General features: G+C 46.6%; 8 protein-coding genes across 39 annotated transcripts in view; 4 read left to right on the top strand and 4 right to left on the bottom strand.

Moving 5' to 3' along the window:
* Nucleotides 1–7,441: 7,441 nt before the first annotated feature.
* Nucleotides 7,442–9,565, bottom strand: kctd12.1 (potassium channel tetramerisation domain containing 12.1). Its single transcript, XM_030344250.1, has one exon. It carries the CDS (start codon nt 9,528–9,530, stop codon nt 8,568–8,570), a length of 963 nt encoding a protein of 320 aa, XP_030200110.1. The 5' UTR covers nt 9,531–9,565; the 3' UTR covers nt 7,442–8,567.
* A 7,874-nt stretch (nt 9,566–17,439) lies between these two features.
* Nucleotides 17,440–19,815, top strand: LOC115533531 (uncharacterized). Its single transcript, XM_030344074.1, has 4 exons — nt 17,440–17,970; nt 18,062–18,781; nt 19,012–19,243; nt 19,347–19,815. Exons 1-4 carry the CDS (start codon nt 17,724–17,726, stop codon nt 19,813–19,815), a joined length of 1,668 nt encoding a protein of 555 aa, XP_030199934.1. The 5' UTR covers nt 17,440–17,723.
* A 941-nt stretch (nt 19,816–20,756) lies between these two features.
* Nucleotides 20,757–24,093, top strand: acod1 (aconitate decarboxylase 1). Its single transcript, XM_030342921.1, has 5 exons — nt 20,757–20,875; nt 21,059–21,220; nt 21,769–21,858; nt 22,586–22,785; nt 22,920–24,093. Exons 1-5 carry the CDS (start codon nt 20,864–20,866, stop codon nt 23,854–23,856), a joined length of 1,401 nt encoding a protein of 466 aa, XP_030198781.1. The 5' UTR covers nt 20,757–20,863; the 3' UTR covers nt 23,857–24,093.
* On the bottom strand, nt 24,079–26,195 carry zgc:162944 (type 1 glutamine amidotransferase). Its single transcript, XM_030342928.1, has 4 exons — nt 25,974–26,195; nt 25,539–25,710; nt 24,983–25,181; nt 24,079–24,547 (listed from the first exon to the last, which is right to left on the bottom strand). The coding sequence occupies exons 1-4, from the start codon at nt 26,079–26,081 to the stop codon at nt 24,352–24,354; spliced, it is 675 nt and encodes a 224-aa protein (XP_030198788.1). The 5' UTR covers nt 26,082–26,195; the 3' UTR covers nt 24,079–24,351.
* A 369-nt stretch (nt 26,196–26,564) lies between these two features.
* Nucleotides 26,565–28,634, top strand: cln5 (CLN5 lysosomal BMP synthase). The gene is made up of 4 exons (XM_030342927.1): nt 26,565–26,773; nt 27,001–27,175; nt 27,271–27,496; nt 27,768–28,634. The coding sequence occupies exons 1-4, from the start codon at nt 26,658–26,660 to the stop codon at nt 28,253–28,255; spliced, it is 1,005 nt and encodes a 334-aa protein (XP_030198787.1). The 5' UTR covers nt 26,565–26,657; the 3' UTR covers nt 28,256–28,634.
* Nucleotides 28,635–32,295: 3,661 nt separating this feature from the next.
* fbxl3a (F-box and leucine-rich repeat protein 3a) lies at nt 32,296–36,818 on the bottom strand. 5 transcript variants are annotated; one of them, XM_030342926.1, is made up of 6 exons: nt 36,722–36,818; nt 36,503–36,605; nt 35,676–36,057; nt 34,673–34,795; nt 34,099–34,270; nt 32,296–33,678 (listed from the first exon to the last, which is right to left on the bottom strand). In XM_030342926.1, exons 3-6 carry the CDS (start codon nt 36,054–36,056, stop codon nt 33,038–33,040), a joined length of 1,317 nt encoding a protein of 438 aa, XP_030198786.1. In that variant the 5' UTR covers nt 36,057; nt 36,503–36,605; nt 36,722–36,818; the 3' UTR covers nt 32,296–33,037. The 5 variants fall into 5 exon arrangements, with proteins under 5 accessions (XP_030198786.1, XP_030198785.1, XP_030198784.1 ...); XM_030342925.1 differs by having other exon boundaries at nt 35,676–36,060; nt 36,722–36,817; XM_030342924.1 differs by having other exon boundaries at nt 35,676–36,060; nt 36,503–36,630; nt 36,722–36,787.
* Nucleotides 36,819–39,292: 2,474 nt separating this feature from the next.
* On the bottom strand, nt 39,293–113,331 carry mycbp2 (MYC binding protein 2). 19 transcript variants are annotated; one of them, XM_030342718.1, is made up of 85 exons: nt 112,612–113,331; nt 111,119–111,194; nt 106,595–106,810; nt 104,928–105,081; nt 102,309–102,505; nt 100,321–100,563; nt 99,280–99,351; nt 98,752–98,848; nt 98,569–98,642; nt 95,603–95,741; nt 95,189–95,265; nt 91,693–91,897; nt 91,206–91,370; nt 90,808–90,966; nt 90,440–90,644; nt 89,865–90,010; nt 89,125–89,235; nt 88,381–88,485; nt 86,173–86,292; nt 85,900–85,981; nt 85,654–85,771; nt 84,732–85,090; nt 84,010–84,182; nt 83,415–83,540; nt 82,781–82,908; nt 82,441–82,532; nt 82,169–82,303; nt 81,805–81,888; nt 81,445–81,541; nt 80,671–80,863; nt 78,092–78,366; nt 77,360–77,581; nt 76,660–76,851; nt 75,421–75,627; nt 75,044–75,181; nt 74,416–74,594; nt 73,991–74,133; nt 73,445–73,545; nt 72,303–72,521; nt 71,875–72,097; nt 71,332–71,450; nt 71,100–71,187; nt 70,916–70,965; nt 70,613–70,785; nt 70,014–70,158; nt 69,442–69,714; nt 68,267–68,322; nt 68,058–68,173; nt 67,403–67,500; nt 66,057–66,173; nt 65,311–65,451; nt 63,513–63,590; nt 62,294–62,521; nt 61,158–61,290; nt 60,774–60,899; nt 59,389–59,592; nt 58,394–58,498; nt 56,007–57,656; nt 55,678–55,847; nt 55,006–55,250; nt 54,723–54,890; nt 54,280–54,437; nt 53,564–53,763; nt 53,107–53,256; nt 52,729–52,889; nt 51,564–51,720; nt 50,989–51,213; nt 50,810–50,875; nt 49,934–50,173; nt 49,071–49,160; nt 48,876–48,956; nt 48,258–48,524; nt 47,619–47,902; nt 46,384–46,480; nt 46,092–46,211; nt 45,611–45,712; nt 45,046–45,174; nt 44,682–44,814; nt 44,367–44,470; nt 43,745–43,933; nt 42,253–42,360; nt 41,694–41,903; nt 41,348–41,455; nt 41,040–41,205; nt 39,293–40,688 (listed from the first exon to the last, which is right to left on the bottom strand). In XM_030342718.1, the coding sequence occupies exons 1-85, from the start codon at nt 112,884–112,886 to the stop codon at nt 40,573–40,575; spliced, it is 14,466 nt and encodes a 4,821-aa protein (XP_030198578.1). In that variant the 5' UTR covers nt 112,887–113,331; the 3' UTR covers nt 39,293–40,572. The 19 variants fall into 19 exon arrangements, with proteins under 19 accessions (XP_030198578.1, XP_030198580.1, XP_030198585.1 ...); XM_030342720.1 differs by having other exon boundaries at nt 55,738–55,847; XM_030342725.1 differs by having other exon boundaries at nt 62,402–62,521.
* Nucleotides 113,332–116,358: 3,027 nt separating this feature from the next.
* Nucleotides 116,359–125,807, top strand: part of scel (sciellin) — a 10,274-nt gene continuing 825 nt past the window's right edge. Inside the window, exons 1-30 of one of the 10 annotated variants that reach the window (XM_030344198.1) lie at nt 116,359–116,460; nt 117,763–117,823; nt 117,973–118,057; nt 118,606–118,665; nt 118,858–118,920; nt 119,012–119,074; nt 119,241–119,276; nt 119,404–119,439; nt 119,673–119,690; nt 119,812–119,859; nt 119,968–120,036; nt 120,135–120,188; nt 120,465–120,533; nt 120,786–120,824; nt 120,929–120,961; nt 121,075–121,113; nt 121,217–121,282; nt 121,415–121,462; nt 121,558–121,599; nt 122,036–122,101; nt 122,325–122,375; nt 122,731–122,784; nt 123,247–123,300; nt 123,513–123,566; nt 123,912–123,962; nt 124,314–124,364; nt 124,720–124,773; nt 125,013–125,081; nt 125,246–125,320; nt 125,450–125,558. In XM_030344198.1, coding sequence (XP_030200058.1) covers nt 117,787–117,823; nt 117,973–118,057; nt 118,606–118,665; nt 118,858–118,920; nt 119,012–119,074; nt 119,241–119,276; nt 119,404–119,439; nt 119,673–119,690; nt 119,812–119,859; nt 119,968–120,036; nt 120,135–120,188; nt 120,465–120,533; nt 120,786–120,824; nt 120,929–120,961; nt 121,075–121,113; nt 121,217–121,282; nt 121,415–121,462; nt 121,558–121,599; nt 122,036–122,101; nt 122,325–122,375; nt 122,731–122,784; nt 123,247–123,300; nt 123,513–123,566; nt 123,912–123,962; nt 124,314–124,364; nt 124,720–124,773; nt 125,013–125,081; nt 125,246–125,320; nt 125,450–125,558 — 1,593 coding nt within the window. In that variant the 5' untranslated portion in view covers nt 116,359–116,460; nt 117,763–117,786. Of the gene's footprint in view, nt 116,461–117,762; nt 117,824–117,972; nt 118,058–118,605; nt 118,666–118,857; nt 118,921–119,011; nt 119,075–119,240; nt 119,277–119,400; nt 119,440–119,672; nt 119,691–119,811; nt 119,860–119,967; nt 120,037–120,134; nt 120,189–120,464; nt 120,534–120,785; nt 120,825–120,928; nt 120,962–121,074; nt 121,114–121,216; nt 121,283–121,414; nt 121,463–121,557; nt 121,600–122,035; nt 122,102–122,324; nt 122,376–122,730; nt 122,785–123,246; nt 123,301–123,512; nt 123,567–123,911; nt 123,963–124,313; nt 124,365–124,719; nt 124,774–125,012; nt 125,082–125,245; nt 125,321–125,449; nt 125,559–125,807 lie in introns of all 10 variants that reach the window. The other 9 variants (XM_030344197.1, XM_030344196.1, XM_030344203.1 and 6 more) reach the window with 9 other exon arrangements.

Raw genomic sequence — 125,807 nt, 5'->3', positions numbered from 1 at the left:
ACACACACACATGTACACAGACACAAAAACACACACACACACACATTCATAACTAGACACGCACGCACAGGCAGACACACACACGCACACACACAAACACACACAGTCTCACAAACCACGACAGCTCCCAGGCACACACATGCCCCCACACCACACACAGTTACATTACAGGCAGAGAAGCAGCTCATTGTAGTATCAGATTCCAACGATTTCCAAAACAGCTTTGGGAAACCATACAAGAGCTAGTCGGCTGATTGGTATCTCTGATGAATGCTTGCACATGGCTTGCATGATTTAAAATACCCTCATAAACAGCAGAGATACGCTCACTCGGAAGCCCGCGTGACTTCAATGAAATGAATGAATCTGAGACTCTGGGGCTGCCAGAAGAACAGAGAGCACAGATTTGTTTTGTCTGATTTCTCCTTCCTTCTTTCAGCAGATCATGTCCTGCGGTGATCAAGCTGGGAAAGAGCGCCGTGTCCTTCTCTTTAAAAGGACTTCAGCTCATCACGCTGCGTGTGCATTATATTATAGTGTATATATTCGCCGGGTCATTCCCTCCGACGGCTTGTCAGTGCTGCCCTCCCTGGAAGTGACTGAAGCTACGTTATCTCGAGTCTGTGACTGAGGCGACGTGTGATCAAAGGGAAACACAATTAGATTCTAAAAGGCCATGCGGGGCGAGAGGAAGGAGGGGGGAGGGGGGGGGGTGGTTGCCGTAGGGACAGGAACTGATGGAATTGATGGCGGTTAGAAGGTGACGGCGAGGGGCCGGCGTGTCAGCGGCCATCGATCGGAGGGTTCTAGAATAGAAGAGCTACGGCACACAGCAGGCCGGGCTTATTGAGCGGACGGCGTCGACCACAATGGCCCTGGCTCCGGAGGGGGGATTGATTATGGATGGGCGTCGCGGGGAAAAGCGGTGCAGGGGAAAACGGAACAATCACGGTGATGAGGCAAATAATTGGGATTGAGTGCTGAACGCGGTGTGAAAGGGAAAAGGGGTGGATGGCGTAGCAGCGAGGAGCTAATGGACGGAAAGCAAGGAAAGTTTGAATCCAAATTGTGCTTTTGGCTCTCTCTTCAAATCAGTCTGGCTTGAGCAATCTATGCTGGGATAACAGTTCATATCCGAAAAAGACTGAATAACGACGTCAACTGATGAGCGGAATTATGCAGGTTTTGTTGCTTCAGTTTTCTTTGAAGCACACAAGGTCACTACCATATTTATATATTTGGAAACCAATTTCTGCCCAATCTCAGGCCAGATTGATATTAATTGCGAAATTTGAACTTGAGTATCAGGATGGTCCCACAAGGATAACATTCACCTCTTCCACAAGAATATGAACTGCGACTAAATAGGAAACCTGCGTTCCTGCATCACTGGCTGACATTTACAGAAGGGGCGGGGCGAGAGGGGTGTTTGGGGCGGAGCCAGAGGGGTGTTTGGGGCGGAGCCAGAGTGGTGTCCGGGGCGGAGCCAGAGGGGTGTTTTGGGTGGAGCCAGAGGGCAGTTTGATGCTGATTGATATCTCATTCTTACCAGAACAGCCAAATTATACTTTTTTAAATCTACCTCGGATCATTTGGCCCTTCGGTGCCATGTTTAAAACCTGTAAATTCCAAAATGGTAAATCCAAAGGGATTTGTTTGAAATTTCTCTGGATGAGGACAATTCTAAGAAAAGTTAATATAATAATCAGCATGTGGGTAAGGAAGAAAGTGAGCTTCAGTTCTGAAGCAGAGAAACTGTTCATAGTATGTCAAAGAATTCTAGACAATTAAAATTAGTGGTTAGTTCACTTCTCTAATCAGCAATCATATGATTCAATCATGCTCCTTAGATGCCAGGGTTCGGGTAATACACACATTTTATGTCATGGTCAATGGACCCCTGAAGTAGTCTTGCCACCCCCTAGCCAACCAACTGATTATAACATTCAACACAAAAGCTTCTTATAGAGGTGATAATTGCGCTTGATTTTTCTTCCAACCCTTATCGGAGCCGTTAGAATTTTCCTGAACATAATTGTTGAGACCACCTGTAGTCTCCAGACACACAGTGCATATGAGGTTGTGCGGGGCTATTTATAGCCACACCCTGGTTTAAAGGTTGTCTGACAATCTGTCCATAGTACTGATATGAACCTGGGTAAGAATTATCGAACGCCTCTCTACAATGAAGGAATGGATTTTTTTATTAAATCACCGTCTCGAACGTGATCGTTTTACAGTTGGGGATAGATAGAAAGCTATAAATGTCGCCACGATAACAATTTCTCCCACTGTAGTCTCCCAAGACCAATATCGTTCCAAACAGAACAGAGCCACTTGTTGAAACCAGCACTATCCCTGCTTAATGAGTGCGCAGGCAATAAAAATACATCATTCACTCACCACGACCCTGATTCATTGTGACTTACTGAAACAAACACACACAAACAAACACACACACACATGCACGCACAAACAAATCTTTATAGCTAGGGGCTGGGGGGGATGGCAGCCAAATGCATCCTTATCTGTTACCAAACAGTGTCCATGCAAACCATATAATATAATATATAATATATCCCCCTGTCCATAATATCGAAGCAGTCTTCCCTGAAGATGTCCTGCTAGCTCTGTCGCGTCTGCCTAAGTAACCCCCTCAAAGGTTCCACACTATCTGACACAATATAAAAACAGCAGCATTGGCAAGGTCATGTGGCTCATAGTAATAATGTGCTGCAAAGATTGCAAAGTAGATCAGCTATTTCATCATATGCGTTTTTTGTTTCAATATCAACTCTGTATTGCACAGCATAGCCTGCATGCTCTGTGTGTATACTGTGGTGTACACAGTTTACCTACTGCCCAAAAGGGAAAAAATAGGCCTCAGCATTCCCCCTTGTATGTGTATGAAATGTTGAGGCAGTACAAGCTGACTGAAAAGCTCACTATTGAATGTAGTCTTTTATTGACCCAGTTATCCAATGAAGCTGTAACATGTAAACAGAAACTACAGAGCAGGCGCACATCTGTCAGTAGGGGGGTTGGAATCCTTGCAGGCAGATGTCAGGCATTACTATGAACATGGACCTCACTATAAACCCAATTGTGGCATAGTCCTTAAAGGTGCTGTAAGACCGTTCTATTTTTTTGGTGATATTTCATAAAGGACTTCTCCTTCTGTCAGTGATTAGTGAGAAAATGTGGCATGAGGATAAATTTGTGTCCGTCTTTATTAGCCCATTTCCATTTTAGACCGCTCCCAGCTCATTTCTAACCTATCAGGGCATGTCTTCTCTGATTGGTTCGGGGAATCCATTTTACCTGACAATCACAAGTCTGTGAATGCAATGCTTCTTAATGGCGGAGGAACATAGTGAGGGAGGCGTCGTTCTTTTGCTTACGTTTTTGGAATCTTGACTTTTCTACTGTAATCTGTTATCTTTCATCAAAAGTGACTTCAATTTGCAAATTAAATTACGAAAAACTCAGAAACATGCCATTTAAGAGCAGGGAGGGATTAGGCATATTTGTTGAAGGACGCCTACAGTATGCTGTGCTAATTGGGTTTCAGACCCAGGAATCCACCATAGACTGCACATCCGCCTTATTGAAAATGCATACATATGGTTATATAAGTACCAGCACACCCCAGTCACATCATTCTGAGCCTTATATTGGAATAGTGGAGAAAGAACATCCTGTTTCCCGTGGGGGAAGGTATATTTGAATATTGACTGAGAATAATTTGCATAATCACTGCCAATGGCTTTCATATTTAGCGCGAAAGCCCTGAAGACCTTCAAAACATGGTACAATAAATAAAAGACGTCAAGCTCCAAGTGAGCACGGAGCGCTCACCTGAGAAATGCCAGCTACATCACATGTACACGGATTGCCCGCTATCTGAATCGCAGCAGCTTGTCTTGTAGATAGAGTGAACACAGCAGAAGACAACAGAACTAATTTCCACCAGTGCGTCCCACACTGTTCTGTCATCCATCATAATGTTTGTTATCAAGGAAAAAATGTGTTTTTTAAACAAGGCAGAGGGTTGAATGTAGCAGGTCCAGGGTGACATATGTTGTATTTAATGTTAGATTCAAGTGTTTACGGCCGGGGTAGCTTATCACCAGAGAACAGGGGTTCACCACTGGGGAAAAGGAGAATGCAGCGCATTTAAAAACCCTGGGAAATAATCGTTTTTGGGGAATAATTGTATGTTTTAAAGGAATCATTTCTAGTGTGTATGCTTTGCTCACAATATATAACCATTTCTCATTTGCACTGAACGAAAGCAGTGTAAGGGCATTTATCGGTTTTCAGTTCAAGCGTTTTCATATATTTAAAATAAAATCAATGTCCACAATGTCTCCGAGTGCCAAGAACATTTCATTAAGTTACAATTCTTTGCTTCATCTGTCAATTTTCTGCTTGCTTCAGGGTAGCATGGACCATACCAAAGCAAATTGCCAGGAAAGTGGAATGAATAAAATTACCCTGTCACTTCTCTACGTAGTGGGATAAGGTCTGTGCATCACTCTCATCGGGTAAGAGCTTTCTTATCCCTCCATCATTTGGGTGCACAGTAGCAACAAAAATATGCAATTAAAGAGTTGTTTTAATAAGACTCGCCAAATATTGGTAGTCAAATATTGGCGGTCCAATATTGGCGGTCCAATATTGGCAAGCTGAAATGATTCCCAAAACAAACAGAGGCATAGCTTGCAGTGACCTTTCCTTTTGTCTTCGCTCCTCTCGAAACAGGGCTACACACCAGAAATTGTGGTTTTAAAAGGACCGGTAAATATGCTGTTACCTGCTGGAACAGATGTTTGGGATGTGTCTGCTAGCGCTGCTAGAAGACAAACACAGTCAGCAAATGGCAGTTCTGCTGTGCTGTTTATTTCATTTAATTTCCTTGCCCAATCTACTGAAAAGCAAGCCTGAGTACCTGTGTGCTTTAAAGGCCGCAATCTGACGACCCTCTGCCACACACTCGCACAAGGAAACTACTGACAACGGCTGCTGTTAAAAAAATAATATTAAACAAAATTCACTGTAGACAACACAGAGTGGAGAGATCCAAACTCATGGATCTCAAATGGCAGTATGTCCAATATCGGCTTTGGCTCTGCCTTGTACCAGAAACATATTCCTATCACACCACAGCAACTTTCCCAAGTAGTCATAGTCGGAGTGATCCAGGACTCCGGGCCTCCAGTAGAATCAATCATGCCATGTTACCCAGCGGGCTGGTACTCCCCTGTGAGACATACAAAGTGTAAAATAAGCTTTTTCTTTTTGGTGAAAAACCAGCCCGGATTTCAAAATAGCAAAGCCAGTGACTTTGGGGTGATGCAGATAATCCTAGGAACGTATACCCAACGGGTTGCAAATGGTCCTGGGCTGAACGTGGTCCGTGTGGGATTAGTCACTTGGACAGTAGGCCTTATGTGTCACACTAGATGGAGCGAGACGAGGGCGGTTATTTGGCATCGAGCGCGACGGCAGCACATTCGACGAGCCTTGGGAAGTATATATATGGGCTTGTTAGTCAAAATGTGAGCTTGCATCGTTCTCCTCCCATTAATGAGGGTGACGGCTGATATGATGCCTGTAGGAACCCAGTCATGAACAAATGGCTAAGCATCAAGAACACGGCTTCCCCGCATCAAAGAGAAGACATGCTGGAGGTCTGCCACTCATCACCGTAGACGAGGGCTGAAGAGAGGGGAGGAGGAGTGTCTGTGTGTGTAGGTGTGTGTAGATGTGTGTGTGTGTGTGTGTGTGTGTGTTTAGGTGTGTGGGGGGGGGCATCACCTGGGGAATGTGGAGACCAGGCTCAAATGAAAAGCCTGACGAGAAGATGAGAGCCATAGCCACACACATGCAGGCAGGACACCCTTAGCAGACGACCGGCACCACCAGATGTATACGCAGTTATATGCAGCCGCAGCATAGGTAGCGTAGCAGTGACAGAATGCGCGCGGCCTCACATGTGCGACGTGATGACTGCAATTTTCAAAAGAGCTTACTCTGAGTCGGTGTGTTACCGTAATAGCTCCCACTAGTAAGAGGTGATGTGGGGGGGGGGGGAAGGACAGCGATTTGTTCGTGACACATCAGAGCACGTTGGGAACATTTAAGTCTGGAGGTGTTTGATTGGGATTGACAGCCAGCCGACCAGGAAAGTCGAAAGTAAGAACTAGCCTCGTCGTCAACACTCATGACCGTCAATCTTGGAAATTGCGTTGCTATGCAAGGTGCCATCACGCGCATATGTGGGAGGTACTTAGTGGATGTTAGGGTAATGGAACCGCTGCCAGCCGCAGCTTGGTTGACGGTATTAAGACTCAAGACTAAACGGCCCCCCTTTTTCCAAAGCTCTTCTTCTGCCTGTAGCCTGTCCTATGAGGTTTTGCGGTCACTCATACTTACTATCCTTTGTATTGGGATGATGTATAGGCAAACTCATACATGGAGATGCTATAGGCGCTCCAACCCTTTTACTGGTCGTTTTTCACCTGGATTCTGAGCTTTTGCTATTGCTATATGTAATGATTTCCCATCACAGAAGAATTCAACTTGTCCTTGTTTTGTGGCTTTGACACATCCTGTGAGTGTGATTAAAATAGTAGAGCCTTTGGGTCTGGGCTCTGGGGTCATTAGGAATCAAGAGGTAGAAGACGTGGATGTAAAATAACAAGGAGCATAACAACAGTTCTGCAACCAATGCTTGAAATCAAAACAGCGCTGCATAGCTGCGGGCACCATCGAGAAAGGAAGGTCAGCCAAAGAGAATCCAATATTTCTGACAGAGGTCCCCACACAAGAAAAATGGCTGACAGCATGTCATTAACTCGACTGCACTTTCACACATCTGTCTATCAGATATCTATCTTCACCTGTCTTCCTTGTCATTGAAAACGGCTGAGATTATATATAATAATGAATATAATAATTAATACATAACAAAAAAAATGTATTAACCCCAAGGACATTGCATTACAGCAACTGCATCGCTCTTCATATTTGTTTTAAATTAACACAAAAATGTAATTGTTTTCATTGTACTCATTGTATCGCAATTAGTAGAACCATTGATTTATGTAATACATTCTAAATGAGTTGAGATTTAATAAGAGAACGCCATGGAAGTCAATTGGGAAACAATCTTTAACAAGAGAACTGATTAACCCTTAAGACGTCTTTGAATTTAATAATTGTAACTTTTAAACAAAATGTTAGATCTGAGGTCCATGCAACAGTGTGATGCTTCATCAGTGGTGGTTCATCCACGGTTTGCGACAGTCTCTTACCACTATCGTATTAGTCAGCCAGCACACAAACAGTTTATTTAGCACTCGTTTATTCTTTCAACCACTTTTTAAACCAAAGAACGTCATTGCACATGTGTAATCCCCAAGAAATGACCACAATATATTTGGGTCAGTGTTTATCTAGAAATATTTTGAAAACATTTACAACCAGCTGTAATGTGTCACATCTGACATGCTTCCGGAGCAGAAAGCACAATGTCTTGCCCCAGTAATTGCTTTCCCTTGCCTGCATTTACACTCACATGCACATGTATGTGAAGCCACACTCATTCACAGGGTCATTACACATAGATAACGATCCTTGTGTAATTATCCACATTGTCCATGCCCACAATGCAGAACAATCATCAATACTTTATGATGATAGATTCTTGATTCATATTGTATAATTTACACATTTACTACTTTGACATATGGAGTTTAATAGTAGTACATCTACTGTTTCTTTATTCAAGCACATGTTTCAAGTCATAGTCATCTACGCAGTCATCCATGTTTTTTTGTTAAATCACTAATGAATAAGAAATGTTTGTTTTTATTTTTGTAATGGAAATGTTTGTTTTTATCTGTTTTTATTTTTACTTGGTTCTTTCAACCGCAGCATTAGTTGAAGGGTCTACTGGTAAAATATAGTAGATGTTAGGCATGAGTATAAAAAGTAAACAAGATGTTGAGAACATGATAGGTAGAAGATTTTATTTCACGATAACAAGCACACAGTGCACACTATTGTAATTATGTCGGTTAGTCATTGCTAAGTTGCATAATATACAAAACGTAGACAAAACAGACTGCTAAGCAAGCATGTTTGTTACAATAATACTGTCAAAATGTCTGGATCCTGGAACACTGTTGGCTTCACACGGTCAGAGAGGACTAAAATATAGCTAAATAGTGTGAACTAAAACAGAAACTGTGCGCAATGGGTTTGATGATATTAATGCTTTGGTGTTGACTTTTAGTTGAAAGGTTATTACATTTGATTACAGCTTCCTTTGTTGAATACTGATTCTTCGTTTTTTTCACAACCATTCGTTGTGTTTGGATTAATGTCCAATTGCTGGCAGGCAGATGGTTGGGGTTGGTGGTACTACCATCCTGACAGTGGCCATCATCTGTCGAAGATGCCCATTAAATACAGACCTTCTTACGCTATATTTCTATCTACAAATAGACACTATTCCTATCTCTTGGCGTTGAATAGACCTTACTGGGAGGAAGCAACGCTTATTCCCGACAAAAAACATATTCAGTGTAGCTTGTCCAGATTTTGTCCTCGTTTGGATCATTGCTCGTGTAGGCGCACGTACCAGTGGAGCTGCAGGCCACCATGTGGAAGCCCACTTCTGTCAGTTTGTCAAACGCCTGCTCTAAAAAATTATATTTCAGGTAATACCTGGACGTATACCTCTCCGGCGGACGGTCGGGGTCCCTGCTCTCATTCAAAGTGTCTCCAAACACTTCCTTCGCCAGGGAGGTCTTCCCGCACACGGTGATGCGCGCCACTCTCCTGAACTTTGCGTCGGTCTGGATGTCTCTTCCGATCGTGTATGAGCCCCTGTATCCTATCGTGATGTACCCGGACTTCCTGGAGTCGAGGGAAGGCGAGCGAGGGCTGCTGCCCACCGCGGTGATCGTGCGTAAAGTGTCCATGCGTAAAGTGTCCATGGCGCCGCACTGGGGCGCGCCTTCGTCGGGGTCACTCTGGCAGATCTCTTCGCTGATGGAGTCGTCTTTAGTCATCTTGGGGTGCAGCAGACGCTTGGAAAGCTCCCGCAGCTGGAAAAAGTCTGCCTCCCTCTGGAGGCGGCTTCTCTCTGGGAAATAGTCGGGGAGCACCAAGTTAAGATCGCGCAGATAGTCGAGGATATAGCGGAATAAGAATCCGTCCCTGTCAAGGAAGAAGCGTCCTTTGTTGTCCCTCGCCAACTCTTTGGGGGTCTTCTTGCTGAACATGGTCCAGAGGAGGGAGTCCGCGACAGCGACTAAAGTTGTGTGTCTGGTGACGTACACTTGTCCGCCGACATTCAAATCGATTATTTCGGGAAACGGGGAGAATTCGTTGCAATTTGACATCCCGCTCTCGGTGTCTGCAAGGGCCATTTTGGAGCAGTGGGGTCTCCGCCGTGCAGAATCACTTACTGAGGGGAGTGGATGTGGCTGGTTGTTTATGTAGCCTATGCCTGGCATTTAGGAGTAGGAGGGGATCTCGACCACCAATTTGGTATTTAACCATTTAGGGGCGGCCATTGCGCAGCCCTATGGGGGATAATGGCCGTCCAATGGGCGCGCTCATACTGGGGGGCTGCTGTGGCTCCCTCTCCCTCCCCTTTTCCTTTTCGACAGGTTTTATTGGCACGGAAATAAACAATAACACGGACAAATAAGATGTATAATTAAGCAAAGGACTGCCAATAAAAATACGACTGTGTATAAAGCCAAAAAAAATAAAAAACGACATATAAAGCAGGCTGAACATAAAAAGTTGTATTTTTATATTCTTCCAGAAAGCACACAATATTATTCTTAACACCATGTAACAAAGGGGAATATGCTATGTTCATATCATAATACTCAAGTAGCTATGTAGCTATATGATGCTCCCCAATAATACAAATCAAACACTTTTGCCGAGATGAATTAATGAGGAGAAATTGGCAATGAGGCATTTCCAATCAGAAGTCCTTAAGTGTGGGGTAATCATGCGCACAACGCGTCGCAAGACTGACACCTACTGGACCACACGTTCCTCTACTCTGTCATGCTTTCACAATGAGTCATATTTATTCCCTCATTTTTTTTTACATTGACCAAAAGCTTCTTTTTTTTTTCATTATTACTAATCCAGGCAATATACACATTTAAAATTATCCAGCAAATCAGATCATAACTAGGTCGCATGTACGATTTAATTTGTAATTCCAAATTATACACTCTTGTGTAAAGTAGCCTAATGTCATATAATTACATCCATAATTACTACGGATATACTGTATGTAGCCTACAGTAGGGGAGAGCCGGGTCGATTGAAACACGGGACGATTGAAACAGCGATTTACTCGAAAACCACGCAAGACTTTCCAGGGCTGTACGCTTACTTTTTAAAATGGTATAGCACTGGTGCTAGCAAGCCAAAAAATTCAGTAGCACAAAAATAATTTTGGTAGCATACTATAGTCAAAAAAATAAACACACACCTCTTTTAAAACTGCGGTCAAGTGAGCCGCTATTCGTTCATCCGCGGTTAAGCCAGCCGTCACACAAAATCTTCGTGCGCCTTGACTCTAAACAGCCTTTGGGTGGTATCTCGCAACGTTTTCAAAATAAAAGCCTTCACCTACGGGTGTAGACTGGAGATATAGAATACTAGATGTCTTACGGCGGCGTCTAGAACGTCCGCACTTGCTGCCATCTTGCCAGTCAGCTGCTCACCCATAACATTGTGTTGGTATTGGTACATCTACTTTTTAAATAACCATAACTTGCTACATTTTCAACCGGTTTACAAACGGTTTGGTTTCTTACAAACGTTATTAACGTGGTTATAATATTGTAGGCTACCTATTTTAGAACATTATTCAATTTTTTTAGAAACTAACATAATTATTCATCAGTATCAAATATGCAGTGCCTTAACTACATCTCTGACGTTTAGAACAAAACAAACCGTTTGAAAATGTAGCAAGGTGGTTATGGTTTAAAAAGTACATGTACCACTACCAACACAGTGTTATGGGTGAGCAGCTGACGGTGGCAAGTTGGCCGCCAGTGCGGACGTTCGACTCCATTGGCCAGCAGAATATGCATGTGTACGTTTTTCAAATGACATTTTCTCTAAATCTATACAGTAAAATCACATGGTTCCTTGTGTACAAGTAGTCAGTACGACAGTTAGCATGGTCATATCAGTCAGTGCCTGAACTTATGTGAAATTCGGTCTATAGCCCACTTCAAAGTGCTGACATAATGCAAGATTGCAAAGGCGAGAATATGCATGTGTACGTTTTTCAAATGAAAATTCCTCAAAATCTATACAGTAAAATCACATGGTTCCTTGTGTACACGAAGTCAGCACACCGGTTAATATGGTCACATCAACCAGTGCCTGAACTTATGTGAAATTCGGTCTATAGCTCACTTCAAAGTGCTGACATAATGCTATTTGCAAAGGCGAGAATATGCATGTGTACGTTTTTCAAATGAAAATTTCTCAAAATCTATACAGTAAAATCACATGGTTCCTTGTGTACACGTAGTCAGCACACCGGTTAATATGGTCATATCAACCAGTGCCTGAACTTATGTGAAATTCTATCTATAGCTCACTTCAAAGTGCTGACATAATGCAACTTGCAAAGGCGAGAATTTGCAATGTGTACGTTTTTCAAATGAACATTTCTCAAAATCTATACAGTAAAATCACATGGTTCCTTGTGTACACGAACTCAGCACACCGGTTAATATGGTCACATCAACCAGTGCCTGAACTTATGTGAAATTCTGTCTATACCTCACTTCAAAGTGCTGACATAATGCAATTTGCAAAGGCAAGAATATGCATGTGTACGTTTTTCAAATGAAAAATTCTCAAAATCTGTACAGTAAAATCACATAGTTCCTTGTGTACAAGTAGTCAGCACACCGGTTAATATGGTCATATCGACCAGTGCCTGAACTTATGTGAAATTCTGTCTATAGCTCACTTCAAAGTGCTGACATAATACAATTTGCAAAGGCGAGAATATGCAATGTGTACGTTTTTCAAATGAACATTTCTCAAAATCTATACAGTAAAATCACATAGTTCCTTGTGTACACGAAGTCAGCACACCGGTTAATATGGTCACATCAACCAGTGCCTGAACTTATGTGAAATTCTGTCTATAGCTCCTTTCAAAGTGCTGACATAATGCAATTTGCATAGGCGAGAATATGCAATGTGTACGTTTTTCAAATGAACATTTCTCAAAATCTATACAGTAAAATCACATAGTTCCTTGTGTACAAGTAGTCAGCACACCGGTTAATATGGTCATATCAGTCAGTGCCTGAACTTATGTGAAATTCTGTCTATAGCTCATTTCAAAGTGCTGACAATGCAACTTGCAAAGGCGAGAATGTGCAATGTGTACGTTTTTCAAATGAACATTTCTCAAAATCTATACAGTAAAATCACATGGTTCCTTGTGTACACGAAGTCAGCACACCGGTTAATATGGTCACATCAACCAGTGCCTGAACTTATGTGCAATTCTGTCTATAGCCCACTTCAAAGTGCTGACATAATGCAATATTGCAAAGGCGAGAATATGCATGTGTACGTTTTTCAAATGACATTTTCTCTAAATGTATACAGTAAAATAACATGGTTCCTTGTGTACAAGTAGTCAGCACACCGGTTAATATGGTCATATCAACAAGTGCCTGAACTTATGTGAAATTCTGTCTATAGCTCACTTCAAAGTGCTGACATAATGCTATTTGCAAAGGCGAGAATATGCATGTGTACGTTTTTCAAATGAAAATTTCTCAAAATCTATACAGTAAAATCACATGGTTCCTTGTGTACACGTAGTCAGCACACCGGTTAATATGGTCATATCAACCAGTGCCTGAACTTATGTGAAATTCTATCTATAGCTCACTTCAAAGTGCTGACATAATGCAACTTGCAAAGGCGAGAATGTGCAATGTGTACGTTTTTCAAATGAACATTTCTCAAAATCTATACAGTAAAATCACATAGTTCCTTGTGTACAAGTAGTCAGCACACCGGTTAATATGGTCATATCGACCAGTGCCTGAACTTATGTGAAATTCTGTCTATAGCTCACTTCAAAGTGCTGACATAATGCAATTTGCAAAGGCGAGAATATGCAATGTGTACGTTTTTCAAATGAATATTTCTCAAAATCTATACAGTAAAATCACATAGTTCCTTGTGTACAAGTAGTCAGCACACCGGTTAATATGGTCATATCAGTCAGTGCCTGAACTTATGTGAAATTCTGTCTATAGCTCATTTCAAAGTGCTGACATAATGCAACTTGCAAAGGCGAGAATGTGCAATGTGTACGTTTTTCAAATGAACATTTCTCAAAATCTATACCGTAAAATCACATGGTTCCTTGTGTACACGAAGTCAGCACACCAGTTAATATGGTCACATCAACCAGTGCCTGAAATTATGTGAAATTCTGTCTATACCTCACTTCAAAGTGCTGACATAATGCAATTTGCAAAGGCAAGAATATGCATGTGTACGTTTTTCAAATGAAAAATTCTCAAAATCTATACGGTAAAATCACATGGTTCCTTGTGTACAAGTAGTCGGTAGAATAGTTAGTATGGTCATATCAGTCAGTGCCTGAACTTATGTGAAATTCTGTCTATAGCTCACTTCAAAGTGCTGACATAATGCAATTTTGCAAAGGCGAGAATATGCATGTGTACGTTTTTCAAATGACATTTTCTCTAAATCTATACAGTAAAATCACATGGTTCCTTGTGTACAAGTAGTTAGGGTTAGGGTTCCCTAACCCCGACTGATATGAACACATTAACCGGTGTGCTTACTACGTGTACAAAAGGAACCATGTGATTTTACTGTATAGATTTTAAGAAATCTTCATTTGAAAAACGTACACATGCATATTATCGCCTTTGCAAATAGCATTATGTCAGCACTTTGAAGTGAACTATAGACAGAATTTCACATAAGTTCAGGCACTGACTGATATTTCCATACTAAATGGTGTACCGACTACTTGTACACACGGAACCATTTGATTTTACTGTATAGATTTAGAGAAAATGTCATTTGAAAAACGTACACATGCATATTCTCACCTTTGCAAATTGCATCATGTCAGCACTTTGAAGTGAGCTAAAGACAGAATTTCACATAAGTTCAGGCACTGACTGATATGACCATATCAACCGGTGTGCTGACTACGTGTACACAAGGAACTATGTGATTTTACTGTATAGATTTAGAGAAAATGTCATTTGAAAAACGTACACATGCATATTCTCACCTTTGCAAATTGCATTATGTCAGCACTTTGAAGTGAGATAAAGACCGAATTTCACATAAGTTCAGGCACTGACTGATATTACCATACTAACTGGTGTACCGACTACTTGTCCACACGGAACCATTTGATTTTACTGTATAGATTTAGAGAAAATGTCATTTGAAAAACGTACACATGCATATTCTCACCTTTGCAAATTGCATCATGTCAGCAATTTGAAGTGAGCTAAAGACAGAATTTCACATAAGTTCAGGAACTGACTGATATGACCATATTAAACGGTGTGCTGACTACTTGTACACAAGGAACTATGTGATTTTACTGTATAGATTTTGAGAAATTTTCATTTGAAAAATGTACACATGCATATTCTCGCCTTTGCAAAATTGCATTATGTCAGCACTTTGAAGTGAGCTATAGACAGAATTTCACGTAAGTTCAGGCACTGACTGATATGACCATATTAACCGCTGTGCTGACTACTTGTACACAGGGAACTATGTGATTTTACTGTATAGATTTAGAGAAAATGTCATTTGAAAAACGTACACATGCATATTCTCACCTTTGCAAATTGCATTATGTCAGCACTTTGAAGTGAGCTAAAGACCGAATTTCACATAAGTTCAGGCACTGACTGATATGACCATACTAACTGGTGTACCGACTACTTGTACACAAGGAACCATTTGATTTTACTGTATAGATTTAGAGAAAATGTCATTTGAAAAACGTACACATGCATATTCTCACCTTATTGCATCATGTCAGCACTTTGAAGTGAGCTAAAGACCGAATTTCACATAAGTTCAGGCACTGACTGATATGACCATATTAACCGGTGTGCTGACTATTTGTACACAAGGAACCATTTGATTTTACTGTATAGATTTAGAGAAAATGTCATTTGAAAAACGTACGCATGCATATTCTGCTGGTCAATGGATTCGAAGGTCCGCACTGGCGGCCAACTTGCCACCGTCAGCTGCTCACCCGTAACACTGTTGACTTGGTAGTGGTACATGCACTTTTTAAATAACCATAACCACCTTGCTACATTTTCAAACAGTTTGTTTTGTTATAAATATCAGAGATGTAGTTACGGCACTGTATACTTGATACTGATAAATAATTATTTTAGATTTTTTAAAAAGTTTAAATGTTCTAAAATAGGTACAATATTATAACCACGTTAATAATGTTTGTAAGAAACCAAACCGTTGGTAAACCGTTTGAAAATGTAGCAAGTTATGGTTATTTAAAAAGTACATGTACCACTACCAACACAATGTTATGGGTGAACCGTGAGCAGCTGACTGGCAAGATGTCCCCAAGTGCGGACATTCTAGACGCCGCCGTAAGACAGCTAGTGTTCTATATATCTACGCACGTAGGTGAAGGCTTTTATTTTGAAAACGTTGCGAGATACCAACCAAAGGATGTTTAGAGTAAAGGCGCACGAAGATTTTGTGTGACGGCTGGCTTAACCGCGGATGAACGAATGGCGGCTCACTTGACCGCAGTCTTTTAAAGCCTCTTTCAGCAGCCAGAAGTGGTGAACACATTCAACAAAATTAAGTAATTTACAAATTTAATGTACAAATTTAACAAACACTTATTTAATTAACCTCTGATGTCCTTTCCCCTACCTCGACCAGTGGCGCCTCCAGAAGATTATTCCAGGGGTGGCCAATGGAGGCCACTGCAAGTTACGCAGTTACGTCCCAGGCAGCGATTGTCTTAGGGGTGGCAAAGGATGATTTTGGGGTGGCATTAGCCACCCCTCGCCACTGACCTCGACGTAATAGTTACAAAACATAGACTTCTTGGATTGGTCGTAGACCAGCCAATTGAACGTTTTTAACCACTGGGGGTTAAACCTGTACGTTTTCCCGTTGGCCGAGACGGAGTCATGGGTGGAGTCGTCTTCGTCCGAAGGTACCGGTTCCGTGCTTGTGGTCGCCGAGTCAATCTCTTCCATACGTGGATTTTTTTCAAAGTTTCTATCTTTATTTGATGAAGAAGAACTTCCGAATACAGAGAAATAGGCCTACCTTTTCATTTTTCTGTTTTGCTTAAAAAGTGAATTTCCCGCGACCGTTACAAAGCCCCTCCTCAACGTGCGAATGTTTGGGAAATGTCGTTTTTTAGTAGTTGAGGGGAACTGGCGAGCCTATAATTCAAAATACATTTCCCGGCATGCATCGCTCCCATCATGCTCCCACACACTCGCGTTTAGCAGTGCCATTGAAAGCCGTACAGAAAGACGTATTTCTTTTCGCCACGGGTCCTTCTCACCCTTTCGCACCGGTGCGAGTGGACTTGTATTTATCTTCGCACGTTATATATTTTAATAGCAAATGCGATCAAAACGGTCGCACTGTACAGCCCTGCTTTCACGTCAAAATTCGTCACTACGTTCAGCAAGCAAGACTGACCAATCCCGGGAAATTTCGTGTAATGACGTCACGCCGTTCAGATGTTATCCCGCAAACCTGTTTTCGAGAGTTGTAAGTAAAATCCTTCCTGCGGTAGTTTTTTTGTAATAAATAGTTGTATTTTTTGTTTCATGCCATAATAATATCACTATACAACAGATGAATTAGTATTTAAACCTGTGATAAAGTGTGCAATGTCACAGTTTTGAAGTTTAGAGGTAAAAAAGGTTTAAGTGTCAGTAGTCGCTGTCTGGACGATTGAAACACCTGTTTCAAACGTCCCGCACATCACCATGCGTAATTACGCGAACATTGCACGATCATTACCTGTATAAATCACAGAATTAATAAATGTTTTGCAATGAATAACTACTGCTTTGAATTAATAACATATTTTGAATGAACAAAACGTGTTTATCACATGCATCAACAGATTATTACTGAGTGAAAAATGCCGCGCGTAGGAAGGAGAACCACCTCCCGTGGGCTGGTTCCTGCATGGGTGTATGCCAGGGCCTGCAGCGAGGTCAATTCTGGGAGCTCAGTGAGGCAGGCAGCGTTGGCCAACAACATAAATCATGTGACGTTGTCACGCTACCTCAAGCGGAGGGCAGAATAGGGCAGTGAAGCGGCTAGGTCCCCTGGCTATAACCCGCACAATAGGGTTTTTAACGCAGCGCAGGAGGGAAAGGTCAGGGACTACCTGAAGAGGGCAGCAGCCATTTATTTTGGGCTCACCCCTAATGAGGTCAGTGTTGTGAAAAGGGCTACATAAGTTTTAGGACAGGCACACATGTATGCTATGCACATGCTTTAATTAATAAATATGAATAAATAACATAAACATAAACACACAAATGTACATCAACTTTTTATGACCCCTTCAGGTCAGAAAATTTGCCTTTGAGATGGCAGTGCACTTCAGCTGCCCATTCCCTGCATCCTGGTCGAGGAAGAGCATGGCGGGGAAGGACTGGTTCACCTCCTTCATGGAGCGCAGTGGCAGCCTCTCCCTTCGGCGTCCAGAGGCCACTAGCCAACAACGGTTGTCAAATTTCAACCAAAGAAATGTGAACTTGTTCCACCAAAATTTAAAGACGGTGCTGGACCGGCACCAGTTCCAGGCCAAGGACATTTGGAACATTGATGAAACCGGTATTTAATATGAACTTTATTAACATAAAACACAACTATATGCACACACAACTATATATATATACAACTATACTCACACAACTATTTACAGGGGTCACCACTGTCCAGGTGCCAGACCGTGTCGTCGCCCAGATGGGGCAGAAGCAGGTCGGGTCAGTGACCTCAGCGGAGAGGGGGACCCTGGTCACAGTTGCCCTGGCAGGAAATGCGCAAGGTGACCTTGTTCCGCCATTCTTCATCTTCCCCCGTAAGCGGTTCAAAGACCACTTCCTGAGGGGTGGACCCGTTGGCTATGCTGGCACCGCCAACCCAACTGGATGGATGAAGGAGCCAGACTTCCTCCTGTACCTGGCCCACTTCACCAGTCACACCCGTGTGTCCAAGGAGTCGAAGCTGCTCCTCCTGCTGGACAATCACCCGTCCCACCTGTCAATTGCAGCAATTGATTACTGCAGAGCCAATGGCATAGTGCTGCTATCATTCCCTCCCCACTGCACCCACAGGTTGCAGCCAATGGACATTAGTGTCTTCGGCCCCCTAAAGGGGTACGTAAACAGTGCGGCGGACAGGTGGATGAGGAGCCACCCAGGGATAAACATCTCAATTTATGATGTGCCCTCCATCGTTGCTGAAGCCTTACCAAAGGCTGCAACAGTGAACAACATTACCTCCGGGTTCTCAAGTCCAGGGGTCTGGCCTTTTAACCCCTCTGCATTTGAGGAAAAGGACTTCGCCGGAGCCTATTCAACAGACCGTCCTCCTCCCCAGGCTTCGGGTGACGAGGTCAGCGCTTCTCCAGGTGCCACTTCAGGTAGGAACAGTTCATCAGAAGCAACAGAGGATTAAACAGTTCATAATAGATAAGTAAATAGTCCCATAAGTCCAAGTTCATAAAAAAAGTCCATAGGGTAGTGGACGGCAGAGAAGCTGCTAGACCACCAGGCCACAACTCTCACATCAGGGTATTTAACAAAGATCAGGAGGGTGAGTTTATAAACATTTATTTAAAAGTGTGTATTTTTTAAATGTGTCCTTTGGCAGGCATGGATGTACCTGATCGAGCTGCCGGGCCTGAAGAAGCTGCCGGGCCTGATCGAGCTGCCGGGCCTAACGAAGCTGCCGGGCCTGACGAAGCTGCCGGGCCTGACGAAGCTGTCCGGCCTGAGGGAGAGGCCGCTGAATTCAGCCCGGACATCGTCCGGCCTTACCCTAAGGCCGGACCTAGAAAGATCACAAAGAGAAGAGGGAGAAAGAGGCAAGTGGAGTTACTCTTGCATCTCATAACTTGTCTGGACTTCCTTTGTCTACAGTCATGTAGACCTACCACATTTAAAGTAAATCAATTATCATTAAAACGTCCAATTTAATGTTTTCAGGACAACTGCTATACTTACGGACACCCCGGTGAGGTCTGATTTAGAGGCGGAAAAGCAGGGAACTGTGAAGCAGCGTTGTCCCGCCAAGCAGCCTCCCTCCTCTCGGGCTCCCAAGAAGAGGCTGTTCTCGCCCGCTCCTGATGCCGCCCCCCTTGCTGGAGTCACACCTGTTGCCACCTCAGCTGCTCCTCCCACCATCACCTGGCCCGCTGATGGAGTCAGCCCCACCTTAGGCCTAGTGTGTCCTGTTCCGGAGGCAGCAGAGTTCACCACTATTGCTGCCTCTACTTCTCCAATTTATTTAGGCCTATCCAGCGAGGACGTCAGCTGCCTCGTGTGCTGCGAGCTCTTCAGCGCCTCGATGCCTGGGGAAGAGTGGGTCCAGTGTGTCTTTTGTTACAAGTGGTCGCATGAGGCTTGCACCGACGGGAGTGCACACAACCTGTGTCACCTGTGTGACAAAGAATAAAAATATTCAGCCTACTATACTGTCCATGTGTCTTCACTACTTTGCAGTGGAAATACTGTAAATGTAGGCCTACAGCACAATTCACTTAACATTATAGACTGATTAACTAACTAACTATGAGGCCTGGGTTAGGCTATGAGTGGGAGCTTGGCTATTAAATATTTTGCAGGGTAGGCCTACTTTTCGTCCATCATTGTAACGCATCCAAAATAACAATGGCTACATTAAATTATGACAATAATAATTTAATTTAGTGGACATGCACACTTAAGAACGGCTGGGTATAGGCTAGCCTTCTACACCCTTGCTCTTGGTCACGACGCATGGCCATTACCATCCATCATCTAGATTCTAGAGTGTCAAAGTTCTGCTTATTATGATTTCAACATAATGTTCATGTAAATGTGCAGGATGCTTCTGTGCGCCGGGCTGAGCGTGGGACTTGCTTGAGACTTGAAGGTTATGACTTGAGACTTGCTTGTGACTTGCACATGAATGACTTACCCCCACCTCTGTCTTTTGGTGAGGCAATCTAGTTCCCTAAAGCTTGCTGTCTAGTTCCCCAACACAGTAGAACTGAAAGCACAAGGTTTTTGGTTTTTACCTATTGGCAATAGATAAAAAAATAATGACATTAATACCAACTAGTTTTTTACTTTAATGGTTCATAATATGAAATTTGAATAGATTTGACACATCAAAATGAGATCTGAATGTAGCCTACCTTAATGGAATTTTTAGTTTATTCATATCAACACATTACTTTTTACATATTTGTTACATGTTATTTTTTACTTATCTTTATTTACGTTATCTTGTGGCTGTTGAGGAACCAAGCCTAAGAATTGTATTCTTGTGTTCTTATGCAGGTTTACTACAGGTTTGAATGGTTAAACTTCCTCCTCAGAAAGAAATCCTCAGTGTGGTCATTCGGGAAAATCTCCGTGGCCCGTCATCATTCGAGTGGGTAGGCCGTATTGTATTTAAGTGACCCGCACTCAACTTGAGTTACATTATTTTTAATCATTACCACTGGAGGAACCAAAACATGCTGCGCAAGGTATCACAGATCGAATACATTTATTATTTTAATGCTTTGCCAATTAAAATAAAATAAAAATCGAATTACAACTTGATTAACCATTTTGAATGCCTTTCCAATACGTATTTTGAGCATTTTCCCTCAAGGTGATCTACTAGGCTGGATGGGAATCCTCAACATAACTTTGTTGTTTTTTCCCAGAATGTTACCAGAAGCTTTGGGGCCGCGATCAGTGGTCTGGGCAGGGGCCACCTGACAGAGCGAGTGATCTCCCGGAGCAAGAGGATGATGCTGGACACCCTGGGGGTGGGGCTGATCGGCACCCAGACGGAGGTCTACAACAAAGCCCTCCGGTACAGCCAGGTACTGTGACCTCCATCCTGGGAACTGAATATTTCATCGGCTGTATACGAAATGAAATGCATCTAAAGGAAACTCGCATGAACAAGATCTAGAAGGGCGAGAATGTTGTAGTGGTTTACGTGTTCAACTCCCAGCAGAAAGGCTCTGTTTGATCCCCGATGTTCACAGCTTACCTGTACCTAGTTATATCCTTGAGTAATATGCCTCACCACTATTTCTTAATCAACTGTATCTGAATTCTCAGAGACAAAAGCATCTGCACAATGGCTGAATAACTAATAATAACTTATGCCACACACACAAAATATAATATAAATATATAGATACAAACATGTTTTGATGGAAATTATTGATAATTGAGCACATGTGCTGTATATCCCCAAATCCACACTGTTCTCTTCAGATCTTTTCTACAAAAGCTGTACACTACTGTGCCATGGAAATCCCCTGTGGATGCATTTAGCATTTATCTCCTCCTGACGGTACAAACTTGTGTGGCGACACCAATCTTGTTTTATCCTTTAGTCATACAGAGTGTTTTATTGCAGAGCTTTACATCGAGGGATCAGAGCCAGGTCTGGGGGAGGGCAGAGACGGCCCTGCCCCCGCAGTACGCTGCCTTCGTCAACGGTGTCGCGGTAGGTCTCATCATCATAACAGAGTGTGTGTGTGTGTGTGTGTGTGTGTGTGTGTGTGTGTGTGTGTGTGTGTGTGTGTGTGTGTGTGTGTGTGTGTGTGTGTGTGTGTGTGTGTGTGTGTGTGTGTGTGTGTGTGTGTGTGTGTGGTGGGGGGGGGGGTTTGGAAACACAGAATTTCCTCTAGACGAGAGGACAATGCAAATAATCATTTATATTTCATTGATATGAGAGCAAGTTTTCTTCATCCTAGATCAACATTTTGTCAACTCAAACACAATCATTGTGCAGACAAAACAAACGATTGTTTTAGAAACTAGATTTCAACTATTATGCAGTATTCTCATACCATAGAAGGGTTGAATGATTCAGAATATTCAATATTGCATTCAAGGTTGTGCATTCTTCTTCAATAACCGGATATCTGCCACTTATTTTCTTTTTGGTTTTGGATGAATGTGCTAAAAATCCAAGATTTAAGATCCAAAACAACTATCGACCAGATGTTTCCTTGACAACGCCAAACCAATACGCTCAAAGCACTGTCTGCAGAGGAATACATTTCAGCTGATCAATGTTGTACATTACATTCCAATAACAGGACATTCATTCATAGTTCATCTTTGGCCTGCTAGACTGCGATAGGACATATGCACAGGCATAATGTGTATGTGAAGGTGTTCTTCCCCTTGACAAACCCGATTTGATCTCTGATCTCCCCACACTGCAGGTTCATTCTATGGACTTTGATGACACGTGGCACCCGGCCACTCATCCATCTGGGGCCATTCTCCCTGCGGTCCTGGCCTTGGCCGAGGTCCTTCCCAGGAAGCTCACTGGACTAGACCTGATCCTGGCCTTCAACATTGGCATCGAGGTACAAGGCCGACTGCTGAGCTTCTCCAGGGAAGCCCTCAACATCCCTCAAAGGTAGGGCCCGGTTTGTTATTAAACCAAACCTATCTTGAAGCTATTTCCTGCTTTGCTTACACCAGGGAGACTGATGATTTGACTATGCAGCAACACATGGTGCTAAAAGTTGTTTTTTTTCTCACAACTTTTAGATTCCATCCACCCACTGTAGTTGGTGTGATGGGAAGTGCAGCAGCCTCAGCCAATCTCCTGGGTCTGTCCCCAGCCCAGTGCACTCACGCTCTGGCCATCGCATCATCGTTCGCTGGTTCCCCCTTGGCCAACGCTGCCACCCCGACCAAGCCTCTCCACATGGGGAACGCCGCGGGCAGAGGGCTGGAGGCCGCTTGGCTGGCCTGGATGGGGCTGGAGGGGAACCCGGACGTCCTGGACTTGGAGTCCGGTTTCGGGGTTTTCTTCAACGAGTACAACCCCTCTGCGTTGGCTGACGTCGGGGGCTTCGAATGGGCCCTGGAGAGTCAGAGCGTGGCCGTCAAGAGCTTCCCTGCTCACTTGGGGATGCACTGGGTGGCAGAGGCGGCGTTAGCGGCCAAGGCTGAGCTCCGGAGCGGAGGAGAGTCGTCCAACAACACCAACCACCTCGACCAGGTCAGGAGCGTGACGCTGAGAGTGCCGGCCTCCAAGTACATCAACCGCACCTGCCCGTCCTCGGAGCACCAGGCCAGGCACTCCTTCCAGTTCAACGCCTGCTCGGCCCTGCTGGACGACCGGGTGACGGTGGAGTCCTTCAGCGACGCTCAGAGGAACCGGCCTGCCCTCAGGGAACTTCTGTCCAAGGTCAGGGTGGAAAGCCCCGAGGACAACCACCCCAGCTTCGACAAGATGTACTGTGAAGTCGTCATAGAAACACACCTGGGGAACAGGTACGCGGGAAGGTGCGACACGTTCTACGGCCACTGGAGACGGCCGCTGAGCCAAGAAGACCTGGAGAGGAAGTTTAGAGACAACGCGTCCACCGTGCTGTCGTCTGAGGGGGTGGAGGGCATCTTGGAGGTCGTGGGAAACATGGAGCGAATCACAGACTCTTCTGCTCTTGGTTTATACCTCCAGATGACAAGTAATCAATAGGCTTAAAGTCTTAAAAGTATTTAGATATGGATATACATTAGTCATATATTTTGTTTGTTAGAGCTTTATATATTTATTTCAATCACAGAAAACATATGCATTGAAAATTACGATTTTGTAATGTCTTTGAATTTGTGTGACAATACCTTACTGTCTTGCAGTAAGATGTATTGTGCAATATCTTATTAGATGTGAATGGAAAATAAATAATGCTGACAATGCTTCTCATAAACCAAACTACTCCTGTTTCCCTATGAGAAAGGGAAATTACTTTATTTGACTTTCATTTCCTCCTACAAATCCGCCTGGAGGACGCAAACATAACTCTTGTTGGCTTGCATCAAGAGAACAGTTAGAATGGTCACATGATTCTGCTACTGGTCGTCAGTAATATTATGATCAGGTTTATACTGGTTTTGGCCAGTGGGCTCTTACAGCAGAGTGCATGCAACTAAGTGCGTTAATTATCCAGCATTCATCCCAGTCAAAGGGAAATCAGGCTAGCTTCAGCACAGCCTGCACCATGGTGCCTATGCCATCGAAGATCTCGTGGAGGGGCGCGTCACACATAAAAGCACAGGTGGTGACCACTTTGTTCTTCTCGTCCACGTGGCTCTCGGCCACGCTCTTGCTCACGTGCGTGCAGCCCAACTGGACAATGGCCGCCGCTGTATCCGTGGTGTTGGGGTATCTGTACAAAGAATGAAGCCAACACGCCTTAGGACTGGGTAACAGCGTGTAAAAGCTAATATACGGACGCCATGTGTGAACTATGTGCACCAAAGATGAAATACTTTTCCAGCATCAGTAACAGACTGCCCCATTCAGTTACACACTGTTACTTTCTAGTTTGTAATTGTTTATAAGATAGTCAGTTTTAGATAGCGAGACGAAACATACAGCAGACATGTAAAGGTGCTTCCCCACTGCCCCAACAAACACAACATTGTGTGTTTGTGCACAGGACACTGGTGGTTGTCGGGTCGCATTTCTTGTTGAATCGGTGTTAGCCAACTTTGGCCATCGTTCTTAAACTGGCTGTTGGTATTTGTTGGGGCACTTTGTGCAAGCAGCGGAACAATGCAGGATAAGGAAGACACATCCAGGTGTACCTAAGCAAACCTACTTGTCGTCGTTCTCGCGGCCGACTGTGACCTCGCAGCCGGGGAAGACCTTGGCTGCCAGGACGGGGGAGATGCAGCAGAGGCCAATGGCCTTGCCCTCACCGTGGAAGGCCTGGAGAACCCCCTTCACCTCCGCGTTGACACTGCAGTCCTTCCCCTCTGTAGCCCAGGTGCACAGGTTCTTAGCCGCGCCGAAGCCGCCTGCAAAACCGACCATGGGAAGACCAAAAACTTTTGTTAATTTTTCAACCAAAAAAAAAATCGATTGATAAGTCGTCGCTCTATATTTTTCACATTGTTATGAAAGTTATACTACTTAAAGTTATACTAGCCTTGGGCTGTGGGAAATAAGAAAAATAATGGTATCATAAAGTATTAACTCAATATAATTTTAAGTTAATCTAAATTTGGCAGGGCTGTTTCACTCCCTGAATTCATGATTTGTTTCATCCCTTATTGGGAGCATGTGAAGCAAAGAGGACACAACGAAGGCCAGGGGCATCCGTTCAGCAGGCTATCAACATCATTTGGATCACAGTTGCCTGGGCAACCCTGCACCTGGGAAAATGATGGCATCATAGTCTTTGACGAGGAGTTTAGACAGATCCTGAATGTCTCCTCGTGCCAGCCTGGCACTCTCCACCAACACGTTTCTCCTCTCCTCCGTGGGACCGCCTTTCATGTGGTCCACCACATGCATCTGATCCACGTTGGGGGCAAACATTTTCACCTGCACGGAGTTGCCATTTATTGATCACCGATAATAAAAATGTAAACAAAGAAAAACAATGTAAGCAAAAACATTGTCGTTTATTGGAATTTTGGATTGCAAAATTAAACATTTAGGATAGCCAAAATATGTTACATCAATAAGTAATAAACTACTATTGAGTATTGTAGTAATAGTAGGTGGGCCAATATTATGGAGGGTAATCGGGTCAAACATGGGCTAGCTAGTGTATGACTGCAAAACACTAGCAACATTGTACGTACACTTGCATCCCCTCTGCTGAGATGGACCAAAATAGCGGAGGCTTCATGGATTTCAGTGCCATCGAATACTCCGCAGCCTGCGAGCACTACAGCGACGCGCTTCCCCATGCTGAGATGATAGTGCGTTGTTATTATCGACGACCCAATGCCTCAAGTACAAAACCGGCTCGAGAAGAATTGTTGTCAAGCGTGTGAGATTGTAATGTAACGTGTTATGACCATAGCGCCCTCTACTTTAGCGGATGATTAAAACAAGCCCAAATTGCATACATGTGTGGCTGTATTATTCATTAAACGTCTATGATAATCCCCATGCTCACTACATTAATAAATAATTAAATGTGCTTTAAATATATACTTAAAAATACAACTGATTTGCACATATGATTTAGTTTAATAAAAGTACTTCATATCAGATTCGATCCATTTTAGGCATGTATACAAGTATAGGCTACATTATATATTTATAATTTCTATTTTAAGACGAATATCCGTACTGGTTACCTGGTTAGTCTACGTCTATGTAATTAGTTAAGAACTTTTTAACCTCAACCGCATGACTGCCCATGATAAACAAGACCATGTGACCTGTACGTCACCGACTGTATACAGGGAAGTGGCGCTATGAGGACTTTCCGTCCAACTTTCTGAACATATTCGGTTCCTGTGTGCGTGAGTTCTGACATGAGATTTCTACTGACGCTTCTGTGTTTTACTCTGGATATGTTGTCGTGCCTCTATGTGAGGGCACATACCAGACCTCTCTCTCAACAGTCGTCGAGGTGGCCCGTCCCATACAGGTACAACGAACCTCTCTGACTCGGGATGGGGTCCCAGCTCAACCACAATCATGTGACTTTCCACTTTCATATAAACGTTGCTACACTTCAGATAGGCCTACATATTCTTGAAACTTGTTGGTGGTATTCCGATAGCATTTCCTGCATACGAGAGACAAAACTCAAATATTTACGAAAGCTTTTATATGGTTTTTTTAATGCTTGTATTACATGCAATTTTGTCAAAGGCGGGTTGATGAAAGGCCAGATGTGGATTCGTACTGCGAAGCCCTGTACCCATTTTGCCCTAATGGTGATCGAGATGGACGAATACCCTACATGAGGGACACTGATAGCATTTCAGTATATCGACTGCAAGCACCAGTATGGGAGTTCAAGTATGGAGATTTAATGGGCAAATTTGTAAGTAGAAAAAGTAAGTGGGATATATATGCTTAGCATCACAGAGTCATCATCATACATTGTATATTCATTGGTCTGTCTTTGTTATTATACAGCATATTATGCATGATGCCATCGGATTCAGCAGCGCTGAGACTGAGAGTAACTACACGATGGAGTGGTACGAGCTGTTCCAGCTGGGCAACTGCACTTTCCCTCACCTGAGAGCCAACGCCAGTGCTCCGTTTTGGTGCAACCAGGGTGCTGCGTGCTTCTTCGAGGGCGTAGATGATGTGCACTGGTCTCAAAATGGCACCCTGGAAAAAATTGGAGTCATCACTGGTAAGAAAAAAGTTTCAAAAATATCTTCGGCACACTATAAAGAATAGCTATTTATAGAAATGAAGGCTTCCATGGCAGTGTGCGATATGGTTATGCTGCTCTTGGCAAGGTTTCTCTTGAAAATCGGTTATAAATCTCATAGAGAGTCATTGAGAAATAAAGGTTAAATACATTTCAAAATACAAATAACCGAGTGGAAGCAAGCAGAAGCCACAGACCAGGAATAAGCGTGTCATTGTGGTGATCCCCCTGTGATCATGTCCTCCTCCAGGTGACATGTTTAATGACATGGCCCAGTGGGTGCAGGAGGATAACCAGACGGGAATCTACTACGAAACGTGGACGGTGCGCTCCGACCCGGGCCCGAACGCCACGGTGTGGTTCGAGTCCTTCGACTGCTCCCAGTTTGTCCACCGCACCTACAGGAAGCTGGCCGACCTCGGGGCCAAACTGTCCAGCAGCTCCCCGACCAAATACACCAAGGTCTACCTGTACAGTGGAGAGCCCACCTACCTTGGGAACGACAGCACCATATTCGGACAGCCCTCCATGAAAGACCTGGCAGCAGACATCCAGAAGTTCTACTACACCTTCAGGCCCCACCAGTCCTACGTAGACTTTGCCATTAGTTTAGTGGACATTTATGAGAAGGTGGTGGTGCACAAGAACTTCTACCTTTATTACAACTCTGAGTATTGGCATCTGCCGATGAAACCGCCCTATATGCAAATTGTTTACGAGGAGGTGCCCTTACCCTAATGTATGCTTATATTCTGTTTGCTCTCTATTTGCCTTAAGAATTTAATGCGAAGCCTGGTTAACTGGTTAAGATCAAACAACTGTAATTATTGGAGTGGTCTGATGTTTTCAGACTGTATTTTTCTGTAGGATTTAGTCAGATGACTGTATCGAAATTGTATATTGAAACATACATTTTTCCTCTCGATATTTTAACCTAATGGATGTATTACCTGCTGCCTCAACCACTGTGTTTTTAAGTCAATCTGTGTTACAAAGTGTTTTCCATAGTTGCTATTGTTGGTGCGGCCCAGATCCCCTTTAATGTATAAGATGACCTGTTATTTTCTAAAAATATCATTTTTCCACATGTGTAATAAAAAGGACATGTTCAGCAGTGTCTTGGTAGTAATTGAAGTCACTTGCTATTCGTGGCAAATTTATTCTAATGAAATTCTTGATCCCTAGCCAAGAACCAAGGCTGAAGAAGACCATGAATGATCTGCACTCAATTCCTCTAGAGATATAACCCCACCGTTTTGCAATGATTGGTTCTTTGGACTTAAAATGTATTTGATTAAATTAAGATTGACCAGTCAGTCTGAATGACTAATCCCAAAGTATACAATCCTTTTTACCAACTAATAGGTTTGGAAGCCCTGGTATTAATGTTAATTTGGTATTTCCGTATCAACAAGTAAAAGTTGTAAAGTTAACATATACATTCACAATTCTTTATTCCATGATCACCTGTCCATAACAATTGATTTAATCAATAAAGCAACCGGTAAAGCAAACTTGAAAAAACATTTGCCATACAGCACAAAAGTTAAAATAGCTGCTTGGTCAATACCAGTTAACTTTGATTTAATTTACTTCAGTTTAATTGGACTCAGGAGTGGCTAAATGATGAGAGGGGGCATCTCTGTTGCTATGCTAACCCAATTAAAGCCTTATTCTTTAGAAAAATTACATGCTTGATTAAGCAAAATACATTTGTTTAAACTATCGCTGCCTACATATCCAAAAGTGAAGAATGGATCCTCACGTTTGAGTTGGGTCCATTTTAACACTTATTCAACATGATCCAAGAATATTTAGGTCTAATTGTTCTAAATGGGGGGAACACGGAACACATCTGTTATGGATTACAATCAAAGTTTTAAAAATACAAACCATTAAACATTATCAAAAAATAAAATAGATAATCTACAGATTTAAACCTACTGAAAGAGGCGAAGCATTAAAAAGCTCTTCATATTGATTGTTTGCTGTACACATAACTGAAAGACCACCAGTTAAAATTACGAAAGCAGTATCCATTCATCAATAAATGACCTGCCTAATTAGCTCTAATGACAAGAACAACGGGAAGATTAAAATCCATCTAGCAAAAGGATACTTCTATAGAAATTACAAAAGCCAGTTGGTGATGGAAATTGGAAATCCTGACATAAAGAAACACATTTTCTATTGAATCAAACACATAGTATTTTATATACACTTCTCACTTCCTTAAGAGGAAAAAATACAATCGTTCGACTCATCTCATTTGCCAAACCTCTTTCCTTCTTCCTGAAACCAATGGATGCCTTTGACAGGAACCACAGCATGATGTCGCTCAGCACTTCAACCTCCTGTCCATGATGTTGATGTGCTGAGTGACTCAGAAAAGGCTGTCTCTTCCATCCCAAACCTATGCAGAGATGCCTACACCTTGGCAGGTATGAGGGCAGTTATCCAGAGAGAGAGCAGAGAGGGCTAAGTTCACAAATATGCAAATAGCATATACAGTATATACAGGTGCTGGTCATATTATTAGAATATCATGAAAAAGTTGATTTATTTCATTAATTCCATTTAGAGAGTCAAACCTGTAGAATGTATACATTCATTCCAAACAGACTGATACATTATAAGTGTTTTTTGCCAAAAAGAAGATGATTATAGCTGACAACCAATGAAAACCCTAAATTCAACATCTCAGAAAATTAGAATATGGTGAAAAGGTCAGATATTGAAGACACCTGGTGCCACACTCTAATAAGCTAACTAACTCAAAACACCTGGAAAAGCCTTTAAATGGTCTCTCGTTTTGATTCTGTACGACACACAATCATGGGGAAGACTGCTGACTTGACAACTGTCCAAAAGATGACCATTGATACTTTAAAGATGGAGGGCAAGACACAAAAGGTCATTGCCAAAGAGGTTGGATGTTCCCAGAGCTCTGTGTCCAAGCACATTAATAGAGAGGCGAAGGGAAGAAAAAGATGTGGTAGAAAAGAGTGTACAAGCAAGAGGGATAAACGCGCCCTGGAGAGGATTGTCAAACAAAACCGATTCAAAAATGTGGGGGAGATCCACAAAGAGTGGACTGTAGCTGGAGTCAGTGCTTCCAGAAGCACCACACACCGACGTATGCAAGATATGGGCTTCAGCTGTCGCATTCCTCGTGTAAAGCCACTCTTGAATAAGAGACAACGTCAAAAGCGTCTCGCCTGGGCTCAAGACAAAAAGGACTGGACTGCTGCTGAGTGGTCCAAAGTTATGTTTTCAGATGAAAGTAAATTTTGTATGTCCTTTGGAAATCAAGGTCCCAGAGTCTGGAGGAAGACAGGAGAGGCACAGAATCCACGTTGCCTGAAGTCCAGTGTAAAATTTCCACAGTCAGTAATGGTCTGGGGTGCCATGTCATCTGCTGCTGTTGGTCCACTGTGTTTCCTGAAGACCAGGGTCAATGCAGCAGTCTACCAGGAAGTTTTAGAACACTTTATGCTGCCTGCCGCGGACCAACTTTATGGAGGTGACGATTTCATTTTCCAACATGACTTGGCACCTGCACACAGTGCCAAATCTACCAGTACCTGGTTTAAGGACCATGGTATCCCTCTTCTTGATTGGCCTGCAAACTCACCTGACCTTAACCCCATAGAAAACCTATGGGGTATTGTGAAGCGGAAGATGCGAGATGCCAGACCCAACAATGCTGAAGAGCTGAAGGCCACTATTAAAGCAACCTGGGCTCTCATAACACCTGAGGAGTGCAACAGACTGGTCGACTCCATGCCACGCCGTATTGCTGCAGCAATTCAGGCAAAAGGAGCTGCAACTAAGTATTGATTGCCATACATGCTGAAACTTTCCATGTTCATACTTTTCAGTTGGCCCACATTTCTAAAAAATCATTTTTTGTACTAGTCGTAACTAATATTCTAATTTTCTGAGATACTGAATTTGGGATTTTCAGTAATTGTCAGTACTAATCATCCAAATTAAAAGAAATAAACATTTCAAATATATCACTCTGTGTGTAATGAATTGATATAATATGTAAGTTTCACGTTCTGAATATAATTACTGAAATAAATCAACTTTTTCATGATATTCTAATAATTTGACCAGCACCTGTATATATAAATATGTCCATATATGCCTCCACAGACCTGAGAGTCGGATAGATTATCAGTGCACTCCCAGTGTACACTATTGATGTGGAGGCTATTTTTAAGCTGCCTCCAAACTCTCAATTTATATTTTATAAATTCTGTTAATTCTGTAAATATTGCCCTTCCTCAAACCCATGTTTTGCTTTAAAGCTATCGTTTTACAATATTTGGTTTTAGTGTAAGGTGCTTAGTAGAACTAGAAATGTAGAGGAGAACATCCATTGCAACAGGAGAGCCTTCTACACTGTGTACACCTTCATTTTACACAGAGGCCTGGATACAGCCTCTCCTATCATCTCACAGCCCTTCCCCAAAGACACTTCGGGATACTGCAAACACATGAAATATTTGTAGGATACCTGGAGGACATCAATGGTCATAACATATACTTTGATTCAGTAAGCATGCTTTAGCTTCCCCCGTATATATACTGTTCCGCCATACTTAATTGAATTACATTTGAGCCAACTTTGAAGTGCAATTTTGCTGATCATAAGCTTATATTCCTGAATGTAATACTTTGTTAGATATTGATAAAGTCATCTTAAAAGTGCTTATCATATTTATATAACTGAAAATGTAATTGTTGGACACCCCAGGGGAGCCACGAAATGTGTAATGATATGTTGATAATAATAATTCATATTATTGACAATCTGGGAAGTGTTTTGATGGTTATCAGTAAACACTGACCAGTTTATCTTTTTAAATACCATGTTGCAATGCTAAAATGTATATTGTTTTTTGTTCTATTAGTGGTAAATAAGATAATGTAAGCATTCTATTTTTGAAAATCGAATGGCTTGAAGAACAATTGACCTGTAAGAATCCATATGACTTCCATTACCTTTGACCGGCCAGATAAGCCTATGGTGGTGTTGGAATAGTAGTGAAAAACAATCAAAATAATCTCTTAAATATATACAGCCACTGACGTCCAAATGGCCGTGTCAATACGGATTATAAGTAGCACGCTACAAATTCATTGTAGCTCAAATGTGCACAGTCATAAAAAACATCTGTTTAGGTACAATTATCTGCCTGTTGAAGTGTGAGATGAATGTCCAAAGTAAAGCATCCTGGGCCTGAATTCCTCCCATGAAGGAGGACCCCCTTCTGGACCTTCTGGTGTGCAGCTCGAGCTCTAGACAGTATTCCTCTGGTTGGCGTATAATGTGTCTGTCTCTTTTCAGTTCACATCCTAGCCCACAGCCTTCCCTCTACAAGGGAAAAGATGGTCAGGGGAGTCCGCTACAGAACCTCGGACGGGCTCTGTGCTACACGGGACCCATCAAGCCAACGCCCCTCCAAGTCCCTCTGATCACACCCCGTTCCAAAGTCTGTGGCCTGGCCTTTACCAGGTGGGCATCATGTCCGGGAACCAGACCCTGCCCAGGTGCTTGGACACCTCCCAGTGGATGTCGTCCAGGGTGTACTTCTGATCGGGTATCAGCACCTCCTCCATGATGGACAGCTGGGACAGGCGGCCGCCGCACATCTTGACAAACTCCACGAAGGCGCTGCACGTCACCTCGCACTCGCCCAGGCCGAGGGCCGACAGCTGCGTGCAGTGCCGGGCGATGCGGATCAGCTCCTCGTCCAGGGGCCGCAGGCCGTTGGCGCACACCACCAGCTCCACCAGGCGGGGGCAGTGCAGGCCCACGCGGCCCAGCACGTCCTTGCTGACCGAGCGGCCGAAGTACAGGTGCGTGACGGGCGTCTCCTCGCAGAAGAAGGGGCCGAACTCGTCCTCGTACAGGAAGAAGTACATGACCAGGTTGAACTTGGGCGAGTGGCGCACCATGGCCTCCCAGCTGCTCTTCTTGATGGCGTGGAAGTGCTGGCCGGGGGTGTCGCTGACCACGTCGATGCGCAGGTGCTCCAGGTGCACGTGCTTCTCCGAGGAGAGGGCCAGCAGCAGCTCGTCGCTCAGGAGGTGGTAGTTCAGCGCCAGCTCCCGCAGCCCGTGGCACTGGTCTGCCACGCACAGGATGCCTGCAGTGCACCGAGGTACAGGCCATGGTGAGTCAATACAATTGTTCTGCAGCTGTGGAGGTTATCAGACATTGAGCTAAATGTGTAAAGGTTGATAGCTTCTCGTTTCCTGTGCAGAAGCAGTCCCCCTGGGTCTGACACGCAAGCGGACCATGACTGAGTTAACGGGCATCCCTCCAGCCAGTTATTTAAACGGTTCCAAGAAGTTGTATGCGTTTGCAAGTATGCCAGATGAAAACAAATCTTTCTCTTTCTTAATCCCTGGAGAAAATCACAGCCTTGAAATGGATCAATACATGGAATAAGCTGTTCTTTTTACAGAATTACAGGCTCAATGTAAATGGTGACTCAAGAATCAGACTCACTAATCAAAGTCTCTCCTGAGGCCGACTGAGGTAACGCTGTGGCCCCTTCGCATACCTGCTGGCGAGACGTGGGGGCAGCTGCTCATCTTCAACAGCTTCAGGGTGTCGCTGTTGTTGGCCACCAGCACCTTCAGAGACGGGTCGTCCACCGGTGTGTCGTCGATCTTCAGAGAGGACAGCGACTTGGAGTTGACAAACACCACGGTCAGCGCTGAGATGAAGTGGGACTGTGTGAGGGGGATAGAATACACTGCTCTGTTAGAATGAGCCTCATACCACTAGCATGTGCAATACTCACCCTAGAAAGTACTCAAGAAAACCTTACCGATTGAAAGTTGGACAATAGATAAGAAACGTTGATGTCAGAGCAGCAACAGTACAGTAAAATAATAACGAATGGATACAAATTCGTAATATTATGCAAATAACTAAAACAAAAATAGAGCTTTAAAAGTGAGTATTTTTTTAATATATATGTACAGAATGTACATGTAAACATGGGTGCTGTGCTTAAGGGTTAGGGTCAACATTGTTTGCATTCACATAACATTGCATTCACACAACATTCATACAATCTCCCTCTTGTCCATTGGCTGTAGTCATATTGCAGGTAGCATCATAACGTATACCTTGGGCAGTTCCATGAAACTAGGCCTTGCTGTGGATATCAGCCCCAGGGTTTTCAGAGAACAATTCACCAGCTGAGAAAGAATGGCACACGCTGCCTCGGCTGACTCTGTGCTACTGTCAACCTGGAGAAAAGAGAGGGCAAACGAGAGGAGTGAAATTGGTCTCATCTCATCATCTCATTTTCTTCCGCATATCCGGGGTCGGGTCGCGGGGGGAGCAGCTCAAGCAGGGGGCCCCAGACTTCCCTTTCCCGGGCCACATTGACCAACTCTGACGGGGGGATCCCGAGGCGTTCCCAGGCCAGTGTTGAGATATAATCTCTCCACCTAGTCCTGGGTCTTCCCCGAGGTCTCCTCCCCACTGGACGTGCCTGAAACACCTCCCAAGGAAGGCGCCCAGTGGGCATCCTTACCAAATGCCCGAACCACCTCAGCTGACTCCTTTCTAAGTAAAGGAGCAGCGGCTCTAATCCAAGTTCCTCACGGATGGCTGAGCTTCTCACCCTATCCCTAAGGGAGACGCCAGCCACCCTTCTGAGAAAACTCATCTCGGCCGCTTGTACCCGCGATCTCGTCCTTTCGGTCATCACCAAGCCCTCATGACCATAGGTGAGGATAGGAACGAAGATCGACCGGTAGATCGAGAGCTTTGCCTTGCGGCTCAGCTCTCTTTTCGTTACAACGGTGCGGTAAAGCGAACGCAATACCGCCCCCGCTGCTCCGATTCTCCGGCCAATCTCACGTTCCATAGTACCCTCACTCGCGAACAAGACCCCGAGATACTTGAACTCCTTCACTTGGGCTAAGGACTCATTTCCTACCCGGAGTAAGCAATCCATCGGTTTCCTGCTAAGAGTCATGGCCTCAGATTTAGCGGTGCTGATCCTCATCCCAGCCGCTTCACACTCGGCCGCCAGCCGATCCAGTGAAATTGGTAATGATTCAAAATACATTATCCCTTATTTTGAATCAATGCTGGGACTAATGTCTAAAAGCACATTACCTTGAAGCTGACATACTGTAAATGGTTGGAATGCCGTGTGATGATCTGCTTGATGAGGTCCGGATGAGTGGCCTTCAGATAGGAGCTCGTAGGCTGGTTGAGCTCAAACTCAAAGTATCTCCACAGCTCCGGCATGTGGAAGGCCTCGTTCCATCCGCGGCACACCTGTGAGGCGAGGGCTCTGTCCAGCAGCGGGAGGTACTGGAAGATGTGGAGCACGATTTCTTGAGGTAGCCGTGTCCAGTCACAACCGAGGTCACACTGCACGTCCTCCTCATCTGGTTCCTCACTCAGCTGCTTCCGGACCTTTTTGCAAACCTCCGGTGGGCTTTCATGAGATGTGCTGTTGCTTTCCTCCTTGTCTCCTTTCACCCTCTTCATCCTGCTACACAGATTTTTACATGCGCCGTCCATCAGTAAAGACAGGACACATAGCCCTCAATTGCCTGATAAAAGAATTAAGAAAACAACTGACTTTTATCAACAAAAAAAAAATAGCATAAGAGGAGAGTAAAGGATATCCTATATTCATTCATATGGCTACTTTCAACATGATTAGGATTGCGTAGCTGGAGACTTATTGAAAATTGTTAATTGTTTTGTATACGTAGCGATGTATGCACTTGTATTTAATCGAGGTGGACGGCTGTGTGTCCCCTGCTCTGGCTGCTAACGCAACACAACATGAACACAACATAACATGATCACAACGTCAGACAGACATGGTGTATAGCAGTTTAGCTCGACAACCCGTTTGTTCAACTGATATTGCCTTAATGCAGCCTTTTTCAATCAAGGTAAAATATGTCACCTGTTTTGAGTCCTACCTTGTTGTGTTGACACTGAACTAGCCGACTTGCTAGCTGTTTGCAGTAGAAAGAAAATCGGATCCCGTACTTGTATGTTCAACCCGGCCCCGCGCTTGAAAAACTCATTCACACCAAACAAAGATATCCTATCAGTCAAAAATAACAACCAAGTCAGACACTGAAGAGTCTTATGAAAATATGACCCGCTGAATGTATTGACAGGCGCTGACCTAATACCTTTGTCTCCCCCGTCCCTGAAATGGCGATGTGTTGTTGTGACAGGAGGAGTGCATTATGGGAGGAATAGGGGGAAATGGCTGTGGCCAGAGCGCGTTACAGCATGCACACCATGCATAAACAATACACGCCCACCAGGTTAGTCAAACCCTACATACAGAGACCACAAACAGCCAAGGCATCACTTCATCGATGGCATTTCAGAAACAAATACACCGAAAAACCATGCATTACAAAAACCTATACATCCATGACAGAAACCATGCATACTATTACACCTATGGTCCAGTGTGTACAATTTAGTAGCATGTATTAGAGGGAGCATGGCTCCTTTTGCATGAATTACTGCATCAATGTGGAGTGGCATGGAGTCGATCAGCCTTTGGTCATGCTGAGGGGCTATGGAAGCCCAGGTTGCATCGATAGCGGCCTTCAGCTCGCCTGCATCGCAAAATTCCAACATGGCTCTCATCGTCTTCTTGACAATACCCCATACATTTTCTATGGGGTTCAGATCAGGCGAGTTTGCTGGCCAATCAAGCACAGTAATCCTATTGTCATTAAACAAGGTATTACTACTTTTGGCAGTGCGGGTAGGTGCAACGTCCTGCTCAAAAAGAAATCAGCATCTCCATAATGCTTGTCAGCAGAAGGCAGCAAGTGCTCAAAAACGTCCTGGTAGACGGCTGCATTGAGTTGCAGCCGTCTTCTGGTGTTGGTCCATTGAGTGGACCAACACCAGAAGATGATGGCTCCCCAAATCTTCACAGACTGTTGAAACTTCACAGTGGACTTCAAGCAACTTGGATTCTGTGCATCTCAATTATATTCTTCCAGACACTGGGACCTTGATTTCCAAATAAAAATGAGTAACAGACCACTGAGCAACAGACCAGTTCTCTTGCCCTAGGTATGGCGATAGTTGTATTAGCCCATGTCCTGGATACGTCGGTGCCTGGTGGCTCTTGATGCACTTCCTCCTGCCTCAGTCCACTCTTTATGAAGCTCCCACACATTGTTGAATGGCCTTTACTTGACAATCCTCTCAGGGCAACGGTTATCCCGATTGCTTGTGCACCGTTTTCTACCACACTTGATTCAATATAATTAAAATCAGGGCTGGAGAAACGTTTAGGGTTGCTTTACATTTATACAGAGAACAAACAACTCCATACTATCAGCAGGCCAGTGAACAATTGACAAGTACAAGGTTTATTTGATTACCCTTGGTGTTGCAATTATTGGGAAATCTAAGTGGAATGTTAATTAAAAAGGACATCTTTCATTCAAAGTTTGATGTCAATGTACTTGGAAAGAGAAAGAATCTTTAAAGTAGCAGTAAAATGCATTTTCAAGATATGCATTTTCCTTATTTGGTAGACTAGTGAAATCCTTTTGGCAAAGTTTGACAACATGGTGGCCAGCAAGGATAAGATAAGTCATTGCCCACGACAGAAGTCATGGACTTCCTCTAGAGGGCGCTGTAAGCATCTGTGCGATGCAGGGCCACTAGTACACGCCCAGTGCAGCGCACACTAGTAGCGCCTTGGTTTATTTACGTTCAATAATACTATAATATCACCCGCTTCGAGCGTTATCCCTCAATTGAATGGACATTATCAGTGGGCATCAGCCTCATAGCTGTGGGCCAGTAGGTGCCTATTTAGCGGCAGTAATTAACCTTCTCGCCCTCTACATAATTACTGGCAAACACATCCTTGACACATAATTAATAGGTGAGTAGTTTCTGAGTACGTAACTGATTTATTCGGAAACTAAAAATCAACCTTGGCGCAATTCAAATGTATGTCCTTTTGCAAAACGGAAATGCGCTGTCATGCAGTCCCATTCAGTTCCGTGATTAGTTATTATTTTATTGACACAGACAGGTTTACATTTATAGAACTAAATGCAATTCTTAAATCGATCAAAGAACCGTGATACTTTTCTACTCGATGCTGTCATAGCCGATTACATCCTTTTAGAAGGTACTGGCACCTTACACAATACAGACACAATGCTGAAAAGAGAGGGGTCAGGTTATTCAGTTGGTTGCAATTTGCAACCTCCAAGCTAGTTGCCGTCTATGGTTGCCGCCTTTACTGTGCGTTCACACCAAACGCGACATTTTTCGCCCGTTCGCGTTGTCGCCGAAGTTTTGTCGCGCCACAAATCATAAACTGTCGCTGTGCAAGTTTTGGGCGAATTTGTCGCGCCACAACTTTTGCACCACCATTGCATGTCTTTACCTTTTGTGGAAGAGAGAGAGACGTCGGAGAACCCGACGCAGTCTATTCATAATATTGTAATGACCACGGAAGAGGCAGTGACAAATAAAAAAAAAACGCCCGATACGCGTCTCTACGTTCACTTTGCATGGGATCTTGTCGCCCCGTCGCGTTTGGTGTGAACGCACAGTTAGAGTTATTATCTATGCCCACTTTCTAATTAGGAAGAGTGGTTTTGCACACTGCAAATAGCACATTTTTAATTAGTCCCTTTGTGTTTAAAGTGTATTTAAATGGTCAACACTTCTGTTAGTCATTAAGAAATCACACAATGTTGTCTGCGAAACAGATAACCTGGTTTATTACCATTCAACTCCATCCACCACAGATATTACAGAGCAGATTCACAAGTATTATGCTTTTTTAATATATATTTATATATATATATAACAGCAGCTGTTTTTGTCACTCTTCCTCTGACCCACACACCATATCTCCTTCTCGGGAATAACATTAGAGATTAATTGTAATAGTTGGTGCAATTAACTGGCCTCAAACTGTGCAGTGATCACTCCTTGAAAATTGACTCCTGGTCAAGTTTGGATACAACTGTGCTATAGATGAAAATGGCTTCCATGTCCCAGATCTATAACTTTATTTCTCTTTTCTTTTTTGCATTTCCAGAAAAAAACATAAGTGACAGTTTAAAGGGGATGAAACACAACTGTGTCTACTGTATAAAAATGTACAGTGGCCTTTATTGACATACATTCCATAGGTATAACAGCTGCAGAAGAGGAGGCACACCCAGTATTGCACTTCATTAAAAGTTCTGGCTCAAAACATAACCCAGAATATCAAACAAAACTGAAGTGGAGAGTAGCAATTTCGGAATACAGCTATTTTGGATACTATCATTATATACAAGATTAGATAAATCGTACACTATTTTCCTCCCAGACTTGACATTCTTACAGTCTTATTCACCCACACGTCTTTTTTTTGTCCGTCAACCCATGATGCACTTGACAGGGGACAATACTGTACAGGATTACGAAAAAAGTCAGTTTACATACAACAAAATCTTTTAATTCATATTTAGGAAGCTGTAAATACGGCCCATGTTTTTTTTTCTTCTAACCACGTCCCTCCACGGTTGCCTTATGCAAATGTATTTTATATCCCATGTTTAATCGTCACTATATTGTTACACTTCATTGATCGGGTGGTGTGCGACGCCTATGGAAGCCGAGGGGAGAACAACGGCCGCATGCAAAACACGTCACAAGTATTCTTTTAATTCATATACATATTTTTTTAAACATAACTGTTTTCATTTTTTCCATTAAGTTTACCGCGATTCCCGAGAGCTGACCCTTGAGTATGTCTTTGTAGCAGAACTCTGGCACTCTCGTTTATAGTCCAGCGAACAGAAAGCTTGACCAGCAGGTGTGGGGGGGGGGTGGGGGGGGGATGTGTGTGGGGGAAATGGGGGGGGCCTCCAGTGTGGCTCGCACACAGCATGAGGAGCCATCGTCCAGGGCTGAGCGTCCACAGCAGCGACAGCCAGGAATCACAGTAGATCAACAAGCCTTTTTCAGTACGGGTCTCTCTCACGGTGGCCTAGAAGGTATGGGCGTTCCGACACACGCCGCAGCCCAGGGCAAACTCCTCTCCCGTGGGCGGGTGCACCACGTGCAGAGGGCATTCAGTCCCCTCCAGCTGCTTCCCCTTAGGACCTGCGAGGGCAAGGGGCCACAACACACCGACTCTTAGTGCCTTACCAATAAGCATTCGCATCAGGAGATCGCTAGCCAAAGGCAACTGTGCCGTTGTTACCTTCAGTATTTGACCATTTACCATAATACAGTAGTGTACTTATGAGGCTATCGCTGTGAGGAGAATGCACCTTATTGTAGCCATAGCTACGGTATGTTCACATGATAAGGCAACTGTTCCGTTGTTAACTTCAGTATTGTATATTGTATAGTATACGGTAGTGTTCTTATGAGGCTATCGCTGTGAGGAGAATGCACCTTATTGTAGCCATAGCTGCAGTATGTGCACATGATAAGGACGGACAGTGGTACCTGCAGGACAGTGGGGCAGCTCCTCCTTCGGGACGCTGGTCATCCTCTGGAAGTCGTCGTGGCAGGCGTTACAGAAGTGCGTCGTGCCGAAGCAGAAGAAGACCGCCACCGAGCAGCAGTACCGGCACTTATACTCCAGGAAGTCTGTGCCGTGCTTGGAACACATCTGGGGAGGAAATGTAGAACACGTTTGTTAAAAAGGGAGGAAGACACAGAGGTCCGAGCTAGAAATACAAAACAGTCAGGGAACCGACTGGGATTTGAACCCTGGCGCCCCCCACAGGCTGTCAAACCCTCTCCGTGCCCACCTGAGCTCTGGAGACATCAGAACATGCCCCGCAGATCAGCTCGCTGGGATCGTAGTCATCCCCCTGGCCGGCCTCCGCGTCGCATCGTGCCTCTCCCCCAAAGTAGGCCTGCGGTAAGGGGACAAGTAGGGGTTAAAACCATCCAACACTGGAGCCGGGTATGCATGAGAAAGGGACCCTATTTTATTTGAGTTTATTGGTCCCTATAGTGACATCACAGGGGGGCGTTTCCAACCAGAGGTATGATGCACAGATCAGCTATACCAGTTGCCATGTCTTGTATATGACTCATCACCATGACACCCGGTGTTAAAACAGGAGGCCTTTAGGCGAGTAGCCCGTGTACCTTTTTGCACTTGAAGCAGACGTAGTAGGCGTATCGGTTCATGGCGAAGCCGGCGGGGTCGTTGTGGAAGCGGGCCCCCGGCGTGGTGATGGCCTCGCTCTTGTGGAGGCCCTCGTACTCCAGCCTCATCAGGGCTTTCCTCCTCACGTCCTCGTACAGCTCCCTGATGGGGTCCAGCAGGTCCTTGATCACCGAGTGGTTGATTTTGTTCTGAACAAAGAAAACAAACAGAAAAACTAAGTTCCTTGACAACATATATTTTTGCGTGATTAAAATTCTAATGCTAGACTAAAGCAATAACAACACTAAATTGAGACGTCCAAAAAATAAAAGACCCACTACATTGCTGTGTCTGATACAGTTAACAAAAGAAAAAAAGCTCAGTTGCCCTCTGCCATCACTGCCGCCGACAAACCAACTTCCAGTCCCATGAGCTGTTGTGTGTATTCATTTCATAGGCGTTCTGTATTCTGTGCTTCACTGTGGTTCTATGGGATGCACGGTGTTGGCGATTCATTTCCTCTCTGGAGGACAATAAGTATCAGAGGGTGTTCAGTACCTTGCAGATGGGACACGACATGAAGCCAAACGTGATGCGGGGTCCCAGCCAGCGGTTCTCAAGCACCCGTCTGGTGCACTGCAGGTGGAACACATGACTGCAGTCCAGCTGGGGAGGCAGAACAGAGGGACCCATTAGCCACTCTGAAGGACACACAGTGAACCATTAAGAGGCGGGGGGGCTGGTACCTTGGGATTTTGTTTACTAACAGGTGGAGAACATTTTTCAGGGCGAAATCCGTTCAAAGATTGATTTTCATGCAGGGTGGTCATGCCATAATCTTCCAACATAAATCAGCAGAAGTGCAATAGAGACAGAATCAATATCCATCAAGTGATTGTGTTGGATCTTACCCATGTGTATCTTAGAACCTCTTATCTAATAGGAATTCGTATTTATTTTAATTTTTTAAGTCTTAGTAGTCGTTTGTTGTTGTAAGAAATGTCATAGTAATCTTAATAAAATCGAAAAAGAATGGTCAAATCTTATTTTTTCTTTTAAATTATTTAAAGGGGACATATTATGAAAACCACACTTCCTGGGTTTTGGGGTGTTGTTTTGGGTCTCTGGTGCTCCTACACGCATGCAAACTTTGAAAAAAGTCTGTACATGATTTTTTCGGGGAGATATACTTTTCTGAAAGTACCTCGCCTACAGTTACCAAACGAGCGAGTCAGTTTCGGCGCCCCCTCCTATGTAGGAAGGGGGCACGTTGAATACTACCTCTCCCTCTTCTCCCCTCCAATCAGAGCATAGCTACGACCAGCGGACGAGCAGCTCCGGCGGGGGGTACTCGGCGGCAGCTCAGCTCCGGGAGTACAATCCCTTTCTCCTCCATGTCTCCTCCTCCGGACTGCCGCTGAAGCTTCGGCGGCAGTCCGGCAGAGAAAGGGATTGTCCTCCCGGAGCCGAGCTGCCGGACTGCCGCAGAGCTACCCCCCCACCGGACTACTCCGTGAGTTCAGCTCATGATTCATAATATCATCCCAGGCGCCCAGCTTTTGGCCATGCAATTAGATATATTATATAAATACCCATACATAAAATTATTATATTATATAGATATAGAGCTCCAAGAGTCCGCAAACGGCAACAATCCCTTCTCCTCCATGCTGTGGTTCAGTCTGACAGCTCATTGATCATCGGTAGGTGAGATAAAAATGCTATTTCCAGTTTTCTGGAACTCAAATACTAATATTGACTTGTTCGGAAAACACCATAGAATGTCTCCTTCAAAAATAACATCTGCAGAGTGAATGCCCTGTGCCTCTATTGTTCATACACAAATATGTAATCTAACACAATATTTAATCCCACCCCCCAATAATGAAGTGGTCAAAATCAGAATACATATCGGCCCTCAAAAATACGAAGAATCACAAAACATATTGGCTCTCAAAAGCGGTTTTGAATATAAATCGTATCTGGACCCCCAATCTGCTGATTCCCGCCCCTGACGTCTAGTTCCCGGGAGGGGGGGGCGTGGGCCTACCTGCACGGCGGGGGCTGCAGACAGTGCCTCGGTGAAGCAGATCATGCACATGTCGTCTGCGTCCTGCTTCAGGCAGCCCGTGCTCTTGTCACAGCCGTGCAGACACGGCAGACACTTGTCCTCGTTCTTCACGCCGCCACAGGGGTGGCCGCACCCGTGGGTCTTGCAGCAAGCCAGCTTGGCGTACTCCTGCAAGGAGAGGCAGGGGGAGCATGGGTTAAAGACCACAGGAGAAAGATCATGGGGTCAAATATATAGTCGCACAATAAGGCCATGCAACGTTAACGCCTTGTGTAACGGATTCACTGCTACACTTTCATCGTGCAATCAACAAATGATAATATTCCAAAATATATATTTGCCTCCTTTTCATCCAGGGCCGAACATGTGACGAGTTTAACAGCGGCAGCTGTGAGCCAAGTAGCATTCGTCTACATGCGTAAAACATGTATGGCCAAAAGTACATAGAATAAAACACAGTCATCACCTACTCCTGCTAGTTGGTTTTAAATGCAACGGGGACAAATAACCAAGTCCTTCCCTTTAATGTGTATAAAATATACGTGGCCGCGCTGGCCATTTGTTATTCATTATAAATGTTTGAAATGAGAACAGTGGGTACCTGGCAGTCTGGGTCCGCACAGACGCTGCCTACTGCAGACAGCTCCGTCCCGCTCCTCGTACCGCAGAACCTACAGGCGTCTGAGCTGCTGGATGCTGGTTTACCTGCAAACACACGCACAAACACACACACACGCACAAACACACAAGCACAAACACGCACACAAACAAGCAGAGTGATGAAAGCTTGTCAGACAACATAACATTAACAAAGTTGAATCCCATGTTCTCCAAAAGACTTTCCAAAATGTGTTACAATTGCAGTTCAGCTTTTGTCCTAATAAAGGTTAATCCGTATGGACAAGCGATTGCTCACCTGTGTGCTCTCTGAACTCCACCATGGCCTTCATGGTCTTGGAGTCGGCCAGAGCCATCAGCCAGAAGAGCTTGGTCCTCCCACAGCCCTCGTGGAGGTCCACCTTGATCGCCTCCTCTTCCTCTTTAAACACCTGCAAACCAGCCGGGAGGAATTGGGCTTATGAAGGCATACGAGTCATACGTGGTCAAACTGGCAGCATTGACTTGGACACAGGTTACACTAATGGAGCAGTCCAGAAAGGAGGGACAGGGTTGGCAGAGACTGTTGAGTAGGGCTGCTAGATTATGGAAAAAATCATAATCACGATTATTTGCCGATTTTTCAAACGATTGTTTTTGAGTGTGTGTCACGCGGGGCTCACCTGTCTCTGGTGAGAGCGCGTGCGTCGGTGCAGGTGGAGGAAGCGGTCACAGTCGGTGCACAGGTTCCCGCAAACGTTGCAAAGAATGATGGCCGCGGTCTCGCCGTCGTCATGGTTGTCACACATGGGCTGCGATGTGGGAAGAAAATGGGAAGTGTCCTCATGTTTGGCCCACAAAATAATCAACAGGTGCCTAGTTAGAATGGATCTGCTGCATTCCGATGAGCTAACTTGTTCCCCCCTTCACGACATAGTGAACACTAGGGGTTACACAACAGCAGATAGTCTAAGAATGAAGTCGACACGACTTGAACAAGAAAAGGGCTGTCCCAAAAAAAGTATTTTGCCAAGATCTCTGTGCTGGTAGAAAACCAGCTCATTACATTAATCCCTTCGAGTAGTGCAGATTCAGGCCTGTCCACAAAACAGGGACAAGCCTCATGCATTAAATTATGGAAATTAAAAAAAAATCTATTTCAATTCTATTTATAAGCACGTCGACTCGTCACCTCTGTGCAAGGATCAATGAATCAACATGCACTTGTGTGTCGTTGATTCTTCTCACCATTTGTTTCTGCTGTCCGTCTTTGCCCATCCAGCGGCCGGACGACAGGCGGTCCACATGGTCCTGGTCCAGAACGCACAGGGAGGCCAGCGCCAGCCACAGCTGAGGACGGCCAACAGGGGAGGACCATGTTAACACACTGGTGGAGGCCGTGTGTGTGTGTGAGAGGGAGAGAGAGAACCAGAGAGGGAGAGAGAGAAAACCAGAGAGGGAGAGAGAGAACCAGAGGGAGAGAGAGAGAACAAGAGAGGGAGAGAGAGAGAACCAGAGAGGGAGAGAGAGAACAAGAGAGGGAGAGAGAGAGAACCAGAGAGGGAGAGAGAGAACAAGAGAGGGAGACAGAGAGGACCAGAGAGGGCGAGAGAGAACAAGAGAGGGAGAGAGAGAACCAGAGAGGGAGAGAGAGAACCAGAGAGGGAGAGAGAGAGAACAGGAGAGGAAGAGAGAGAGAACAGGAGAGCGAGCGAGAGTGAGAGAGTACCCTGGTGGTGGCGACGCAGCGGACGGGCGAGCGGTGCTCCTCCTCCATCTTGGTCAGGGCGATGATGGTCTCCGCGATGGCGTTCTTGGTGACCCTGGACCAGGCCTCCGAGAGGTGGCCCTGAAAAAAAGGAAGGAAGCGAGAGCCATGAGAGCGCTGTGGCAGTTTGTCCTGATGCATATACATATAATACAATTCGTAAACATCATAGTTCCAAACTGTATCGTCTGTTGGGTGTTATTTGCACGGACAACGTTGGAACGGATGCACAGAGGAGACGGCGGTGACTCACGGCGGCCATGTCTTTGACCAGCTTGATGATGATCTCAGCGATCTGGGGCAGCGTGGAGCCCTTCATCCACCAGTGGCTCTCCCCCCGGCGGATATAGCTGGAGACCATGACACCACACAGGGTCAACACACACACCCTCATCTCCTTATTGTTTTATATTAGATATTAAACCTGCACTATGTTGTAATTCTAATGCAGCCACAAATCATAGTTCTACCGACAACCTGAGCCACAAGAGGCTGCAAATGGGGCAACTCACACAGTGCAGATGATATTATGCAATCAAATATATAATATAATTGATCAAAATGCATTCTTATATAATCATATCCATATCATATATTTTAATGTGATAAAATATATTTTATACAACGGGGGGGCCTAAATCCAGCAATCTGATTGGTTCCTAACTGTTGTATAATGAGCGTATACATAACTGCTATGACGCCCAATCATTTTGTGAAAGTTTGCATATAACTCCGCGCCTGCCTAGAAACGGTTACAATACAAAGTATAAAAGTAGTGTATTGTATAAAAGCAATAGCACAGTTCACTGAAGCCTAAAAATATGTTGAATGATGGAGAGGGTGTAAATGTTGTTACTCCGGGAGAGAGCAAGGCGATGGAGAGACTAACCAAAGCTTAGGCACACGGTGAGTGAACTGCTCCATAGGATAAATTGCCAGCGAACCGCTCTAGCCGAGCCTTCTCTCGGAGGGACGCTAAAGTGTGTTGCATAGCGACCGTCGTGCATTTTGAAGGCAGCCAGGAGGGACTACTTTTTTGTATTCTTTAATAAAACGGCTACTTTGACTTTGTTTTTTGTTTTTTAAATGTAGTGTGTCTATGACTTTCGTTTTGCCATAATAGTAACCGTTGTATAAAAGCAATGATCACTTCAGTCAGTGGCATGTGCCCATTATACCACTATGAAGGGGGTCGCCGGCCCTCCGCTGCGCGTCGGGGCCGGACAACGCCCCTTAAGAGTGGTATAAACGAGCACATACCACGGCCTGGCGTGATCTATTGCTTAAGTATAATGTAAAATATTATAAAAGCATATTCTTAATACATATTTGAATTGGATCAAATAATAAAATATGTAATATAATAAAAAACATTATCTAATCGTATTCATGTAATATATTTCCGAGCTGATCAGAGTGGCCACAGTTTCTCTGTCCCCCCCCCTCCCCCAACCCCCCGGTGGGGCGGAGCGGTGGCCCGGGGCGTACCTGGAGTTGAAGATCATGGGCAGCGTCACCGTGGTGACGCCCTTCCCGGCGGCCATGCCGGCCGTCCCCGCGATGCTGCTGCCCTTGGCCTTGAGCTGCACGGTGAGCGCCTTGGCGATGCAGCCCAGGAACATGTCCAGGATGCCCAGCTTGTTCCAGTCCCCCTTCTCCGTGGAGTGGATGATGTCGCTGATGTCGGCCGGCGGCAGGGCCTTCACGCCGATGATGCTGGCCAGGCGCACGGGCGTCACCTCGGGCAGCACCCGCCGCAGCAGGGACGTCACCTAGGGTTACGGGGGGGGGGGGGAGGAGGATCAGGAAGTGATGACGCATGTCAGGGATGAAAGCAGTTCAAACCGTGTGTGAGCATCGGAAAAGATGATCATCCGACTGCGGTGTTGCCCATTATGATATTTTAAAAATTTATAAAGGGATATTTTCGTATTGTAAGATAATGAACCACATTAGTGTACGTTAATAACGTTGATAACTTTCAAGTCGAGTAACCAGTTGTGGGATTTCAAAATGTCCTGGGGATACGACGGCGTCGATACCGGGTGGGACCTGTATACGGTGTCACCATTGTGGGAGTGTGCATGTGTGCATGTGTGCACGTGTGCGTGCGCGCTCGCCCCTCACCTGTCTCTGCACGCGGGGCGAGGCGGTGTGCAGCAGGGAGAACAGGTCCTGCATGAGGGTGTGCTGCTGGGCCAGGTACTGCCGGCCCACGTTGGAGCCGCTCAGCGCCAGCACCATGGACAGCAGCTCGAAGCAGTAGGCGTCCGACGAGGCGTCGTCGTCGCTGGGCTGCGAGTTGGCGTTCTCCTTGCTGGAGATGGCGTGCTCCCACTCCTCGCGCACGCGGGTGGCCTCCATGCGGATGGCCTGCACGATGTGCGCACACACCTGGGGGGGGGAGAGGTCGGTGAGACGGGGCTAAGAGATTTACAAGCGGTTGTGAATCCTTCTTTATGAAATCATTCAGGGTTCAACAGTAAGGTGTCCCTGGATCCCGGGCCAGTCAAAGGCCACATCGGGACAGTAAAACCGTCGCCTGCCTGTCCTTATCTGGCCAGTACTGTATTTGTTTAAATTAACGATGTCTACTCACTCAAGTCTTTGGTTTTGTGTTCCCTCTGTGATTATCACACCGCATAGAGAGCGGGCCAATAAAAGGATCGTTGGGGCCGGTGTGTTTCAGACCAAGGTTCAACAAGCTCCTCAAGACAGCCTCTCCCCAGGCCTCCGGTGCCTCACCTGTTTCTGCAGGTTGGTCAGCTTGCTCCGGCTAAAGATGATGCCCACCATGTGCTCCTTCAGGTCCGCGTCAGACGGCGCCTGGAGACGAAGACACAAGCAGCAAGGTCTCGATTCAGAGCCGTGATGATGTGATGTAAGGCAGTACAAGGTGAAGCTGTGTCAGGTGAAGTGATGCAGAGAGGGAGAGCCCACCTTGTCTTCTCCTTCAGGCGAGGAGAGCAGGTTCTTCTCCTCCTGCTCGGGAGTGGGTTCAGCGTCTCCGCAGATCAGCTTCCCAAACACCTGCACAGACCGATGGAGAACTTCAGTTATAATACAACTTATATAACATTGAACGATTCATAACATAGACCGGTTCCCATTCATGATTTACTATTATAGCGATAATAACAAATATACTATTGCAGGGTATCTGCAGATTTCAGCAAGTCAAATTTAAGACTTTTTAAGACCTTTTTAAAACCACCTTGAATGAAATTTAAGACCTAAAACAAGCAATGGTGGGGGGGATCCTGCTGTATTATAACCCAAGCATAGCATGTGTGTCACTCAATGAGACTCATTCACCTACCCATTGTCGCAGACTAGCTAGCAAGCACGCAGATAATCGTTTATATATGCAGCTAGCAAGAAAGAAGCACCTCTACATGTCCTTCCTGAAAAGTCCAACTAGAAAAATAATGCCCCGACAAATTAAAGACCTTGAGTTACAGTATTTAAGACCAGCATATGACATTTGTAACGAATTTAAGACTTTTCAAGGCCTTAAATTTAGAAACATGGATTTAAGACTTTTTAAGGATGCGCGGACACCCTGTATTGATATTGCTGGGAGATGGTTAGTGGGTTATGACACTTCTCTCTGCATCAGCGGTTTCTAACCTGTTTAGTGGAAGCTTAACACTACCATTAAAGTTATGAATGAATATTAAAACTGACAGTTTTAATTGGGTTTTAAAAAATCACTGACATTAGAAAAGAACTGAAGATACATAAAAATACAATTAGGCTGTTTTTCTTTGTGAATCACGACGGTCAACGTGAAGAGGAGAGACCTGGGAGGTGATGAGGCGGAAGACGCGCAGGGTCTCCGCCTCGCAGTTCTTCTGCTGGGCCACGCTGGCAGAGATCTGCCCGGCGATCTTGATGCTCTCGCCGTCCTTCCAGCCCATCAGCTTCACCTGCCGCACCCGCAGCGTGTTCTCGGGCCCCTTCAGCTCCACCTTCACCACGTGGTGGTCCCCCCCGGGCAGCTCACTGGTCACCCAGCCCATGTGCCGCGAGTCCAGGTCCACCTGGGTGGGGAGAGGGGACGGGTTTTGTGTTATTAAACATCCCAGGGTATTTCTGGGCCGACTCTCTTAAAGTTGCAGCAGATGGCTTCTCTTAAAGAGACAGTAAACCCAAAACCACAATATATTTATTGTCAACATGGTAATCTATGCCAATTTATCATTGTTACTGAAATAAGAGCGTTCTTTTCTTGACTTTTCTCAAAGTCGCGCAGCTTTGGACGTCTGGAGCTTTTTGATACTCGACTCACTGCTTTTTTTTTATCAGAGTGTTAGATATCGTAGAGTGTAAGAGTGTAAATAGAGTGTAAGAGCATCACGTGCTCTTTAAGTGTGCCACTACATTCTTATTTATCAGACAAGTTTAGTATTTATTTTAAAAAGGAGTAAGGGCAGAAATAAGACATGAGACACAGGGTGGATTGATTGGTTGTATAAAGCTACGCTGGGAAGCTAGGGCCAGCTCTGACGTCTCCTTCTGTACTGAGAGATGCACTTTGATGTCAATGGATTTGCCACAGAAGTCAAGTCTGCTACAGTGCATTATCCAACAAGGGCTTGCATTAGCTGTTCCCTAATCTCCTCCACGTCCATGGACCAGCTTCTCTTTGAAGTGAGGGAAACAGTGAGTGGCCCAACCTGTTTGATTCTGCAGAGGTCCTCCATCGCCTTCCCGCACAAGAATGTGATCGACGTGACCTTGTTCTGTGAGGGGAAGTAAACAAAAGAAACCAATTAAAAGACAATAAAACATAATCCATAACTTTCTATCTGTGTGATCCTTGGCCTGGATGGGCCGGTTAGGGGCCAGGACTCACCCCGATGTCCCGGGAGTTGTCCACGTGGACGGACACGGTGGAGGCGTTGATGCCCTTGACGCAGCTGATGGTGATGCTCTTGGTCTTGTTCTTGTCCTCGTCGCCGGACTCCCAGAAGGTCTCGGTGGAGCCGTCCGTGAGGCTGCCGATCATGGCCGGACGGCTGGACGTCTTGATATCCACCACGCTGGTCAGGTCCTTCAGGCAGGTCACCACGCACAGGTCCTGCCGCACAAACACGCGCACACCTCATCAGTACACAGTTCATACCGGGCAAACAGGCTATACACTCTATACACTCCTGTAGCGATACATGAGTGTCTTGTGTCCTGTGCTAACCGAGAGCGCGACAACATATCAGATTGCAGTGATACAAATAACAATGTTTCAAAACCATAAATTGTGATATTCTTGATAGCACAATATAGATAGCTATGATACTCAATAGCTGAAAACTGTAAATCAGAAGACAACCAAATATTTTGAATTTTGTGTAAATTACAAGTAATCAAAAGTGTACATCATCTGACCACAGCACTACAAAAGGCCACGTAAAAGCGGGTCCAGGGTCTCACTTGGCTGATGGCCTCGTAGCCCGACTGCACGCTGATGTTGAAGCTCTCCTCGCTGTCACCGTCATCCGACTTGGACAGGATGTTGTTGATGTGGTGGAACACGTTGCTCTGGTGCAGGAACTGGTGGTCCGACTGCTTGAACTTCAGGCTCCAGCACCTGGTGACGGAGGGGAAGGGGGAGCGGTTATGTTTCCCCCTCGTGCATTACAAAACCGCTACGATGCACCCTGCTGTGTGGACCGACACAGCACCCTAAAGGCTTTGCTGTGGTTTTACGTTGACGCAATGACCCCCGCAGTCGCTTCGACGCAGTTGGGTTTACGTTAGTGGACCATCCCTTGCTGCTGCGTCGCCTCGACGCGAGGTTACCGATTTTTGGAAGGCGCATGTCAGGCCCTTGCGGCGGACGCAAGGACGTGATGGGTCCGTAAACCCCCCTTGCGTCGCGTCAAGGTGGAACCATAACTAAGCTCTAATGGAGGTGAATGGAGAGCATGCATTATGAAACCACCGTGGGAGACCGGCTGTATAAACCGACGCAGCGGTGGAGTGTGATGGAGAGGGGATAGAGATTAGAGCACTTCCTTAGGGACACGCTGCATTTCTAGGAAAACAAGCAACAGCCTCCCAATTATCTGAAAGAACCGTATGACAGCTATTATTAAGTATCGCGGGAGGAGGGTCGACTCTATGAGCCGATGCTGTGTTCATGCTCATCCCCATTAGCTGCTTTTATTAAGCTCCCAGAGCAACAGCGTGAGGAATCCATACTATTGATTGTGAGTGGATGGATCGCTCGGAAAATACTGCACACACTTATTTTTTGGGAATCTCTAATGAGGGTAAAAAAAATCGTCCAGATTAAAATAGAAATCCACTTCAGAGTTGAAATTTGCAATTAATCTTCGGTTGTTTGGTCCGTCGTTATATATGTTACTAATTAGAGATCTCCATGCAAAAAAGCTAGAAGAACACTGGTTAAGGGACTCCAGGGGCACGCCAGTGATGGCTGCCTATGGGATCCATACAGCACGTCAGTACCAGTCACGCCACGAGTTCTGGAGCTCGCTCAGAGAGCCGTGCGTGTCCACGGATGTCCGCGCATCTCCAAATTGCCTCAGGCGTACACAGACGCCGCCGTCTCCCAGAGCGAAAAGCACTTTACCTGAGAGCCATCTGCTGCAACGAGCTGCCGCTGGGAAGTGACATCATCAGGTCGGAGATGGTCTGCAGCAGGCGGTGGAAGGTGTGGGGGAGGGGGTGGGCCGCCTCCCCGGCGATGACGATGTCCGACAGGGGGTGCTCACACACCCCGAGGTCTCGCTCCTGCGATGCGGAAAACAATATAACTCAAAGAGGCAACAGTCGTGTCATGAAATTGGTGCGCGTCTCTGTGGGCAAGTGTATTTGTTAGTACATTGTGTGCACGTGTGTATGTCTATTTGTGTGCACGTGTGTACGTGTGTGTCTCAGTGTGCGTGTGCATGCGTACGTGCGTGCGTTAATGTGTTTGTGTGTGTGTGTGTGTGTGTGGCCTCCTTGCCTGTTCCAGGTTCTCCTTGTTGGCCTTGTTCTCCTCGTCCTCCTCTTCCTCGGGCTCCATCGGGGACGGCGTGAGGGACGCCACGAAGTGCCACAGGATGTCGTGCAGCGAGGTGGTCTGGATCACGTTGCACAGCAGCCAGTTGAAGGCCTGAGGAGACACCACCAAATAAACCATCACACAGGAGAAACAGGACTTGTGTGATACCTTATGTGATAAATAATTGGGGGAATCTTCTCTCTTTTTTTCAGTTTTCCCACACGTGCATACACTTTCACTCTTTTCAAAACAAACCCCTTTGTTTCTAATCCCTCACATGTTCTGTATAAGGCCTCCCATCTGCTCCCTATCCACCTGCACAGTGGAATAGATCAGCTCAATAACACCAGATGGTGAGCCCCAACCCTCAGCGGGTTAGGGTCGAAGCCAACGTCCCACGGGCGCGGCGGCGGCGTACCTCCATGGCGAACACCCGGCAGGCGGACTTCCGGAGCGCGTGCCTCATGGCCACCTCCAGGCCCTCCAGGTCGTGGTGCTGGATGACGAAGGCCAGCACGGGCCACTGGAAGTTCCTCTCCCCCTTGCTGAGGGAGCCGTGCGCCGAGATGAGCCGGGACAGCTCCGGGGACGGGTGGCGCAGCAGGGACGAGCCCACCTCTGGAGAGGGTCCACAGGGCAGACAGAGTTGGACATTGGCCGCGTTAACCACTGGCTCGGGGGAAGTGGATGAAAAGCAGTCTGAAGGATGCCTAGCCTCGAGATGCCTGTCTCAGTCCACCAGGCTCACAGCCGGTTCTTCATGGAGCTCTTAGTCTAGAACCAGGCCCAACACCGGCAGCTAGGCTCCAAACGACATACAGCCGGCCAATCAGTGGACCCCGCAGAGATTTTGATGATAATGAATCCGGGCAGCCAACCAATGCCCTTATTAATATGATAATTTGAATGCAGCCCGTTAACTGGTTATACCTTTTTACTTCAATGAAAAGTGTTGCAGTCACTAAAGGAGTAAAGGCTTGAGATTCGACTGGACTAAGTACACCCATCGGCTGCAAGGTAAGACTGACTGGCGACGCCCCTCGACAAACACTTTCCAGACCTCAGCCAACGCAGCGCAGCGAACATTGCCCGGCTGTGCGGGGCTAACCTGAGAGAGTGGGGTGGTGGGCCTACCTGCGTCCCCGCTGTGGACCCTCCGTCTGGGCACGGCCTTGATGCGGGCCGGCGAGGCGGAGTGCTGCTTGTCGTACTCTGACGCCACCACAGAGTAGGAGCGCTGGAACACCGTCCGCTTGGCCGTGTCGCTGTCCGTGATCGGACTCGTTTCCAGACTGGAGCAAAACGGGCGTCAATTGGGAAGAAAATTTTATTTTTACAATTTTAATTATTCATTTTAATTATTAAAACAACCTGGAAGAAATAACAAGAACTTGAAAAACAACTTATTAATTAAAAGTAAAAAAAAAAAAATTTAAACGCATCTTTAAGCTAGCAAATACAATTTCCGTACATTTTGAAAATAAATGTCTATTTCCTCCTTTTTCTTTTCCAAATCCAAACAATAAAAACTATAAACTGGATAAAAGCAACCCATGGCCGGGTAGGGCGGTGGTCACCTGGGGGGCATGGACTTCATGTTGTTCTGCGGCTCCTCAAACACGTTGGGGCAGGCGTCAGGGGTGACGGAGATGTACGGGGCGGGCACCGACGTGGAGCGCAGGTACCTCATCTCGTCTTGGAAAAGGTTATCGTCCTGGTAGGCGCCAAAGTTCTCCGTGTGTTGCCTGAGGGCGGGCGTGGTGGAGAGAGGGGGGGGGGGGGGGGGGAGGAGTCATCGGTGAGTCACTACCCACAAACGGCTACGAATGAACCTCCAGAACCAAGTGGATGCGCCGGTACCTCGCCAGGGTCTGCAGGTAGAGGCAGCCCATCTTGTTGGGGGTCTCGTCCGAGACGCCCTCCTTGAGGCTGGGCAGCTGGGAGTGCAGGGGCCGGGGGGGGTGGTGGCACAGGATGCTGGGCTCCGCCGCGCTGCTCAGCGACAGCAGGAACAGGGCGTTGGCCCGGATCACCTGGTGGGCCTCCATGGTGGGCAGCGCGCGAGGCGTCTTCACCTGCAGGGGCTTCTTCCTGGACTGCTTCACCTGGGGGAGGGAGGGGGGGACGGACAGACAGACAGGCCGACAGACAGAGTGCTTCAGGTTCGAGTGCTGATGCAAATATGTAAAAGATATGTTTGATTTTATTCCTGCTGACCACACAAGACTAACACAGCACAAGATCTTGGGTCTTAAACCTAAAACAGGTCTTCTGTGAGGCAAAAAAAAGGAACAAAAAAGTCCGTCAACATTCATGGATGTCACATGTTCACCAGAGACACGATCGACCTTAGTTCACCAAATGAAGTCATCGATACCTCGTCATTATTATTTTTTTGTATTTGAGAGGGTCTCAACTACAGGCACTCAAGTCTGCACATTAAAAACGTTATTTCCCATTTAATTTTGGTGCCCCCCCTTGGCAAGACTCAGATTTCTATGGACGTCATTGAGCGCTAACATCCAACGCTACCTTCTCCCTGGCTGCGCTCTGTTTTTCCCTCAGGTATTTCTCTCTGCAGCGGTCACACACCAGGTACCAGGTGCTGCCCCCGATGCCTCCATCGCCACAGTTCCCCGCCCAGCCGCCACAGAAGTGGCCGATGCTGTTGTAGCCCTGGCCTCCGGCGTAGCGACCGCAGCCTGCCAACGGAGACAAACAAGTATAACCCAATCAACAGGAGATCGTCGACTCAAAGAAACACAAAGGGGGCAACATGCCGGGCAAAAGTCACCGATATCCAATACCTTCAATGCATTGACTTAATAACAAAATGAGGTCAAAATAACCAGTAGGCCTACCTGGGTGGGCCTGCCTCATGTGGTAGGTGACCGGGTAGGGGTGCGACTCCCCACACAGCTCACAGATGGTGTCCTTCTCGGGTCCGCCCATGGCCAGCTGAGCCATCTCCCCAAACAGGTTCCCCCGGGGTCGCACCTCCGCCTTCTCCCGCTTCTTCTTCTCCTTCTTGGCCTTCTTGCCGTCCTTCTCGTTCTCCTTCTTCTTCAGGATGGCGCTGGAGCCCGGGCTGGGGAAGATCATGTTCTGGGTGGCCGCCTTCATTGTTGCCATGGAGATGTCCTCCCAGAAGGCCACCAGGTGCTGCAGGGTGAGCGGGAGGATGGACTTGGCCCTCATCACTGGGTGGGAGTTCGACTCGTGGGCCGCCGACTCCTTGGCCTCCTCGCACTTCTCGGGCAGCGGCGGCTCCTTGAGCATGGACAGCACCTTGTTCTTGTTGATGCTGCCCATCTTGGAGATGTCGGGCCCGTGCGGCGCGATGTTGAACATGTTCAGCGCCGACGAGATCTCCAGGGAGTGCCGGTTCTTCAGCTTGCTCTCCTTCTCCTCGGCGCCCTGGCCCCCCATGGAGTTGCGGATGGGCGCGTGCTCCTTGCTCAGGTCCGGGTTGAACTTCAGGAAGGAGGAGCAGGCCATGGCGTCGTGCACGATGCCCTCGTGCCACAGGAAGGCGGCGAACACCGCCCGGGCGCACTCCGCCACCGAGGGCGACATGGCCTGCTTGGCGGGCTCCGCCAGCTTGGACGCGCTCTCGGCTTTGAACAGGGGGCCCGACTTGTCCTTCTTGGGCCGCACGTGGCGGCTGGAGGCCTTGCGGCTGGCCTTGGGCGAGGAGCGGCTCTCCTGCTCCTCCTTGACGGGCGCCTTGCCGATGCTGAAGTGCACCTTGGAGGAGCCCTCCTCGGCGCGGCGCAGCTCGCCGCCCTCGTCATTGGCCTCGTTGGCCTCGTCGTTGGAGAGCGGGGCGCCCGAGGTGCACACCTCCACCACCTCGCTGTGGAGGTTCTCCTGGGTGACGTGGGGGGAGGGCGCGCGGTTCTCCGCGTTGCCGACGCCGCCCTTGCTCGGGTCTTTGGGGGAGAGCTTGGCCTTGGGCGAGGTGGACCTTCCCCGGAGGGGCTCCGTCAGGGGGATCTTCTTCTTCCGCAGCGTGTCCGGGTCCAGGGTGTACGAGTCCGACTTGGACCTCTCTCGGGGAGGGTCCAGTCGGGCCTTGGGGGACGGGCTGACCTTGGGCGGGAGGTTCTTGTCGTTGTTGGAGGCGGCGGTGGCGGTGGTGGCGGCGTGCTGCGACGGGGCGCCCGAGGGACTGGACCGGCCAGAGGAGGGGGAGGACACGCCCTTCTGCTTGGGCGAGGAGGAGCGGGAGCCCGGGTTGGGGGACTCGCCGCGGGCCCCTGGTTGGCCCGTCCTGCCGTCGGCCTTCAGGGCCTGCAGGGTGTTGTGGTTGGGCGAGTGGGAGCGGCTGTGCGAGTCCGAGCGCAGCTTGGCCGTGTCCGAGCGGAGGATCAGGGCCTCGCCGGCCGAGAGGCCCCCCTCGCCCGTCCTGGCCCGGCCCTGCTCCGAGGAGCGCCCGCTGCGGTTCTCCTGCCGCTGCTTGGAGGACGGCGACATGGGCCGCGCGCCGGACAGCAGGTTCCCTCGGTCACCTGGACATTCATAGGGCACAGAGGGGGGTTTCACCGCGGGAGGGGGTTGGAGCGAGAGGCGAAATAGCCTCCTCCTAACACGGGGGGGGGGGGGGAAACAATACAACTGATCTGAGGAGGAAACCAAAGGGTATTAATGGAAAGAAAGCACAGACAATGACATGGAGAAATGAGAAGAAAAATGAGGAACCAGGGGAGGAAATGTAAATGAGCTGATGCTATTGCATGCCTTAATATGTTAATATAATGACTTACTTATGAATGACTTGATATCTGTTTCCAACCCACCACTCTAGTCTACTAGCCAGTGGTCTTACGCATGGACCAGGGTAGGTATCGGGACATGTAGGAGCCGGTGATAATGGATTCCAGCCCAGCACATAATTAGCGATTAATCTAATCTACGTTGTAACTTTTAGCACCAGGAATAACCCCTGGCTAGGGTCCTCCTCCAACGTTGTAAGGAGCCCTCCTTACAAATAAAATATATTCCAGGACATAATATACTTTTGTAAATGATGTATCCTTGTAAAGTTTCTTAGTCGTACACCATTAGCAGTGTGCTCTTGTCCTTGTACTCTTAACCCTGCATTCAAAAAACTAAAAAACTGTTTTTTTTTGTGGTTCACAATTCTTTGCTCAGTGAAGAATGGGATTGTTCTCGAGCTCAAATCCCTCCCCGCCCCCTCCCACAGATTGCAAGTCTGAATTGGGCATGCGTTCAGTGCTTTACCCACCCTTTTGCTTGTGAGCGAGAGAGGAACGAGCGGTACCATGCCCCGCCATGGAAGTGCTGCTTTTGTGCGCACGCTCACGAGAAGCAAGGCTGACTGAGGGACCATCTACAGCAGAAGACAGCGGCAGGTAAACAAGCCACAGAATGCAAGGAGACCATCACAGGAGAAACAGGAGTAAAGGATAGAAGAGGTCAGATAGGAACGGCAAGAAATGAAGAAAAAGATAAACGGTCTTAAAGCTCAACATAGAGAGGTCATAAGAGATTTAAAAGAACAGGACGGCTGGGCGCACAGCAAGGACTGATAGAGATTAACATGCAGAAATAGATATGATAAAAGATATTGTACAGGAAATATTATAGAGATATTTTGGACCCTGTTCTGGGAATAACTACTCAAATTGATCATTGATTTAGTGAACGTTAGCACGTTGGTCTATAAACATTTCATGGGTCTGATTATGAAATGATTATGGGCCCTCTGGTATGAGATAGTCTCTGTTGCGTGCTCCAGCCTAGGTGGTAGTGAATTATGTAGACCACTGTTTAGTGGTGTTTAGTGGAGCGCTGGGCTGGTGGAGGCAGAGAGCCAAACAAGCGGCTGAGCCAAGATGGAGGCTGTGAAGAGGTGGATGTTAGCGGGCCGGGGGGGGGGGAGATAATGAAAGAAAGAGAAGCTCAATGAGCGAAAAGAGACCAAGCAGAGAGAAGAGAAAAAAAATAATTGAAGCAAGCGACGGAGCCCAAGTCGAATTAATCAAGAAATACAAAATAAAACCACAACAACAATGTTATGCTTCACGCTTCAGCCGTGACCCACCCGACGCCTACCAACCCCAGCTCTAAATAAGTAAAGCATAGAAAACACAAACAGAAATCCAAACCAATAAGTCAAGGGGGAAGGAAGGGGGGGGGGGGGGGGGGGGGGGGGAACAAGTGGGACTCGGCACCTGGGCAAGCAAGCGCCGACTCTGTCAGACAAACGGACAGACTTACTCAGAAGCTGTGGCTGTGGCTGAGACAGGTGGGAGAGGGACTGTCCAAACACAAATGGACAGTGGACAAGGGAGGAGGAAGAGGAAGAGGAGGAGGAGGTAGTGGGAGGTTGGGCGGCTTGCTCAAATACGGAGGAGGAGGAGGGAGCTGCTGGGAGGAAGGGCCCAGACTGAATGGGATTCAGTATGGCGCTCAACCGGACACCTGCGTATATGGGAGACAGAGGAAGGGGGGAAGAGAACTACAGCTTTACACTAAGGCGTTTGCTCTGCTTTTATCAACTACTTTTAGATTGGGTTTATTTTTTAGAAAAAGTAAGGAAAGTTAAAATTAAAGAAGGAGGCTAAAATAAGGGAGGGGCGGATGCAACTCATTCATTTAAAAATAAAATCACTGGATTACTTCAAACGACCGCCAGAAAGTCAAGACGCCACAAGGTGATCAGGGAAACGTTATGTTGGTGGGTGGGTGGGGGCTGGGCAGAGAGGTGGTGGTTTAACTACAACGAAGGTGGAAGTAATGGTGACGCCACAGAGGAGTGGAGGTGGCCAGGGGTCGCTGCCAGGTCAGGGGGGGCTGGTGGAAGGGTCAGGGGTCGGGGGGGGGGGGGTGGGGGGGGTTGATTTCACTTGAGTTGGTTTGGTGCAGCTCAATAGACACCAGTGTCAATACTGAGAGAAGCACATTAACTGGCCCATGCACACAGGCAGACAACAACAGAAGCACACACACACACACACACACACACAAGAGTAGAGCCTAACATTGCCGTAATGTTGAGACGTGGTAGAAAAAAAACGAGAGGCACGAAGTCGAACATGCACAAAATGAGGAAATGGGGTGTCCAAGGTCAACTGGATGGGCATGGTGGATCGTAGAGGGACTGGTTCATACATTCAGCAATCAAATACAATGCCGTCCATCGTCTTTGGTGTCCAATTGTTCGGACGTGATGGAGGTGGAGGCACTGTGAGTGTGTGAGTGAGTGAACATGTGCAAGGCGTGTATTCTTCTACGCTAGACACAAACGATGAGCTCGGAATCAAGGGAGCGTGTCGACTAATCCGAATAAGCGGCGGCTTCAACAGAGGACTGATTAATCGTTGGAAGCTTACTGCACGCCCAACGGGTTTGGATTTTTGCTCTTTTCATTTCTGTAGCAGTGCGTTACCAAGGGAACGACGACGACAACCTCCACCGATGACGAAAAAAATAATATATAGGAATTCATAAAGTGATTAGGCGTAAAAGAGAAAAGCGGAGGCATGCCAAGTTAAGCGATGAGGAAAAGATTAATTTCTGAAAAAGTGTCTTCTAAAAAAACAACAACAACAATCCGGGGTATGTGCCGGGCGGTGGCCCGAGACACACCGAGATGGCCCCACCTTTGTTGTTGGAGAGGCCGTAGTCGAAGCCCTGCGCGCCGTTGGAGGCGGCGGCCCTGTTGAAGGCCTGCACAGAGAAGGGGCTGGGGGGCGGGGTCTGACCGTTGTGCTCCACCCCAGCTTGTTCTGCAGGACGGTATAGGGGCGAGCCACACGTTAGGACAGGAGCTCCCCAATCATGGGGCTGAATACGAGGTCACAGGAGATTCCTGATTGTTCCGGATGTGGGATGCAAAAAGGCTGCATTCACTGGCCATCGCTACATCATACAGGGTCGATCGGTGTGATGAGCAGCTGTTTGGGTGTAAACTATTTGCCGATGCGGTGTATTTTCGGACCCTGATAACGGGGTCAGTGACCGGGAGGCGGGGCTTTGCTGCTTACCGTCGTCGTGTCGGAGGTACTGGTTCCCGCCGCGGTCCCGGGCCAGGGACCACGCCTCGCCCTCGTCACTCTCGCAGAACTCCACCACGCTGTTCTTGTCCAGCTGAACCCAGGTGCCCTCCGAGTTCACCACCTGACGCACAAACCACGCTCTTTATCCACACTCAACACACGGCTTTGCATGGAGCTGGCCACGCATGCAACACACAGGCCGATTCGGCCCTGAACCGGGAGCGTGGAGCGCCATGTTCCACACTCATCGGACAAGTGTGTTATCATTACATTAGAAATGTGATCCACACCCTTCAGTCACAGATACAGGCATCAATTTGCATGACATAACAATCAAAAGGCAGAACGTAATACTTTCATTAGAAACCATTTGATTACAGACACTTAGCTGAAGACTTTCAGGAAAATGTGATCATTTTGGACAAACAAGACACAGGTGGAGGCGTTAATGTGTGCAGGCTTCGCATCGCAGATCCAGACAGAGTTTTTTCCAGAAAACAGGCGCAAGAGGAGGAGGAGGAATCTCTAGAACAGCATGACACACCACGGCAGCCAATGAGAGGTCAGATCCCACTGGGTGGGCGGAGCCAATCAGAACCCGTCCCGAGACCATTTAGGAAGCTCAGAGAAAGTAATAGGGTTAGGGTTGAGAAAGACTGTTAGAGGAATGCAAGAGAGACACCGCCTAGCTGAAAGGATGCATTTCGAGGTGCACAAAGAAAAAACATGAAACCACCCTGCATTTTAAGACAAATGCATGTGAACATGAGGGAAACGCTGGGTTGCGTGCCGGTCAGCAAAGTCGTAGTAAGAAAGGAAAATTAGGAGATTTTGAAAGATTGTGGGGGAGAAAACACCTGTGTGTGCACCACAATGATTCCCGTCCACAAGACAAAATCACAATTCTCATGTTCACAAACAGGTGATGCAGCTCACACAAGAAAAGAAAGGGGAGTGATTTCAGCCTGCTAGCACAGAGAGGGAATCACTCCAACAACCACAAGAACAATCAGTAACAAGACGTATTTATTAAAGGTGCGGTCAACAATCAAAACAAGAAAGCAACCATTTTATTATAGAGTTGGTTTAGGAGGGTGGGGGAGGGGTGGGGGTTGAGTGCGTACCTCGCCTACGGCCTTGACCTTGTTCCCCAGTACTAACATTCCAATGGGGATACCCCTAAGGTTTGGGCAGCTTCTGATGTTGTGACCAGAGGGGCCGGTCTTCACTACCTTATAAAGCCCAGGGCCACCGCCGCCCAGCCCTTCCCTGCTCTGCTCCCGCACAGGGGCCTCGGGGGAGGGGTGGCCGCCCACCTCCTTCACCCTCTCTTCCGAGGGGGCCCTGGACTCCTGCAAGAGGGAGGAACGCACGGTTAGAGGAGGGGCCCGCCATGGCGGCGCCAGGACACACAAGCAACAACAAAGACAAACAAACAAAGTCTCCGAGAGCTCCGGATAAGCTTCTTAAAAAGGACAATCCCGGTCTGGGTGATCAGAAATTGGGAGCAGTCTCTCCTGGCCTCACATAAGCATAAGTCAGCAACATCCAGAGCTGTATCATTTAAATAAACTGATTCTGACAAATTATTCCAGGAACAGGTGTTTAAGTGAAGCCAGGGGAGAGGCGGTTAGATGGTTTGATCACCCAGAACGCGGTCGTCCGCCGAGTCCTCTTGTCAACACGGTGAAGCGTTGGAATCAAAGCGACAAAGGCAACATGTGCCGTATTTATACAAGGAAGCATGACAGTATATCATTGATCGAACAGGGCGACAGCGAAATGAGTGTGTTGGGGAAACATGGAATGGGCCACTTGTTCTGTGTCGTTATCTCAAGGGGGGGGGGGGGGGGGGGGACATGCCATGACACAAACGTGGTGTTTGTATCTGCATACATTAAAAACATGGGAGGGAGCCTTTCAAACCAGACCGCTCATGCAACTGGAAGGACTGTGGCCTTCCTCTCCCCCACCCCCCAGCCTCCCCCTCCCCCTCCCCAGTCCCCATGCAAGCATACACACACAGTCCGCCTCTGTTGAGTTTGATGGTCAGACCAAAGGTCTTTGGATTCATTATGTCATGTCGGTACATTTAGGGACATCAAAGAAAGGTGAAAACCACACAACAGAAACAACCATGCAACTGTGGTTCGAGCCCTATGCCTCTTTCTACGGACCAGGAGAGCGAGAGAGAGCGAGAGGCGACGTCGGGAAGGGGGGGGGGGGGGCGGGGGGGAGGGGGCGGCCCTTAGAAATTCAAATTGACAGGCTGATGAAGAGCTAGAGGGCAGACGGGCTACAGAGGTTGAACACAAATCGCCGCTCCGAAACAGAACCACTCACCTGTGGTGGGAAAACACTTAAGGGGGTCCACGACAAAAAGCCGGTGTCACTGACTCCTTGGCTAGCGCTAAAGACACTCTGAGCAACAGATTGTGAGACAGTCAAGACACGGACAGTAAAACACACACACACACGCACACACACACACACACACACACACACACACACACACACACACACACACACACACACACACACACAAAGATAGAGAGGGAGAGAGAGAGCAATAGAAAGAACGAAAGAGGAGATAGAGAGGTAGAGGAAGGAGTTGGGGAAGGGATGATTCATTTTTTTGGAAGGAAGTTTTTGTTGTCATTGTGTCCTAAAATGTTGACATCATGGGCCTTTATGTCAACTGTCGGCCATCTTGGTTCCAAACGCTAGCCCGAGACAGCCAACGTATGGAGCAAAGATGGCCGCTAGGTGAATAAGGCCAATAGGAAGCACGGTTTTAGGAAGGCGAGAGCAAGAGGGAGATAGGATGTTAGTGAAGCAGATCAGCAGAAGTAGTGAAGCGGCAACAGGCATTGAGACCCTACGATGGCTGTCCAATCTGGAAGCCCTCTGGGCTTCCGGGTATTGGAATCAAATGCTCACCCAAAAGATACTGCAGAAATTGTACACGCCTGTTTAATTCCGTTTCGAGTAAAATTTTAGGGTTCATATTTTGGCAATGCGATTGAAATCACAAACAAAGAACTTCTCAATGGAGTACACAACATAAAGCATCATTTTTTTGGGAACAAGGAGAAACTTCCAAAAAAATCCCCCACTTGGATGATGTAGTGTGTCATGCTGTTCAAACAGAAACCTCACACCGACATAAGCCGTCTCAACACCAGAGAAACAGCCCAGGAAGGCAAAAGGTCGAATCCTGGAGCAGCAGAATAGAACAGCCCCCCCCCCCCCCCCCCACCCTCTTTTGCCATAGTCTAAACCAGTGATTGCTTCATGACAGAAATCCACCCGGCCTCAAATGGCAACCCAAATGTCCATGTTTTGGCCCCGCCTTGGAGCACAGCGTCCCTCAACTGTTCTTGTTGTCTGGGAGGATTTGTTGTGCCATGGAGCAAAAAGAAAGAAATAAACAGAAAAGGAGTTTGACACATGCTCCGGTGTCTTAATGAATCATGACTCTTGAGGCGATGAGGACAACACAAGACTCGACCGTGCGATCAGAAACCTGGAGTCAAGTCTCTGCAGTAGGCCTGGTTTGGTTGTGCACTGGGCTCAACGTGAACTCAACTAGACAAATGAGAGGCCAGAAACGCCGCTTTCCTCCAAACAACTTGCCCCACCGTGCTTGCGTTGCGGCACACATTTCCTCCTTGCGTGGCATGTGACATGCACGGCCAGAGGGTCGTTTCGGAAATGGTGGGTTAGTGGTGAAAACTTGAAGTCCTGTGCGGGCACGAAACCCATCCCGAGTGTTAAGTAGTGGTAGTATTGGCACAACAGTACACGTCATGCAAGTCAACTCTACTGCGTGTGGCATCTCCCAACACACCATGCTTTAAAAACAGGGGAACTGTTATGGGAAGAGGATTACAACTGAGGGTGGGGGTGAGGAAAAGTCAGTGGGTGTTTCATCCACTCATCTCCCCCCCGGTGCCCCTGCATACACACATTCAGGACCCTTATGCAAGTACACAGGGGGCAGCACTTAACCGCCATGACACACAAGCCTGACCCGTCCAACCAGAATGGAAGGTGGGGGAGATGGGGGGAGGAGGGGGGGGGGGGGGCGGGCATGGGAGGGGAAGGGGAAGGAGGGAGGGATGGCCCTCCCGCTACTTACGTCGGCCGGGAGCAGCAGACTTCGGCCCAGGTGCTGGTTGAAGGAGAGGCACCAGGCTTCCGAGTAGCCGTTCGTGCTGGGCACGTACTTCTTCACCGTGTCGTCGCTGAGCCGCAGCCACACGCCGTCGTCGTTGTGGATCTACGGGGAGATGGGGGGGGGGGGACAAGCGACTGAGCTACCGGAGGCAGAGGAAGTGGACGTGTGAACAAGTAATAGAATAGTATGCACCCCTGGGAGACAGCGAGAGAGACCCGGGAGAAGCGACTGCAGGGAGGAAATCGGGGCGCTACGGCTAGGGATTTGGCGGGTTTCTGAATCTATTTGTATACGGGTTAAACGGGCGGTGGGCCTGCACACACTCAGAACAGTCCACCTTCCAGGGGAGTATACTTCTCAAGAGTCTCTCCGTGTCCGCCTCGGTGTGTCTCGCCATGAAGCAAAAGCAAGAACTAAAAGAAAACGGGGGCCAACCTGGGAGCCAAGCGCTAGTAAAAACCGAGAAGGGCAATTAAAAAAACCATCAACTCATGAGTGTGGAAGTAACAGTCATTACGCTTAAGATGCCAATGGTGATCGTCATGCTAGTGCCAATCAGTCCCTATATAAAGCCCTTCATAACAACGGGAGGAGGAGGGAGGGGGTGGTGGGGGCGGGGTTGGAGACTGGAAGTAAACGTGGACGGCGCTCCGCTCTCGTCATGTCAAGTGCTCCGTTCTGCCCCCGGGGGTCTAGTGCGCGGTTACCTCGTCAATGAAAGTGATGGTGCCATTGACTTGCACTATGCCTATCTGCTCGCTCTGCAGAGAGGGGTGACTACGCACACGCAGGCCTGCGCTGTCCTTGGACACAAATTTGCGGACCTGAGAGAAGCAGAGGGAGACAGGAAAGACGGTGAGCCACGGTAGAGCGGCGGGGGGGAGGTAGGGGGAGAGAGAGAGCGAGAGAAGTAGAGAGAGAGGTAGAGGGAGAGAAGTAGAGAGGTGGAGAGGTAGAGAGGTAGAGAGGTAGAGAGAGAGAGAGAGAGAGAGAGAGAGAGAGAGAGAGAGAGAGAGAGAGAGAGAGAGAGAGAGAGAGAGAGAGAGAGAGAAAAAGGAGAAATAGAGGGACAGAAAAGTAGGAGAGAGAGATAGAGGGAAAAAGAGTAGGAGAGCGAGAGGGACAAAGAGAGAGAAATAGAGGGACAGACAGATTGAGAACAAGAGAGGATTCAAGAGCGAGGCGCAGGTATAGGGTGGAGAAGCAGGGCATGAGACTAGAAGTGGTGCGGTAATGCGTCCTCTTACTGGTGCACACACAAACACACCCACACACACACACACACACACACCCACACCCAAACACACCCATGCAGAGCAGTGTAAAGTTGAATCAACTTTAGGTTGTGAAAGCAGTGTTGCATGCGTGTGTGCTGGCAGGGAGTGCAGGTTCCCGCTGGGCAAACAGACAGGGCTGATGATGTCATAGCTGCGTGGCTGCCGCCCGTTTTCCCCCCCCTTCCATTGTAGGTTAGACGTCACACGCACACACTGCGGCGTCAGGTCACCCAGAAATAGCCTTCCGTGTCTGTGGGTTGTTGTCATTCTATTCAGGCGGCTGGGCGCCTCTGGCTCTCTGCGTGTGTGTGTGTGTGCCTGGCCGCTTGCTGGGTGCCGGGTGGGTGAGGGACAGAGCGGGGTGTGGATGCAGTGCAAGCGCTTTGTTCTGTACTCGGGAGGAGGTATTGAAATGCGCCCTTCAGGGAGATAAAACCACTAATAAATATTGTTGGTGGAAGCGCTTCAATTACTTTGGGATTCTGATGAATGCAACCGCATTATTCTCTTTGCCTCTGTAATGGGGACCAAGTCAGTGTTAGTTTCATGTTCACACCGTCCTTACACTATCCTTTACCCTACTGCTAAGGGTAGGGGTAGGGGTGGGGGGGAGCCTGCTAAAGACCCGCTCCCACAGGGGGTGAAACTTTAGTATTGAGTGTGTGTGTGTGTGTGTGTGTGTGTGTGTGTATGTGGCGGGTGGAGGGGCTGGGGCTTTGGGGGGGAGGGGGTATGTGCACGATGCAGAAGCCCTTTAACGCCGGCTGAGGGCTGACCTTGTTGGGCTGAGGCTCGGCCTTGGGTTTGACCATCTGGGTCCCTGGGGGGATCATTCCCTTGGGGGGGTCTTTCACCTCCACCTCCAGTCCGGCATCTACAGGGCACAGAGTCGCAGCGTCATCTCAGAGTGTGGAACCAATGACCGAAACACGCTACAGCTCCCTCGGGGGGGGAGCAGGCGCCGAGGCTGAGAGGGGGGTCCGGAGTTGTAGCGTTAGCCTGGTGTACCATAACGTGACTGCCTTTCTCTTCCCTTCTGGGAATTGTGCTAGTTAACAGACCCACGGTAAGAGAACCACGAACATGCAGTAACAACAAACAAAGACTAAAGAGAATAGATAGGGCGTATTTTGGCAAATAATCGTACGAATAAACATACTACAGAAACGGCTATCTCTATCAGAAGCCCCTGCGCCCACCCTCTCATCGCTAAACCCATGTAACTAATATGGATATCGCCCCTTACCCCGAAGCATGCTGGGAAGTTACGCCCTCTCCATTGTTAATAACCTATATTCGTAGCACCTCTTTCTAGGTGTTTCGTCGTGAGACGAGTACGCCTGGGAACTAGGCGACGCCGTAACTACGGCGATGAAAGGGAACACGCTCCGCATTAGGCCCCTACGGTGGAGGTTCCGTTCCTGGCCCTACCGATCTCGATGCCGTCGATGGTGACGTGGATGGTGTAGAGGCCCACGGCGCCGGGCGTCCAGTTGGCGCTGTACGTCCCGTCCGTGTTGGCGCGGATCAGCATGTTCTCGCTGGGTCTGCGGGAGAAGCACATGTACCCTCGTCAAGTCCACCCCGCGCAGGGAATACCAAAGCACTCGATGAATGCCTTGGATTTACGGGGGTCGTACCTTTTCGGAGTAGGGGAGGCGAACCGCAGCTCCTCAAACGAGTAGTTTTCATACGCCTGGAAAGGTAGAACACAACAGACATGTTGGGAGTTGTAGAGTTGTGAGGTCAATGGGGAAATACAACTAAAGGGTGACCGACGAAGACTCTTTTCAATGATGTACCACAAACGGAGCTCCGTATTTGACTGCATGAATGACAAACTTGGGTTTGTCCCGCATTTAAACACAAAACGGAAGTCCTAGTTATTGGAAATAATAGTAAAAAAAAAAAGGTTTGTTACTCCATGAGTCTGAAGGCCAAAAACCGCGTCAGGAATCTACGCGTTATCTGCAATAGTTATGTAAGTTTCAAATACCACACCAGTACCGTCTGCCAAAACACGCTATTATCACCTCAGAAATGTCTCAAGTTACATGACGTTATCTCCATTGCCTACTGTGAAAAACAAAAACACTTTTTCGTGTCTAGCATACTGGATTATTGTAATGCAATTTTATCTGGCCTACCCAGGAAATCCATCATGAACCGGAAATTAGTTCAGAAGCTGCTGCTAAAATTCTGACACACAATATGATGAGGAATCCTATCTCCCTGCGCTCCAATCCCTTCCTTAGTCACTGTATCTTTAAGAAATGTTTTTTATATTCTTTAAATAATTCTTAAAAGTCATCCTATTCTTGACTTTATCTCCGGGATACGATAGTCAAGTATAGTCCGGCTAGGTCACTGAGATCGTCTGACGGCAGTATGCTGGCTATTTCAGGAGCCCGGTTGACAAGTGGGGAATCTGCTTATAGTTCCTATCGCCCTTAAACTCTGGGATTCTCTCCCAGAAAACCTTGGAGACAATAACACTGTCAGCCGTTTTGGTCCATGGTGTGTGTTTAATGGTTTGAGTCCCCGTAGAGCTCAGGGAGTTTATCCTCTGTAGCGGGTTTCAGGGTGTGATGTCCCTTTATAATATCATTTCACATATTTTTCCTCCTTCATTATGTATTTCTGTACTTATTCCAACCATTTTACTGATATATTTGCTCTAATGTCTTTATGAACCCATTATGTTTTGCTGTTAAGCTGAAATACAACTTCAAACAGTGCTAAACTCATAGCACCTCCCTGTGTGCAGTGTTCCACCGCCTGCCGTAGGTCGGTGACCGTCCCCAGGGGAGCTCACCTTCATCATGGTGATGGCGATGTAGCGCGCCTCCTTGACGATGACGGGCTCGTAGGTGGCCTCCAGCCGGGGCGTGGGCAGGCCCCCGAAGGTCAGGTCGGCGCCGGACAGCGAGGAGGAGCAGGAGTTGGAGGAGGCGGAGCAGGAGGAGGAGGAGGTGGCGTTGGCGGTGGCGGTGGCGGCGGACCCGGGCAGCCTCTGGAGCTTCTTGCTGCAGGTGTTCTCCTGCTGCATGGACTTCTTCTGCGACACGGGCACCGCCTTCACCTCCACCTGGACGGGAGGAGGAGGGGGGTCAATAAAAAGCTTTTGAATAATTCAGTTTGAATGAATATGCATGACAGCCTACTCTGAAAAATACTTATTTACACACCGACTGCTGGAGGTTTTATTCAGTTAAAGTACAATGGCGGACGTGAGACACGACGCAAGAGATAAAACCGCCCAAAAAAATTAAAAAAGTTATATATATCGTAATATAGTATCATTACATTTACAGAATCCCAATGCATATCATATCAGGGACATGTAGTCCAGTGTGGACCTGCGGCGCGGTGGAGCAGCACCCTGACCTTCATGTTGGGGACGTGGACCACCTCCCCGTACTGGTCCTTGGTCTGCACCGCCACGGTGGCCGGCCAGCCGCAGCGGATGTCGTCCTTGTTCAGGATGAGGGAGGTCTTCTGGGGGTCGGCGTAGGAGTCCGGCTGCAGCCACCTGGGGGAGGGACAGGGTGGGGGGTGGGGGGGGGGGGGATACGGTGAGGACGGGGGGGGAGGCGGTGAGGAACCGTCGAGGGCGCGGCGAGGTGAGCCAGGACAATGTGGGGGGTTTAATAAATCATGGTGACATAGGTTAGCGAGATAAAAGAGTAGCTTTTTATTGATTCATCACCCCAAAGTAATTTCGATACAGATAGGGCAAATACTGCAGTACCGAGTCAGACTTTTCTGAACCTGTATCGGTCTGATATTTCACATGTTTGTAAAATATTGCAGAAATTGCCAATAACCTTCTTGATACAAAACCCTTGGTAATATCTGTGCGACATTATTCATAATCATGCCTTCCAACATCAAGCGGTGTGACTGATTAATATGTTGCCAATGAATGAATAAACCATTGGTCGCTTTTGCAACAGAGTGATGGGCTGTGGACCGCCCAGGCATACCTGGCCAGCCGCCCGCCGCTGGAGGTCTGGACGCAGGTGATGAAGTCCTCCAGAAAGGAGTGCTCGTTGGTCTGTAGGTGGAGGGGCAGGTTCCCCTCCAGGGCCTCCAGGATGGTGGGGGAGTGGGACAGGGCCAGACCCTTGCCCAGGATCCCAGAGTGGGACTTGCACACCTGAAAGAAGGGGGGGCCAGAGCTGAGAACGCTGAAGGAAGGACAAGCAGTACCAGGTTCCTAATGTGAACCGTGGTGGAATTAGGTGAGGGAAACGGAGGTCTTTGGACGGAGGAAATTATGTAGATACCTGTAGAGATGCCTCCTCAAGGATCTCAAGATCTTCCTCCAATTCGTTCCCTAGGAAAACACAGGATTTGAATGTGGGTTAAAAATAGAATCGCCAGTGTGTGCGCGCGCGTGTGTGCGCGCGCGTGCGTGTGCAAAGCCAGTGCATCTGTGAACCTCTCACTCCTCTGTCAGGGTTTCCTCACCAATAGGCAGGGCCAGATCCTTCTTCATGAGAGCAGCAGCACAGACACTACCCAAGTAGGCCAGCTCCTTCTCCAGCTGAATAATACCCTGAAACACACACAGAAAACCATTGGAACAACCGGCTGTGGTTTTTGGTTTCCTTTCCGGGCCAAACACTTTGTTCCCCCCGCAGGCTACTGCCCCAAACAGCCCAGATGAGCTAATGACCTCTTTAATACAAAAACACCTCACCTCATCCAGTCCAGGGTTGAACTCGTACCCCACAGCCACGCACTTGAAGCCGTAGAAGCAGGCCTTCTCGTCTTTCACGTAATCTGAGGCCGTTTCCAGTGAAAACAGAACTTCGTTTCCTGGAAGCAGACACAGAGATGTTAGTCACGACAAGGTGAAGCGAGCGAGAGCCAGTCCCTCGAGGGTTAATGGGAAAGGGATGAATAGGAGTAAGAGGGGAGGGTGGATGGGAGTGCAAGTGTTTGGGTACAACTCTGTTGTTATTCAGATCCGAGCACAGAAGGGAAAGAAGACAGAGATCTATCAAGTCAGATTAGAATGTTACTCTGATTAAGTTCTTTAAAAACGCATGAAGGCTTTTTTCTTTGCAGCATGACAACTCATTCGGAAAAATATTTATTTCCCAGCTGTCTATACGCTGAAGGATTAATGGACTCCCTCAATGGATCAGTCAATATGCTGAAGGAATAAGCTATGCATGATTCCCATGGGTCAGTCTATACGCTGAAGGTACAACAGAATCCCCCCCATGTATCAGCCTACCAGGCAGAACCAGAACGGTGGTGGGCCAGCCAGTGGCGCCGGAGAACTTCCTGAGCTCGATCCAGGTGTTGATGGTGTCCTGGGCCAGCGGCTTGGCGGCCAGGCTGGAGAGGTGCAGGGTGCGGCTGGGGATGAAGAGGCGCAGCACGTCCTCGGGCTGGGCCGTGCCGCACTGGGGGTCGAACTCGATGCTGGTCCAGCGGATGCATTCTGGGAAGGACACCTGGAGGGAGGGAGGGAGGGAGGGAGAGTGAGGGAGAGGCAAGAGCAAAGGAAATAAGTTGAACATTAAAACAGATACAGCTTAATCATTAGTACATTTTGGGAAATATATTGGGCACACATTTATTTTAGATTTATTGATCTTAATTGATACAGGTTTCACCAATTGGAGTTATTAACAAATGACAAAAGAGAAAGGTCTTCACCTTGTACTGGGTGACCCCAGCTTGCTTGTACGGGTGGTCGCTCTCGATCACAGAGTAGTTGCTGGAGGTGGTGCAGGCAGAGAGGCCCTGCTCGGGCTGGTTGCCTGTGGTGCTGTCCGTCGATTGGTTGGGATTAAACGTGGGCGGGGCATATTTCTTGTTGAGAGCTGCGACTGAAGGCAGCAGATCCTGGACCAGGCCGAAGACCTCCACGGCAGCCTTGGAGGAGGAGGAAGGAACACGGATATGAATGCCTTTATAAGGTTGACCTACATTACATTCTCGCTAAAGTCGCCTGCCTTATTCTTAGTCATTTTATTCTAGTTATGAAACGCAAATCTTTTTCTCGGTTCGTTTACGATCACCGCGGCTTCTTCATCTTCATGTTATCCATTTTACAAGATTCTGGCTGAGAATTACATGCAATTATTACACGGGTCTTCTCAATGCCGTGGATGGAACGCTCCGTTCACTTGAATGGGCTCTTCACAACTCCCGGCGGTGAATTATATTTGATAATTCACCGTTGCTAAGTATAATTGACCGCTTTCAAGGAAAACAAAGGACTTTCTGCCTCTAATGACGTCTTTGGTTTCACTCCACAAGTAACTTGTCAAGCCCAGCGTCTTCGGTTGCTAAGCGACGTCAGCGTCTTTGGCGGATTATTTCTCTGCTGATCAACACTACTAATGCTGGTAACAAATAAATTGTAAAAAGACACACCATGTGAAGTTATTTTTTCGTTTGGGCAAGTAGCCGTGTAATAAGCGGGATAATGTATAGAACGTCGCCGGTCATTATCGAAAATAAGCCCCTTCAGGGTGAAGCAAGACACCTCCGCTGCGCGTCGGTGTCCTGTTCGCCCTGTCGGGGCTTATTTTCCCGAGAATGACCGGCGTTCTATACATTATCCCTTACTTAGTCATTAAGGTTTAAATATCATTGAGTTTGAGCCATAACTAAGGGCGAAGCAGGCCTTCAGTTCCCGCCCTTAATTACTGCCAAATATGTATCTCTCCTTCCGATTGTTACAAAAACCAGAGACAATGGTGACGCTCCGTAGAAGGCAAGAAAGACACCCCAGAAATGGGTGACATGGCTTGACAGCCTATCAGACGGTCCCAGCATGTGGGGGGCCTTACCTTGGGCACGGAGGCGGCCACAGGGCCGATGTAGGCCAGGATGAGGGGCAGCAGCATGGAGAACAGGCTGGAGGAGCTCAGCAGCTCAGGGATGTCTTCCGCTGGAGAGGAGGAGGAAAGATTCAGCCTCAGAACCAGAACCAGACCAACCAACCAACCAACCAACCAGCCAGCCTACAGATTCATGAACGAAACCCATGTCCATGATGAGCGTGGGCAACATCCCCAGAGCTAGGAGGGGTCCGCCGCTGATCCCCGGGCAGCACTTATCTCAAGTCTAAGAGTTCAGGATACTCCAAAACACCGGCTATTTGTTTTTCTCTTAGTACAGCTGCATATTGATGAATTATTAATAAATGAACATTGTACTCAATCGCTTCTTTTCAAACGGGCTTCTCTGAGCATGGTACTCTGCCTGACTGGGCTTGGATCTTGGAGCGTAGCATTGCCTAGCCTAGCATTGCCTAGCATAACATTGCCTAGCATAGCGCTGTCACTCGTCGACATGGACATGGGGCTTATGGGGGCGGGACCTCCTGCCCTTACCGTCCACAGCAAAGGCCCGCTGCAGCAGGTCCTTGGCGGCGCGCACCACGGCGCTGACCACAGAGAGGGCGCGGCTGCAGTTCTTGTCCTCCTCGTTGGCCTTGCTCAGCAGCTGAGACTGGAGGTCCCCGTCATACTCACTCCTGCAGACAGAGGGCGCACACTCAATCTTTGTGTGTATAGATAGATAGATAGATACACATATGAGGACAACAACATCCACAAAATGGGAGGTCATGATATCGACATAAGACAGAGAGACAGACAATGACTAGAGACAGAGAGTCCAAGAATGAGTGACAGCCAGTGAGAGAAAGATGGAGAGTAAGATGGAGACAGAGAGGAGGATGGAAAAGATGCCTAGAGAGGGACACAGAGAGACAGACAGAATGCAAGGCTGCAGTCTGAGTGTACATGTCCTGTACCTGTAGTAGAGGATCTGGGGGATTTGTCCGCGGGTCTGGTTGGTGCCGTTGCTGCTCAGGCTGCAGGTGCTGAAGGTGAAGGCCACGCCGTCGGAGCACTGCACTGTCGTCATGCCGCCGTCCCCGTTGGCCGTGCGGCTTCCGTAGTTACGCAGGCGCACGGCGTACTTGACCCCCTCCTGGTGTGGCAAGAGGAACGAGGAAGAGAGATGTTAAAACAAACCAGATGTGTTGACTATTTAGCTGACATATCATTATGGAGCAGTTAGGTTCTGTGTCCAGAAGGACGAAGATATACTTTATTAATCCCTGTTGGGAAATGTATTCTCTACATTTAACCGATCCTATGCTAGGAGCCATGGGGTGTGACACATTGTAGCGCCCGGGGAATAAACTCAGGTTGTAGTGGCTTTGCATCGGTCATTGACCGGGAAGGAGTGTTATCTATACAGCTCAGTTATGCCTACGGGTAGACTGATAAACATCAAGGGGATCAAACCCAGTATCTTTCAACATGACCCTTTAAACACGTTGCCCTCTGCACTATCCTTCCCCCGAGAGAAGGGTCACCATTGAGAACACACAGGCAAACAGACGGGCGAGCAGACGGCCTGACAGACGGGCGCACCTTGAGCGGCACGGCCTTGTCCAGGCGGATCTCTGAGATGTCGCTGGGCGAGTCGTCGGTGCTGTACGTCCCCTTCACCAGCTCCAGGGACGTCCAGCGGTGGGAGTGGGCCGAGTCCCCGGGGTGCTCCGTCTGGGCCTGGAGGGGAGGGGCCGCGACAGGGAGGGGTTTTATACAAGAGACACTAATATATTTCACTTTCATGACTTATTTTTTCCACACTGAATTACGAATTTACTGTCTCCATGGAAACCCTCTGATCTGAACTAAAGGAAGATTCATGATCAAACCAAAACGGACTAATCCTGCCCTCCATGTCTCGCGCCCTCTACTTTTTATGTTAGTTTAAAACCCTTTAAATATCGAGGGCTACTTACGTCGTCGGCGAGCACCTCCAGTTCGTACTCGTGGATGCCCCCGCCGCCGTAGACGCAGAAGCCCACCAGCACCACGCCGGGCTTGTCCACCGTCATGCAGATGGCGTCCGGCGAGCCGTTGCCCGTGTTCCAGCTGCGGCCCTGGCTTGTCTTGGTGAAGCGGTTGGGCGTGGCCTTCACCGAATGCAGGGAGTTCAGCCCGTCCACCTGGGGGCGAGCACAGACACAGGCAGCTTTAGAGCCAGGGTTCGTAATATCCATACAATACATCACCGTAGTCAATATATTGTGTATGCATTTCAAAATGTACAATGAAAGAATTTTCTTTTTATTATTATTGCATTGTTTCTTTATAGCAAAATGAAAAGAGGAATGAGGAATGAAATCAAATAGTTTCTCCTTTTAATTAAAAGCTGCCTTGAGTACCACAACAACATAAACAGTTATTTCATTGCCCTCGTGAATGGCTGAGATCCAAGTGTGGAATGCCAGTGTCCTTGACGAAGATATAAACAACATACAGAGGGTGTACTGGGTCACCATTGGCCCTTTGTCCATTCTGGACTAAAGCTCAGCCAAAGGACACAACCATAACAAGGTTAGAGGACAGGACATCTAGGTGCTCTCCTGGCTGAAAATAGGTAAAAATAAAAATGTCGGAAGGCAGTTGTCAAGACAACACGCCTATGGCAGTAACCATGGCAATAGGAACAGAATGTCCAGACTGCAGCACCTGCAGCCGAGCCAATGAAAAGGAGTGATAAATGAATCGGAGAGCAAAAAAAAGAAAATACAGATATGCCCCCCCGCCCTCCCAACACAGGCACATTCCAGATGACTCAGCGTCCACCCAAACCAGTTTATGTAATGTTCTACCCATTGATCTTGTTGCCTTGGCAACCTGGAAAAACAGCGGCTGCTGACAAGACACGGGCTGGACTTTACAGAGACCGAACTAGCCAACAGCAAGACGCCGGCAGGTGGAGGAGGGACAGATCAGGGAGTGGTCCGAGGACTTAATGTCCGTGTTACATCATGGACCAACATGGTAGAGGACAGATTGGACTCTGGGTGGTTGAATTCAATTGTGGTCCGGATCTGATGTGATAACGGAGGTTGATCATGAATGAAACTAGTTTACCAGAACATAGCACAGACGGATTCAACATGTGTGACACACACACACACACACACACACACACACACACACACACACACACACACACAGTCTAATGTTACCTCTGAGCCCAGAGCGGAGGCGGTAAGCTCGGAGACGATGGAGGCCAGCAGGCCGCAGGTGTTGGAGACCAGGTGAGGCGAGAACAGCTCCACTTCCTTCCTCAGACTCTTCCTCACTGGCAGGACCACGATCACCAGCATCTTCTCCAGGACCTCCCTGAAGCTGGTCATGCCCATCAGGTTCTCCTCAGTCTGGGCATGGAGGAAATCCAACAGACGGGGTCAACCAGGAGGAGGGAAACACATCTCCCTCAGACACATCTAGGACAGTGATTCTCCCTGTGGTGGGTGGTAGTCATAAGGATCCATTCACTCAGTCAATTCAACACTTTATTTTAGTTTACACCTCAACTTACCTTTGCTGCTTAACTTTTTTGTATATATTTTTTTCTTTATATATAATTAGCACTATACAGTATATATAATATATATGTTATTGCATCCTCGTAGATTACCCTTACTTTTTCCAATTCCAATGCACCAACTATCTTTACATAATATAAGTCGTCATATCATGCAGAAACTGATGTAGCACATTAACACCCAATAGCTAAAACTGCTTACTAACCGCAACCCGCTCCCTACCTCAGGCCCTCCCCTCCCCTAACAACACAGAAGCAGCCCGACTCCACCACAACGTCATCCCACAGAAACAACCCAATGAATCAATATTGCTGGTGTGAGTGCGGGGTGAACTCACGTGGCTGAGCTTCTCCATGTGGGCCACCAGCAGGGGGAAGCGGTGAGCGAGCGCAGAGTCGTTCTCGGTGCTCACCTGCTTGACCAGCGAGCGCAGCAGCACCTCGCCGTCGTAGGCGATGGGCAGGATGGAGGTCAGCTTGACCGACGTGTTGCACAGGGCCGACATGACCGCCGCCAGCAGACGGCTGCTGGACGTGCGGAAGTTGGCCTCCGCAATGTCCTGTGGGAAGGGGGAGATGTTCTTTTTTTATTGCCACAATAAGAAAAAAAATTAATTGCAGTGTTATTTATTGGTTTCTTTTTTTCTTTTGTTTCTCTTCTACCAAAAGGAGAGCACCACCACTTCCTTCCTTCACACTCAATTCTCCACACACGGCCCTTATAGGACAGTGTTTTTTGCTGAAGTTCTCTTTTTTCATTTCACTTTTACTTATATTCACAACAGCTGTGGGGAGAAGTTCACTTTTCATAATTCAATTGTATGTGCAATATCCCTGCGATAAAGCCCATTTATAGTCACATATAATTGATGCATAAGTACATTACATTTGTTTCTACGTTTGCATATTTCTCTACATCTCTTCCCAAAGTCTTTTTGTCTTGCCGTATTTCTACGCTGAGATATTCATCCTCCACTCTCCATTTAATCCACTGTATCAAAACGAGCCCCTGACGGAGATCAATCCCTGCTGATGACTGCCAACCACCCCGTCGCCCCGAGGCCGCCCACCTGGTCCAGGCAGTTGAGCAGGTCGCAGAGGCAGGCCCACTGCAGCGCGGGCGTGGGGTAGAAGGAGTGGAAGCAGGCGGTGAAGGTGTTGTGGCACTCCTGCAGCACCGCCTCCAGCAGCGTGAGCGGCTGGGACAGGTAGCCCTGGGGGTCGTTGTCCAGCTTGGTCAGGCAGTTGTCGGTGCCCTCAGACAGGATCTTCTTCAGCAGGCTGCGCGTCTTGCCCACGCACTCCGCCAGCCGGCTGGACTCATCCACCACCGCCTTGGTGGTGGCTGTACGTATGGAGGGGGAGGGGGGCGGTTAGCATGACGGTCGCGGGGATGCACCGTTGGTGAAGGGCACGGCTGGTGCACACACACGACCGGTGACATTTATCGTTTTCAGTTTGTGCACTCAGCATTTCAGGGGGGTGCGACACGCTGAAAACCGGCTTATGAGGCGTGCCCGAGGGGCAGTGGTTACGTCGTTCTGATGTACAGGACCAACAAACGTGTGTGTGTGTGTGTGTGTGTGTGTGTGTGTGTGTGTGTGTGTGTGTGTGTGTGTGTGTGTGTGTGTGTGTGTGTGTGTGTGTGTGTGTGTGTGTGTGTGTGTGTGTGTGTGTGTGTGTGTGTGTGTGTGTATGCCTGGAATACCAATCTAAAAAAGTTTTTGTTGCTAGTCTCACTGTAGGCATCTTCTGTTCCCGCTTTGTAATTAAATGTGAAGCAGTTCGCACAGTAAGTCTCTTTGAATAAAAGCTTGATACTAAATTGTCAAAGCTGCAGATCAAGGCTGAAATACAAACAAGGACATTATAATCCCTCCACAAATAAAACCTCATCACATCTTGAAGGGATCGAGTATGGGGAGGTAGAGCGTATGCCTGCCCTGCCTACAAGACTGCAGTAACAATGTTCAAACATGCTCGTACTCTGCAGAGAATTAAAGTCTGCGGATCAGCGGAATTTCTTGGCCTGCTTGTTTGATGGGATCGAAGGGGAGCGCCGGGCTGGTGTTTGGATATTTAACAAAAAGCCAATATGCAAACATTGCAGAGATGGGGTTGAATTGACACCGTCTCTGCTTGAAATGCAAATGACCATCTACAGTGTGGTAGATGATTATTTGCATTTCGAGCATAGAAGCGGGAGCTGGTCACTTTGGGGGCACTGCCCGACGCATGTTAATGCCACACCGCAACACGTCTCCGACCCAACCAGGACCAACAACCAAGGTCTGAGCTGGCTGATGAAAAAGATATGAATCTGCTGCTAGCTGGTAGCTAACCAATCCCCCAACATAAACAGCATTCGTCAAAGACTTAACATATGAATTTATAGCCCCCAAATCTAAAACAATACCACACCAGAAAGCAGAGATTTGTATACATTTTCCAGGTCGTCACTCATCAGAGGGGAAGACTGCATTCGGATTGTGGAGGATTCGAACACCAGTGTTCGAATCCACAACCTTGTGTTCCACAACCTTGTGGATTCGCACAACACCCCTCTACACTGTCCCACAAGCCAGGCAGCAGCAGAGGTGGGTAGTAACGCGCTACATTTACTCCGTTACAAATACTTGAGTAACTTTTTGGATAAATTGTAATTTTGGCTACATAACGGTCGTTATTTTCTTTTTTTAGATCTTTTTTTTTTTATTAAATGCGAGATCTATTTCTCTTCCTGAGGGACGTCTTCAGCCAACATTTCTATCACGTGACTATTTTAAACAATAAAAACCAGACAATGATCTTGCCAATCAAATGCAGCCACTTGAGTCACATTTTAAAGTGTTTTAAAAAAAACACTTTAAAACCACTTGTCTAATGGCTCCGGTTCCGCGTCAATGTTGTGTCCGTGGCGTGCTATGTTCACAGGAGCAAAACACTCAGATTTTAGTGACTATCTGGGTGAGTCGAGAAAATGGAAGAAACGGCTTATTCTGAAACTGCAAGAAACAACTTCTCACACAGTAACAATCAAACAAACTAACAATAAGACAAGCTCTCAATCACACAAACTCACAATCACATTGACAAACACAGAGACACCGTTCTTCTGTGACACACCTTTCCTGTTCTCACTTTGCATGCCCTGATTCTGGGTGTGTGAGTCTGAGTGGTCTCTCTTTTTCAGCCTCTGTAGTTTCATACGTTAAGTGAGTTTGCCAGCAGGTTTTGATAATTTTACTTAAAGGTTGATGCATTTAATTTTGCAAAGAATTAATTTATTGTTTAAGTTCAAGGGTTATAGTTTTATTTTTAAAGACCTTATTAATTGTTTTATTTAAAAGGATGTTATTTAACATATCTTTATTTGAACATTGCTGTTTTATATTTTGTTTGTGTCTATTTTGTACCGTTTGTGTTGCCCGTAATATTTAAAAAATAGATCCGGAGAAACTCAGTACTAGACTTTTCACTGCATACTTTTTTACTCTTATTTGAATAATTATTTTAATGAATACTTTTACTTTTACTTGAGTATTTATAGTCTTAAAGTAACTTTTACTTGAGTACATTTCTTGGCTACTCTACCCACCTCTGGGCAGCAGCAGTCATCGCTCTAGCTTTCCCTCCGTCGTGGCCTCACCTGAGATGGGGAAGATCTCGCAGATGTAGACGCGCAGCAGGCGCAGGCAGCAGGTGCCCACGAAGCGCAGCCGCTCCAGGTCCAGCAGGGTGGCGGTGTACTGGAATCCCTTCAGCCCGCGCAGCTCCTCCACACCCAGCACCAGCGTGGTCCAGCTCCAGTGCAGCACGCTCAGCAGGGAGTCAAAGCACTCCTGGGTGGGTTTGGGAGGACACAGGCACATGAGATTCAATGTATACATTTTATATTTTTATATTTGTGTTGTTATTTAGAAATGCATGTTCAAAAGTACGGGTACAATTTTTATTCATTCCTCTTCGTCTTTTTTGTAAAGTAGAAGTGGAAGGTGGGAGGGTCCAGTTATCGTGCAAAAAGGAAACTCCTTGACACATGAGAATCATATTTAAGAGGGTTTTTTTTTTTTTATCACGCAGTTGCAGTTACACATGTGTAAACATAAATGGTGTGCAGAACTAACGAAGAGTGGATAGGTTCGGTGGTTGTGAGATAAATGTAAGCCTCGATATTGTGGCGACATTATCTGTTTTCTTTTCAAAAGCTCATAAATTGTCCAACATTATAAATATTTAATTTGTTGGTTTAGGCAAGGTTGTTGTGGTCTCATGAAAGGTTATAGCGTAGCACAGTATTCACAAATGAAGAGACCAACAGAGCTCCAGTATGGCAGACAACATGACACCAGTATGTTCATAACATCAATCCCAAAACACAAGGTTGATGAGGCAGAGACGGAGGGGACGCGTGCTCTCTCACCACAGACACGGTGCGAGCGAAGGAGCGCTTCAGGATGTGCACTGGCTCACTGGTTTGCTGCTTTCCTTTGGAAGCGGTGCCGTCGTTTGAGGGAAGCCTGGTGATTTGATTGTAACAACATTAATCAAAATAGCAGACTGCAAAGACAAGATAGTAGACCAATTCCTGTGGCCAGATTCACATTCACAAGTATATTTTTCTTGATATGGACTTGGAAAGATAAATTGCTATTCACAGAAATATTCAGAGTTATTTCTTCAGAAAAATGATTGAAATAAGAGAAATAAGTTGGCATCATCTTAAGGTACTTCTGTGACTCTTGTCTAGATGTGTTGAGCAGGATGTCAGGAGGACACTTGCCTGTAGAGCAGCTGAGGGATCTGTCCAGCGTTCACGTCTGTGCCGTTGTTCGACTTCTTGGAGCTCTTGAACTGAAACACCACGCTGGACAAAAAACACAAACAACACTCTCTGTTACTCAAGCCTAGACAAACAAAAGAAGGAAGCCTGTAATTACTTAAACGACACCACCGTAAATACACTTCCACAACACTTGGAAGGAGTCGCATACATTTAACGGTTCTTGTGTTGCACTCTCACAAAACAAAACAGTGGTTCAACAACGTTGTGGACAGACACGACACACTGAGCCAACATAAACAGTTCACCACCCCAAGCCTTCGCAGCGACCCTCATGGTACGGGTTAAAGTGCGTCCGTGTTACCCGTCGTCGGTGGTGATGGTCGCCTGTCCGTGGGAGCCGCAGTCGCTGCTGGGCCCCGACACGCGCGCCCAGGCCACGTACCACCAGCCCAGCTGCAGCAGCACCGGCTCGTCAAACATCATGGCGTACTTCTCCCTGAGGGGGGGACATGTGCTCAGTCAACACAGACGATCGATGGAGGGCTTGTGTGCATGATGCTAGAGAGGAGACATGGGGCCGGATACGAGGCTGTGTGTGTGTGTGTTATGAGGACAGTTGGCGGTGTTAATGACCTGGCAGCACAGTCGTAGGCCAGCACGTCCGTCTCGGCCAGGAGGTCCCCGTCTGTCTCGTGGTCGCCCCCGTCTGGGCCCAGCTCAAACAGCTGCACACACACACACACACACACAGTTTAGTGACTAGAAGCATTTACTTTTTTTGTACTAGAGTCCACATTTTTTTGTCCTGAGATCAAACATAATTGCACACATGAACATTTGTGGTTAAATGAAATATTGAAGAAAAATAAATTATAGCATAAGAAGTGGGTTTGGTCAATGATTCGAATTTAACACAGGAGTCTCCCCCAAGGTGACCAGGTCGACACAGAGGCAGCGGCGTGCGGGATCTCACCTTGATCTTGGCCGTGTACTCCCCGCGGCCCCCGAACAGCCCCAGGCCCCCCAGCAGGGTGTCTGCATCCGCACAGAAGCGGATGGCCTCCACTGAGTGGGCAGAGTAGCCCCAGCCCCCTCCATGACCTGCCACCAATCACAGAATCAGGCAGAGTGAGATCCTCCAATCAGACGCAAGCTACGGACACAGTCCCGCCCACTAGATCCAATGTGGGTGGAGAATCCAGCATAACAGTGGAAACACAACATACCAACACTTAATAAAAACAGCTTCAAATGTGGAAAGTATTGGTAGAGTTATGGTTGGGACAATGACGCAATGACTACGCAGTTGCTTCGTTGCAGTCGTGAACCCGTTTTGGTTCTGCGTTGGGTTTACGTTCACAGCCCTTGCTACTGCGTCGCCTCTGCGCACGGTTCAAGAGTTTGGGCGGCACACGTCATGCCCTTGGGTCCGTAAACCCCCTTTCGTTACGTCAACATCCAACCATAACTCTACCTTAAGTGTTAGGGCAGGTAGAAAGGCTCTCATGGTGGGACCGTTCTTCTCAAATGTAAGGCGATTCTTTTAGCAGGGGGTAATGGTGTGGTACATAGTGTGTGTTGTTTTAGAGGGGAAAAGGGGGGCTCACTCTCGAAGCGGTTAACCACGCTGTAGTCCTCCTTGGAGTAAACCTTCATCACGGCCTGAGTCTCCTCCTCCGCACTGGCCACGCCCATCTTCAGCTCCTGCATGGCGGCCAGGGTGTCCAGGCAGCCTACAGCACAGACACAACCCGCTCTCAACAACCGTCATTCAGTACAGTACAAAAAGATCCCTTTATATGTGTGTGTCATTGTTTCCATAAGAAACACAAGGCAATTCAACAGCATGGCACCAACACCCACACACTACCAGGATCAGAAATGAACGTGGCCTCGGGGTACTTTGCCCAAAAATGAATGTAATGTGCCCTTGAAATTGTCATGACCAGGGCTTTAAAATGAGTTGACTAAAGATTGATGAGGAGGTTACGCAGACATTTTTCAGTTTTTTTCAATAATCAAGAGAGAAACTATTTTGATTAACTGTTTGTTAATAAGAAAAACGAACTAGCCAACCTCCACTTTCGGTAGATTAACATTAATTTCAAATCAAATCGACCACTTAATGTAGCTGAATCTACCATGACGGCCGGTGGCTGTATTGCATGTACACAGTGTTGAACAATCAGAGGTCAGTGTTACCCAGGATGTGCAGGGCCCCGTGGGAGCGCGTGGTGGTGGCGTTGGAGCCCGACGGCAGCGCCAGCTCGGGGCTGAGGATGCTGCAGCGGGACTGAAGGTCGGTGAGGGACGGCACGCGGGCATCTGCTATCACCGCGTTGTAGCACCACATCTCCCTGGTGGCCGGCAGGAACCTAGGCACAAAACAGGACCAGGTTAAGGGTCAGAGGTTAAATAAAGGTCCCCAAGCGTGGAGTAATGTACCAAGATCCACTTATAAATGAATGAATGAATGAATGAATGATCTTTGTTGTCAAAGTACAGGTACAAGTATAGGTAAATCGAAATTTGGGAGAGGTCACAGAGGTGTCAGAGGATAAACACAAATACATAAAAACAGCGGTTTGTGTGATAGTGTTATGATAGTTATCATAGTGTTATGCGCCTGTGTTTGGCCTGCGTTGATTTCTCTGTTAAAAGGGACCATTGGGTGGCCTAACTCAAAGTGTAGAACACTATTTACTAGTTATTATTAGCCGACTGCTTATCCAAAGTGACTTGGTGAATCTTTTTTAGATCAATAACGAGCAGGTAGCGACATGGCCTCTTCCTCAAGGTTTGCCCACAGGTCGACCGTGGTCAATGGGATTCGATCCCCTTAACCTTTTCGGATGGGAGACAATCCAACACTCCTACTCCTACTCCCCTGCCTCCCCCGGGAGAGGCGCCCCCTGGCCTCTGACCTCCAGATGACGTCGTAGACGGGGTCCAGGCAGAGGCCGAAGCCCTGCAGGTCCTCCTGCTCCGAGTCGTTGAAGGTGCGGCAGCTGCCGTCCAGCTTGTTGATGAGCAGGCACTTGAAGGGCGGTGGCTCCGACACCGAGGTGGGCACCAGGCCGATGATGTGCTTGCTGGCGAAGATCTCCGAGGTGGCGAGCACGTGCGAATTGATGAGCGCCTCGTCGATGCGCAGGAAGGTCTGGTCTCCGCTGGCGCCGATCCACGTGGCCTTGCGGCCGTACTTGGAGCCGATGTTGGGCATGGGGGAGGGCTTGGCGTTCCAGTAGGGCATGTCCAGGATGGGCCGGCCCAGCTGCCCTTTCTGAAACGGGGGGAGGGGGGCCGTGGTGAGTTAAGAGGTTCCTAGACTCTCGGTACTAAACAGGGAACAGAGGGTCGTTAGCCAGAGCTGCAGCCCTGGGAGACCGGCCTCCTTGATTAACTTCACTTGGATATATTTCAGAAATGAGAAAGGGTTTTTATTGCCAGATATACCACAGCCTTATTGAGTACTTCATCCTGATTGGTCAATAACATCACAAGGGTGTATTACTGTGGTGTAAAGCCAACCATGGCTTTGCATCAAGTCACTCACTGCTTTCCAATAATGGGACACCCCGTCGTTGTTTACCCTTGCATAAGCTTTCAGATACAAGAATTTGTCGTGTGACAGATCCCAAAAATATAAATCCAAAATAAACAGCAAAAATCTCCAATACTATACTTGTCTTTGAGTCAAATATTCAGCCCTCAACAATATCCTTTCTATTCTATCACTAATAGCTAGTTAGTTACAACGATACCATATGATTTTATGAAGAGAATACAAAGGAGGACTTTAGAAAGATGCTAGAAAGGAGGATATGGTTTCCGTCCTCCTCTTACCGAGAAGCTGCCGAAGGTGAAGACCTGACCGTCGCTGAGCAGCACGGCCGTGTGGTTGCTGCCCGCCGTCACCTGAACGCTGGGCCCGGGCAGCGCCTGGACCAGGGTGGGAGAACCCCTAGCAGGGAGCACACAACAACAACACCGCCACCGCCGTTAGCTGGGACTGCCGGGCTCAGCAGGGTGCGCATGCCGTGTTATTGTGTGCGGCAACGTCGTTTGACTGGGGTTTACCCCGGGCCGTACCTGGAGTTGACGTCCCCGTGTCCGAGCTGTCCGTGCTGGCCGTAACCAAAGGTGTACACGTCGCCGTTCTCCATCAGCACCACTGCGGGCCCAAACGACCGTTAATGACGATTTTGGTAAACGCCCTCCAATTGATTAGTGTGACTGTGTGCGGCTCAGTAGCGATGACACGATTGGCACTTTTTTCATTGGTAAGAGCGTGGTATTTAGGAGTGTAGCCGTAGAGACGGACGGCTGTTCAGAGCACCACACAGAGCGCTGGAGGGAACCTACCGGAGTGGTGGAAGCCACAGCTGACCTGCACCGCTCGCATCTCGCAGTCGAACCTCACCGCGCCGGGGGGGTAGGTGGTGATCTTACTGGCGTCCTTCTCCCCGCGCTCGCTACTGCCGTCTGGAGGCAGTGTGTGTGTGTGGGGGGGGGGGGGGGGGGGGGGGGGGAATAGAGCCAGTCAAGACGGGTTAGTCACGAGGGTCAGCAAAGATAACAATCATTCAACATGAGGCGAGAAGATGCGGGGCGAAGGCCAGAGCGGTGGCGCTGGAAGAGAAGGACAGAAGGGTGTGTGTGTGTGTGTGTACGTGTGTGCATACGTATAAGGATGCACGTCTATGTGCAAGCAAGTATCCATGTGTGTGAATGCGCATGTCGATGCGCCCGCATGCGTGTGTGTGTGTTTGTGTGTGCACGCATGTGCGTGAGGGCATCAGCGGGTATGCCAGTAGTGGCGTGGCGCCGACACAAGGGAGAGAACAGAGAGTGAAGGTTAAGCAGCACACTGCAGGGCCTTGGAGGGAGACGTCGGCTCCTCGTACCTGGTGATGCAATAACAGCGGCGGAGGACGGAGCCGCTGACACAATGGAAACACAGAGCCATGGTGAGGTCCATAAAAGACACACAGACATAAATAAGGCGGAGAAGTGCCTCTCAAACTGAGAAGATCAAAAGAAAGGGAGAGAGAAACTGTGGAGGACCACAGCTGTGAGGAGAGGCAGAGTGTCTCGGTGACATTATTTGCTGGCGGAAGAAGCAGAGAGAGAGTGGTGTTGTTTAGCCCGAGAGGTGCTTCAGAGGCCACTGTGTTGCAGAGGAGTTCAGAGGAGCGTGCAGTAATAGCAACGGCAGGGCGTACGCACGCTAGCCAGGGAACCAGGAACCGGCTGATTTGCTCGCTCTAGGGTTTGCTGAGCTGACTAGATCAGGGGGGAGTTGAGCTGCCTGGCAAACACTTCTATTTATTTATTCCCTCAGTTAATCATGCGTTTGCATACAATTTCAATAATAATAGCAAATAAATACCAAAATATGGACGATTATGTGAGAGCACCTAATACTGTTATTGCTTAAAAAGTAATAAAACAGTCATTGATAAATAGACAAAAGGTCATTGATACCCCAAAATGACAACGTCACATTTTCAGTCTTCTGGGTTATAACTGAATTGACCAATAGAAGGGATGCTCTGTGGGGTCACATCCAGCGGGCTGACCAATCCCATGAGGACCGCAGGAAACCGGAGCACAATTTCAACACCCCCACTCTCACAGAAGAAAAACCTCTCCTAAAATCATCATCATATAAGAATAACCTGTACAAGAATATAAATACACCTATTCCACGTTTGAACACAAATCTGTTTATAGCCAACGACGTCACATGCTAAAAATATGCACGTTGACAGGAGCGCGGGTGCCGGCCCCGCCTCGGAGACGTATCCCATAATAGTCGGCTTGTCATTGATGAAAGGGCTAGGCCCGGTCTCCACTCAGCGCCTCCTATTTCATCCACCTTCTGCTGTGCAGCGAAGCCCTGTCTGCTCGCAGAGCGACGGCAAATCCAGTTAGGCTGAGATATTGATTACTGTAGAGACTTAAGATGACGAAACAATAAGAGGAAAAGCACTATGCAGGGCCTGGGAGCACATGCGCCTGTAGGGTTAAGACAACGACAACCGCGCAAGTCCCCTGGACTGGTGCTGTGATATGAACTGGTTCTTTGAGGAGCATACTAGATTCCTTTTGAGATTACAAAATAAGAGCGGTGTTATAGAGCTTGTCCTTGGAACAAGTTTGTCTTTCACTCGTACAACAAATGTTGAATATGACACACACAATCACACACACACACACACACACACACACACACACACACACACCTTGGTTCTTCCTATTACATGGGAAAACAGGAAGTACAAACAGGAGCCTCGGCCCCACCCCTTCTTCCTTCGTCTTCAGAGAGTAAGGGATGAGGAGGAGGAGGAGGAGGAGGAGCAGGAGGAGGAGGAAGAGGAGGAGGAGGAGAAGGAGGAGGAGGAAGAGGAGGAGGAGAAGGAGTCGGAATCGGTTGGGGCAGCCGGAACTGGGACAGAGACAGTCAAGAGGAAGGGGGGGTGTGGGAGGATAAAAAAGTGAGGAGAGGCGGTGGGGGTGGGACTCTGCCTCCCGTTGAGTTAGGTTGGTAGTTGAAGTCCGCTGCAGTACCTTTGTGCTTGTCCCGCTTATGCCTTAGGGCCTGAAGGGGTCTTATTCTGGCTAGGGCCTGCTCACGCTGGTTCATAAATATGGGGCCAGGGAAAACAAGGGGGCCTAGGGGAGAAAGAAACGTTCACATGCACGCACGCAAGCCAAAACACAAGGCAATTCAACAGCAGGCCACCAACACCCACACACACATACAAACATACATACATACCAGGGTCAGAAATGAACGTGGGCTCGGGGTATTTTGCCCCAAAAACGAATGTAATAGCCTTTGAAATTGGCCTGACCAGGGTTTTAAAAGGCCTGAGAGTTGGTTCTGTGTTTGAAAAGTGGGTCCAGACGTCATTTTTCATTAAAAGTCATTGAATTTTGATCTGTCCTGCAAACTAGACAAAATAAGGTATGATACAAATAATAAAATCACACTGGAAATAATCCAAAATGGGCCCGAAAGGTATTAGAAGGGGTTCATTTCCCACCCGTACACACACATACAGAGCAACAAATCATATAAAAAGGACACACACAAGCAAGGGGGAGGTCACCGAGGTACGACACCACCCGAGCTCATAACAAGTCCCCCGAACTAGCCCTGCACATAGCTGAGTGTGTATGTGTGTGTACACGTGTGTGTCCTCAAAACCAAGAAAACCAGCCACCCGCCCGTGAAGAAGGAGAAGGTGTGTGAGCCCCGCGACCCCACCCCCCGTCCCCCTGCACTGCCTGGCCCTGGGGGGCTCGTACCTCGGCCCTCCTCCAGCCGGTGGCGCCGGTTGATCCGCTGGCGCTTCTCCTCCTGCCGGATCTGGATGTGCTCCTCGATGTTCACGCCTGGAGGGGGAGGGACAGGCACAGCTAAACACACGGAGGTGCCCAGAGGGTGCCCGCACACACACACACACACACACACACACGCACACACACACAAGCACACAGGCAAGGAAAGGGGGGTGGAGCCGGGGCGGAAAGGCACAAGGCGGAGCAGGGGGGAGGGGGGGGGGTTGAAAGAAAAACAGACAAGAGGACAGACAGACAGAAAACATGGATGAATGGTGGCGCAGACACGATGCAGCAGTAATGACGGAAAAAAATAACAGTAAATTAAATTGCAGTCCAAAAATGAGCAAAAGCGTGAGGAATTTAAAGTCAAAGTCATCAAAGCAGATTTGTGTGTTAGCAGCCGTTGGCCGCTCGGAGATACTTCACAAAGCAAAGGGGAATTTGAGAGGCATCACAAAAAAGGCGACAACGCTAGATTACAGACGTGTAGGCAATTGTAACGCAGCAGAAATAAAAAGGGGACAGGGTTCGGCTAGATTTACTGCGCAACGAGGCCAGGCACCATCTTAAATCAGTCAGATGATAACTTTTTACCACCAGGCTCCAAAACGGGACAGGGACTGAGGGGGACGGATGTGGAAATACATTTATAGAGGGCATTCTCATTCTTAGTGAATATATTTTTTGGTGAGGGTGAGGCCTACCTAGCAGGAGGTCCAGGGGGATCATCTCCTTCACGGCGTCAAAGATGCCCCTCTGCCTGGCCTCCTGGCCGTCCAGCTCTCGGGCGCAGGCCTTGCAGCAGCCGCACGCCGAGCAGCCCGACTCCCCGGAGCCGCAGCCACAGATCCTGGGGGGGGGGAGACGCACAGCGGGCCTCGGTGAGTACAGGGCTGTGATCACATGAGGCCAGAAGGACCTTCGAGGCCGACTCATCAGGCAGGGAGTTGTAACTGTTTATTTGTAAGTGTGTATTTCCACCCTGGCCGACTGTTTTTTTTTTTGTGTCACGCATGTTGTCTTGTTGTGTTTTTGCTGCCATCAGGACTCTCTGGCATAAGGCGGCACATCCTCAATGGACTATCAGATAAATACTGTCGTGTAGCCTCGTAGAGCAGTTTAAGAAACGTGTTTCCACAAATGTTCCTTCCTGCTAATGTTCTGATGCTACTCCTGCTGAAGGAAAAAACAACGCAACGTCCACTTTGTTTTATGTGTGTACGCGTGGCTCTCCCCAGCCTCAGAGAAGGGTTCTCACTACTCCAGAAAGGTTACCCACCCGCCAGGCACTCTGTCGGGCCGCCCGCTGCTCACACAGCTGCCCCCGTAGCCGGTGCAGTCGCCGCACACCGTGCACACCATGCACTGCTCCAGCTTCCACTTGTGCATGCCGGGCTGGCACATCATGCTCTTCTCCTCCTTCTCCTCCAGGTCGTCCTCCAAGTCCTCGTCCATGGCCGTCGCCATGTTCTCCACGCCGAACGCTGCCGGGGGACGAGAGAGAGACGGAGAGAGAGCGAGAGAGCGAAAGAGAGAGAGAGAGAGAGAGCGCGAGCGAGCGAGCGAGCGCGAGAGAACAAATGACACAATGTTGGAATAATAGTGCAAAAGTTGTCTGTGTGTCCGTGTGTCCGTCCGACCCCTCACCTTTCCCCGCCTGGTTCATGGCACCCGTGTCTCGTCCACACTGGCCCTTGTTGTTGACACCAAACGTCCACACCTCGCCGCTCTTGGTGAGCACGCACGTGTGGGCCTTCCCCATGGCAACCTGAGTCACAAAGTGACCCTTCAGGTCCGTCACCTGACCTGTAGGGGGGCGGGGTCAGTCAGGGTTTACATCCCAGCTCTCACAGTGGCTTCAACCGGCTTCAAAAAGAGAACGTTTGTAAAATGAATCAATGAATATCGCTTCTATTGAACACACCATCACTGCTCCTCTTAAATACATTGTTTCAGTGTTGGGTTCTCTTTTAACAAAGAAAGGTGTTCAGTGTGAGGGTGAACCAGGTAGGGAGGGACATGGATGAACGTGCAGTGGGGCTTACAGGTGCTGTCGCTGTAGATGGCGTCCTTGCCAAACATGTAGAGCTCTCCGTCTTTGGTGACAATGCTACTGCTGCCGTTGTTGCAGGCCGTGTGCACCGCCGTCTTGCTCTCCAGCTTGATCATCTTCTTAGGCTTGTAGGGCTTTGGCTGTCTGCGGCTCTTGGCTGGAGGGGGACACACACAGACACACACTTTTGTCAACACCAGGTATTTTTGCAAGCACAAACACAGTTGCAACTTCTATGTAAATAAAATAGGTTTTTAATTAAGTATAATAAACTAAATGATGTAATGTTGAAGTCTGTGCGTTTGCATGCATGTATGCAAGCATGTACCCTTTGCCTAGTCATGTGTGTGTATGTACCCGTGTTTGTGTGTATGGGTTTGTGGGCATGTGTGTGTGTTTTTCCTGTACAAGTGTATGTGCCCTTGGGATTGCATGTGCCCCTACACATCTACGTGGCCGTGTGTGATCATGAGTCTTACTGGACTCTCCGTCCTCTCCTTTGGAGGCGGAGCCGGTGAAGAAGACGCTGCCGTCCTCGGCAACCAGCAGCGCGTGCGAACCGTCATGGCCGACCGAGAACTGGACTATCTTTGGAGACTTGGTGACGGGCAGCTCCACCCACTTCCCAGCCGAGGGCCCTCCCTGCTTTATGCCCAGACTCTGGTACTTGCCCGTGTAGTAGATCTGCCACACAGAGACAGAAGTAGACAGAGAGGGAGAGAGAACCAGGTTTAGGGAAGCAGTGAGCTATAACTCTTGCAGTTGTCAACTGTCACCAGGAATGGGAGATTTATATCCATAACAAAAACGACAAACCAGATACACGCATAGACATGCACTTTTATTGGCCCTGTGATTTACTAAAATACAAAAGTATTTTAAATGAAATACGCAGTGGTATCTCCTCATGGCTAATGGCACCCTACAGCAGCCAGCTTACCCTGGTTGAAGCGACCAAGCTTATGCTGCTAACCACTCAGGAAGGGAGGACGTGGCTCATCCTATGCTACGCTAGGCTAAACCCGATTCTGACAACACTGTCGTCTGCCCATAAGTCATTACAGGATAATATATTCTACATGGCTGCTCGATGAACAAGATTTATTTACCGGTACATCAGATCGTGCTGTGCCTGAGCACGCTGCCATTAATCAAATCTCTCACACACACACACACACACACACACACACACACACACACACACACACACACACACACACACACACACACAGTGTAGAGGGATTCTTGGGAATGCATCAGAGCCCCTCCAGCCCCCCCACTCCCAGTGGGCGTCTGCAGGCGTGATCCTGATCTCTCTCGTCCAGGTGACAAGTGAACTTTGTGCCCAATCTCTAGGTGCACTACTCCTCTATAGTAGAATATATACGAGACCGGTCTGTGCGAAATAATTAACTGCAGATAAAGGCCCGCCCACACAGGCTGCGGCAGGGCTCTGGAGAACCTGCCCTGGGACTTAATAACACCATGCAATCTGCAAGGGATGGGATCCACACACACCCACAACACCTAGAGAGTAAACACAAACACACACACAGGCACGCACTGGCTCACACCTCACAGAGGTCTTTCACAGAGACACACACTCAATCACAACCAAGGGCACCTAACACAGGGCATAGCAGCAGCTCAAACACCTGAGGTATTCACTGGTTAGGCCGGCTCTGCACTGCAGACAACCATCTCAGTCATAACTGAGCTACAGAGTTTACTCAAGCATAGACCGGCTTGAACCTTAGGCACACAAAGCATCACTTATCTTCTTCCTCATTATGTCACACCATTTACATAGTTCGGCTTCTCGGGGGCCTAATCATACAGTGATAATAGCACAATGTCTGTTTATAGTGCTAACCCTATGAATAAAGATACAACAGTAGCAAGTCACAATAAAACAGCAGTTGGCTCTCTGTCCATGCCCAACTGGTCTTATTATCGGATGAAAGCACGTGCCAGAGTAACCAGTGGGCTGTCTGTAAGGAGGAAGGACTGGGTTGTCAACCCCTGGTTAATATACAGAAACCGTTGAGTTAAGCCAACAGACACACAGTCCCTGATGGGGAAGTCCAGTGGGAACACTGCAGTCTCAAGGCATGCTATTGATGGATGCTTTAATATAGATATTAGTGGGCCCCTAACACAGTATTTGAAGCAGTCCCGAAAATCAGCCATGGCGCAGAATTACAGCCACTACGAGTCAGTCGCACATTGAGCTTTCCCCAAGGCGCCGTTTCGGTGTCTGTAGCTTTAATGCTAATGAGGAGGAGAGAGGCGAGTCAAGGAGGAGGTTGGGGGTGTGGCCCTGAGCAGCTTGCGGCCACGGTACCATGGCATGCGCTCCGTTTACAGTGGATGTATCGCAATGGCGAGGCGCACACAGCCTTTGGCCGTGTTTTGTAAATATTCTAGAACACACGGGAGTCCTGGAGCTCTATATCTAAATAATATCATGCTATAAATAAATATCTATATTAGAGCCCGACCGATTTATTGGCGGGCCGATTTATCGGCGGATATTAGGCATTTTCCAAACTATCGGTATTGGCATTTATAATGGCCGATTAATGATTATTTATATATTTTTTATTGTGTTTTTGTTCAAAGGACTTTGAGTTTCATATCTTAAGTTTGCATTTTTATAAATTGTATTTATCAGAACTTTTTTAGAGTGGTTGTATGCGTGTCAGTTGTATGAACGAGTCCGGTTGTGATAATAGAAGAATAGAAGAAGTACCCAGCCGGTCAAGAAACGGTGGCCGCTACATTCCGACCATATTCAGACCTATAAGCAGACCCACTGCCGGTCAAGGTGAAGGGTGTTGCCCCCGAGAGAGCATTGGCCCTGGAGGAAAGGTCTCCCCTGTGTGATTCTCTGGGCGGGCCAGGCAGAGAAAGGGGAGGCAGCTTGGCCCCTTATGACGACATATGGGGCCACATTCCTAACAAGCGTGCCTGAGCTTCCATTTTTTCAAAAGGCGAGCAGGATACCTAGTGCTCGTTTTACACCTAACGCAAGTTTTAGCCACTGGGGGAACATAGGCAGGCTAAGGGAACTCATATTAACGTTAGAAAACCTCATAAAGTCAATGCCATTGACTTTTATGCCATGGGACATTTACGAAATCGTTGCAAATGAGGTCTTGTGAAAGACCCTGCAAGGAAATAGCATGCCGTCCTGGCTCTCTAGTCGCCTAACGCCTAGCAGAACAGATTAGCTTTTGTCAACCCCCCGTGCAAACCTGACAGGACAGCAGCGACTACGGACAGAACGACATCTAGCTGGACGGATATCCAACCTAACAGGTGCGCCATCTTGTATGAGGTTGGTGTCCTCTGAAGAAATGACGAGACTTTTAGAAAACACTCCCTTTTCAAAGCCTCCAAAACAAGCAGGGATTGTCAGTGCTTGCTTTGGCATCGTCTCCTCCTTCTCCTCCCTTTGGATCAAACTGACATCAGTCAGAGCGGATATATCGAAGCTAAGCAATATTAATTATGACCAATTGTTTTTTTTATTTGCATATGTGAGTGCGCTCGGGAGGAACCTGTGCGTTGCATCATTAAGTAAACTCTCTTCGTCACAGGTGTGCTCGGCTCGCTAAAGCGATTGGCCCGTCATTAGCGAGGGCAGGGCATGTCGTGGGCACAGCTGTGCGGGGCCACTCCCGACAAATGAATGCAGATTATATGGAGGCTGTATGTCGTGGAAACAAAACAGCCACGACACATCAGTCTTCGTTTGTTAGTTCGTTTTTTTTCCTTATTACTCCTCGTCGTCGTCTTCTTTCGGTGGTATTGGCAGAGACACGGGCATTCACATGGAGCAAACAAGAATGCATTGAGGCGCCACACACGCCCACAAACACACACATACATACACACACACACACACACACACACACACACACACACACACACACACACACACAGAGAACAAGGAAGGTTCTCGGCACTCACCTTTCCCGAGGCGGTTTTCATCAGAGCGAACTCCCGGCCGGCTCCGAGCAGCGCTGCCTCTTCATCAAAGCCGGTGCCTGGCAGAACAACAACAACAGAGGGATCAGAACAAGGGGACACACACAAAACACACGTGCACACACACAAATACACACACACACAAAGCCCCGTCCCACAGGAACCAGCACTAGCCGTTCTCCCTTTTGTTCGCTTTTTTCCTTTTCATTCTCGTCAATGCTGTGATTGATGCAGTTTGTGTTTTCACCCGATTTCAGACATACTATCATTTCATTGTGATTAAAAAAAAATAACGGCAGGTTGTTTTGTGAATTGGACGGAGGAGGTGGTGCACAAGCCAGGGATGGGAACGCGAGCGAAACCCATGGCCGACACGGTGGTGGTGGGGTGACTCACTGATGATGTGCAGGTCCTTCTCCAGGTCGAAGAGGGAGATGCCGCAGGCGTGGAGACACTTCCTGGCCAGCTTCAGCTGCAGCTCCTGCTGGAGGGCGGGGTCCGAGCTTGTGGCGTAGATCCGCACCACGAAGCCGTCCTGCGGTCAGAGAGATACGACCGCACAGAGCTTAGTAAGCTTCAGGGCTTCAGGGTTTCAGGGTTTCCCCCCCCCCCCGACATCCATGTACCCCACATGCAGCCCTATCAGTACCCCTTCCTCGACACCAGACCAGACATGTGTTTCAAAGGGGAAGAAGCTGAGGCACACCTTCATAGCTAGTGACTTTTTGCTCTGATATTTCACAATGCGGGTTTTGTTTTTGGTGCAACAAAGCAAAATACTGGAGGTTAGGTTGTTATAACAGCTCCCGCCGTCCCTAGGGCACGCAGACCCCCCTGGTGGAAATCTCCTGGCAGGAGTTCACTGAGAGTTCTCGGGGAATGGAAAAACAAGACGTCTCCACTGGTCCACCTGATTACACATGGCAGGTAACCAAAGCAACAGCTCTCTTTTGAGGCAGCGGAGGAGTCTAAGGGACACACGTGGCATACAAAACAAAATAGACTTAGAAAATAAGACCACGGCTCCCTCGGTGACGTCTGCAGTGGAGTTTTGGGTTTATTTGACAGGCCACCACCGACCTGGCTGTGTGGTGTGTCTGCGCGTGCCTAAAGTGGACCCGCCCAACATTGTGGAATCAGGCCAGCATACCACAGAGCCACTCAGCCCTCCAGAATCCCAACAGACTGGTCCCCCCACACACACACACACACACACACGCACACACACACACACACACACACACACACACACACTCCTTAACTTTGCTTTCTCTTCTTCTACTCTGTAGACGGAGGGATGGGTCAAACTGCCGAGGCCAAGCATCCCATTGTTCTTTTACGAGGGCAAAGAAGTATTTAATGTGTACAAGAACAGAGAAGCGGCAATTTCCGTTTTTTTTCCTTACATCAAAATGAACAGCAACCAGCGAAAGGCGGCGTTCCTGACTGAGCGTGTGCAGACAGACTCCACCCGGGCGGCCACAGGTGTGTGAGCCAGGGGGGAGAGGACACTCCATTGGCAGAGAGTACTAATCTGAGGGAGAAGGGGCCATGGCTATGAAGGTGGCTGAGCGAGATGGAAGGAAGGTGTGAGATAGACATACACATGAGTGAGGGAGGGGGAGAGGGAGAGAGAGAGCGACACACCGTGGGAGGAGGAGGGTTGGTGGATTAAAGGCAGCCTCTGGCTGTTTGCTAATGCTGATGACCTCACCGCTAATTTGCTTTGAGACCCGGCGAGACGAAACACATGCACAATTAGTCTGACTCCCCTCCGATGATCGGCCAGCCCCCGCCCCCACCCCCACGCCCCTCTTTCATCTCTGGCTGTGGGCTCTCCTTCCCCTTGTAACCCCTCTAAACAGTCTGATCCCTCTGAACATCCAGGCCTATCATTCTCCTCCTCCTCCTCCTCAGCCTGCCCCACCCGGCACCTGTTCTAGCCAGAGTGTGTGCTTCACTTCCTGCCAGCCAAGATGCTGCTGTGGATTCAGCAAGACTAACAGCATACCGACCCAATATACACTCTTCCCCACTGCGCCCCCCCCACTGCGCCCCCCCTCCATCAGCACCACCCCCTCCTTGCTCCATCCTCTCCAGTCTCATTACGCCGAGAGGCTGCTGCCCTGGTGCTGCAGAGAGTGGGGATGGGGGGGGTGGAAGTATGGATTTCACACTACCCTCCCCCACTGCTTAGTATGAATGCAGATAACCAACTGGCAGATTAAGCCTCTGGAGAAGGCCACACACCAACACACATACACACACACAGTCTGTGGCACAGCTGGTGCTCAGCTGGGGGTCCCGTCTGCATGGAGCACTAGAGACAGGGTAAAATGGAGAGGGACAGATGTGGCACTGGCCGGAGGAGGGGATGAAACAGCCTTCATGTCAGCGTCCAGAGAGAGACGGAGCCAGGAGACAGGGGAGAGGAGAGAGGGTCCAGGAGAGAGGAGAGAGGGTACAGGAGAGAGGAGACGGGGGTGAGAGAGGAGAGAACTGACAGGGGAGAGGAGAGAGGGGAGAGGAGAGAGGGTATAGGAGGAGACAGGGGACAAGAGAGGAGAGAACAGACAGGGGGAGAGGAGAGAGACCAGCTTTGCAAGCCGAAAAGAGGAGCCGCCGTGTCGCGGTGCGCATGAAGCGAACAACAATCACAGCAACGCTCTCATGAATAATAACGCTTTCTTACTCTGCTTCCAACTCTGCTCAACAAGGCCTGTCGCCAATAGTGTCAACAAAACAGATTACAAAATACACGAAAAAACAAAAAACGCCCCTTCACAGGGGATTGGCTGAATCAGCATTCAGCCAAGAGCTCCTTGCCAAGTACTTCAGAGAAAGGCAACTGACCGAATAGTTTTCTTGTTAAGAGACTGATGCAGAGGAAGGAAATAATGATGTCCGTGTCTTGTGATGAGTGAGGAAGTAAGTGTAGAATATACAGAGTATTACAGACAACGAAGTCCAACTCACAAATAAGACACTGGATTATTTTCTTAAATCTGATGGTAGAACAGCTCAAATGTGTGTGAAAGGGACTTTAACTTCCCTTTGCCTCATTTGTCTCAACCTGTAATCGCTTAATTGGTGAACTCAAGCATGGCCAGCACTAGTAAACATATACGCATCTGTAAAGGTTTCTAATCAACAGCATGTAGAAATACTTTGCTGAACACTCACACCGATGAGTTTTCTTCTGTAAAACATCTCCTTAACGAATTTCCGCTATAACACAGCAGGACTGCTGCATACGAGATGAACAGACCTAACCTCTTATGTAGACAGAAGCAGTGTGTTTGAGCACCTGTGTGCTCATGCGTGGGTGTGTAAAGGTAATGGAGACAAGCACTGTAACGTACGTCTTTGCAGGCGGCTAATTGGTTGATGTACTCCCCGTCTGTGAAGATGATGTTCTGACCGTCGGCGTGTTGGCCTGTGGAGAGGAGGAGCCACACATCATCATCATTATCATCATCATCATCATCATCATCATCATCATCAGTGTGTGGCTGTGTTCTGGGCGGGGGGCGGGGGGGGGGTACCTGGCATTGAGACGGCGCCCTCCGGCTCCAGCGTCTCCGGGTTGATCTTAATGGCTGACGTGCTGTGGTTACCCGAGTCCCGGTACAATAGATAGCCCTGAGAATGCAGCACAAAGACACACACACACACACACACACGTTGGTGCACATGTACAGCGGTTCGCCCAGGTCATGCTGCTGTGTGCGGCTCCCGTGCAAAGTTCTGCAGCAAAAACTGTCGTGCTGAGGAATGCACCTAGGGAACGGCTTTGAAGAACGCACAATACCAGCTCGATAATAGTCGTATGCAAAACAGGGAACCCTATTTCAACCAAAAGGTTCATAACTAAATAATTGGTTCAGTAACTTAAACAGGACAGAATGCATTTAATGCCATTCTAATCGCAGTTCTAGGAAATGGTGTGTGTAACATCAAATCTTAACACAGTAATGAGGTGAGTGTGGAGATTGTCGCTTTGGATAAATGCGTCTGCTCAATGCCCTATATGAAAATCTAAATGTAATGCAGATTTAACTTCAAAGGCTTACCTGTGCAAAGCCCAACCAGGACTTCTTCTCCTTGCGGTTGCGGATGCGAGACGTGGAGTTGTACACGTGGCCCTGAAGGACATCCACACAGCGTCACAACACAGCCAGGACGACATTGTGGGGAGGCTGTTCCACATCCTAGCCACAGTGTTCTGGGTTTGATAACCAGGTCTACAGATTCCAAGTGGCACCCTTGAGCAAGACACCCTTCCACTACCTGCTTCTGAATGATGTCCATCTCACCCCACTGCAGGTTGCTTTGATTTAAGAGCTATCATTGAGTGTCATTTTTTAGAAATGCCACAGCCACTGGTCTGCTTTTACTGAGTCAAAGGCTATGGGGAATATCTGTTCTGGTTGACGGCACCTGCCTCCGTAGGCAGACGATTTACATTTAATGTAATCCTTCCTTTATTGGTTCGGGGAATTCCTCCCGGCGGTCAAACACAGGTTCGTGAAATGCACCACTTCTCAACCGCAGGGAAAGGTAGGGAGGGAGCAGGCAGAGAGTGGTTACTTATTTACAAATCTTGCCCTCTCTTTACAACTCACACATTTGATTCTAAATTATACAATAATACAATTGTGAAGAATCGTAAGAACAAATCTATCCAATCTCAAAATGACCTGAGGCAATGTGGGTTAAATGGCGCTTCAAGATGGTTTATAAGCCCTTCAGCATGGCGCTAGCTTGCGTCTCGGCTGGGGAATCGATACAGGAATGACACCAGGGCGGCCGTTTGATCACCCGTGACTGATTGAGCAGCAGAGGTCTGTCGTCCATGTTAATAATAACACGTTCATCTCCTGCTGCTGACGCCTACCACTTGTGAGGATGAACACGGAGATTGGAAAAAGACGGATGGAGAAGCCACGCATGCAAGCACATACCACACACACAAATGTATGTACACACACACAAATAAGACAAACACACAAAAGCAAATAAGACAAACACATAAACCACACACACACACACACACACACACACACACACACACACACACACACAGACACACACAGACACACACAGTCCCGTACCCGGACGGTGCCGCTGTATCCTGAGCCCACTTTGTAGAGGCCGTCCTTGCAGAGCAGGTAGAGGAAGGAGCCGTCTGTCTGCAGCAGGCAGTGTTCGTCCTCGTCGATAGCCACCTCCTTCAGCACCCACTTGTTCATGAGCGCCGCCCGCTTGATGCCGTTGCCGAACCAGTCCTGGATCTGGATCTTGCCCACCAGCACGGCCTGGATGCTCCTCTGCAGCGCGTTCAGGATGGTGGGCACCTATGGGTGGGGGGGGGGGGGGGGGGGAGTCATAATGAGTGGGGGAGAACAGTGGACTCTGACAATCAGGGCGCATGCGTGCGTAGCTTAGTTCCAGGCGGAGCTCACCGCTTCCCTTAGCCGGCCTCAGGCGTAAAGCAACGGTTGATAAATCAACTGATTTGCCTCAAACAGGTTAAGATCTGTTCATAGTGTGCTCGTTAATGCCTTCCATGGGAGTTTGAGGTTGTGTGGGTAGGGGGGGGTGGGGAGTGCTTACAATGGAAAAAGGAGCCAAAGGCAGAGTGCTCATGTGCTGCGACGGTCAGCAACATCAGACCATTTGAGTTTGACCAACAGAACATCCGTCACACGCCATTTTGGATCTTGCTGACGTCTCGTCACACACTTTGTCAATGGGTTTGATGGGGGAAGGCAAAGAGACCACAGTGATTGTAGAGGAGAATATTGGTCTCCATGACTAGTGGGATATTGACTGGGCTGGTGGAGGCTGGTCCATCCCCCCCCCCCCCCCCCCCCTTCGCCTGCACACCCGCCCTACATTCTACAAGCCTCCATCACTCAGAGGCCGAGCCATTACACACTCTGCTGAGCTCGCGGTTCTCGGCGCTTCGCGGCTAAGAGACCTGCTGGTCCGCCCGCCTGCCACTGGGATGACTCACAGCTCAGTCGATGCCCCGGTTCCCGGAGCTTCGCTGGAAACACACGGGCCCCCAGTCTCTCAGGTCCGGCCAACTCTACCTGCTTAGCCTGTTTTAAAAGCCTCAGCAGTATTGGGAAGGAGGAGAGCCAAGCAGGGCCCGGGCCCAAGCTGTGCCTTCCACTCAAATATACGCCTTTATAATAACCTTGGAAACCTCCACGGCAACACCCTCATGGTTATAGTGTGAGAGTGTGAGTGTGTGTGTGTGTGTGTGTGTGTCTCTCCTTGGCAATATTACATAACATGAAGCAGAAGGATTCATTCCACGTACAATTTAATGCGTGTTCATCGCGTGTGTGCAACGGCTAAACACTGAACCATAAATTCACGGACCAATCACTTTAGTCATTCGACTCATGGTTGGGGTGCTCGCTGGTGAACCTTCTCCACGGCTTTGCAGTACACTTTCTGACATGGAGCCAAAGACATAGCTTAGGAGGGGAGGGGGCGAAAGAGAAAGAAAGAAGAGCAGATAGCAAGACTGAGTGAAAGAAAGAGAGAGAGGGAGGGAGGGCGATTGAGAGACAGACGCAACACAGAAGTGAGACAAAGGACGTGAGGAAGAGAGCGAAGCCGAGGGGCATTGAAGTACAGATAAACAAACGGGGATGAATTGCAGGCTCATTAGCAGAAGAATGCGGGCAGGGTATCATAACAAGACGGGATGATTGGAGTGTCTTGACATTTAGCCAAATTCAACCGCTGCCCTCGGTGAGTTGCCCACAGGCCCGGACAGATACTGCTAGGCTAGGTTTAGCTAGCTCTGCGTCACGCCGCTACCGGCTGAACTACCGCTACGCTCCGGTGTTACGAGCGGAAGAAGCCGCCATGGGGCGAATCAACAATAACATAAATCCTAACCTGTTAAAGGGCCAACAGCAACAACGTTGTGTGCTTTCATTTTATGCAGAACTTTCAACTTCTTTACATGAAGATAAACAGGGGGAAACCGATCTTCCCCCTTGCCTCCAGCAATGTCTGTGTGGACAGGAGGCGAGTGGAGAGCAGAGAGGGATCCGGACATGAAGGGCGCCCGGCTCACCTGTATGGTCTGGCAGGCGTGGCTGCCGTTGTTGGTGAGGATGGCGGAGACGGCCTGCAGGATCCGGCCCGTGTCCCCCCAGGCCACCACCAGGCTGAAGAGGCAGGCGCAGGAGAGTGCCGTGAGGGCCTGGCCCGTGGGGTCGTTGGGTCCCGTGCTCCGCACCGTGGTCTCGAGCAGCAGCTGGAACAGGGACTCTGTGGCGGTGGAGGAGGAGGTGGTGGTGGTGGTGGAAGAGACACAAGAGGCCAATGAGAGGGACAATAAAGGGAGAGCTAAAGGGAGATGGAACTGCTCTCCGAGGGTGTGCGTTTATTTGTTGGATTCTTTGTACTTATTTCTGTTTGGATGTAAATGTACCATTGAGGAATGATGCGGAGGGAATACTAGCTATATGTTATAACGAGGTAGTGTCAGCAAATATAATGTTGAATTTTAAAAAAGGTACACTCTTTTCCTCAACGGCCTTAAAGGGTTATTGAACCCCCAATACACTGTTTTCTAACCATTCTGTTTGGGTCTGTGTGGAAATTCTCTGACAACGCCCAATTTGTTCCCATGGAACCCAATGTGTCAACCTTGATTACTGACTACTGCTCAGATTGCATTCTTTGAAACGTGTGTGTGTGCGCGGCATTCTTGTTGTGTACTGGTTTAAACAGCCTCACCCGGCCCGACTCAGACAGATTACAATCCAGGGCTGGGTGAGGTTGCGCACCGGTCATGTGTTTCAATGATCAAGGCCCATAGCTTGAACCAGTCAACCAGGCATGTCAGCAGGCAACACCTGCTTTTTCCATCTCGCCAAAAAACTGGTTTGTTACAACATCTGAGGAGTCCAGACAAAGCCACTTCAGGGGCACTTATCCGGGTCCACTGCCACCCTGACAACCAACGAGTAGACTTCTGCTGGGGTTTCCGGCCAGTGTCACGTTAGCATTGGGGGTATGTGGAGTTTTGCTGTTGAAATCTGGTTTAAGCTACCCTGGTATCGCCAGACTAATAGCAATCTGTAATTAGTCTGGAACCTTTATCTTTTGATTTCCAAAAGGGCGTCACTAACAGGCGCAGATCAAAATGCCTCTGGACGCAATTGGACAGGCCAACAACCAATCATAGCAAGGATACGGGTGACGCTGCACTGAGCGATGAGAAAACATCTTTCTTCTCAACAAAAGAGAGCAGTTTTATTATTATTCTTGTAGCGAAAATATACCATCCAGTTGGTTTAATACCGTCTCGATAGTTGAATCAACAGACCTTTGTATATAATCTCCATCTATCTCTACAGCGCTCCTCTGCACCGTCATATTATTCCAACCTCAAACTGTTGGCCGGTCTATCCCCCTTTAACAGGGCAAAGATCGTTTTGAATGGGAGGGGAGCCAGACCTTATCTGCAGAGCAAATGAAACATGAGAAATTCGTCTGGCTCCCAAGGTAGGTTTGAGCCGTCTCACCCAGCCCGAGTCAGACTGACTAGGCTGGATGAGGCAGCCCACCTGTGATGCATTTGAATAATCAAGGCACACAGGGTAAACCAGCCATCCCCACACACACTCACAATAAGCTCTGGTACGTCAGCAGTTATCCCCTGCTCCGCCACCATTACGTTTCTCCAACTCGCCATTACACTGGTTTGTTACATCATCTGCCCATGACCTGGTCGACGTCGGAGCCCAGCAGAAACTTGATGGCCCGTGTCAGGGTCCTCTGCCACAGGTTGAATTTGTTAGACTGGGTAGCCCCGCACATTCTGCCGGCAATTTGAGTTTGCCCTGCATAAGGGTCTGGAGAAGAGCAATACATTTATTTTTGCTTCCGATTTTTGCTGGAGCCAATCACCAAGCTGGCTTTTCCCCTTGGCGCGCTGGTTGGTTGGTTGGTTTAACACAATGACGACAGGGAAGCGACGGCAAGCAGCCAATCGTGTACAGTCAGTTGAACTCACTCAGAAAATGACAGCACCTTCCCCATACTAAAGCTCAATCTAGGAATGAGCTTTGTCTGGCAATAGCGAGACTATGCATTTGTAGTATTCATTCCATTTTTGGATCTTGGTCAACACTTCACCTTACAACGTGCACCGATAAAACGTGAACTCCAGAATAACTCAGCGCTTGCTGGAACCCCGATTTTACGGCACAATCTAATTAGAAACGTATCCCTCGAGAAAAATAGATAAAACCTGTGTTCACACGCAATGCTATTTTAGGGAAGAAAGGCACAACTGAATGAAGAAAGTTGGCAAAGAGTAAACACAAGAGCAGTACGAAACAGCGGAGCCATACGTCTGTTCTTAGGTTTCGGTATGCGGGCACAATACTAAAGTCAGTTGCACTTTTGAAACATCATGTTTCATTTAGCAGCGTCGTGCTTCCTACAATCACATTGCGCTGCGTGATTGTGGTTGTTTCTGCACACCCTGTAATTAAAAACGACATAGAAAGGCACCTTGTTTATTTTAAGCAAAACCATGTGGAATAATTTGATTCTCGCTTTAACGGGATCTCGGGAATAACGTGCCGTTGAGGCACCCCAATGACAACTCGCACGGTGACGGTTAAGTGTATTGGCGTATATGCGGGTTTGTACATCGACACACGTCTGCCAGTCTTACCCAGGACGTCGGGGGGCTCGGTCTGGAAGCCTTCGGGCTGCTGGCCCTGCAACATGTCCAGCAGGGCCTGCAGGCTGCGCAGACACAGCGACGGATGGGAGAACCGCGTCTCCTTAATCAGCTCAAACACCCCGCACAGGCCGATGCCAATGATCTACACACACACACACACACACACACACACACACACACACACACACACACACACACACACACACACACACACACACACACACACACACACACCACACACACACACAAACACAAGGTTATTAGCACGGAACTCTGTCAGGCTTCACAAGTGCAACAGACCAACTAGCAGACGGTGAGGATAATTTATGTTTTGCAAACAATTTGATGAGTTGTTGTTTTTTAAGGATTTAGTCGACAAGGTCTTACAGCTCGAGTCAAAGAAACTGTTCCACTCTCTTGGCTACATCCCATAGGACATACCATTGCCTTTCGCCGCCATCATTACCGTACGTCTTAAAGATGAGCCTACGCTGTCTCAAGTTTAAGTGAGGACCGCAAAAGAGTATGGCCTAGAAACCCATTCGCCCCTGCTCTCCCCCTGCCTGTCCTCGGTTCCTCCAGCTCATGTATCTTTAAGGCGCTTTTCAACGTCTATTCCCAGCTCCAGAGACGAACCAAATGAAGATAAAAGGAATCACTCGACATGGCAAGAATAAATAAACACGGGTGGGGAAATAACGAGAACGAGGGGTATAATGAGGAGCGGTGGGGGCGGGGGGGGGTTGTCGGTGGGGGAGAGTAGGATAACCCAAATGGCTGTTGGTTTGATTCTGCCCTGCGGGGTACTAGGGTGAAGAGACAGATTAAGCCCAGAGGGACTTTTGCTCTAAACCGCCACCTCCCCCCTCCCCTTTCTGAAACCGCTGCATCGTCAGGAGAAGAGGAATACTTGATTACAACTCTTAAGACAGCAGGGCCGCAGTCTTTCCATTAGGAAATGGAAAGAGACAAAAAGGCTTAATAATGACTGAATAAATATTTTGGACACACACACACACATCAAAATAATCGTAATATCATTAGCAACATCATATCAACGTATGCATTAGGGAGGGGGGTATTGTGGTTAATAACCTGACCCATTATAAATAACTGAAAGAATGATGATGGACGGCAGCTTTCTTTTCCGTTGTGCACTGATAGCAACGGAGTCATGCAAATGTTTATGCGATCAGAGAAGGGGACCACAGAAAAGCTACTTTCACATTCAACATTTATAGTCACGCGACTCATATGAACACAAAACATTTCCTGGTTCTGAATAGAGTTGTGCTGTAAGCAGATCAAGTGTTGATAAGTTTTATTTAAAGAATTGAATTAGATTTTAAGATTACTTCAAGGGTACGTGCTGTGTGTTTAATACATTCATCCTTCACCACCTCAGGATGAGATTTGTCACATCCGATCACAATCCAGGATCTGACTTCCACCCCTGATGGCTTCCCGCCATGATTTGATCCCAACGGTTACACGAAGGACGACAGTTTGGAAATCCCCCACACGTCGGCCTAACGTCCCCCAAGATACAGGTCATGGCACCAGCCCCATGCAGCCCAATGGTACTAGCAGTGTGACCGGTACCGGCCAATGGCTGCTGAGCCCCTACCCCCCTGCCCCCCATGCAGTCCCCTTACCTTGGGCAGCTTGACGGGAGGCTCACGGTACTCCTCCTCCTCCTCGCTGTCCGAGTCCCCGCTCTGCACAGAGCTCCTGGAGGCCAGCGCCAGGGAGGCCTCGCGCTGCTGCCACTCCAGCACGCAGTGGCGCACGTTGCAGTACACGTTGAACGCCGACGGGTTGCTGTGCAGCTTGATGTCCGGGATGCAGTAGGCGCCATCCAGACCGTCGTTCTGTCAAGGGGAGGAACAGAGCAATGTTGACATTGCACCTTGTTTTCACTTTTGTAATATTTAGTCATTTTGCTTTCATTAAAGTGAAATGACTGGATATGAATAATTATGTTACTTTTTTTTTTTCATATTTAGTCATTTTACTTTTATTAAAGTGAGATGACTTGATATTAACATTGAAATTATACATAATACATTTCATACCCGGTAAATTTACTCTTAACCAAAGACAGAAATATATAAGAATTAACACTGGGAGACCCACATCCTAACCACTAAAAAAAGCATGGCGAGGATAAGAAGTAATCACTCATGGTGGAGACTAGAGTAAAGGCTCAGTTATGGTCCCACGTCAAGGCAATGCAATGACGCTTCGACGCAGTCGTGAACCTATTCTGTTTCTGCGCGGATTTCCCATGTATGGGACTAAAGTTCTGATTTTATCTTATTTGTTTCCCAATCAGTGGAAAGTATTAAGAACAAATAAATATCAACCTAGATTAGGGTTCTGAACATTTGATGGAAAAAGGTGATAAACTGGAAAACGTCTTCACTTGGAATCAAAATCTAAAAGCATCCAACAGCTGGAAGAGAAGAGTTGGCCTTTAAAGTAATAACAGCCTTAACATTGGCTGGCTCTTTTCTTCAATGCCAATTATCTCAGGCTATCAGAGCCATGAATCATTAAGTCCAATCAACACTTAAGTGCAAACATTATAGTAAAATATTCCAAAAGAACGAATCACGATTTTTTTGTAGCATTGTTATCATCATCATCTCTAGCTTTCGCCACTTTAGCCCAATAATCGTTATAATCAATCTATTCTGCACAATAACCATAATCCATCAGCCTTCGACCTCAGGCAGAGAAAGGCCGGTCTTATGAACCCATTCCAGGGACCATCTCTGGAGAACAGTGGTGATCGATCAGGCATTACACCGCCATGCATACGAGGCACCTCAACGGCGGACGGTGATGTCATCCGTTTGAGGAGAAAGGTCATTGAATGTATTTGATGCCAATAGGGAAGAGGCCCGGCTCAGCTAATATAATAACCGTCTTCTCTCGCATCCATCCCCGCCCCCACCCCCACCACCCCTCCGTTCCCTGCCCATGGGACAGCACTCTCTCCCAGTACAGCCGCAGCTTTACCCTGCCTGGAAAGAGCACTTAGACTCCTTTACCACATGGCAACGTCATAATGACTCGGGAGTCCAGACAGAGAAGGAGACAAAATGGGTTTTGAAGAAGGCGTTGGGAGAGCTGAAAAGAGGAAGAGCAGGGCTGCAGAGACATTGCCAAAGGTGGGCACCAGGGTATACAGAGGGGGGTTGAGTTTTTGTTTGGCTTGATGTGCCATCATTTTATTGCCGCCCTAGTGTCAAAATAATATTGAAAAGAATGAACGAATAAAAAGGAGAACAGTCCCTCTGTGATATTTCCTAATAGTACCGCTTCATACACGTATTTCCGGTCTTCAAGATCGACAACGCGGTAAAGTTGGACCACTCATGTAATTTTTTCCAAATCCCATACCCATGCTGTCAATAGTCCAAGTTGATGTTGCCGTTGCTTTATTCACAACATGCTACGTATGAAGCAGCACTCTATTATTTTAGTAAAGTGCTGAGTGTGACAATTCCCCTTGAACTGGCAGTTGCAATTTTTTTTATGATTACAATACAGTTTGAAATGCTTTTCAACCCTAGGGCAAGTAACCATACTTGTGGCACGAATTCAACCAAAAAGCTAATTAGACAACATAGCTGGATAGCTTTCAGTTAGAGACATTCGCAATGTGACTAGAAAGATGTTACAGAAGCACAGCTACATTAGAAAGACAAAAGAGAAAAACATGTTGGTTTTGGAAAGCGTGCAAGGAACACTGACTCATCTCTGTCTGTGACAGAGATGGCTGTGTGAAAAAAAACCATTCATTTCTCCCATAGAGAATTCACTGTATCGGCCTGTGATGACATCACTTATGGAGGTCCATAGATGTCACTAACGACAAAAAACAAAAGGTAATAAAAAGAATGTGGAAAACTATCGCTAATATAGATTGGCAAGAGAGCAACCGGATATGGCTTGCACAATAAGCATTCATTTTAAATATAATAAGATAAGTTAGACACTCTATGTCGTTGCATAGTGGATCTAAAACTCATCCGAGTTTTACTTTTCATCTGAACCATGTAAAAGGGCGTAGGACAGTCACACATTTGATCTCATCAAAGTTTGTCTTTCGAACATTTACCACTAATACAACTACTCAGGCAAACACCACTTTTCATTCGGATTAAACAACAAAGTCCAAAGAAATGCAAGCCCACCTAAACCACAAAGCTATAGTACTATCTCTTGAGTGATGACCTTGTATATAGAGAATAATAAATAGAGAAAGAAAGCATACAGAAAAAATTATCTATAGTTGGCCTCATTGAAACAAGTATAACAAGCAAATAAATAGGGCCCCCTTGGTATGTAGAGATGAAACATATGGTGATCAACAAATGCATGCAACAGACAAAGCCAAGTGAAATGTATTTAGTTTTGGTCCATTGGCAACCATTTAGCAGGCTGAAGGTACCCCCTCTTGGGCACCAACCTTTGCATTATACCTAATGTTAAAGACCACACCATTCTCTACCCCTTGCTTACGTTAACAAAATCATTATAACTCCATTGCCAGTCATCCATATGGTACTTGAATTGGATCTAAATCGGATCCATTATGAAGCTTTAGTAATGAGGTCCTTGACGGCACTTGATCAATAACAACCAGTTATGTTTCATTGGAATAATGCCACATTGCAAGTTAAAAAGGGGTTCCACCACTACAGTAGCACTGCACACGAGAGCCTAGCTGAATCGTGTGCATTAATTGAGTTCAATTCCTGAGCCAGGAATTTATCAGATTCCTACGTCAACGTATCGGCAGTATCCACTGTTTATCCTGTGCCCCCGTGCCCGGGCTACACCCCTGCGTGTTTATAAGCACAGGAGGCGGACAAAGGCTGAGGACAGGCCCTTTTACAAGCACGCCGGGACTGTGTCGACGTAAGAGGCGTGACTGAGCAAGAGAGTGAGAGAACACTCTGCGATCCAAACACAGCATGACTGCCTATGTGTGTGTGTGTATACCATTCTGCCCACTCGCCTGCCCGTACGTCTGCCTGCCTCGCATTAACTCCTTCACACCAGCTACTTCAGGCCGGCACCTCTCTATTCTAAAGTGACAACCTCAACTGAACAGAAGCCAAGCACAGAATACCCTATAACGCATAGAAACCATCATACAATTAGTTCCGGATCGGGGACCGACATAGAATCATCTGCTAGCACAAAGACTGGATTACATTGGTTCAGGACAGGGTTTTAGGATGCAGCCACGTTAGGTTCCAGCACACACGCACACACACCGCTTTCTCTGTCAGACAAGGTTCCCTCTTCGGATGAAGGATAGGGAGGCAGGCAACTGTTGCCGTGGAGATGCAGAACGCACTGGGTCGCTTGGCAACAGGCCAATCGCGCCTGAGCCACTCCCAGCTTCCCTGTCATACTCGCATACATACACATACATAAACACAACATTGGATATCTGGACACTTAGAAGCCCTACAAATGTACCCTGTGTTCCTAGCAGATACTTTAGAGATAAAATACTATTTAATCCAGTGTTATCCTTCATTGGTTGGGTTCATATGATAGAAAGCAGTAAAAGCAGTAAAAGTCTCCTATTTCTGTTCAAATTTATTGTTGAGGTGCTCTTTGACAAAAAGAGACTTTACATTTAAAATACTGCAAATACTTTGTTTATATTGTTTACGGTCTGTGTTTATATATTAAAATATACATTACTAAAGAAAACGTGGAATTTCAGGACTAGTCTAAACATTTTTTATCTAAAGAATTAAGCAAGAATACATTATAAAGCAAAATAAACGCTTTAATAATATTGCAGTGGCTAGTAAGTTAGACTCCCAGCCAAAAAGCAAAGGGTGGATCCAAAATGTCAACAGCCTTCTTGTAGGCATCCTTCAGCAAAATGAGCCCTCCCTGCTCCTTACTGACATGTATCCAAAAACTGTGCAAGTGGATAAATGTGTCTGTACTATTTAGTTGATTTGCAAAGTAAACAAGCAGTAGTACGCCGTTAGCGAGCATCAAATAATAAATAAAAGTTAGAGAGCCTACTTGTTCAAAAGTTGATCCAATGTCAAACTTACAATAGTCTTGTAAGACAGGACTACATAAAAAATAAATAATAACATTGCTACATAATTAGTCTTAAACAATCCCCATACCTTTGTTCTCGCTTTGACTTTTGACTTCACCTTCTGTCGTCGTTTTAGCTTCTTCTTGCTCAAGGCCTTCTTTCCCCTGAAAATACATGAGCTGGTCATACATACATTGTAAACTCATATATTCTTTGTACATCTTTTTTTCAAAAACAATTGTGTCACAGTAGTTGCAGCATAGTGTGGAGAATTGCCCCCAACCACAGAAAAGAGGTGTCAAGGATGAGGTCTCATGCATTGATCTTGCCAGAAGATGGTTCCAGAATAAGTGGTTTCAGAAGGCATAGCCTTTTGTTTTGGCATCAAAATATTGTCTAAAATGCTACATCGTCTTAGTATGTAGTCTCATCAGAGCTTCCAGAAACATTCTGTGTGTTTATGTTCCTCTTGTGCTTTGAGAATCTCCATCTCATTTTTTTCTCTGCAAAACTTTCTTAAAGACTCTACCAATTAGCCCCATTAATTAACATATCTGACTCAACAATTCGTAGTTACCAAAGAGACCACAAGTATTGGTTGCATTTCCTGTCCTGCTAAAAATGCATGCCCTCAATTTGAATGATGCAGTTTAATAAAAGTTAGACAATGCGTAATGTATTATATGGCAGAAAGATGCATTGTATTGCAAAGGGATGCATTTGTGCGAAGCTGCGCTGTCCGGGCTTCGCATTTCACAACCTGGCTTTTAAATGACGTAAGAGTCCTGGCTCCTGCCAGCCAGCAGGAGAGTACACCCCAACAACACCGACCCGAAGACATGACGGGCACGCTCGTTTATAAGGCGTGTATGTAAGCTGTATAACACATTGCATATGACACATACATTTATTTCCCTTTTAACTGATGAACTGTGGCGGTAGCAAGTGAGTTAACCGGGGAAAGGGCCGTGTACTAGCTCGGCACGGTGACGCCGTTGGGCCCTCCGTGTTTCACCGCCGTTCGGATGTGGCGAGCCGACACGACACGGCCCCGTTCACGTGATGAAGCATATGAGATGGAACAATAAAAGGGTCGTGTTTATCTGCTCTTTATTTAGACCTGGCGCCTTCCCTCTGCAGGAGTTTGGCCCCAGTGCTAGCAGTAGGCTGCAGTGTAGCTCTGCTGTCATACTGACAGTTAGCCAGCTAGCTCGGTGTAGAGACGCATCCCTGGCCCGGGTGGGAGGAGCGCCCGGTTCACTTGGCCTCTCTACCCACTACGATATTAACTGCAACCGGGATACAAAGTCTCCCAAAACACTCTCACCTCATGGCGAAACATGTGCCAATCAGTCTTCAGTTGACAGAGAAAGGCTAGTCACATCCAAAGCGCACAGGTGAACAATGAGTGGGTGTTAGTGACTTGGGCTGTGTGTCAAACATGACAACTGCTAGCTTCGAAACCGACGCTCGGCTAGCTGACAAGGCTAACGAGGATGTTTGCTAATGGGCGCGAGCGTGTTACAAATGTCACCCAGCCGCTCATGTGATCTCATTCTCCTCATTACGCCATACACTCACCTTCCTTGATTGATCCCTTGTTCTTTGTCATTGATCGCAGTGGTGTAAATCCTCCTGTATCTTTCCGCCAAAGCTCGCCCTGAGAGTAAAAGCTGGTACCGACTCCGGCAATCCGTCTGGGTTCCGGGTGTGGGACACGAACCCATGGCAGAGCCAAGGGTGGAGAATTCGGCTCCGACTCCAGAAGTGACCCTGACACCGAACCCCATGGACGGCGATGAGGAGGGCAAGACTCCTCCGCCGGCTGCGGCCGCTGCCGCAGCAGCACACATCATGGTTTAGTAGAACAATGCATATATTACATCAAACATCAAACCGCTAGACCATAACCAGCCGACAGTTACACTCCCGTTGTCATTCACACCACTACATGTCCCGGCAAGGGTCCAATGCACAATAGCGAAATGGCACGATTAAAATCCAGTATCTCCAGTAATCAGCGTAGATTGTAGTGTCTCTGGTGGCGGTGCGCCTGTGCTGAGATGAGCTTCGAGTCCAGACCTACAACACAGTCCTTATCTCCAGAAAAGCATTATCTCAACGCATACCGATTTTGGTAGTAGCGTGATCACAGCATATAGTAGTATTTCTTTTTTAAATGGGCGTCCTGTCGTGCTTGATTTTCATTTCCTTCTTGAATATTTCTTGATCCCGTGGAGGCAGCACCCTCAGCTGAGCTGCCATCTTGGCTTCATCATCATCATCCCACCCCTGGCTCAAGCTTGTTTCGCAGTAAGCATGCTGGGATATTTCCCTGTGGCAAACCTGAGCGATCATGTATTATTTACATTTTTTTTTTTGAAAACATCAAAACATGGTATGCCTTTTTTCAGTATAACTCGTTGTCTCCTGGTCAATTTCGCGATAGACAAGTTATTATATGCATCGGTATAATTTCAATCGTGGTGGAGGTTATTAAAACATCAGGGTAAATCGTGTTATTATCCCAAAATGATCACATCATAGACTGTATGTTCACTGGCTAAACCCCAGTGTGCACATCAGCATTTTTCATCACCGAAAATCGATATGATTAACAAAGAAATTATTGATAAATATTGTTTGACAAATTGATCAATAATTTAGGTTGCAATTTCAAATAGCTACTATGCAAGCGTCTAACCACTAGCCCAATCACTACACTTTCTCAAAGCATATTAAAGTAAAGAATTTCGATCTGACTATAAGCTACTAGCCACATGAGGATAGGCCTATAATTATATCTTTCATTAAACGGGGACTTACCTTTGATAACATAAATATCCTATTACAATATGACCTATGCAGCTTTGGATCATATTTTCTATATATGTATGTATATGTTGTGTGTTAATTGCAATTGAGCTTGAAAGAAAACAAACAACCTGCTACACAGGATTAATAGTAGTAGCCTAATGATTCCAATTCTGTTATCTTGCGACAGACCTTTCCCATTGTTGTGATTGATAATGTTAGAGATGTTGTATCATCCCAGGACCAAACCAACTTCCCTGAAAAAAAAAAAGTGCCTTCTCAAAACTGGTGTTGAATAAATTGGCAGAAAAAGACCTGTGCACTTGTAGGGACTTGAATCATACCAGAGATGAGTGCTGCTAGAGTTCAATTTAATAAATCATATTTATTTGCATACCTGCAAAATGCATGCATGTGTTTGTGTGTGTGTGTGTGTGTGTGTGTGTGTGTGTGTGTGTGTGTGTGTGTGTGTGTGTGTGTGTGTGTGTGTGTGTGTGTGCGTTTGTATTTGTTTGTTTATGTGTGTGTGTGTGTGTGTGTGTGTGTGTGTGTGTGTGTGTGTGTGTGTGTGTGTGTGTGTGTGTGTGTGTGTGTGTGTGTGCGCGCGCGTTTGCATATGTGAGCTCACACGTGTGTGTGTTTTTGTGTATGTGTACATGCGTGTGCAGCGTGCACACTGATGTACATGTGTGTGTGTGTGTGTGTGTGTGTGTGTGTGTGTGTGTGTGTGTGTGTGTGTGTGTGTGTGTCTGTGTGTGTTAGAAAGAAAGAAAGGCAGAGAGAGTGATAGAGAGAGAGAGACAGGAGCATTGTGCAGTGAGACTATAGACAAACCCGAGTGTGACCTCATTGGTTACTAGCCTCTGCTGTGGCCCAATGAAAAGAGAGGGGCATGTCTCAAGTCTTTCTCATAGCAACCAAGGAAGCCTTCTGATACTAGATGCTACTGTGATATATTTTTATAATTGACTAATTGTAGCATTGCAAAAGCTGGCCATATTCAAATACTTAATTCACCTTAATTCTGTCCAATTAATGGCACAATTTATTGATCCACAAAATTGGAGGGTCAATAGATGGGCCTGTAAATCTCTAAGTCTACAGATGATTTATAGTCTCTGCAATGCCCACAGAAATCAAGATCTTTAGCCACTGTAGAAAACACTACAGTGTCTATTGCTTGTATGGAATAATCAGGGAATTCATTGCTTGTGAGGGATGCAAGATCTCTTTTCCTCTCTTCACTGTGATAGCACTGGCGCCATCCAGTGAGATGTATATTACATACCAACATACCATGACGCACTGTCAGCAGAAGATTAGAACTTTAAGATACAAGGAAATGCTATGTTTACCAGCTTTATTACGTTGATCCATTCTAACTGATGTTTCTTTAAAAAGCTGTAGTGACATGGGATGACTTTCTTACAATTAGGCCTATTCATTTGCATATGGTGCAGTTTTACTCGGTTCTTCAATGTGTGATTGCTCTGATGAGACAAGAGAGACAGAGTTGCTTAACACGTGTTCCAATGTTTAAACAGTTGCATTCCCTGATGACTGACTGCTCGGCCTAATGATTGCTGTTAAGTTATCTTACTCTGCTCAACTTTCCTTTGCCCTCTAGTCCCAATTAAGTCGGTTGTCATTGTAAGGTGGAAAGACAAATGACCTGCATTCCTTTCTTGTGTCCCGGCCATGGTTGTGACAGATTAGGTGGGGCAAGTTTATCTGTTTTCTTTACCTGTCACACCCTTGCTTGCTATGCTCTTTCATACTTTCATACATACTAAATTTATATGTGCCTTCTTCCCCTAAAACCTGTGTATTAATCACACCAAGATTTATGGAAAACTCGATAATTTATTCCGTATCGACATTGCCAAATAGGGATTTTTGTTGCATAAAAAACATTGTTATTGAACAAAAACATGTTAACTGCAAAAATGCTTAAGAGCAAAGCTGTTATCTCTAATGTGTACTACACACCCTGTCGGACCTAAATTTGACACAGCACAAAGACAGTAGTTCAAAGTCGAACAGATAACACCATCATATCATTGTTAAACTCTGTTTATAGTACTATTAGTACTGAGAGTTTTCAGTGCACCAGGGATGTGTTTCAGTTACAACTAACTTATTGTATTGTTCATGACTCACGTATAACAGGTTCTGTGGCCCAGTGGTATCAATAGTAATTAGGTTTCTGAGGTCATCTCGTTTCACCAATTGCAAAGGTATGCATTAGTACTCCCATTAAATAAGTATTCCACCTACTTCCCTTTGACAAAACAAGAAAAATACACACAAACACATATGTGCACACACATACACATAGACACTATTGAATACACTCATAAATAAACCAATGCTCAGGAATGTTGCACCAAGGAAAGGGGACAAACTACATTAAAATGAGGACTGAGGAAGCAGAGGGCAGGGCAGAGAGAGGGAGAGAGAGGATCCCTCCCCATACCACTACTTATGCTCCTTGTTAGGCTCCGCCCACTGGTGGCCTTGAAGTCTCCTCCCTTGAGGTCAAAAGCACCAGTAGCGACATACGTTTGTGATAGTTGAGTGGAGACAATACTTCAGAGCTCTTGTGGAACCCCCAAGGTATGTCGTCTCTATGTTTGGTATTTGTATATGCTGGTAATTGTTTTGCAAATGACTTTCAGGTGTATTTCAGACATGTGTAATATGTTCTTGAGGAAATGGGTTCTTGAAGTAATAAACGCAACTGGGATAATTAGGATAACAGGTAAAATAGTGGAGTGGCAGGTGTTAATGACAAGTTAACAATATGGTCACTCATCTAATAAGCAGAATTTATTCATAGATGGTAATGGTAATAATTGTCTATTAATACTAAGTATCTTATTGTCATTTTACTCTAGAGGTTATGCGTTAAAAGTTTTAGAGTCGTACTGTAGTCCTATTCATATCCGATTTATAGTAAGCCAACAATTTATTAATTGCCAGGATGTGGTGAATAACATCCTTTCAGGCCAGAGAAAACTCTGCCTATCCTCTCCCAAACCTTTATGGAAACCACACAATAACCTGCATCAGAACGTTATCTTATTTGATCTTATCTGATATATATAAATGACATTCTGGAATGTGAAAACAGAATGTCAATTTGTAAGTATTTCTACTTTAACAACATTTTGAAAGTATTGTCTTGGGCTGTCTCTTGTCTATAGGTAACAGTCTCAACATGGTCTCACCAGCCACCCATGTCTCTGGTGAAGCTTTATAAGCTTCGACAACTTTATTTTTTAACCTCTTCGGATATACCAAAGGGCATTCATTTATTTAGCTTATTTCCGATTAAAATGGCCCTTAGCCTGATACTGACAATAGTTGGTCTGGACATGGTTGAACCCAAATATTTCCTTGTCTTTTGTTTACACTGTACTGTTCGTCCTAGAGAATGCCTGTTGGAGGCAGGGTATCGTTATCATGAATGCCTAATGGAATGTTGCTGACATCCCCCTCGCCCAAAGGTGTGTTCGGAGAGGGTGTGTTGTGGTGGATGGGTGTATCACCACCACATGGACAAGATCAGGGCCAACTGGTTTGGATCTCAGTCTGGCAACCAAGATTCTAGTTCTCTTTGTGTCATTACTCTGTTGGCACAATGAAATTAATAGGCATGGGTTCTCGGCCGGAATTTGTAGGTGGATTAGCTTGTACTTGCTTGCAGGGGAAGACGGGGAACACCGCTGGTAGATAAAGAGATTTTTAGAAACCTGATCGAGTGGATTGTATGGTCGCAGTTGTCTGGGACCATTTGAGGATATCAGATACCCGTCTGATGTCACTCGTAATCGACTGGAACAAGAACCAACAGCGTCCTCTAGTGGCTGACATACAGAAATATTGAAAAATACTTTTTTGCTCTGTCTTTGATAGGAAAAAAAACACGACACTGCCGACATGTCTTACTCCTACCCAAAAAAGTTCATCCCTTCTTGTAAGTATTGTGTAATTCACTCGTTATGTCGTGGCACACCAATGACATGATATAGTCATTAAATAATTGATATTGCCTATCCAGATGTTGCTCTTTCTCAAGCCCCAAAAAAACCTTAATTCCCTATTAACTTTCCATTCCTGATGCAGCCACCTCAAGTACTCAGGTGAAGACGTCCCGGCTGAAGGACAACAGCTGGATCCGCAAGGATGAAGAAGAGGATGAAGACATTGAGTAAGTCCCACATACACAATGCATTGTGTATGTGGGTCATACTGTACATCCATCCATCCATACATACGCACATACATACATCAATACATACATCCATATATACATACTGACAAACATACATACTTACTTACTTACATACATACTGTACATACATACATACCTACTACATATACACACATTCAGACACCCCTCCATTCAGCCATCCATGCATACATATGTGTACACATACACACAAGGGTGCACACACACACGCACGCACGCGCACACGCACGCACGCACGCACGCACGCACGCACACACACACACACACACACACACACACACACACACACACACACACACACACAAGCAGTAAGTGCACAGACAAAGCTTTGGGTGTGATCCATATCAGTAGAGTCTAAAGCACTGTGCTGGTCATATCTCAAAGTACGGGTTACATACATACCTTCCTTTCATAGTCGTTAAGCAAGGTGACCTGCTTATATTATCAGCAATGGTGAATAGAATACCTATATTCATATGTGAATGAATTCTCTTTTCCTCCCGTAGTCGAGATCCTAACTTTGGAAAGACTATTCTGGGCCACGTTACCACTGTGACCAGTGACAGGTAATTCAACATATTTCTGGATTAATCTATGCCAAAATTATTGGTTTAAAATGTGAACTCAACTATATGTCAACTATATTTTCTTCTTATTTTCTGATAATAATACTAATAATACAGTTATTAATAATAATTGTTACTTTAAACATTACTTTTCACTATTCACTAACTTCTTTCATTTATTTTTGCGAGCAGCAAAGTGCCTGAAAAGACAACTGACACCAAAGGCACAAGTTATGTTCAGTCTCTAACCAAGAGGTAGGATCTTGGCACTAATCATCACTCAAAATACTCATAACATTAACATGGAGAGTATTCACTAACTTCTTTCATTTATTTTTGCGAGCAGCAATGTGCCTGAAAACACAACTGACACCAAAGGCACAAGTTACGTTCAGTCTCTAACCAAGAGGTAGGATCTTGGCACTAATCATCACTGATAATACTCATATCATTAACATGGAGAGTGGCTAAACAAACCCATAAAGCTGGGTGCAGTTTAGCCACCACCATTAACATCCCAGCTATGTTTAAAGACTGTGTTTGTTGGGGGTTTGGGGTTGTTTTTTTTTACTCAGATTTAGTTCCAGTCAGGAGGAACTGGACAAGATAAGGTGGGTGTGCATGTTTCTGGGCCACAGATATCCCCCTCAAAGACGTATTGATTTATAAATCAATGTCATGGCACATCGTATGCTAATGACACATGTCTTTCATCTGCTGCATGTCTCCCAACAGCAGGATGACCACTAACAGGACCAACACTAACAAAAGGAGGTATAGTGTTTTAAAAAATACTAATAAGACATCAAAATACTTAATTAATCATAATATAATACGTTGTTATCCAATCAATCAATCAATATCCGTTATTTAACCAGGTAAAAAATATGTGAGATTAAAATCTCTTTTCCAAGAATGACCTGGCCAAGAAGGCAGCACTGTTATACGTTCTTATTATATGTCATGAATGATAATGAATGATTTGTTTTGTGTCCTTGCCACCACAGTACCCTGCCAACCCCGAGGTGAGACACTGTCAAGATCCTCTGCCCTCGGCAAGGTTCAATATCCAAAACAATGTTGGAGAATCATGTATTGAATATTGTATATGGATAACTAAGCGTGTCCTTATCAATGTCCCTCCAGATCCTCCCTCTCAAGCACTTCTAGCCTCACAGAAAGTCCTAAGACAAGGTAAGACCCAAGACAGAGCTGCATGTAAACCAATGCTAAAACATCACTGTGAAGCCTGTGTCTGTTCAGGCTGTAATGGGTTTCTCCTCCACTGCTTAACGCCTATAGTAGCACTACAAGCACCACCGTTAGTGAGAACGGCAAGAAGACCGAGACAACCACTACTACATCCACCAGGTAGAGTGAACAGCTCACATTACACTGCTTTATACCTCCATCTTCATTGTATTACAGTACAGAAGGAACACCAATTCACTCATTGATCCTGCCCACAGGTCCGGGACTTTCACCGATCGTGTCTTCTCTGATGGCAAGAGCTCACTCAAGGGGTAAGAAGCACATTGCGACGACTGCATTTGAAGTACCAATATATATATATATATATCAATAAATATATAAATATATATATATAATACTATCGTTTAATTATTGATCAATTCATATTTCAAATTCATATTTTTTGGATATATATATATCATATTTGTATGTTTTTGTATTTGTGCTGATGTGTGCTGCTCATAAGCCTTAATTTGCCCTCTAGGATTTCTGAATTACACATCTTATTAAATCTTATCTCATAACAATATATTTATCTACTATCACAGGGCCCCATACTCTCCCTTGTCGCCGTCGTCCACCAAGGTGACTGAGACGACAATAACCAGCATTAAAGGGTAAGATGCATACCATCCTTTAAAATATGAATTTAGATTGGAGATTAACATTTAGGCCTACTTTCATATCTCAAACTATATTTCAGGTCTGATATGAATGTAGCTCTGTCTAGAATTACATATGCAATCCTACCTTCATATCTCAAACTATATTTCAGGTCATGTAGTTGATATGAATATGTGTCTGTATAGGATAACATATATATTCATATCTCTGTATTCATATATTAATCCTTTATTGTTATTTTACAGGGCTGAAGACCCGTACCTTGACACCCTAACCTTTAAAAGGTAGGTTGGATCACCCCTCATGAACTGCGTATCAATCATATTACTTTTATGACATATTTCATGCAAACACATGATTTTAATTCTGGTGTATTTCTTCATTATAGCAAGCCTGGGGCAGTCAAATCTGGCACCGAGGGGTAAGATTGATTTAAAACTGTTGGAATGGGGACGAAAAATGTGAAATCTGTTCATTGTGAGGTCCCTTAGTCGCTAGGCTAAAGAAAGTGTTTTCCTTTCCTTCCCTCTTCAGGAATACCTATAGTACGACCAAAACAAGGACTTCCTCAAGGTGAGTGTGTCTGATGTTTGCTGAAAACAAAAGAACATTCTGTTTGGAGAGAGAAATACGACAACAAATTATTGATGACTAACTATTCTGAAAAACCTTATAGTGCCGAGGACAAACTGTTTGACAGCCTAATACCTTCAATCAAGTCTGACCCCAACTCCTCTGTGAGGTGAAGCAATCTATCTGTCTGACTGTCTATCTAGTCCCATATTTTGATCCATCCATCCATCTATATATACTGTATATATATACATATATATATTCTGAACCTCTACTGACATTCACATTTCTTGATTTGCAGCACCACTGTAACCACAACCTCTGTTGTGAAAGTGGAAAGCCTCAATGAGTGAGTTCAGAAATTAAAGATGACATGCAAAAAAGCATCATCCTGACATAAAGCTATTGACTAATCAATAACTTTCATGGATTTCCTTTTTTCAGAGAAGTTTTTCCTGCTACCCCAACAACAAAGAGCTACTCCTCGTAAGACAATCAATGCATCATATAGGCTACATGCTAGCATTAGCTGTGTTTCCTGTAATAGCTGCTGAATACTGAATACTCTTTGTGGGGGAGACAGGAAGTCTGTGCTCCCCTCAAAGAAACCTGAGCTCCTCCTGATAGAAAAACACATTTTCTTTCCAATGCAGTTCGCTCCGCTTACAATTACTATATTCATTACAATGTAGTGTAGACTAAATGCAAAAAAAATATTTTCAAATGAAATATGCAGTTATTATTTTGAAGGGGAACACCCCCGATCTAAGAATAAACTGGCATAGTCATCATATTAAAATGTGTAGAATTGTCCAGTTGTTTTGATCCTCAGATCTCAAAGTGTGTTTTTGTCATCATGTGGAGCCCCCTTGTAGCAAAGTAGTATTGTGGACAATGACCATACGTATGTTTGATTTTCCAGCAGTGAGGACCAGTTGTATGACACCCTGCTGCCCAAGTCCATCACTGGCCTCTCTCCGTCTAGCAGGTGAGGCGAACCCCATGTGTACCTACTTCATCATAATGACAATAATGACAATTATTCATGGCCCTTACACAGAGCTTCAAAGACATATAAAGCGTCTTGAATAGTGTATGAGTATCGGGGGGATATGACTCCTCTTCCACTGCCAGCCTCTTCAAACCAGTAAAACACACAGAGAAATCAGTATAAGCACGATCAGCTCACCTCACTTTAATTATATCAACAGCACTACAAGTATCACAAGGAGAGAAGTGAAAACTGTGGAGAGCTCCCTCAGGTACGCTCCTGATTATGATTACTATACTATATTTAAACGAAGCAGACGCCCTTTCTATCAACATCAACCAAACTGAAGTCCTCTCCCACCATTGACTGCTTTAAGTCCAACTTTAAGACTATTATCCTTTTCCTTTATCCCCTCTGATGTGTCCATGGTACATTATTATTGTTGTTGTACTATTGTCATTGTTTTGTTTGTTTGTTAAGCACTTTGGGTCAACCATGTTGTTTTTTAAATATGCTATATAAATAAAGTTGACTTGACTTGACTATATAGTTACATATATAGAATTCAGTAAACATATTTTGATATGTTTTAATATATGTTGATTCACTCTCTCTCTCCGTAATAGTGACAAATACAGCAGCTACAGCCCGACTGTCAGCAACAGCGAGCCAGACTTCAGGTATGAATATTCATGTTATTCATGTTAATCATTATCAGCCAATAATGAATAACATGATGATAATATAAAAGTAATAATACTAAAAATAATGATACTAACAATAAAAGGTGAAGCAGACAGCTTATCGGCCATCTTCAATGCATACATAACTTAGAATATATACGATCATCATGAGGATATAAGCCCATTTGTACAGAGCGTCATCAGATACATTGATGGCGTACCTGATGATATATATATATTTTAATAATGAGAGGCATAATCATTATTATTTGATGATAATTATTATACTATATTTAAATGAAGCAGAAGCCCTTTTGACCAACATCATCCAAACGGAGAGTGCGAGAGAGTCAAATAGAAAGAGACTTGTTTAAATATATTGTTGCGTCTCTGCTGGAGTAGGTTATCCTGGCATGGTTAAATATATGTTCTAAACTTCAACTCTGTCTCTCCTCACAGTGACAAATACAGCAGCACCAGCCGGACCTACTCCAGCAGCGGACTAGACCCCAGGTATGATCATAGCCATTAATATTAATATTATATATAATACAATCATATATTCATATTAATCATATGAATCATTTACCAATAAAATAGTAATAATACTGTAAGAGAGAGAGAGATATTGAGAGGGAGAGGGATAATGAGGGAGGGAGAGAGATTGAAAGAGGGAGGGGAACATGTTTAGATATGTTATGCATTTTAATTCTTTCTCCTCACAGTGATAAATACAGCAGCACCACCAGGACCTACTCCAGCAGCGGATTAGACTCCAGGTATGTTCATAGCCATTAATGTTATCTCAATATTATAACCGTATATATTGATTGATTGATTAATGTTATAAATAATTATATTTATAATATTCATAATGATATAGCAATATAATAAGTATAATGTGAGTGAGAGAGAAATTGAGCGAGTGAGAAAGAGTGTGAGAGAGAGAGAGAGAGAGAGAGAGAGAGAGAGAGAGAGAGAGAGAGAGAGAGAGAGAGAGAGAGAGAGAGAGAGAGAGAGAGAGAGAGAGAGAGAGAGAGAGAGAGAGAGAGAGAGAGAGAGAGAGAGAGAGAGATGTTTAAATATATGGCTATGTTATACATTTTAATTCTTTCTCCTCACAGTGATAAATACAGCAGCACCAGCAGGACCTACTCCAGCAGCGGACTAGACAGGTATATTCATAGTCATAATTATTAATATTATATAAATATTATAACCGTATATATTGATGTAAATATTATAAATAATAATATTTATAATATTATAAATAATAATATTTTTAATATTCATAATGATATAACAATATAATAAGTATAATGTGAGTGACAGAGAAATTGAGCGAGTGAGAAAGAGTGTGAGGGAGACATTGAGAGAGAGAGAGAGAGAGAGAAAGAGAGAGAGGGGGAGAGGGAGAGAGGGAGGGAGGGAGGGAGGGAGAGAGGGAGGGAGGGAGGGAGGGAGGGAGAGAGAGAGACATTAAATAAATGGATATGTTATACATTTCAATTCTTTCTCCCTCACAGTGACAAATACAGCAGCACCAGCAGGACCTACTCCAGCAGCGGACTAGACAGGTATATTCATATTCATAGTCATAATTATTAATATTATATAAATGTTAATTATATATATTATATATAACAGTTTATATATCAATACAAATAATAATAATCATATTTATAATATTCACAATGATTATTATCATAAGATAATAATATGAGAGAGAGAGAGAGAGAGAGAGAGAGAGAGAGAGAGAGAGAGAGAGAGAGAGAGAGAGAGAGAGAGAGAGAGAGAGAGAGAGAGAGAGAGAGAGAGAGAGAGAGAGAGAGAGAGAGAGAGAGAGAGAGAGAGAGAGAGAGAGAGAGAGAGAGAGAGAGAGAGAGAGATATATGGATATGTTATAAATGTCCATTCTGTCTCTCTACACAGTGATAAATACAACAGCACCAGCAGGACGTACTCCAGCAGTGGACCAGACTCCAGGTATAGTCTTTATTCTAATAATGGTGTTCATAATAATAGCATTATATATTACAATTGTATATTATTAATAACTATATTGATATCAAATAATCATGAATACTATACAATGTGGCATTGACAGGAGTTTTGATTATTTCGCGTTATGTCATGAAATTGCTGAATAGATTTACATGTATTATTTTAATATACTGTATGTTTTAATTTCTGATAATCTCATACCATGTTTGGTTACTTCCTAGTTATGAGTACACCACTATCAACAGCCCCTCAGTCTACACCACCACCTCCACAACATACAAGGACAGCAGGTATGGAATAACACAGCTATGATAGATTCAGCATATTATTAGAGATTTGGTCCCTACTATTCGTACCACATCATGAACTTACTTCAATATGAAAAAACTACAATATAAAACTACGGTATGAAGGTAAGCTAATCGGTTTAATCATGTTTTGTTTAACACTTAAGGATGGATGACTACTTGGATGGGGACTCCTTCTCTTCTAAATCCAACATCCAGACTTTGTATTCAGCTTCTGAGAGGTGTGCACACACACGCACACTAACACATACACGCACACACACACAGTTTGTCAAACTGTTATTGGCACACACTATTTACAATGCTGATCGTCTCTTCTTGTTTTGTTCCATGACTCCTGAACTATGCAGAACCGTGATGGAGAAGGATCTGTGCTCCTACTGCCGAAAGCCCTTCAACACTGAGGCTAAGATGGTCCTCGATGACATGAAGATCAACTGTCACGCATCCTGCTTCAAGGTAGAGAACAACACAAGGCGGCATTTACATACTAAAAACCTGCTAAGACCTGCATTTTAAAACTCACAGACTCAAAGAAACGTAACTCTTTATTGTCGATGTGTTAAGACATACAGGGGTTGGTGAGGCTGATGTGCTTATAAAATTGTTGTAAATTTAAAAAATGTTCAAAGAAGTGGACAAATAAACAAATGTACAACTGTAACCGTCCATCACCATACAAGTGTTCCATCCAAAAGTATCTATCAG

This window comes from Gadus morhua, chromosome 20, assembly GCF_902167405.1.
Source record: "Gadus morhua chromosome 20, gadMor3.0, whole genome shotgun sequence".
Taxonomy (NCBI): domain Eukaryota; kingdom Metazoa; phylum Chordata; class Actinopteri; order Gadiformes; family Gadidae; genus Gadus; species Gadus morhua.
Note: the sequence above shows the minus strand (reverse complement) of the source record. Positions and strands in the feature narration are given on the sequence as shown.

Bases quoted from the DNA above. Each gene is read 5' to 3' on its own strand.
- kctd12.1 (XM_030344250.1), bottom strand. From the start codon at position 9,530: ATGCCAGGCATAGGCTACATAAACAACCAGCCACATCCACTCCCCTCA.
- LOC115533531 (XM_030344074.1), top strand. From the start codon at position 17,724: ATGGCAGTGCACTTCAGCTGCCCATTCCCTGCATCCTGGTCGAGGAAG. The intron at 17,971-18,061 runs GTATTTAATATG...AACTATTTACAG, and splicing joins TTGGAACATTGATGAAACCG to GGGTCACCACTGTCCAGGTG. The intron at 19,244-19,346 runs GCATCTCATAAC...TAATGTTTTCAG, and splicing joins AGGCAAGTGGAGTTACTCTT to GACAACTGCTATACTTACGG.
- acod1 (XM_030342921.1), top strand. The intron at 21,221-21,768 runs GTACTGTGACCT...GTTTTATTGCAG, and splicing joins AAGCCCTCCGGTACAGCCAG to AGCTTTACATCGAGGGATCA. The intron at 22,786-22,919 runs GTAGGGCCCGGT...CACAACTTTTAG, and splicing joins GCCCTCAACATCCCTCAAAG to ATTCCATCCACCCACTGTAG.
- zgc:162944 (XM_030342928.1), bottom strand. From the start codon at position 26,081: ATGGGGAAGCGCGTCGCTGTAGTGCTCGCAGGCTGCGGAGTATTCGAT. The intron at 25,711-25,973 runs GTACGTACAATG...AACTCCGTGCAG, and splicing joins TCAGCAGAGGGGATGCAAGT to GTGAAAATGTTTGCCCCCAA. The intron at 24,548-24,982 runs GTAGGTTTGCTT...TTCTTTGTACAG, and splicing joins GGCCGCGAGAACGACGACAA to ATACCCCAACACCACGGATA.
- cln5 (XM_030342927.1), top strand. From the start codon at position 26,658: ATGAGATTTCTACTGACGCTTCTGTGTTTTACTCTGGATATGTTGTCG. The intron at 26,774-27,000 runs GTACAACGAACC...ATTTTGTCAAAG, and splicing joins AGGTGGCCCGTCCCATACAG to GCGGGTTGATGAAAGGCCAG. The intron at 27,176-27,270 runs GTAAGTAGAAAA...GTTATTATACAG, and splicing joins GAGATTTAATGGGCAAATTT to CATATTATGCATGATGCCAT.
- fbxl3a (XM_030342926.1), bottom strand. From the start codon at position 36,056: ATGAAGAGGGTGAAAGGAGACAAGGAGGAAAGCAACAGCACATCTCAT. The intron at 34,796-35,675 runs GTAATGTGCTTT...TCTTTTCTCCAG, and splicing joins TACAGTATGTCAGCTTCAAG to GTTGACAGTAGCACAGAGTC. The intron at 34,271-34,672 runs GTATACGTTATG...CCCCTCACACAG, and splicing joins GTTTCATGGAACTGCCCAAG to TCCCACTTCATCTCAGCGCT.
- mycbp2 (XM_030342718.1), bottom strand. From the start codon at position 112,886: ATGATGTGTGCTGCTGCGGCAGCGGCCGCAGCCGGCGGAGGAGTCTTG. The intron at 89,236-89,864 runs GTAGGCCTCACC...CCGTGTGTTTAG, and splicing joins CCCCCTGGACCTCCTGCTAG to CTGTGCCTGTCCCTCCCCCT. The intron at 75,628-76,659 runs GTAACATTAGAC...GCTCGCCCCCAG, and splicing joins CCTCCGCTCTGGGCTCAGAG to GTGGACGGGCTGAACTCCCT.